This window comes from Heliconius melpomene, chromosome 2, assembly GCF_056956725.1.
Source record: "Heliconius melpomene rosina isolate 202511_hmr_F chromosome 2, ASM5695672v1, whole genome shotgun sequence".
Classification (NCBI taxonomy): domain Eukaryota; kingdom Metazoa; phylum Arthropoda; class Insecta; order Lepidoptera; family Nymphalidae; genus Heliconius; species Heliconius melpomene.
The window spans coordinates 6,772,719-6,894,614 of NC_140390.1; the positions used below are offsets into that span (position 1 = coordinate 6,772,719).

A 121,896-nucleotide genomic window follows, 5' to 3' on the forward strand; every position below is an offset into this window, starting at 1 on the left:
ATTTAGAACAACACTGCTTACATTCATTAACAAGAGAAAATAAAAAATAAACTTTACACCGACAGTACAAGGTTCAAATTCAATTAAAAAAACATGAAAGTGCAGTAGAGTAATATTGCACACGATTTTAAAGAATATAAATCTTCAGGTGCAGTTCTGGATTCGATGCCATTTTGAGCTTTATGTCGTTGTAATAGAGTCTTAGACATATCGATGTTAATTATTAAAAAAAATTGCCTAACCGTAGGTGACAATCATGACGCCATGTTGGTTTAGTGGGGAAGTGGGGGGTCGTGGGGTGTCTTTTAAGAGGCTTATATCACTTTAATTGGCTTCGAACTAAAACTTAATATGGTGGGATCGATATCGCGTGGTTTATTCAAGAAGCCAGGGAAGTTTGGTGTTCTTTCACAGTTTAGTGACTCGGTATAATTAGTGGTTGAAATATTAGTGTCTAATTGTATATGTTTAGATTTTACTTTCCAGTTAAAGGATAATTGAAATGACAGTTGCTTTACTAATTATATGAGTTTGTTGAGAAATGTCATCTTAGTGGTAGATTAGGGTAATTTTTTTATTTAATTAATAGATACATAGTTAGATAAATATATTGTTTTTCTTGTAACTGCCAACTGGCCTTCAAACTCTACTTTTTATGTTTTCTATGACTAGTAGAACAGAAAGAAGCATGGACTTCTAAAATATTTGTATATAAAATGACCTAAATTGTTAACTTATCAAGTCGTTTTGCTCAGTTTTTCTCGAGTTTAAGAGATATTTTGAGTTAATTTTTAAGTTTAAGTTTAAGAGCGAATTAACAAACAAAAATCTGATAAGAAAAAGATTGAAATAAAAGATTTCACTTTTACCTTTTTCATATAAAATCTTATAAATATCTTTGCAAGGTTTGAAGGAGGTCTCGAGTGCTAATTTGTATCTCGAGTCCTGTACTCGAGGTAATCGTGTACAGTGAGCCTCTACATTAGTTTACCTTCAACCCCCCCTAGGCCGTAACACCTTAGATGTCCAGCTTAAATAACTTACTATTGGTTCACGAAATAACAATTATTTTTATATTTTTGTGTATATAATATAAATAAGCAGAAAGAACTGCCTGCTAGTTGTTTTTCCCTTTTACATATATCAAGAAGAAAAGAAATAGGTCTATGTAGTAGCAAATTTTTTTCTAATATCACTAAATAAGACCTTTAAAACCTTTAAAATATTTATTTTCTAATTTCACTCTGGTATCGACGTAAAAGGCGGCGTTGAGAACCGCCATCACGCAATGCCTCCAGAATTCAGCAAAAAGTGGGGAACGGAGTGTCTTCACATTAGGTTCCCTCTGCCTACACTGCTGTGTGTGAGATCACGCTGTATCCCGCACACAGCAGTGTAGGAAGAGGGAACCTAATGTGAAGACAAAAAAAAGCTGACAAAAAAAGAAACCTTTAGCCTGTGTTATATATATATTTCACACAATGATTTTATAAAATTATTATCTCATTGATTGAGACAATATCTTTATATGTCCTAGTATCTTAGAAAATGGCAATATTCTTACTAATTCTACAATTCCTCGATACGAGTTCCAATAGTTCCATACCAGGGGGTCAGTGGGTGAAGCCAGGGGGTGGACCAGGGGGTGGGTAATGGAGAGTGCTCCGGACACTTGAGGGGTGACCTGTGACCCGAGCACCGGCTTTTGACAGTCCGCAATGCTGAAGCTACGAATTTATTGGAATTGTATAGTTGCTCGTAGTTGACTGTTTGACTCGCCTTTATAACTTGAATTTTGAATGGCTGATTATTTTCCATGGTAATATAGGATTTGGTCAGAAATTTGTGTTGTATTTTGGTTAGTTCTTTTTTCATCTTCCCGCTGTATCCCGCATGTAGCAGGAAAGGTAAAAGTTTCGATGTGATCGATAGTTTCTTATTACAACAGTTTTAAACCAAAGAATTGCATTTAAATTGTAAACATGATCAGTGGGTTCGATTCTCACTCAATGAGACGATGATTTAGTTTCCTTTCCTCTGGAAGTAAAAAAATAAGGCACGGCGTCAAGCTCTGCATCTCTACACGCAAAATCTTTAAAATTGGGCTGTGTTCTCCTATACTAGAACGACCATCCTCCTCCTACTATATATACAGTATCAACCTACAAATAAAAATATTATTAATAATAAATATATACAATTGATCGATGGTTTTACCATACAAATACTCATACAAATAATTCACACAAAACCATTTGACCTGTTTAATTGCGACAGTCAAATGGTACTAGCGGGTCAATTGACTACGTTTCCTACTTAGCCGACCACCCACAGTGTACGATCATTACCTACTATAGATATTGCTGATAACGTAGGTATAGCCAATATTCATGTAGAATTGATGGAAGAAGAGAGTAGTAAGTAGAGAGAATGGTTGTAAGTAGAGAGAATTGATGTAAGTTGAGAAATATGTGAAAAAAGAAATATATATGACGATATCTGAGGTGCCTGTTAAGTTTAGGTAATGAAATATTTAATATCTTCATGTCTTCGCTCAGGTGTCGAGGAAAAGCGTGGCGGTGAGTTCCCTCACTCAACACGCAATGACTCTAGAATTAGGCGGAAAATAGGGAATGGGGAATAGGTTTCCTCTGCTTTGCTGGGTGCGGGATACAGCGTGAAGCTGTTTTTATTATGTGATGAAACTTTGAACACAGCCCAATTGGCTTCTTCTATTCCTAGGTCTATGTGCGTATCCGAAAAAACCAGCTAAGCGCGAGTCGTAATCTCCCACCGAGGCTACCATAGCAATTTCAGGATTGTAGGTCAACGAAAGTACAACTTATATTGAATGATCTACAAATATAAATTTGTATTTATTTTTGATAAAATATCGATATATTTTTAGTTTTCAAATTTATTCCTTTAATAGTATTGTAAGTTGGAACTTAATGCCAAATTTGATAACTGTAAGTCCATGGGAAGTACGCTATAGGTTTTTATTACGCGGTGAATTTCATATAAAATGTATCAAGACCTGCCTAGACTAGTCCTAGAAACTTTATTTTTTCCTGTGCTTCAAGGGACTATAAATCTGAGTATTTGAATTTAATTTCAAATTGATACCTCTACGCGATTTACACATAAATCGTCTTAATAGACTGACAACAAAGTGGTCCTATAAGGGTTTTCTTACCTTCTGTGATACGGAACCCTAAAATTGCAATTTGAATTGAACGTGCTTCTAGTAGTGGCTACAGGTAAATCTGACCACTGTACAAATAGTCAGTTATATAATGATACACCGGATGCGGGTCTAACCTGAGATTTCCTCCAACCTCAGAAGACAAGATTGGAAATGTCAATCACACCCTTCCCAACTTCCCAAAACACAATAAGTTTATCTGACAACCCTACTCAAACAACTGCTGGCTTAACAAAGAATCGTCAAAGCTCGATTATACTGTACCTATTATTATAATATAAGCTATACTTTATTTGTATATTATGTATATATAAAATTTAAATTTATATATAGAAATATATATTGAGGTCGTTGTGGCATAGGGGTACAAGCGTGTAACTGTAGACGCAATGGTAGTGGGTTCGATTCCTACTCTGGTCAATATTATCTATCTATATATATAAAAGGACTTGTCCTCACTGACTGAGGTAAGACGCACGCACAGCCGTAACCGCTGTGCGTAGAAACGTGAAATTTGGACAGATGTTTACTTTTGTAATCTGGACATCCACTAAGAAGGGATTTTGAAAAATTTTAACCCTAAAGGGGTGAAATAGGGGTTCAAAGTTTGTATGGAAAAAAAAAAAATCGGCACCGATTTTTATAAAATTTGAAAATTAGTTTTTTAAAAGTATTTAATTGAACACGTGTTTCATCGTTTTCTAGAATTCTCCCCCTAAGGGTGCAAATAAGGGGTTGAAAGCTTGTATAGGTTTTTTTTTAAATCGTCACCAATTTTTATAGAATTTGAAATTCAGACTCTTAAACGTATATAATTAAACACATGTTTCATGGTTTTCTAGAATTCACCCCCTAAAGGTGCAAATAAGGGGTTGAAAGTTTGTATGGAAAAATCTTTAAATCGCCACCGATTTTTATAAAATTTGAAATTTCGACTCTTAAAAATATTTCATTGAACACATGTTTCATGGGTTATTAGAATTCACCCTTAAATACGCAAGCGAAGCTGCGCGCGTCCGCTAGTATTTAATATTTTCGTTGTATCACGCTGGTAACGAGGCAAAGCGTTGAATTCCGCTACTCGACAGAACGGAAGTGAATTAACGGGAATAGAGTGCCTTAATACTGGGTTCCCAGGTTCCCTCAGGCAGGCAGCTACAAAAAAAAGTCATGCAGTCTACAGATTTATCCTATCTATTAAAAATTGTTATACTATACTAAATGTACAAATAGTAATTTTGTGAGCCCAAACCAATGAAAAGAAAAAAGATAAGATTATAGTAGTTAAAAAAGAAAAGAAAAAAAAATATAAACGGTTCTATGTTAACAGTTGATTTCTTAATCGGGTAATCAACAGGGCGCCCGTGATTTATAAATGAGACCCCCGCGCCAAGTCTGAGCTTCTCAAAGTTAGTCCACTTAACTAAAACTTAATAGATAATACTTATGATGGGTAATACTTACTATGGGCTATCAGCTTCACGCTGTATCCCGCACACAGCAGGGTAGGCAGAGGGAAACTAATGGTACTGGTGGGTTTAGTGTTAAGACACTCCGTTCCCCACTCTCTGCCTAATTCTGGGTATAAATGGTTATAAATATAAAATTTTGTTTTTTAATTCAGTATTTTAATAATATTATAGTTGTTATTAAACAATATTGGAGTTTTATTTAAAAGAAATATTATAATTAAATGTATAATAAGCCTAGCGTTTGTTCTATGAGGTAGAATAATTTAATTTATTAAGATAGTTTTAATATATAAACACTTTATTTTAGTTATAATATGCTTTTTTGGTTTCGGTTATGTTTGTCTTTACAAATAATATTTAAAATTGTTTCCTTTAGTATTTTTTTTACATGTAGGTACCTACTTGCAATTGAACAACATATTTCTTTTAATTCTTCCTCTGCCTAAATATAAAAAATCTATATTTACTTAATTAATTTTAAAAAATACGTAGGAGTTTGAAGGGCACAGTTCTAAACAAGATTGAAGTCCGGAGATAGCGGCATTAATTTGGGCGGTTTATTTTAAAAGTAAGTTAAAAACAAAGATTCAAACATCTTTGAAATGTGAAACAAATTCATTGGAATCCTTCTGTACGAATTTGTCACGAAATATCTACAAATCTCCAAAAAAATACCTTTTAACTTGTAAATCCCACGAAAGGGGAATTTGTTGACAAGGTCATCCTTTTTATTAAGCTGTTCTTGGATTTTATGTTTAAGTTTGGCAAATACTTTAAGGTGTTTCCTATGAAATTTAACTTTCTAGAAATATTTTAGGACATAACTTAAGTTGAATTGAATTATTCTTATAGGTTATGTCAATATTTCACAAAAAATCAATACAATTTCCTTGCAATACCCATAATTATACTGCAGATGATTCGCAGGAAACCGCATCAAAATCGGTCTTACACAAAACATCTGTCTATGTGAATCGATCAGCTCATACTAACTAGCCTAAAGGAGCAACTTTCATCGCTTTCTTTAAACGCTAACCAGATGAGTGAGATGGATGTACAAGTTTCTTAGTAAGCGACAAGGACGTAAGGACCTGTATTGGCCGAGGTATGAGAAAAGGGGGACAAACATATGGAAATATGAACGAATGAGAAAGAGATGCAAAACTCTTGGGTGGCCACCCCCCACGGTTGGCCGATGACCATAAAAATGAGTATAAAATTGAAACATCAATATAATAAGCAATCAACGTGAGGCCAACTCTAATTATACAGGCGAGCATACGTTATAAATTATATGAATATATAGATTACACAAAACTACACGATTCTTCCAAATCTCAAGAATGGTTCTTAGATAGGCCCAAATTTTTTATAAGTTTAGTATATTGAAAAAGATCAGATGTGAAAGTACAGAACAAGTAAAAGATTTCTAGGATCATGATAGAAATAGAAATAGAAAGTGGAGAAGAAAAGTGTTTTAATGAGAACGAAGTGCATTAACACTAGGTTCGCAGGTTCCGTCGGCCTATTTCGTTATGTGAAGCATACAGCGTGAAGTTAAAAAAAACTAACGATTTTAATAAAAATAGTTGAAAATTAAGATCTGTTTACCCAAGCCTTAGTAGGTTATTTTATAATTACTAAATTTAATCACCTATATGTTGTATCATACAATGTATATCTTCCCAATTCTTCCAAATATTTAAATACTTTGATAGTTAATTTGTGTACTGAACTGAACTCTTTTTTTTTTCAAACTAAAAAAGGACAATGGAAAACATTGAAAAACTTTAGAAGTAAAACTTTTTCCATGATGATTTAAAACCTTATATAAAAACATAGTTGAAGTTGTCCATACATTGTCCATAGCTGGATTTTTATTACAATTCTTAAAGACGTTAGATGACGCCCGTTTTTCTACAATCACGTTTATACCTACATGAGGTTAGCTTAAGCTGAGTGTACACTAACAAAAAGATCAATATAAAAAAGCTCTTTCAACTTATTCCCTTACAAGCTTCACGCTGTATCCCGCATATAGCAGGGAAGGTAGAGGGAACCTTGTGTTAGACACTGAAAATATCAATAAATAATAATTAATTCCCCCATTGCGTTTAGTCGACGGTAGACGGCCTTATTCCCTTGTAACTTTTATATTTTTTTATGTACTGCTTTATTTTTGTATTTTTCAATTTTATCTAATATCCTCATTAATTGCAAAATAAAAACAGAGAACTTGATCATAAACATAATTTTTCGCTTTTTTTTTCTTTTCTTCTATATTTTATTAATAAAATAACCAGTATAACACTTCTTAACAACACAACGCCCCAAAAGCCTCTATAATTTTTTTCAATGCAATACTAGAGCGACCTTCAGACATGCACCCTCATCCTTAAACCAGTTGAACAAGTAGATTCCTGGCAAAAACAATATTTACCACATAAAACACTAACTCAATGCTCGCAATTATCTGCTGGAGATCACCAGGGAGATATGCCTCTTTGATGCTCATTTGGAACAGCTAATGAGACATAAAAGGATGGTGTTTACACTACATATCAAGAGTTTTTCTTAATTTACAATACAATACGATACAGACGTTCATAAAAGTTTAATAAAGCTATAAGTGTAATTTAAGATGTCATTTTTATGATATAAGTTTTTAAGGTAAACTGGTAAATAAAGTTGACGCAAGCTGATGACACAAGTGGGTTGTGGGTTCAATTTCCATCTCGTATCTCTATCTTACAGCGGTTTACTAAATATTAAAATATTTTTTTAATTATGAATCGAAACCAGACAATCTAAAGACAGACGAAAACTTTAAAAATCGTTCTTTTGGGTTCTATTACATTGTTAAATGCACCCAATAACATTTTTTCTTATAAATCGCTTTTGTACCTACCGAGTTTACCTTTATTTAAGTATAGATTTGTAGAACAAAAAAAATAATGTAAGCTCCCATATTTTTGTGAAAATAGCCATCTCTTAACTTTATTTCATTTAAGTAGCTTCTTTTTTCTTTAATTTTTTCCCCTGTTTTAATTACTGTAACTTTATTCAGCAGTTCATGGAAAATAAAAAAAAATATTAAAGTATTTGTTTTAGTGCCCCATTCTAAATTTTTATTTTCCTGTGAATGCCCGAGTAAAGTATAAATTGAAATATAAATAAGTATTATTCAATTATCTGAAGAACATAAACGATATATTGACTGATAGGAATATTAACCCCCAAAAAAAAAGCTAAAACCCAAAAATGTTAATCCTAAATAATTCATCACATTTAAAATCGAACTCAGGACCATTGCAACCACCGTAACCATCCTACTATACCAAGAATTTACATGAAATCCTAACACAAACCCAGAATCAACACAGACATGAAGCAACACAAAATAACAGTAAACATCACATACCAAACCCCACAAACAGAGACATTATCTAGAAAGCGTAGTCACGAAATTGCAATTTGATAGTCATCGACAATGGTACCTATGATTAGGTACCCGATGCTCCATCATGCCACCCACGAGGTAACTTCGTAATTATCACTCGGACTCGTAAATTATGGTATAACGATGGGCTAACTGAATTTTGCATCGTGGGTTAGTCTGGATGAGATGGGGCAACGTTTTGTGACCCTATTTGTAGGGTACTGGGTAATACCTGGTTTGATGATATATATAGGTATAATTTCTCAACTTTATGTGGACTCCTGGTTTGTTTTTCATGTACGTATGCTCTCTTAACGTTAAGTCCACTTAATAGTCCACTCCTCCTGAAGTCTCTTACTCCTTATAAGACTAGATTTAAGATTTTGTTATAAGGTAACTAATATTAGTATTAGTTTTTAATATAATTGAGGTAATGTAATTGAGGGCAGTCAAGGCTTAGGGGCACAAGTGTATAACTATAAACGCTATTGCTTGTGGGTTCGATCCCAATTGGAGGAAATCAAATATTTATTTAAAGTTTTATTTTAAATTCTTTGTTCTGATGTCGAGGCAAAGCGCGGTATTAAGTTCTGCCACTCAACACGCAATGAAGACTCAAGCCTCAAGAATTCGACGGAAAATGGGGAACTTAGTGTCCTAACTCTACATTCCCTCTGCCTACCCTGCTGTGTGCGGAATATAGCGTGAAGCTAATAAATAAATATTTATTTTTAACTTATTATTAGTACAAAAAAAAGTATAGATCAAGCGGGCGAAGCCGCAAATTCATCGCTAGTCTACAACACTTATTTAATAGAACTGTTAGACACTACATACACTCGACACTCGGAATAGCGACGTAGTTAAGCAATAATACAGTATATGAGTAATGGGTGTGTAATTTGAACGTATAAATCACGGATAGACACGTCGGCGAGAGCTGCCTACGGCGGTGGCTGATCGGGTATTATCACCTATGTAGGGGATAGGGGATGTGTGGACTGGCTTTGAGTATTTATATTTTTATAATAATTATTTTAATATAAATATGTCCGCATTGAAATTATCGTTTTTCGCTATGGTAGACTAAGTATGGCGTTAGGTTTCATCATTCAACAGGCAATGTCTGTAAAATGTGATAAAAAGTTGGGAATGGAGTTTTTTAACATTGAATTCCTTTTACCTACTCTGCTATGAGTAAGAAAACGCGAAGCTCCCGTTTTCTTTTTTTAATGTACATTTTAGACTGTCCTCGTGGAGTTTTAGATTTGATTAACATTTAGATAGATGCTTAGAAAATTTTTACTTTACAAGTTAAGTATAGTGTTATTGGTACATTATGTTAAAATCTATTCTACTGTTCTAATGTAAAATTTGTATTCTACTGTTTACAAATTTTACATTAGATAATCTTACATCTCATATGAAATTTACTTAAGTTTTTATTTTTTACTGAAAAAAAATATATATCTGCATATTTCTATAGAAATCCAACCACTTTCCAAATAAAACTTTAGCAACTAAACTAGCAACTCCATCCCATTCTCTGTCAGCTAAACAAACCCACGTTCGTGACACCAATTCCATCTCATTATCGAGTTTGGTCGGTTAAAAAGTATAAATAAATAATATACAAGTCGTGGCAAATTGACGTATAATCATAGTGTTATGTTGATTAGCTGTAAATATAGATATTATACGCGCGCGGTGGGTGGCGACGGACACACGGCGTAATGGTTCTAACGACTTGTTCGGATATTATATTCGATGTTGTTAGAAATTGGCAAAGAGAGAGAAATGTGTTTTTATATGTGGGGCATTAGTTATGGGTTCGATTCCTGCTCTAGGAAAAGTGTAATATTTAATATTTTCATTGTTTCAAATATAGATATTTAACGCGTGCGGTGGGTCGCGATGGACACACGGTATGGTTATGGTTCTAACTACTCGTTCGATGTTGTTAGATATTGACAAGAGCAAAAGTGTAATATTTAATATTTTCATTGCTTCAAGTATAGATATTATAAGCACGCGGTGGATACCGACGGACACACGTTATGGTTATGGATCTAACGACTCCTTCGTATATGATATTCGATGTTGTTAGACATTGGCAAAGAAAGTGAAATTTATTTTAGTATGTGTGTGTGTATTTATTTTAGTACAGCCATGCGACTGTAAGCGCGATTGGTTGTGTGTTCGATTTTCAATTCCTCGAGTGAAAAGTGAAATTTTCCTTTGCCTAGCTCGTTGAGTTCCGCCAATCAACAGAGCCTCAAGGATTCGGTGGAAAGTGGGGAACGGAAGTGTCTTATTGGTAACGGAGTATTTTAACTCTACGATCTTAGGTAACTTATTTTTATCTTGCTTCTGCCTGCCCTGCTATGAGCGGAATACAGCGTGTAGCGAAAAAAATGTTCATATATATGTAGAATTATTATTTTAATATATTGTAGCTGTCACCATACAGGATTTGACTGTAAGCACGACGATTGTAGGTTCGATTCTCACTCGAAAAAGTAAAATAAGTATTATTAATTTATCGTTTTTAATCTAGTTAAGAAACAAATTACCAGGCCAAAGTAATCTTATTGGTCGTTCTCGGATGTATTATTTGTACATAAATGACCAGAATCGTAATTTTATTAAGCAATATTAAAATTTATTAAGATAGCTCGATTAACCGAAGATTAAAAAAATCGTTAAACAAGAAGCTTAATTTTCAAAGTAAACATAAGCTGTTGTTGTCACTTCACTAAGACGGGGTAAGAATATTGTTGTTTTTCACGCACCGTGACCTGACCATTAGGAGGCTACTATCTTTGTACTGATAGCAAAAAAAAATATTTAAAGGTTTTTTTTATCTTAAATTTTCCATTAAATTCTATTATAAAAATATTCTATTAAATAATGTAAGTTTTAGTTTTCTTACTATTTATTGTAAGTAAAGTAACCAAATAAGTAATAATATATTTACCTTATACATAAGTGTTTTATAGAAGATTTTAATAAATTTATATTTGGTATTTATATCTCCAGATAAACATATGTAAGCTAAATAATTATTATAATAAATTTTTAAGCATTATCATAATAATTTAAAAATAAATCATTTCAGCATATTTTGTTAATATTTAACACATATTATACACTAAATTTGACAACCAAAAAACCAAAAAAACTTAGCTCACCTTATAAAATAAATTAAATAACTAAAAAGAAAACAAAACTAACTATACAAAAGAAATTATCATTCTATCCGTACAACAATCACCGCCTATTTTCACTTACATTAGTTTAGCCAAGGAGTATAAATGAAATATGTGGACCGTCGCGTGACATCTCCATCCCTTTGACGGGGAACCTCCACTTAGGTGATTGGATTTTTTCGTACTTCCTACAAGTATTAGATGCACGCTCGGCCTGCACGTATTGGATATTGGGAGGGAAGTTGCATTCCTTCTGATGTTGAATTTGTATGGAATAGAATATATTGTATGTGACATCTATTTGAAGTTATTTGTAATGCATGTTTTTTTTAGCTTTACACTGTATTAAGGACAGCAGTATAGGTAAAGGGAACCTAGTTTTAAGATACTGGGTTCCCCATTTTCCTCCGAGTTCTGGAGGTATTGTGTGTTGAGTAACAGGTTAGTACCACGCTTTGTCTTGTCACCTAAGAAATTAGATTAAATTTTACATTTCCTCTAGTGGGCATCGAACCCTCATATTATCGCGCTTACGGTCACACTTCTCTTGCGCCATGACTGGCCTCACAACTCTTAATTATTTCAGTAACACCTGGACAAAGCCAGAGGTAAAATCTAGTTAAAATATAATATCCACCAATAGAACAAAAACCCCAATATCATCATATATCTCGGTCAGTCAACTGCGCCACGATGGTATCTAATAGAGACTCATTTATAATTTTATTTTCAACCCACCAACGCGACCACCCATTCGCGCAACGTTTCCCTTCAAACTGTTCTATTTAAATGAAATTTATAACATTTCGTCCAAATATTTATTTTTATTTCACGTAACCAAGATTTTGAGGGCGCCATGACACGTGCAAAGCGGGTGTCGGAGGGTCGAGACACCAAGTATAACATGACCCCTTTTGACCCTTAAAATTGAAAAGAATATAAGAATTTGACAGGTCAACGTATACTGGATGAGAAATAGCAACAAAGGATAGCGTTTAATGCGTTTAAATTTATTATACCAGTTTGTTTGTGTGTCAAATTTGATTTTGTATATTACAGAGTGGTCTTTTATTATCTGGTTTCAATAAACTTTATGATTTTGTTAATGGTTGTTAAATTAGGATTATCTTGAGTTTTTATTTAGCACATCTACCAATTTAAACTTCTATAATGATTTATAAACTAGTTTATTGTTAAGGTTTGTTATCTATATTTATAGTCAATATTAAAAAGATCAAGAGTTGGTTTGGTTGAACGCCCTTATCTCAGGAACTAGCTGGCTTGAATCAAAAAAATATCTTAGATGATCGATTTACCGAGGAAGGCTATAAATTGTTCCATATGAACTTAATTGTTTCAATGTAAGTCCTAGTTCCAGTACATTTGATCACGGGAGTGATAATCCATTCCAGAACGGGAACCCATATCTATCGCTTTTAAAGTCAGATACAGTGCCACTGCGCTACGATGAGCTCTATCGAATTATATCCTCTTCTTTAGCATCACGCTTTATTCTATATACAGTACGGTACGCAGGCGGAACCTTGTGCTAAATTCTGGACACATTGTCTGTTGAATGGCGGAATTCAACACCGTACTTTGAGAAATTGAAAATATTAAATACTTCATCCTTTAGAGTGGCTAGATTAAACCTGACTATAATTTCTCAAACACACCAATACGACTAACGACATACAATACATCAAAATGCTGTTTTATAAATATTTATTAACTATTTTCTTCCTATAAATTCAAAAGATTGAACGTATCGACGACAAATCTTAGAATTCAATTTGAATATGGTTCTCAGTAGAATAAATTACAGTTGTTTCAACTCTAAAAATTCTTTTAATAAATAAATATATGCATTTTAATTAGGTTTTATTAAATATAATATAATTAAAATGCATTTGCAATGACTAATTCAAGGTATCAAAGTTTGAATGGGTACAGTCACTAAAATTATTTATTGTTAGGTAACTCTGCTAAAATTGCTGTATGGCTCTTACACTATATATGACAAAACGAAGAAGGTATCTTATAATAAACAACCAAGAGTAAAATTTATGAAAGTTGACAAACTTAAGTTAGCGGACATATGACATGAGAACAGTCATATTTCCAGAACTACAAATATAACTCCGTTATGCTTTTTTGTATAAAATACCTACAAATTTTAAGTCTTTCAAGTATTTCCTTTCTTTGTGTTGTAAGTTCTCACTTTGTGTCAAATTTCATAACTGTAGGTTCACGGGAAGTTCACGGGAAGCTTTTGATTACGCGGCGAATTTCATACATACTCGTAATGCAGTAAAATCGATGCATAAATGACTTAGAATTTAAAAGAAACCCCTGCATGCAGATAAAAATTACTTATATAAATATAGGTATCATATTTCCAAAAACTCTTAAACAAAATCAACAAATAAATAAAAAAAACAACACGAAAATTTGTAAAAATTACAAAAACAATCTTCCCGAGCGAAATGTAAATACATTGTACAAACAGATATTAAACTTCTTTATTGCGGACCATCCTCGACTGCTTTCCAGGGGGTGACAAATTATTATTTTTCATAACATCATCACGTTATCAGTGGTGCGAGACCAAAAACTATTAAGGGGAGAATTTTAGCTGTTTTTTTTCTCTGCTTCTCATCTCCTCACCCATTGTGGAACCAGTGGGACCGGAAGTAGTAAAGTCATAGTGGAGAAGTGATTTGTAATGCACGCGCCGCGTCCGACGTCACTTCCGCGCGCCGCCATAATGACGCGAGAACGACTAGATCCACCCTCTTATTACGGTACGGTACGGTACGGTATGGCCAAGCTTTTACTTTTATACCCTGTTAGCTTGAAACGTTTGGGATTATTTGCTGTATATCTATATATATAAAATCGAAAGGTCACTCACTCATCACGAAATCTCAGAAACTACATGTGCTAGGAATCTCAAATTTTGCATAGGAGTTATTTATAGGACGTAGGTGCTCACTAAGACGGGAATTTGCAATATTCGACTTCCATAGGGGTTGTTTTTGGAGTTGAAAGTTTGTATGAAATTTCGTTGCTACAAATGCTAATGAGTCTCAAATTTTGCATGGACGTCCCTTATAGGACGTGATTACCTACTCATGGAGACAGAAATTAATAATAACGTAGTTCACACGGGCGGGCCGCTAGTTTATTTATATAATGGACACACTCATGTATGTGATATATTTTGTTTTTTGAATTATTTCTATTTAATTAGGGTTCTGTACCTAAAAAAAACCTTCTGTACCTTGTACGATAACTTTGTTGTTCATGTCTGTTGTCTGTCAAGAGCGTTTAACTCGAGATCCTGTGGAGGTATTAAATTGAAATTAATATCAACCATTAAGGTTAAAATTAGGTTTGTCAAATGTTATAAGCTCTACTACCCGAATTTGGTAACGTAAATCCTGAAATTGGTACGGAACTATCGACGGATAAATCTGACTCGCGCTTGTCCGGGTTTGTAACGTTTTTATGATGTAAATGAGATGAAAATTCGAAAAACATCTAAAAGATATCTCTAAAATTAAAACTAGTATAGGTTTTCAGTTTTATTTTTTTATATTTAGAAGAAAATGCGAAAATGCTTACTTACCTAAATAAAATTAAAACCAAGTTAATAAAAAAAAGAAATCAATTTATATAAAATTATTTTTTTCTTAAAGCACATAAATATAAGTAAACTTTATCTGTACTCCATATACGTCGATATAAGATGAATTTATTCATCACTGGTGGGTATTTATAACCACTAACCACCGATAATGTAATAAATGTGGTGAGATTAGTTTATTTTAAATAGTACAATATATTTGAAATAAAATAAAATTTAGTATTGGCTTCATAATGTCTTTAATGTTCATTATTTGTAAGCACGGCGTTAAGTTCCGCTACTCAACACGGAATGCCTCGAAAATCGGGCATGATCTGTCTACCTATTCTACGAAATTCGAGATACAGCATGTACCTAGTAAAATATTTATGGCAAGACTAATATTCTTCAATATTTTAATTTACTTTGATATAAGAAGACTAGCAAAGAAGTGTTTCAATTAATTATATATAGTAATATAAATAATACAATTTAATAACATATAATAGTAAATTCAAACTCTAATAACATATTTTAACTATTATATATATAATAATAATAAATAAACTTCAATCTCTTGCAATTCTTACCTATGTCATATAAATTACATCACAATTTAAACATTTTCAATCCATTTGCAGGAGCAAAAAGTTAATGTATCGTCATCCGCCACCCACGATCTATCAACAGCGTCCACTTGAAACTTTATGGTAATGTAGACCATTAAGATGACTTGGTCATCCTCATTTTGAGGCCATTCGTGGCGCGGGGGCACAAGTGTCTGATTGTAAACTCGATTGGTTGTGGGTTCGAACCCCACTCAAGGAGATGAAATATTTATTTAAATTTATATTTTCATTTCCGCAATGCCTCCAGAATTCGGCAGAAAGTGGTGAACGGAGTGTTTTAACACTAGGTTCCCTCTGCCTACCCTGCTGTGTGCGAAATACAGCTTGAAGCTTGATTGAGGATTTTGATATCGTCGCTCTGTTGTCTAAGCACACAAAGCGTGGCGTTGAGTTCCGCAATTCAACACGTAATGCCTCTAGAATTAAACAAAAAATGGAGAACGGAGTGATTAAGCCGCTACCCCGCTGTGTGCGGGATACAGCGTGAAACTGAAGTTGACCTTAAGTTCGTTGACTCAGCTATAAACATCAATTACACTCATTACCGCACCGAATGTAGCTTTCGTCTTACGTATCCATCAATCCACAACCAATTAAGGGATTTCTAGTTGATTTACTTTAAATTTACTGATACCTAGATTGTGATAAAGATATAGTGCTTTGCAATTTTAATCTACTTGTTATTTATGAGTTCGAAATTATTATAAAAAATAAAAATGGTTAAGTGCGAGTCGGTATCGCCCAACGAAGATTCCGTATTAATTTCAGGATGGGAGTTCAATAAGAAGTACAACTTATAAAATTATTTAGATTATTTCTGTGCCTCAAGAGCTGCTGCTGTGCCTCAAGAGCTGCTGCTGTGTGCCTCAAGAGCTGCTGCTGCTGCTGTGCTGCAAGGGACTTATAGACTTTAATATTTGATATTAGTTTTGGCTCCACGCGATCTGGAAATAAATGATCTTGACCGACGGACAGACGGACAACAAAGATCCTATTAAGGTTCCGTTTTGTCTTTCGTAATACGGAACCCTAAAAAATTTATTTAATATGAACATATTAAATGCAACTTAATATGTGGCATTATGGTATTGAAAACGCTTATTTGGAAACCCGACGTTCCATTACGATGACAAACAGTTTACATAAAAAAATAATCTGTAAAACATCATTTAATTTAAAAAAGAGTTAATTTGGAAAAGTAAATACATATATCTCTTCATTTATCTCTCTCATTTATCTAAACTAAATTAGGAACCTCCACATTCCGCCGAATTCCGGAGGCATACTGTGTTGAGTGGCAGAACTTTGCCACGCTTTGCATCAACACTATCAAAGAAATCGAACCCACTACCTGTCGCCAAAATAAGCTAATTGTAACTAAGGCGCAGTAAAGTGACAAGTAGGGGAAAACCTGCGCATGCGCAATACTAAACCAGCTTAGGGCATGCCTCCACGATTGTACATTTAAAATGTCAGTACAAAAATGGCATTACTTAAAATGTAAAGAGACGACTAATTACGAATAATTTGCTAAACGTATTCGGTAGGTAATGGGTTCGAATACTAAAAAGGTTGATCGATAAGGGTGTGTTAAAATTTGTGTAAGAATTATCTAAATGATTCTCGGTATACCTGTATAAATTTTCAAGTGACTACGAAGTAATTTGAAAAAACGCGGCGTTGAGTTATGCCATTCAACACGCAATGTCTCCAGGAAACGGTGTGTCTTAACACTAGATAGAGTAGGCAGATGGAACCTGGGAACCCAGTGGAAGATACTCTCTCCACATTTAAACATTTCCCCAGTTCTCGCCCAATCCTCGCCCACCATCGCTTGCTAAATTACCAGAGCGAAAAAATATTAAAATATATTAGTAAATAATAATTCATTCCTCCGAGTGGGAATCGAATCGAAAGCACAACCTTACAGTCACACATTTGTACCCCTGGACCCCAAGGGCTCAAGAATATATTTAAATTTACATTGTTATTATTTTTATTTCTTATATAACTCCCATATCATCAAAGTAATATACGAATATAAAACTTGCCTCAAGATTTTTTTTAAAAGGAAATAGTTGGAAGCGTACGTTTACAACCTCATGGTAAAGGCATGATCTGAAAGAGGCTCAATTAACTGACTTTAATATGAGGTAGACGAACCCGGGCAAAGGGAAATCCTTTAAAACGTTTGAAATTCACCTCTTGGTAACCTAGATGCGTCGTTAAATTATTATTTATGAAATATCTAGGTTGAAAATGACACAGATATTATAAAATATTGTACGACTATAGGTATATCAGAGCAATTTTTTCACGTTTTGGACCCTAAAGTTATTTTTTTTTAACTTAACGCTGTGGTAGGCTAGGATGAGGGAAGCTGAGACCCTAGTGGTAACGTTTAAGACACTCTGTATATATTAAAACACTTCTGTTCCCCATTTTGCATCGAATTTTCGAGGCGTTGCGTAGAGAAACTCAACGCTTCGATGCATTGTGTTTTTGCCTGGTCACCAGAGCGGAAAAAGGAAAATATTAAATATTTAACTCCACTTAATAGGAATCGAACCCATAACCGTCGCGTCTACATTTTCACGCTTATATCCCTGCTCTACGACGGCCTTAAACAACAACACAACACAGCTTCACGCTTTATCCCTAGCGGGGATCCCTTCTCCTTTATCAGGGAGAACGCAGCATCAAACTCTACGGTCTCTACATACCTCTTTCGCCTCGACCATTCCGGAGGGTCCTCATGCTTTTTAAATTACCTTCCTCCAGTATCTTCGATACTGTTTTCGAATGCCAATCGACGTCTCCCCCTACCTCTCTCTCTACCTCTTTATACTAAAATCTAGGACTTCGATCTTCACAATGTAACAACCTCAAAAATAATCACATATAAAACCCACAATCAACCACAAACTCCGTAATTAAAAGTTGCTACAAATTGCAACGTAAACAAAACTACGTCAGGGTTGTACAAATATCGGATACCCCGAACTGTGTGTTTGCATTGTTAGCGGTCAGACAAACATCAAAAATCTACGTAACGAAGTAACGAACCGGTAATCCGATTCCGAGTGGTCAGTTCCAAAGTTTCGATCGGCAATCAACTGAGCCAACAGATATGTTTCGTTTGTAAACAGGGGGCAACCCTAGCTGGCTGGGAGCTTGTTTGCGCGTTACTTAAGATGTTTATTAGACGGTCAATGCGGGCTAAATGATTGTGTTTCTATTTGTTATGGATATATTGAGTATTTGTTTAGATTTTGCACATATCTTTTATATGTGGTCGGGTTAGATCATTACAGGTTGTGGATTCGATTCCCATTTCAGGAAATTAAATATTTAAATTTTCGTTTTCTCGTTGCAGTAACTAGGCAAAACGCAGGGCTGAGTTGCACCAAGGCGTCCAGAACAGACAGTAAGGAACGGAAGTCTTAATATTAGGTTACCAGGTTCAGTAATACTGCGTGAAGCTCTTCACAATATAAAGGGAAACATTTTACAGGATACAATACATCATTTTAATTTATTTTTAACGTCATGAAACCACAGACAGACGAGACAAGACGATCGTACACACAAACAAAAGGAATAAACCAAACAAATCGAAAGACCAAATTTCCAAAAAAACTGACACGCACATCCGATTGCAAAATTATATTTAAAATAAAACAAATCCATATTAACTATTCATCGAAGCGGTACACCAAAGAATCTCACGATAACCCCAAAAAAAAAAACCCCAAAGAGATTGATATATCCGCCTAATTTGCCTATACCTTGGGAGCAATAAAATATGTCATATCATATAGCCCTTTGAGCCACCGTGCAACCGAGCCTAAAAACAGCCTTTTGAGACAACGACGTATTTCCGGCTGGGATTCATCACAAAATAAAAGGATATTGGACTTAAAAGATCCTTCCAATTAAATATAGAGAAAGGTTTAAGTGATGGGGGCCTCGAGAGGCATAAATCAGTTTAGTGGTTTTTAATTATGGTAATCAGGATGTCCTTTTCTCTCCGCTCTTTGTCGTCTAATTTGTGTGTGCGAGACGAGCGAACGTTGCGGCAATTGAATACTTCAAGTTTTTGTTTTCTTTTGTGTGTGGGTATTGTTAGTTAGTGGATTATTGATATGTTTGTTGTTGATGTGAGGCAGTCGTGGCCCAGTGGTAAGGGTGTGACTGTAACGCGACGGTTTTGGGTTCGATCCCCAGTCGAGGAATTGAAATATTTATTTATATTTACATTTTCATTTCTTCGCTCTGGTATCCAGGTGAAAAGCGGCGTTGAGTTTCGCCACTCAACACACAATGTGCGCAAAGCGGGGAACGGAGTGTCTTAACACTAAGTTCCCTCTGACTAACCTGCAGAGTGCGGCATACAGCGTGAAACTGATTGAATTTTAATTTTTAATTTAGTGCCTGAAATACTCTATAAAAAATAGTTATTTATTTTAAAAATAAAAAGAACTCTCTCTCCTCACGATATGTTTCACATATACAGCTGTTTCATGGCGTCACAATACATATATTATTATAGCTACTTACATATTTGCATGAGATTTCTATTTTAATTTGCATAATTTTAGAATTAACACATTATTTTATATGCATTTTTGCATCTAACAACTAATTATTTTCTTTACCTATTCATTAGGACTCTCAAACTTTAGTGCTGAGTTTTAATAATAGCTTTAGTTTTAAAAATTATTGAAAACAGATGATCGTTTGAAATTATTAATAAGAATAAAACTAAAATTTAAGAAATAATCTCATAGGCGATAAATGGGTGTATCTTCATTTTCTGCTTATTTCTTAAAATGTCATTAGTTAGCTATTTAGCAATTTAACTTACCGTACCATTGAAGTTACAATAAACTAAGTTATACATAATTATTTAGTGGCAATAAACCTTCAGGTATGACTTTTACAGCCCAATACCGTTACGTTATAAAAAAAAATAGTTAAAGAAAAATTATAACGAATTAAAAGAAAAAAATCACCGTTCAACATGCACTGCCTCAAGAATTCCGCGGAGAGTCAGAAACGAAAATATTAATAGGAAACGAAATGGAAATCTCATCACTATCCATGCCACCCAGGTTCCATCTACCTATCACACTGCAAAAACTAAAAAAAATATAAAAACAATTACACATACACAAACTATAAAAAACTTTGAGAACCACTCATTAAAATTAGACGAAAGCTGTAATTATCAACGAGTTAACGCTAACAAAATCCATTACGTGATATTATAGCACAATTAGGAACAATTTGCTATTGTTTTTCTAGCGATAAATTAGCTACTTGCATACTGTGCTCTCGCACGGAACTAATTTCTTTACACTCTATATGGCGTTATAATGCTTTAGTTATAATATATGCTGAAAGGTTAGCGTTACACTATATTATGTTAATCCATCCATCTATCCATCCATCAGCTGTTTAAAGTCCACTGCTGGACATAGGCCTCCCCAGATGTTCGCCACTCCATCCGGTCCTGCGTTCTTTGAATCCAGCGGGAATATAGCGGGTAATATTATATTATAGTCATAGCTCAGCGGCACTAGGTGTGTTCGATTTCAACTTGAGACAGTGAAATATTTAATTACGTTTATATTTCCATATCTTAGCTCTGGTGTCGAGGTAAAGGGCGTTGACTTCTGCCACTCAATACAAAATACCTCCAGAATTGGGCAGGAGAATAGAGAACGGAGTTTTTTATCACTAGGTTCCTTTTGCCTACGCTGTGTGCGGGATACAGCGTGAAGCTGATTTAATTTTTATTTTTAATTTTATATTATAGTTATAGTTAATGTGGATTGAGAGGCCGTCGTGATGCAGTGGCAAGCCGTGAACGCGACGGTAATGAGTTCAATTTCCACTCGAGGAACTGTAGTATTACTCATGTAATAATAGTAACAAGGAAAAGCGTGACATTGAGTTTCGCCACTCAATACGCAATGTCTAAAAAATTCGGTAGAAAATGGAGAACGTAGTGTCTTCTCCGCTGTATACAGCGTGATGCTGATTTAGTTATTATATATTTTAATAATAAAAGTAACAATAAGCAACCATTTGCAAAGAAATGTTGCAACTGTACTAGACTAGTTTGGTTCTACTTTGTATTCGAATTTGTGAACTAAATTAATACCAGGAATTACATATTTCTCCTTAAATAACGAACAGCGGGTGATGATTATTGCTTCATGAATATTTTATTGTATCTACAATATGTTTCTTCTTTTCATTGAACTGACTCCATCTAAGGTAATTTTTCTTGGAAACGTGTTAACTTGGTCTTGTAATTACGTTATAGGAATGAATTATGTTCATATAAACTTTTTTTTAATACGCTCTAATGAACAGTGCCTAGGGATTGTTAATAAAAGTTTGTATTAAATATTCTAGTCACAATTACTTAAGTAAATGTAGGGTAAAACATAATTATGTAAAAAAAAAATAACAATTATTTTCTTCATAGCTTCGTATAGTTTCTAAATAAGGTAAATTTATGTAAAATAACTGTCTCTGTAATGAGTACATGTTAACATATTAATTTCTATACTTTGTAAATAAAATGTAACTTTACATATTAATATGAAGATATTATAGTATTTAAATTTTCAGTTGTTTTAGAAGAGTTTTACTGTAAACGCGTAGGTTGTGGTTTCGATTCCCTCTCACAGGAATGAAGTATTTCCATTATTTCCATTACGGAACCCTAAAAATTAGGCGAAAAGTCAAGTGCGGAATATCTTAACACTAGGTTCCCCCTATCTACCCTATAATATCCTGTACGTACCTAAACTAAAGTGTGAAACTAAAAAAATGTTAGAAGATTGTAAGCATTGTTGTTTATCGGTTAGTCTGTCTTAATAACATTTTTGTATGTATATATTGACAAAAATACTTATTTTTACTAAAATAAAACTTAAAATGCTTATAACTATATAAGTTGTAAAATTAAAAATTTGCTCAAATTACGTTTATTTATTTTTTTCAGCTTCACGCCGTATCCTGCATAAAGCAGGCTAGGCAGAGGAAACCTAGTGTTGAGGCATTCCGTTCCCCACTCTCCACCGAATTATCGAGGCATTGCCTGTGAATCGAATCCACAACTGTCATACTACAGTCATACTCTTGTGCCCCTACACATAATATCTATACTAATATAATAAAGCGGAAGAGTTTGTTTGTTTGTTTGTTTGTTTGTTTGTTTGTTTGTTTGTTTGTTTGTTTGTTTGTTTGTTTGTTTGTTTGTTTGAACGCTAAGATCTCTGGATCTACTGGATCGATTTACTTTGTCTTTGTTTTGTATGAAAGCTGCATTCTTCAGAAGTGCTATAGGCTATATAACATTACATTACACATATATACTAAGAAATTAAAATACTTTCTAATTTGACATGCAATTTATTCTGCCATGTTAATAACAACCGTCGTCGCTACGCGACCGCGTTCGTTACCGCGTCATTTTGATATTCATCCTTATGAAAATAAATATAATAGTCACTTTTAGCATTTCATCTAGATTGAAATTATATTTCTATAGAAATTATATTCTTATATTTCAAGCAGGCGTAGCCGCGACCGGGTCCGCTAGTTTACATATAAAAATAAAATATTTTAAATGAAAGAGACTTCAAATGCCAGTTGTTCCCGATACGTCGGCAGCTTGCCAACGATCGTAGCAAATCATACAAAGAGTTTGTGACGCGCATTAGGTATGCAGTGTTCTCAATGCTTCGCTAGCCAAAAGAACAACTACCTACTTTATATATATAAAAAAAAAAACTAACCCTGTAACAGAAGTATAGTCTATTTTTAATAAATTATATTGTTAACTAGCGGAAGCACGCAGCTTCGCCTGCGTATTGTTTAGGGGTGAATTCAATTTCAATGAAATATTTTTAAGAGTCTCAATTTCAAATTTTATAAAAATCAGTGGCGATTTAAAGATTTTTCCATACGAACTTGCAACCCCTTATTTGCGCCCCTAAGGGATGAATTAAAATAAACCACGAAACATGTGTTCAATGAAATATTTTTAAGAGTCTAACTTTCAAATTTTATAAAAATCGGTGCCGATTTAAAAAAAATCTATACAAACTTTCAACCCCTTATTTGCACCCTTAGAAGGAGAATTCTAGAAAACGGTGAAATACGTGTTTAATTAAATACTTTTAAAAATCTAAATTTCAAATTTTATAAAAATCGGTGGCGATTTAATTTTTTTTACATACAAACTTTGAACCCCTATTTCACCCCTTTAGGGTTAAAATTTTTCAAAATCCTTTCTTAGTGGATGTCCAGATTACGAAAGTAAACATCTGTCTAAATTTCACGTTTCTATTATCAGCGGTTACAGCTGTGCGTGCGTCTTACCTCAGTCAGTGAGGACAAGTCCTTTTATATATATAGATATTAACATTGTAGATGCAATATTTGTCCAGTTGTAGTCCAGTAAACGTAACATTCGGGTTCGATTCCCACTCGAGAAAATGAAAATCTGTGTGGTTACGAGGGAAAGCCATTGGAGTTATGCTAATAAACACACAATGCATCTAGAAATAGATGGAAAATAGGGAACGAACCGTTTCTATCAAGACACATTTTCTTCTTTCTTTTCTATACGAGGAACGGAGTACCTTAGCATTAGGTTCCCATACTTACTTCAAACTAAAAAAAAATTATGCGATGCCTCTAAGCATCGACAACCTAATAGAAATTATCATTTCCAGAAAATACTCATAGCAATGACTCTACAAACTGCTAATGCAAACAAAGAGCATCCCCAACAATAATTTATAGGAGAGATCACCCTTGGCATCACCGGAAGTCCGCAGACGCCATTTTGCCACGCGGCAGGAAGCGCGCGCGCAACGCAACGTCACTTCCGTTTTGGTTGTCACCATGCCGCTTTAGAGATTATTATGTTGGATTCTCTAAATTGCAAGCTTGATTTGGCGTTGAAATTTATTGTATTTTGAATTTGAAGCGGCGTTGTTTTCTTTGTACCAGTCGAGCTGAAGATCGAGCTCAGTGGCGTGCCATTGGAGATTCCTATGTCCAGCAGTGGACGAGGACAGGCTGATGATGATGATGATGATGTTGTTTTCTTGCCATGAGATTGTGAGTTATAATGCTTATTAAGTAATAGTTTTTCAGTTAATTGTTGGTCAAATATATTATAAGAATGCTTAAAAAAATATTTTTAATATAAAAAAGAAAAGAAGAAAATTTCAGGCTTGTATATCAACTGGAAGTACAACTAATACAAAATTAACTAAGTTAATTTTGCAGGCATATGCACGCATTTTGCAGGAAATTAACTACAAATATATATTAGTTTGTAATTTAGATTATTTTCTTTGAAATATCTATAAATTATACTATATATTATACATCCCACATATATCAGGGTAGACATAGGGAACCTGGTGGTAAGACATTCTATTCTCCACTTTTCGCCCACTTTTCATGATAACACCTTACTAATTAATGCCTTATTTAGTAAATTTAGTAAATCTGAAAAATGGTAATTGTATTGTAAGTTTGACCTGTTACCTGCCGCCGAATTTTCTAACCGCACAGCATGTCACAAACTTAAATATCATCCACACCATCTGGATGCGTGGCACTCCACTACTGTGCGGTTTCGTAGAAATTTCCTTCCACGCGCCACCAAACTGTGGAATAGCCTACCCGCGGCAGTGTTTCCAGGTCGGTACGATATGGGTACCTTCAAAAAGCGCGTCTATCTCCACCTCACCACACCACACCTACACCTGTAGTTCCTCTGGTACTGCACGGGGTCGTGGGCCGCGGTGATCATCATCAGGTGACCCGAACGCTCGTTTGCCTTGTCCTTTTTCCATAAAAAAAAAAAAAAGTTCCCGAACCCACAACCCCCTATGCTGCGACTGGCCTCGTAAATTATTGTATAATAATTCTCCACTATTAATTGAATATCTAATAAGATATTCTGTGATAGAGCATGCTTCATTCGCATTAGTATATCATTATTGAGATTGACGTCCATCAATCTATATATGGCTATGAGTAATAATTCATATGCTGGTATATCGGATTACTTGGTGCCTGGTGGTTCTCTGTGAAACTCTCTGTTAAGTGGTGATTTAATATAATTTTCTCTTTGTTCTCAATCTCTTGTATTGATAATGATAATAATATTTTTTGAAATTTAATCTATGTTTTCAAATTATGAAATATAATAAGTTTCCTTAATTAATTAGTTTTCGAGAGGTCACTTAAGGATCACAAGCATATGGTTATAAAGGCGACAGGCTGTGGGTTCGATTCCCACACTAGGTTATTAGGTTCCCTTTACTTAACCTGCTTATATGCGGGATACATTATAATTATTATAAGCAAAATTGATCAAAATTCTATCGTATTTAAGAAAATAAATAAACTAAATTTTCAATTGAATATTAATTATTCACGTTTAAAATATATTCAATTTCCGCCACTAACATGCAATGAAAAATGTTTTTTTTAACTTCACGCTGTATCCCGCATCAAAGCAGGATAGGCAAAGGGAACATAATAACCTTGTGTGGGAATCGAAAACACAGACTGCCGCATTCACAGTCACATGCTTGAAATTTATTAAAATAATATAACTGTTTATTACCATATACGCAATGGATAATTATTCCAATTATACTATATTTAGTACTATCACCTAATAATAATCACCTGTTATTCATGTATAAATTATTTATATTAACATATAAAGACATAGTCCCTATAATTATAATCCAATTAATAAATTGTTAGATGGGCAGATAAAAAGATGTTTAAATATACATTTTTCTTTTATTTCTTTGTTAAATGTTACTTCGTAATTTTGCATAACTTTACTTGTTTATACAATAAAACACCTGTATACTAATTATAACCTTTAAATTAATTAAAACGACCATCCCGCATAACAAAAACTGAAAATAATTAAAACATTGAATAATAATTAAAATAAATTAATGAATATATAAGTTTTAATTTAAATAAATATATATATTTTATAGATAGGTATTCTTATTTATTATCGTTTGAACGAGATATCGTGTTAGTCTACAATACAGTATAATGAAAATTGTAATCCCTAGAGGCCTGTGAAAATTTAATATCAATAATGTTTGCGTCGTAAAACTTGAAATAAAAGCACTTTAGAGAAATTATTCTTGCAGTTTATGTTTATAAAATATGTTATAATCATTCGATCATAATACAAATAAGTTTTTTTTCAGGTTCTCATTGTACCCCTCACATAGCAGGCGGAGGGAACCTAGGAATCTAGTGATAAAACACTACGTTTCCATTAATATATATCCGTTCCCTACTTTTCATCGGATTCTGGAGATATTGTTTATAGAGTGACAGAACTCGGCGCATCGATTTCCCTCGTTACCAGAGCGGGAAAAATTTAAATATTAATTTACATTTCCTCGAGTGGGAATCAAACCCACAAATTACATCCGCACGCTTGTGCTCCCGCACCTCGACTGGCCTGTTAAATTGATAATTGAAATATAATTTATTTCTAGTAGTATATTTACATACTAAATACAGAAAATGTATAAAAAAATATCTGCTTATATTTATTTACAGATACATAAGTGCTGAACGGACGTATGATAATAAGAATGGAGTCTCCCAACACTAGGTTCCCAGATTCCCTCAGCCTATCCAGCTATATGCAGGATACAGCGTGAAGCTACAAATAAAAAAACAAGCACTCACCAGCAAGCAGCATTCATCGCCATATCCACATCTTCAGTACACAAAGGTTATCACAGTATCTACTATCCACAAATTGCCACGCTATAGTTGGCCCTGCCGATATAAATCTTCTATTGAAATAGACAGACATGGACGCCAGCCATTCAAAGAAATCTTTTCAACGTGGAAAAACAGTGAGATGGGTTTCAGCAAACACTCCTGCAAGTTGAGATCAAAGCGCGATATGATACACGCGCGGTTTAATTTGGCGCCAACTAAACTGACAGGGCGCCATTTTGTATGGTTGTCGGGTGTTTTTTTTTTCAGGATGTTATCGAAGTAGGTACATAAATATAGGTACACACAAATATAAAATAATTAATATTTTTATGAATATTTGTATATATTTTATAGTTACAGTAATTGTTGTTTTTTTTTTGGTATTTGTAAAATTTCTGGAAGTAAGACTAAAGTAGTCGTTATCGAAATTTAACAATATATAGATTTTTTTAAATATTATTATGCTAATTTTAAAAAAATACTTTGGTGTTATATCATCGAGTCATGCAGGTAAACGTTATATTATAATTCATTTATATATGTATGTTACAGTTTTTATTTTTTTCCAAATATTTTTTTCACATGGAAACCAAAGTATTTTCTTTTATATATTTTAATATAGGTACGGCACGGCGTTATCATAAAAATTGGGTGAAAAATGGACAATGGAGTGTCTCCCTTAGTAGATTTCCAAGAAGGGGTAATTTTTATTTTAGAAAAAATAATCAAAACAGCTTCATTTACCACATTTGCACAATAAAATTCAATAATTTAAAACACATACGAATATAAAAAAATCACCTCTTATTGCTTTTCATGATATTTTTAATACAGTACCTGGGTCATATTCCAGCTATATCCAGTGACATCCGTTTAGCTGAATTCATATTTTATTGTTATACGTTCCCCTACTCCCTTCGTTGGTCTTGAGGTGAGGGAGGTAGTGTTAATGAGTTTTGCTTATTCATGGAAGTGCCTCGAGTAGATTGCTACTTGTTACAATAATAGCAGCTCCATGTCTTTTTAATTATTGACAGCATTTTGTCACTTTTGTTTTGTTGGAGTGGAATGGATAAATTTTTAAGGATTTTTTGTGATGGGAATGTTTAAATCAGAATCATCTACCAGATAATTGTAGGATTTCTGTGGTAACTGTTTGTCAAGACCATTTATCTCGAGATCGCGTAGAGGTATGAAGGTTAACTTAATACCAGGACTGAAGGTTTCAGGACTATGATCCCTTGAAGCACAGAAAAAATTAAGCTTCTACAGATACGAGTAATCAAGCATCGATTTTTTAAATGTTGTACGAAATTCGACGCTTAATCAAAACCTATGTACCTAGTTATAAAATTTGGCACGAAATGAGGACTTATAACATACACAAAGACAAACATACTACTCGTAAACAACTACAGTTTCTCAGTTTCCACCGAGTTCGGTGGGCATGGTGCGTTGAGTGGTTACCAGAACTTCATTTCCTCCAGTGGGAATTGAACCCATAACCTATTGCGGGTACAGTCATACGTTTGTGCCTCTGCGCCATGACTGGCCTCATTTGTTTAATTATATGGTGTCGTTTCGTTTAAGCACGTGAGAAAATATATCAGAAATATGTAATGTTTTTATTTAGCATTAGTTTAAAATTATAAATACACATACTTATGGCTGGGCCCTACTATAAGTAGACTAGACTAGACAAATAAAATAAATATATAGATATTTTACCCTACTTCCTATCCTAGTAATACATTAATGATTATTATATAGATTATATTGATGTGAAAGTTTGTGAAAATTGATGTTTGTTCGACTTTCACGAAAAAATCTCAAACTGAAAAAACACGGATTGGAATGAAAATTTACAGTCATAGGCTACAATTTATGCAAAGATTTTGTAAATATATTTTTAAACAGCAATCAGTTTAAGCGGGCGAAGCCGCGTGTGGGTCGTTAGCAATACCCGTATCAATACACGTATACCTACCACTTTATAATTAATAATACTTATATACGATACTCGAAAGCTTGTCTCGATGTAAATAATAATTAAAACGAAACGAAAACTTTTTCGAAACTGTCGACGGTTGAAAAAATAGTAAGGGCCTACCACACGCATATGTCTCGTGCAAATTCTTGCAAACGCAATTAGTGCCATTACCTATAATTAAAACTTTAGGTAACATTAACAAATTCTTATACGACCATAAAATATCATGTATTTGGAAAAATGCCCTCACAACACATAAAAAAATGTTGTCTTGCTTATTTCTTTTTAATATGTGTTAATTCAATGACCATTAATGTTGAGACGTCCTCCATTATTGCAATTCGGATTTTCTCATTTTAAAAAAAAAAACTTATATACAGGTACATTTGAGGCAGTGGTGGCGCAGCGGCACAAGGGTGTGACTGTAACGACGGCTATAGGTTCGATAGCCACTCGAGGAAGTGAAATATTTATTTACATTTATATTTCCATTTCTTCGTTGGTTTGTTTCTGGTGTACTAAAGTAAAGCGCGATGTTGAGTTCTGCAACTCAAAATGGGGAACGGAGTGCATTAACTCTAGGTTCCCTCTGCCTACCCTGCTATACACAAAATCAATACTACCAAAATAGTTGTTATTACAAAACATATAAAGCATATACGATCGGTAAAGTTCACAACCGCAAATCACACCCGCCCATTACTCTCTAAAGGTTCTTGGAACGGTCACAGTTGTTTTTGCTTATCAGAACAAGTTTCGAAATGGGAGGAGGGAGGAGTTTATTTCCCAATAATTATGGCTTCAGCATTGGAAAACTGGAAATTTGTGATGCACAATTGTTGTAAGTACAAGTACCACTTACTTACGTAAATCGGAATTTTGGTTTCACTATATTATGCTTATTTTATACTTGTATGACATTTCGTTTCTTTATTGCTATTCATTTTCAATATTTTTTTTCTTTATAGTTTAGGTATTTAAAATATACTTTATATAAATTTTAAACAGTGCATGAATTAACCGTAAATAATAAAAAACCTTATTAATAAAATTGATAAATTTGGGGCAAGTCGTAGAGCATTAAAGATAATAAATATAAATTATTATAAGTACCTAGTAGGGTAGGCCTACGAAATTTGATTTCAAATATATCTACAGACAGCCTAAGACCTACTTGTTAGAGAAACGGTTAATAAATGAAATCAACCTAATAGAAAACATCTAAAAAAACAATTGACAAAAACCCTTATAAAATAAAAAACTACTAAGCCAAACTAAATTAAACTTTTAAGCGATCAAATGACAATTATTCCTCATCAAACAAATAAAGAATTACGTAAATCGATACAGAAATCTCGACGTAAACTAAAAAAATAAAAAATATAACAACCGAATAAAGAACCTCCTTCCTTTTGAAATCGGTTAAAAATAATTACATTTAACGTTCGCTTAAATTTCATAGATTCATCAATTATACTTGTCCATATATAACTATTTTAATCTCTTATACCATAAACGTTAAAACTGTTGAAGTTATTTTGATTGAATGTAACTGTTAATCTAATAAGCGCCTTTGATAAATTGGTATTGGGGAAAAAAAATAATAAGGCCAGTAGTGGCGCAGGGGAACTAGCGTGCAAGCTAACTGTAAAGGCGACAGGTTGTGCATTCGATTCCCGCTCTAGGAAATTAAATTTTTAATATTTTTATTTCCTAGGTCTGGTAGCAAGGAAATGCGCATCGTTGAGTTCCAGCACTCTACACCCAAGGCATTCAGAATTTGGCGGGAAATGGGGAACTTACTATATTGACATTAGGTTCCCTCTGCCTACTCTACTGCGTTCAGGATACAGCATGAAGCTAATTTGATTTTAATATTCATATTCTCCTGGTAACGTGGTAAAGCGTAGCGACACTCAACACCCAAGGCCTCCAGCGGAAAGTGGGGATCGGAGTGTCTTGACACTATGTTCCTAGATTCCCTCCGCCTCGTGCGGGATATAATATAGCGTGAAGCTAAAAAAAAACAAAAAATAATTTATTAAGGCCTCGACTACTGAATTAAATACTCCTGCGTTCTCGACTTCATTAGCGTGGTCAAAACGACGTAATTGAAAATTTTAAGTACTGAACAAATAAAAATCTATTTGATGTTGTCTGTCCGTTGCTATGAGTACCTATTGCACTACAAAGAAATTAAAATAAATAAGTACTTATATTGCTAATTAATGTTTCAAATGCTAAAAAATTTAGTATTTTTTAATAATTTTATAAAGAAAAGAAGATTTTATTTTGACAAAAGTAACAAAATAGCTGTAGAGTAATATTACAAAATAAATGACAATTCCTTGAAAAAAATACTTTATATTGGTTTTCAGAAGAAAGAATTGTAGCTATTTTTTTTTGGTTCACGCTGTATCCCACATAGTAGTAAGCAATGGGAACCTGAAATCCTAGGCCTTAGACTAGATGCCGTTTTCATTCATATATTAAAGACAGCCCGTTCCATTAAAACACTTCCCCACTTTCCGCCGAATTCTGAAAGCATTCCGTGTTGAGTGGTAGAGCTCAACACCACGCTTTGCCAGGTTGCCAGAGGAAGAAAATAAAAATATTAATCATTTCATTTCTTCGAGTGGGAATCAAACCATCACATGCTTGTGCCTTTACACCACTTCGACCTCACTTTTAATCAATATTATTGTAAAAACATATAAAAACATTTTAAAGTATGGACTATCTTAATTCGCTAGCTAAATAAATAGAACAATAAATAATCATATAAAACATATTAATTTAAAATAATATTATACCTAAGACATTATAAACTCAATGTTTTCTTGAGGATCGCGTGCATAGAGGAAACATTTTTCATATGATGGCAAGTATATTTTACATCCATTAACTTCACTACTAACTTTTACCTAGGGCTTTACCTGCTTCTTCAAAGTGGGTTACATAGAAACAACGATGGAGATGTAAGACTAACCTGGGGCCAGTCATGATGCAGGAGCCCAGGGGTGCGCGCGACAGATCGTGAGTTTGATGAAATTCGAAGGAACTATGAACTTAATATTTTCGTTTCTTTGCTCGTAACAGTAAAAAACGCGGCGTTAAGCTTCGCTACTCAATACACAATGAGAACGGAAGAGAGAACGGAATCTTAACAGTAGGTTTTCTCTGCCTACATTGCTATATACGGGATATATGGTAAAACTTTAAAGGAAAGAAGTAGCTCTACTCTTTACTCTTTTAATTTATTTTACTTTAATCTAATTAATTTAAACAAACGAACATGACCTAGGAAAAAAGCTGTTGCACCGTGCCCTCCTCAAAATAATAATTAGAAATTTACTTAAAAAAAAATTGGCCTGAAATATTAAAAATATATACGTTGAGTTCCGCCCAAAACGCTATACCTTCGCAATTCGGCGGAAAGCGGGGAGCAGAGTGTCTTACCACTAGGCTCCCTCTGCCTATCTTTAATAAGGCTAGATATGATATCCATACAAATAGACAACATGATAATTTTCAATAGTTATGGCATACGTGTATTATCAAGTATATTAATATCGTTCAATGGCCGTAAAGCGCTCCACTAAAGTTTATTACGTACAGCTTCTACTGCATTGGGTTAACTGGTGTGCTTGACCGCTTGGATTTGTTTTCAAACTTTTTATAGTGTTTTTTAGGTTTCCATATATAGCAGGGTAGGCAGAGGGAACCTGGGAACCTAGTGTTAGGATATTGCGTTCCCATTAAGATACTTTCCTTACCCATTTTCCCCTGAATTCTGCAGGTTTAGCGACTCATATATTAAATTATCATTATTTTATTATCATTATTTCAGGAGGCCTTCGTAGCACAGAGGCTTAAACGTGCGACTGTAAACCAAATGGAACCCATATCCGTTGGTTTACAGTCGCACGTTTAAGCCCCCGTGCTACGAAGGCCCCCTGAAATAATGATAATAAAATAATGATAATTTAATATATGAATTACTAGTGGACCCGAACGCGGCTACGCCCGCTTGAACTATGCGAATATTTATTAAATATATTTATGAAATTATTTTCAATAGAGAGATGCGTTAAGCAAGCTCATTTTGGGTAACGTTTTCTAACAACAAACTTTGCAAATCATTACATAGCAACCAACGGTCGTTGTTATTAACATGGCAGAATAAATTGCATGTCAAATTAATAAGTATTTTAATATATTGGTATATATCGAAAATATTACAAATATGAAGAAGTATCCTATGTTCATCCCGAGACCCTCAAATATCTCTATATGAGTATTTTATCACAATTAAATTACCCTGGCCCTGGCCCTGATTGCGTAAAAGACAGACAGACAGACAGACAGAAAGATAGATATTGCATTATATTTATTCAAAATTACCTACTATCTCGCATTAGGTCAAAAATAAATTTAAATAATATACCATTTAATATCGACTGCAGTGGAAAAACTCCCGCTATATATTTCTTAACAACTATTAAATATAAGTTACTTTAACTTTTAACTGATGATTTGTAACCGCATTTAAGAAGAATAACCAAAATATATTTACTTTTAACAAAACAATTACCTTTGGAAAAACAATCTTGTTTTCAATACAATAAGTGTTTTAATATTTTTTACAAATTATTTACGATAATTGCAGATTTAAGTAGAATTAATGTGTAGAAGCTACCGTCTGCAACCTGTCGCCCGTATTTGCGGTTGCCCTGGTTTTACGAGACCCCTATATATAATTAGAGTGAAAAAAATTGTAAAGAAGTTTTAAATTTTTTCTTCGTGTTGATTTTCAGAACGACCCCGATTTATTGTCAACTATGATTTATAAAATTGGTGGACGAGATGACAAGTGGTACAGTTAATTAATATTTACTTGAAAAAATATTTTGAATTACATCTTTTTTACCCGATAGCAAAGGAAGGGTTATGGTTTTTCGCGCGTATCCTGCATGTATATAATATTGTTTATTACCTCATATCTCCTGAACCGTTGAAGGAATTAACATTATTGAGGTATCGTTAGATTCGTTTTAGCAGCCCAAATGTTTTTAGATAGGTGACGTTAAAATTGCAAACATGGCAGCTGTGCGAGGCTTTTGTACCTACTTAGTGAATAAAAAATGTAATATAACAATATGGGTATCAAATTAAAGCCCAATTGTTCATTAGGATATACAGTCAGGACCAATAATTCTTCAATTAATTCAATTTTCACAAGGAGCCCCGCAATATATAAATGGGTCAGTCATTAGGTACTATTTTTTATTACTAATCTTTTTCTGTTTTTTCAGCTTCACGCTCTATCCCGCATGTTGCAGGATTGGCAGAGGATGTCTGATAAGACACTTTGGTCTCCAGTTTTGCCGAATTTTGGAGACGTTGCTTGCGTATTAAGTGGCGGGCCACATCGCCTGAAAAAGAAAATATTATTTAAAAAAAGGTAATTTTTATTCTTTCATTATTTTGACCAGGGATCTCCAAAATATCATCGACTTCTTCGTATCATTAGCGTAATTGTGATTAGGGCGGAAGTGGTATTCTTTCGTGATCATTGTATCGTCACATTGGGTGGGGAACTTATTTGTTAACGCTACTGGTAGTAAAATGTACTACCTAAAGATTTTTTTGAGTTTTTTTTGAGTCGTCAAAGGCATTTATTGATTGATGGGTATAAAAGATAAAGTTAAATTATTTAAATTAAGTTAAGTTAAATTATTTAAATTACAGGTGCCGATTTTTTGTAGGTATGTTATGGAAAATTATGCTACTCTAGTTTTTTAGCTTTATGCTGATATCACTACGTGCGCGCTTTAAGTGGGGTAAGCAGAAGAAACCTGGGAGCCTAGGTTTAAGATACTCCATTCTTATTACTTCTGGAGGTAATGCATGTTAAATGGCAGAACTCAACTTAAACGAACTTTTGCCTTGGTGCCAAGGCGAGTAAATGAAAATATTAATTATATAATTTTCTCAAGTGGTAATCGAACCCACACCCCTGTGCCCCTGTGCCACAACTGGCCTCAGTATAGTTAGTATATTCCCAATGCATACATAAGGCTTTTAAAAAACTTCCAATAAAACCTAAAACAACAAAAAGTAAAAGTAATTCAATAAACAAACCAACCAAATGGTATAAAATTTACTTTTTCCATACAAAATTAATCAACAAAATTTGTATGTAAATATTACATCACCCATACAAATACCAATTCTATGTAAATAACAACAGCGAATTTTTTCCAATGTTGAGGAAACGATGAAATTGATTTTGTTTAACGCTTCACGCTGAATCCCGCAAACAGCAGAGTAAATAGACACAATAGAGTGTTAAGATACCAAACGCTTTACCTCGACCAAACACCAGAGTAAGACAATGAAAATATTAAATATTTCATTCAATGGGAATCGAACGCACAGCCTATTCCGTTCACAATCACACGCTTGTATCCCTGCACCACGAGTGCCCTGATGAAATTGATTTGGGGCTTTATTAAATAACCTGATTTTCGCAAACTGAATTACGTCTACCGATACACTCGTTAGCGTTCGTTTCATTGGAGGTAAATCCGTGGGTTTTTTTTATTGTTCCAAATAAAGTTATCAATGAACAGTGGCTGTTCGTCGGGTCTCTATGAAAATTTTCTATTAGTACTGATTTTTAATACATTTTTTTGCAAGTTCGGTAGGCAGAGAGATCCTAGTGATAAGACACTACTTTTTCGTTAACATACTACCATTTTTCACTTTTCGTAAAATGCTGCAGACACTGTGAGTGGTGGAACTCACCGCCGACACCAGACCCTGCGCTACGACGTCATCTCTTCTTCCTGACATTAATCCCGGTTATTGCCAGGGTCTGCCTTCCTACTCAACCTACTCCACTTTGCACGGTCGTCTATGTAAGTTATATTTTATCATAATTTTTAGGCCTCCAAGAAAATCTCAACTGAGAAATAAATATATTTGAAATATCGCACATAGCAGGGTATGTAGAGGGGACCCTGGGAACCAATTGCTAAGACACACTATTGCCGTAAAAATACTTCCGTTTTATATTTCCCACCTTACCAGAGTCCGTTACCAGAGTAAGTGAAATGAAAATATTAAATATTCCATTTCCTCAAATAGGAATCGAACTCACAGCCCGTCGATACAGCACATCCGTATATTTACATCAAAGTATGAGATAATAGTCAACGCAAACATTTCGTTCGCCACACAAACACTGTAGCAAACCCAATCAGGGTCGGTCCGCTTGATTGCAACCCCCACCCCCACCCCCAGACTCGATATGGAACGTGATGCGAAAGTAGGAACTCATTTGACTGTGTTGTTTTAATTTTTAACTATCTATTATTTTTTTTATTAAGTCCTGTGTTTTTTTTTATATCTAGGTATACGATTTTTTATTTTTGTTAAGTAGGGAATGGAGTGTTTTAACACTAGGTTCCCAGGTTCCCTCTACGTACCCTGCTATGTGTGGGATACAGTGTGGAGCTAATATTTTTTTCCGTTGAAAAATCATATTATTTAGTTATTTTTTTAGTAGGTACACTTATGTACAAATGTCTTAATAAAAACAGTTGTAAAATATGGGCAGTAAAATCCTAAGATACTATTAAAATCATTTGCTGATATTAATGTGGAAAATGAACACATAAAAATTCAGTTTTTTTAAGAACACTTTTCAGCCTTTTAATAGTAGAATACCTTATGTTGTACATAGGTATTCCTATACAAACCAGCTTAGACTAAAAGAAAAATTTAAACATGCCAATTTTAAAACAATTTCACTAACAATACTAAAAAAGGGACAAACAATGAAAGGTCGATCGATCCTTTTATATGAAAATAAATTATTTCAATTAATTTACCATTACAAAAAAAAACATGTAAAAAGAAAAACAAAAGACTCTACCTCAGAATGTGACATTTGTTATACAAACTCGTAGATACAAAAATAATCTACTAATTTTCAAAATAGGGGTAGTTTTTTATAAGGCCAGTAATTATTATTGTATTTGCAACTGTCGTCAACGACAATGTGAGGGTAATTGCTAATTTTTATTGTGTCTTGAGAAGGAAGTCCTTTTAATTTGGTCCCTTTATTTTTTACATGGGGTCGTGTTTGACCTCGATTAAAGACCTATTGTATGATACTGGGTAGATAATTATGTATATCGAATGACTTCTGTTCTATTCTGTTCTTAGGGTATGGCGTTCAGAGCGAGGTGAAGAAATGAAAATATTAAGAAATAATAATTAATTCCCTCGAGTGGGGATCGAATCCACAACCGTCGCGTTACAGTCACAACCTTGACTTAAATCAAATCAAAATAAATCAGCCTCACACTGTATCCCGCACACAGCAAGGTAGGCAGAGGGTACCTAGTGTTAAGACACTCCGTTCCCCACTTTCTCTGGCCGAATTCTGGAGGCATTGCGTGTTGAGTGGCAGAACTCAACGCCGCGCTTTGCCTCGATACCAGAGCGAAGAAATGGAAATATAAACGAAAAATACATATTTCACTTCCTCGAGTGGGGTGATTAATGTTCCCTCTAAAGGAGTTATCTCTTTTAAAGAAGTAAGAGTATAGAGAATGTAGAGTATAAGAATATTGACAAACGTTTGTGACTGTGAAAGTGCAATAAACATATTTTGAATGTAGTATTCTAAATCCTGAAATTATTATAGACATCACGTTATTTCATCATTCAGCGTTAAGCTCCGCCACTTAACACACAATGCCAACAGAATTCGGCGGAAAATTGGGAACGGAAGTGTCTTAACGGGAACGAGTATCTTAACACGACATTCCGTGTTTCCTTCTGCCTACCCTACCAAGTACGGGATACAGTGTTAAGCGTGAAAAAAACCCACTATAACCTGCCGAGATTGAAGCCACGACTTCTTCAATACCACGCACTACCTGACCCATATATTAAGAGATAAATTAGAAGATTTAAGCATGTTAGGTTTCAATGTAAAAAGGTCAACGCGTACTCTATTCTATAAAAGACAGCATTTGCTAGGTTTCGTGTGATGCGATTAAAATTACTTTCGGTTTATTGAACACCTTAGAAACGAGAAGTGATATTTTTAGTAGCTGAATGGAAATGGAAAAGGAACCAATTTCAGGATTTACAGACGAGTTACAACTTAACTTAACTTAACTTAACTTCACGCTTCATCCTTAACGGGGTAGTCAGAGAGAACGAAGCGCCAAACCTTAGGGTCTCTACATACCTCTTTCGCCTCGTCTCCTCTCATCAACCTTTTCATATATGCCCTTCGAGGATACTCATGCTTTTTACGTGACCAACTTACGATCATGAAATAATAATATTTGTTCACTCTAGATGGACAAATACATAACAGGCCATTCGTGTCGCATGGGCACAAATTGTGACTGTAAACGCAACAGGTTGTGGGTTTGATTCCCACTTGAGGAAATAAAATATTTAATATATACAAGTTCAGCAACTCAACACGCAATGCCTCAAAAATTCAGCGGAAAGTAGAGAAGAGTGTCTTAACACTAGGTTCCTTCTGCCTACCATGCTGTGTGCTCGATACAGCGGGAAGCTAAAAAATATTAGATGCGTAAGAAAAAACCTTAAAGTATAATTCTGACAACGTTGAGGACCATCTGGCGCCTAATTGTACCAAAACCACAATTCACATGAGCAAACCCAACCGCAGTGTTTCCACTAATTATTTCTTATTACAAAAACACCTCACCCCAAAAAGTTTTTACACTAATTTTGGATCGCGTGCTGTTTTTTTTTTGCATTAATGGATTAGGTCTGCCGATGAATGCGCCTGCGCAGCTTGGCTACCGTTATTAGTAACATGCTTGGAAGAAATATATATTTAGTTAACTCAATTGTAGGGCTAGTAAATATGTTTTTTTTAGTAAAAAATATATTTAGTAGTTGTAAAAATTATTCCTATTGTACTTAGAATATTATTTGTAAATGACGACACAACAAGGAGTGGTATTGGTTTCTGATGCTAAAAATATAATTTCAAGAATTCTAAGATTTAAAGAAATGGAACTAGATGATGATGAATGTATCTTACTAGTGTGATATGAAGATACATAGGTATATGCTGTCTTACAGATTATTTTGCGTAACGTAGTTTGAAACATTATATTTAACTCATTAAATAATTTGCTTCATTTATTTAGAATTTTATTAATATTATGTAATTTTTTTTAGTTTCAGCCCAGCATGTGTACAGGACACATACAGGGATTCTGGGAACCTATTTTAAGAGGTTCCGTTCCCACTAAAGCACTTCCATTTCTCACTTTCCGCCGAATTCTGGACATTGCTTGTTGAATAGCAGAACATGCGGCATACAGCAAAATAATCAAAAACCAATCCAACAAATTGAAACCAAATACAAAATTGTCGGCATCCATTTTACATACCTACCTACCTTAAACTTAAAAAAAAAAACAAAAAATATTGACAAAACGTCTCACATGAACACGAAGACAAAATAAACAAGACTATAACATCTCAATCGACACAATTCGATGCGGCTCTCTAATATGCAAATATGGATCCCCTTAAATAGTGGGGAAGGGGGAGGAAAGGGGGGGACGCACAATGTCGGTGCCTTTTGAAGTCGCGGTGACACCACGATAGATTTATGCCGGCTGGTGCATTGTCCTGACGACATCCGTTCTTAATGAGGGCAAAAACCTATTGAATGGTTTATTTGTTGAACATTGCTTTATATATGTAATTAAGTATTTCGTAAATATGATAGGGTTTTGTGGTGATTGTTTGGTAGGATTTCAAAGATCACCGGTTAGGTTGTTGAAATGAACCGAAAGGAAAGGAGGCTTTTAATTCGGTTGGCAAATAATTTTGTTTTTTTGGGTTTACCCTGTATCCCGCATAAAGCAGAGTAGGCTATAGGGAATCTGGGAACCTAGTTAAGACACTCCATTTCCATCATCATACCTCAGTTCCATTTTCCGCCTAATTATCTGGCCATAGTGTGTTAGGTTGCGAAACTCCTTAACAAAGCAAAGAAATGAACATATTACATATTTTATTTCCTCGAGTGGGAATCGAATATGCAACCTAAAGCTACGGCCACACTCTTGTGCACCTGCACCTATTCTCACCCATTCTCTTCACTAACTGATGCGAATTATCAAAAACGTTTATCTATTAATTAAGAAAAGAGCACATTAAATATCTAATTTTCTTGCAGTTGTAAATTAAAAATTATTTTAAAACTTTAAGTGGCAAGTTTGTCACATCAACCGAAGCACTTAAAGTAGATATGGCATTCGGAACCTATCGTCCCCAACGGCAGACATTAAAGATAATGGTCGAAACAGGATGCATTATTCAATTGAAATCATTTTCGGGGGAGCCCACTTATGGAATTGCCTGGTCCGGTCCAAATATTTTCAAAACAGGACCCCATATTGTCAAATTGACCGAGTACAAAGGGGAGTGTAAAATGTAAAGCGATTGACTATTGGAGAGGAGAGAAGTTTTGTATTTCGTTTGTCCGTTTGTTTATTTTTAAAATAATCAATTATAAATGACATCTGGTTAATATAATAGAATTAACATATACGGTTGCTTATTTTTGAAATAAATTCGAATATTACTTTTATAACAATCTAAACTATAAATTAAATAACTAAATATGTTAATATTTGCAGATTTCTCTTTTGGTCATTTTGTTTTTATTAACCTAAGTTATTTAAATTAATTACTGTGCCAGACAATGTTAATTTTGAAATTTGTAGAGTTCTAATTTCAAAATTCGCAGCATCACATCCTTATGAATGAAATTTTAAAAAATCTTAAAAAAAATAAGCAGCTATGTTTTTCCATAGAAACTTTATTTATGTATTTAATTTGACGACGAATAATATTTAGACATTTTTTTAATTGACATAAATTTTGCAAAGAAAAAAAAATACTTCTACAATCATATAAACCCAAAAAAAAAACCTAAATTACATCAGACGAGATAAAACATGAAGTCACGTTTCTAATTCCTATCACCATATTTCACCTACAAGCCGAAAAAATTTAAAGTTCATAATAAACTTTAAACTTACGTAACAAAGTTTAAAGTTCCGTAAAAACCTCAATAATTTTGACAAAATAAAAAATAATACGACATAACTCTTATTTTGTCGTGTTTAAGTTCAATTTTCCGTAATTCAACGATTTTTACGACGCACCTTTGCGTAATGATATGTCATCGTCACGATTTACCCTCAGGTCATTTTTTATTACACTGTGAGCTTATTCTATAACATTTGTACTTGTTAAATGGCTTCCCTTTTTCGTACTATTAAATTAAATATTGTATGTATTTACTTAGGCATTCGGCGGAGAGTGGAGCGAAGTGTCCTAACACTCGCGTGAAGCTGAAAAAAAGCACTTGGTAACCTTTGGTAGCAATTCTTCATGCATTTTATAAATATATAATAGCTTGTACAATTGTACGAGGCGACTAAAACAAATAAATATTTTTCTTAAATTTATAGGTGCACGCAGCGAAAGAAAATTTCTATCTAGCGCTACTAGTATTTCTATAATTATATAAAAATACAACTTTATCATATATTATTTTGTTATTTGAAATTTAGAAAATTAATAAATTTGAAGCCGTCATGGAGAGGCACAACGGTGTGACCGTAAACGCGACGGTTGTAGGTTCGATTCTCCACTCGGATGAATGAAATATTTAATATTTTAACTTTCCCTCTGATAAAGAAGTAACGCGCGGCGTTAAGTACCGCACGGCAATACACAGTGCCTAAAAATTAAAAGTAAATGTCTTAATAGGAACGGAGGCTCTTAATAATAGAGGTTCCCTCTGCCTTCTCTGCTATTTGTGGGATACAGCGTGAAGCAAAGAAAAACAAAGTAAATTTAACTGTTTACACAAAAAAAGACAGTATGATTTTATTATAATGTAAAAAAACAAATCGTGACCGTTGAACGAGCGTCGACTTTTAATTCGGACATTTTGGGTAAAAAAGCCTCATTACTTTGACCTAAACGCCCGCCGTGTTGTTTGAACCGTTGTATCTGGTATCTTAAAACACTGAAGAATGCATCATATATGAGGTAATGTTCATGGGCGCAGAGGGGGGGGGGGCTGGGTGGTCTGTGCCCACCCCAGAACTTTTAGTAACAAAAAATTTGTCCTGACATAAAAAAAATACGTTTATACGAACGTATATATTAATTTGTGTACATCTTGTACGTACAACCCATAAACTCTGCTTAGTAATGATACTTATATTAATTTTGATATTAAAATTACTATAAAAATTTAATTGGTATTATATAGGCGGGCAAATCTCATATTGTAATCAAAACTCTATTTTTAATGAAAATAGATGGAATTATAAATAAAATTCCAAGCAAAACAATTAAAATATTGTTTTGTTATTTATATAGAAATTATAAGAGATTTTTTTTTATTTTTCATCATAAAGTCAGTTAACATTTTTAGCCCGACGGGAAGCTCGAACATACACTTCCGGAGATATGTAGTTCTGCTAAACTGAAAAAATAAAAAAATCATTAATTAATTGAACTATATAGGAATATGTTGTTAGAAATCGAAACAAATACCAAAGGCATAGGTTTAGGTTTAGATAAATATCTGCTTTCTAAGCGTACAACCTAATTTTATATTGTACAAAAAGGTATAACTTAAATTTTAATTTAATTAAACATTTTAATACTATTTTTTATATTTATACATACATTTTAAATTGTATGTATAAATTTACTGTATTTATTTAAATTTCGATGGATATTTTTTCCAATTACTAATTGTAATGCTTGTCAAAAATATCTATAACCTATTAAAATAGCAATATATAATATAAATCTAAATAATGTAAATAAGTATAATTAAATATTATAAATTTAATTATTTATTTTTTTAATCTGTTTTTATTTAAGGACTTATTAAGTAAATAAAATACAAAAATGTCAGTCCCATCGTTCCCTTGAAACGAACTAAAGATACATAATAATAGCACATATTTGCTAAAGTAAATTATAAACGTTATTTAAATACAATACGCTTAAACTAATATAACTTCTTAATTTATAAAATTTAATTATACTTATTTACGTGTCTTGGCATTATAATTTAATTATAATTAATTTTTTAATGTATTTTTCATATTAAATTAGTATAAATACTTACGAGTAAAGAATACAGCTGGCAACCCATAAACGAAATTCCACGAAGGAATGTCACCGATAATTACCTATAGATTCTTTATTATGGAAAGAAAATAATTAAATTAAGAGTAGGTATATTATGTAAGTAATTATTTACACTTTAATTACTTTAATAATTAGTACTTTAATGATTATTATTATTTTCACAATAAAATTCGCGGTGTCGGGTTGTACCACCCGAAACGAAATGAGAAAATATGAATAGAAAACAGTGTTTTCACTCTCTCAGAGATTTGCACTGTTTGAACGTAAATACGTGAACTGTAAAAGATTTCGTTACAAGGATTTCGATATAAAAAATTGAAAATAAATTACATATCAAATATTATTGTCATCCTGATGACATATATAAAGTTTGATCGTGATTGGAAGAACACCATCATCTGGAAGCCCAAGTTATACTGCAACTTCAAAATATAATGAAATTGAAAATATTTTCACAATGAAAATGAGGAGAGGTGAAATCTTTTTAGGAATAAAATATATTAATATGTATTTCATAAAATAGCTTGTATAATGTATAGATATAGAAATAACAGGCAATTAATATATTACTGTAACTGGACTAAGTCGAAATAAATATATTTATGAATTCTACTCTCTGGCAGATGGCGCTGGAACATTTTTGAAGTTGAACAAAGTCCATGGCGACATCTCTTTGTGAGCAGCACAAATAATAAATAACATGAAATACACTTTATATTAATTATAAATAAAAAATATTTGAATTCATCGTAGCACAAGCGTGTGATGGTAAATTCGACGGTTGTGGGTACGATTTCCTCTCGATGAGTGATATATATTTTCATTTCTTCGATCTGGTTACAAAGGAAAGTCTCAAAAATTCTAGCCCTCTTCTTCTAGCTTATTATAATTAGATTTTTATAAAATATTAAAAAAAACACTAACAAAAAAAACTAAGTGAAACTAATAATACGAATCTTAATCTAAAACTGGCTGAAAGATTAAATTTAGTGGCGTGACATTGGAGAGGCTTATATACAGCCAGACACGTCAACGTCCAGTGGACGAGCATTGATGACGATGATGCTGATGATAATCAATAAAAACATGATATAAAAATATTTAATTTCATTAAAATTCTATTTCTAAGGTGCTCTTGCGTCTAAGAAAGTACTAAGGAATACTAAAGGTAGGAACATAATATTAAATTTGGATTTTTTTAAAACAAATATATATAACATTCGTTGTATTGTTATTAATAGGAATTGTTATGCTGAGATTATTAAAATAAGATATCCTATTAAAATTAATAACGTAATGTTAGGATGGCAATAATATTTGATAAAATTAAAAACAATTACATAAAGCAATGCTAGCGCCACATTGTGCTGAAGTTTAAAAATTCAAAATATGTTAACTGCGCAAGCGCCGGTATCAGTTTCAACGTAGTTCTTGTAACTTCAACTAGATGTCGCTTTAACAATTGTTATGCATTATTAAACATAGTCTAGTCTTTTTTTTATTTTACGTACAGTCTAGACAATTTTTTACTGAAGAAATATTATAATATGGATATTTGGAATTCTTCAACAAATATATTCTTGCTTCATATACATTTTTTGTAAGATTTTTTAAGAATTACTAGGTACTAAATGATTGCTGGTAAAGTAGTCATCAACCTCAGTCCATACTTTGAATTTCTGGATCTAAGCTGAATTTTCTTGTCAAATTACTCGCTTTGAATACTTTAATATGTATAAAATAAAATATTTTAATATAATCACTGGGAGCATATTTTAAACATAAATACATTAATTAAGTATATATTTATAGAGTTGAGCTTATAATAAATGTATTAGTGATCGTCATATTTAAATTGAATTATTCTTGTGATAAATGATGAGTTGTGAACCCTGCTGCATCCCACATACAGCAGGGTAGGCAGAGAGAACAGCAGGGTAGGGAGGGAAGACGCTCCGTTCCCTTATTTTGAGGCAATAAATGTTTTTTATTATTATTATTATTTAGGTTTTTGTCTTGGTGCCAGGGCCTTCGCTCAATAAATGCAAGTATTAAGAAATAATAATACATTCATAGGTATTTACTCACTTCAAATACAATTGAAACCCTTTTTTTTTCTTATGAGATGACATTACGAAGAAACACTTTCTAGTGGCAATCTGTTTTTTTTAGTTTTAACTCGATCTATATAAGTTAGGCGTCTGTTTATAGAAAAGACTGTCACTTCCCCTATAACTGATTCAATTTCTACGCACTCAATTAGATATAGCTATAAGAAATGACCATGACCAAATCGATATAAATATGTTTTACATAATATTTCAAAGAAAATTTCTATTAGATATTCTAAGACCTACTTACTATTCGATAATAAGAAAATAATAGATAAACAAATGATTTCTAAAATCACTCGAGAATTAAATTGGTTCGTATTTTTATGCAACCATGACGCAAGTTAGAAACATGCTTACATTAATTTATTTTCTTTGCTTCGTAATTTTGCAATTAAATATTTACATATATCTATAAAGGTCGCCGTAGTGCATGAGGACAAGTTAAATATTTAATATTTTCATTTCCTCACTGAAGTACTGGACGAAAAGTGAGGAACGAAAGTGTCTTAATGGGAAACAGAATTTCTTTACACTTGATTCCCAAATTCCTTTTGCCTAACTTTCTATGTGCTGGATACAGCTGCTTCAGTATCTTATGAACGTTTATAAAAATATATAAATAACAACGACCTTTTTCTACAGGTTAGAGTAATGCACCTATATTTACCTATATAATAAGATAATAATTAAACAAGTGTTATTACAATAGTAAATTTACCATTCATTCTTAGCCTTGGAAAACCACATTTTCCAGACTTATTGCCAGACAGTCGAGATATTTGTATTTCTACATCCATAAGCAAATACCAAAGACCATCGTGGAACAGTAGAAAAATGTGTGCAAGCGCGATGGATGTAGATGCGATTTCCACTCGAGGAAGCGAGAACGCAAAAAAGCAAGAGCATGGTAATGAAGATATTAAATATTTCTTTCCCTCGAGTGGGAATCAAACCCACAAACGTCGCGTGTACATTTACACGCTTGTGCCTCTATTCTACAACCACCACTAAGCTCTCTCTTGTCTACCCTACTAAGTACATATGGGATACATTGACGTAAAAAAATATATACAGACTAGCGGGCCGGCCGCGGCTTCGCCTGCGTGAACTACTTTATTATTAATTTCTGTCTTCATGAGTACCTACGTCCTATAAGTGATGTCCATGCAAAATTTGAGACTCCTGGCATTTGTAGTAACGAAGTTTCATACAAACTTTCAACCCCAAAAACAACCCCTTAGAAGTCGAATATTGCAAATTCCCGTCTTAGCGAGCACCTACGTCCTATAAGTAACTCCTATGCAAAATTTCAGATTCCTAGCACATGTAGTTTCCGAGATTTCGTGATCAGTGAGTGAGTGACCTTTCGATTTTTAACCGACTTCTGTAAGAAAAGGAGGTTATCAATTCGACTGTATTTTTTTTATTTTTTTTATGTTTGTTACCTCATAACTTTTAACTGGGTGAACTGATTTTGATAATTTTTTTTTTATTTGAAAGGTAAAGCTTCCCGAATGGTCCCATTTTTTTTTGGTCCATGTCTGACAATGGTATCCATGAGAAAATCACATAAGTCTTAAATTTGCATTAGGCATGTGCGCGACTAATAGCCGAATAACTCAATGTCGCGCCAACCGATTTTGATGATTCTTTTTTTATTTGAAAGGATACACTTCAAGGATAATTTGGTGAAAGTTTGGATAGGTTTCGATTATGGAATCCGGAGAAAATTGAGAAAGTTTGTTTTTTTTGGTAAAAAATTGATTATACTGTAATAGTTACAAGCAAAAACTTTTTAAATTGATGTCAGAAGTGAGATTCCTGATCGTTGCATTTCTTTTCAACTAACCTCAAAAAAGAGGATGTTCTTATTTTCAACCAACTTCAAAAAAGGAAGATTCCCAATTCGCCCGAATACTTTTTATGTGTGTTCTTGTCAATATACCAAAATGTTACTTTGCACAAAAATAATACCTAATTAAATGAAGTTTTACATGGGACAACCACAACCACTCGTTGACAACCACTACCACCACTATCATCACTCGTTTAAGAAGCATCATTTTAAGATCTACCCATCACTTAAAATCGTAAAATAAATTAATTTTTAACAAAAACAAAAACCGACTTCTAACAATGAACTAAAAAGTGAAAAATAATTTTACAAAGATTTTATAATTTTGAAGTCGGTGTCAAACTAATGCTACAACACCCTTACTACAATATCTAATTACTAAGCCTGTTTGTTTTACTTGGCACCGACTTCAAAATTATAAAATCTTTGTAAAATTATTTTTCACTTTTTAGTTCATTGTTAGAAGTCGGTTTTTGTTTTTGTTAAAAATTATATATATATAGATTAAATATTATGATCTCTATGTTATAACAACTTAAAAAAATGTTTATGTATACAAAATAAACACTTAAGATGTTTGAATATGATTGCTTGAAATTGAAATTATTAAACCGGAATCTTACACTGGTCTACTATCTGGTCGTTATTTTTCATCTCGCACACAGCATGATAGGCAGAGGGAACGTAGTGTTAAGATACTCCGGTCCTCATTTCCCGCCGAAATCTGGAGGCATTGCGTGTTGAGTGGTGGGAGTAAAGACCTAGCTTTGTCTCGACACCAGAGCGAAGAAATCAATACATGAAATATTTCTTTACATTATAGTGGGAATCGAATCCACAACCTGACGGGTTTACAATCAATCGCTTGTGCCCCTGCGCCACTACTGCCCTCAAACTTCAACTATCTGCTTTGTTCATAATAATATGCCTATTAAAATAAACAGGTATATAGACTCTGGACGTTCCCAAGCCGTAGGAAAGAGGAAGTGGTTCGGAATCGGTGTCAAATTTCTATGAACTATTTTTAAAATTAAATCTAAACCTATTATAATGCAAAAACATCCTCAAGGATTTAAAAATAGTCATAGGCTTACTTAGAAAAAAATAATAAAAACGAATAATTATGAATTATTAAAGTAATTGCATGTACTATAACTAATTAATTAAAACGTAATTGCGTAATAATTGATTTACATTTAATATTATAAACGGTACGGTAAATATTTGAAAGTAAACATAAAAATATAGTTTTTTTCATAAATTCACTTTTTTCTCTTCTTCAACAGCCAAAAAAAAATTAAAAACATCTAAATCTCTCACACAATTGCTATATAAACATATTGTAACCGCGCTACGCCTCAGTTGTCCGAGACAGTGATCGAAGAATGACAGTTTGTGAACCGCCTGATAGCAGACGCAATGAGGATATCTGTACGTGCTCTACTTATACTGTGTATTCAACACGTCAGCGCGAAGAGCATAGGCGATTATAATATAGAAAGAGACCATCTAATAGAAGAAGAATTCACTCTCCAAGTCGGAGGTAACCTTAGATTGAAAGATGAAGAGAAAATCGCCAATAAGATACTGATGAAGTACAAACATCAACAGCTAAATGAATCGTTCCACAATCCTCAATATTTCAACTTCTCGAGGCATTACTTCACGTATAAGGATGATATAAATAGTTCTAAAGTGTATCAAATTATAAAGCGGATGCCCAAAGGAGGTGCGCTACACGTTCACAGCTCGCTTATGCTAAGCGCCGATCGTTTACTGGATCTGACGTACGAGGACCACTTATACGCTTGCTTCGTGGACGATGATTTATTTTTACAATTCTCTGTCGTAGTCCCCCAACGACCTTGTTTAGCTAAGTGGCAATTGGTCAGCGATCTAAGAAATAGCACGGATGACGTCCTCCAATTTGATGCAAATTTTAAAAAGTACTTCACCTTATATTCCGAGGATGAGAAAGATGTAGATTACGAAATTAATACTATATGGAAGAAATTTAACAAAATTTGTCACAATATTAAGCAATTAATTGCATATAGACCGATAAGAGAGAAGTTCTTCTACGAGGCTTTGACAGAATTTTATGACGATAATGTAAAGTATATAGAAGTAAGAAGTGGGCTGCCTAATCTTTACGAGCTGGATGGTACGGTTCACGATTTGATGTACATGCCTCGACTTTACCACCAAGTAGCTGAAAGGTTCAAAGAAGAACATCCTGATTTTATAGGCATTAAACTGATAGTGACTCGTCATCGTGCAAAAAATGAGTCACAAGTACGTGAAATAGTGGACGTGGCTCGAGAAATCCAAAAAGAACTGCCCGATATGTTTGCTGGTTTCGACTTGGTTGGTCAAGAAGACTTGGGGAAACCTTTACTGGAATTTCTACCAATTTTGGAAGAAGCCAAACCCGATATGAATTTTTATTTCCACGGTGGAGAGACTAACTGGTTTGGTACTCCTGCAGATGAAAACTTAGTGGATGCGATTCTGCTGGGTTCAAAAAGGATCGGTCATGCGTACGGGTTAATAAAGCACCCATCACTGATAGCAGCAGTGAAAGCGAAAGATATCGCGATTGAAGTGAATGTTATATCAAACGTGGTTCTATCATTGGTTAACGATGTGAGAAACCATCCCTTGGCTGTTTACTTGGCTCTTGGGATGCCAGTAGTGTTGTCCAGTGATGACCCTGGAGCATGGGGTGCGGATCCCTTGTCCCACGATTTTTATATAACATTTATGGGTATAGCAAGCAAACGAGCGGATTTACGCTTACTGAAGCAATTAGTGTTAAATTCTATTAAATATAGTGCTTTGGATAATGTTGGTAAATTAGAAATGTTTAGACAATTCAATATTGACTGGGATAGTTTTATTAGTGAAGTGATAGCAAATTTTAGATAGATAATCAAATTTTATTTAAGTTGGCTAATATTTATTTATTTTTAATATTTTAGAGCAAATAGGTAAGTTAAGTATAAATTTGATCCACAATTTAGACATTAGACATTCCAATACAATTTTGTACCAGTATTATGATTGTAGTTGTATAATAAATGCTAAATTAATGCATTTTAATTGTTTCATTTAAACATTTACTAAACATTTATATTTCCTATTTAATTGCGTCAAGATAAAAAATCAAATCAATTTCACGCTGTATCCCGCACACAGCAGGATAGGCAGAGGGATTCGTGTCAACTATAAGATATTACAATACAACAATATTAGTAAATATTTACGCGTATCTCTGTGGTGGTTGAAAAAAGGTCATAGCATCTCGTAATATAATATTCCTATTACATCAGACATCGATATAAGAACTGTTTATTTTAGATACAATCTACGCAGTGTGATACCTCTGCCCTACCATATCGACAAGAAGGTCGTGAGTTCAAATCGCGTGGGAAAAATATTATCCTATATCTTATAAAACAAAGTCGCTTTTCGTGTCTGTCTGTTGTTTCTAACTCTTCTTCTTCTAAACCACCCAACGGATTTTATTGCGGTTTTCACCATTAGGTCGAGTATTTTTCGTAGAAGGTTTATATATAGTTTATTATTTGTACATTCTTATGTAAATTAACATAAATACGAAAAATATGAATAAAGTCCTACCCGCTGAGACACTTTCGCGCATGCGCTGCTTTAATGGTAAGTACTACATGAAAAAAATGTACTGGAGTATTGTTCCTCTCAATGAGATCTACAAAAAAGTCCGCGAGAGCATATTTTTATCTTTTAAGGATAACGTGTAGTGATCATATTTCTGTCTAAAAATAATAATTTCAATATATTTTTTATTGTGAGGGATATTTTTCCATAATGGTATTAATCCTTATCCTTTAAAATACTTTATAAATTTTCTACGTTAAACGAAGATAAAATTTGCTTTTTACACAATTTCGAAATTGCGAATAGTTTAAGAGAAAAACGCATTTAATTGTTGACACATTACGTCGTTGACACTTCAGCAGTATCGACTCAAGTTTTACTTATCCCTTACTCTCAGCATATAAATAAGTATATTAGTTACGTTGGCCATTTAATGTAGATCAAAACTGTCTTTACTGTTTTTCATTTTAATAAGTACTTTAGAAGTTGTTACAATATCAAAAAATCCTTGCTGCGAAACGGCTCGCCACTCGCCATGCGTCCGCCGCGCCCGCCTGCCTTACACGCATCGGTGGTTCAGTGGTAGAATGCTCGCCTGCCACGCGGGCGGCCCGTGTTTGATTCCCGGCCGATGCATTCTATTTAATTTTCCTCACAGGCCTCACAGCCACGTAGTGCTTGCTTTTCATCAGGGACAGAATACCCTCTTCAGCATTAACCAAAAGCAAAAAAAAAACCCGCCTGCCTTTATAGCAACGAAGATTTAGATGCGTTTGCACGTATTGGATAATTAGAGTTGAATGTATTATTTCAGCGCGATATATTTTTTGTAGTAGTTATTAGTAGGTAGGCTTTTGTTTATAATTTCTTCCGTTTAAAAATAGTCATTTAACTATCTAAAAATAGTCATTTAAATATATTTTAATAAGTACTTGAAAAGATTAGTAGCACAGATTTAAAATTACGGTACCTACTAAAAAATCCTTGCTGTGTAAAACAATTGGAAAAACCTTATTGAAACTACGAAAATGCGGGTTGCATTAGGGTTTAATTAATTTTCACATTATATTAAGTGCTTTGCAAACATACATTATATGAATAATCCAGTAGTAAAAGCGGGCGAAGCCGCAAGGGGGTCGCTAGTTATTAATATGTTTATATTAGCACCACCTACAGATATCTTCAATTTAAAAAAAAGTTTAATTCAAGAGAAAACCTAGCTTTTAGACATTCCGTTCTACTAAAGCAAGTTTTTATCTTTGATGGGCGAAACTCAACGCCGTGGTTACAGGCAGTCCGATTATTTCAACACTATTTGGTCCTTGCTTTTGTTGAAAAATGAACATAATAATTATGTCCTCCCATATTATTCCATCCGGCTGCAAGACGCAAAGGAGGGTAGGAGTTGTTAATCCATGTACGTATGTATGTATGTTTGTTCCTATCTGGAACTGTAGAGACCAAAAGGGGTAAGTGATATTGATGATTCTATTGTAACAAGTCAATCGATTCGCCTTCGTCAAGTCGATACCAGTTGTTAGCTACAAAATAAAAAGCTAGTATATAGTATAAAATAAAGTAGCTATAAAATAAAAAGAATAAGATCTTTCATTTTTAATTTATTAAAATTACATAATTTTAATATGGGAAAGCCCCTAATATTAATAAAAAAGCGCCATCTATTGAAAATTTGTTTAACCCCGAGTAATATAATATCTGTGCTTTAACACAAAGATAACTTATATGTCAGATAATGTAATTCATTAACATTTAATCGGAAAAACGATGATTTTTACCGAATTTATGTTTATTAAATCGATTTTAATAAAACTTTAAGTTAGGCTGATGAGGTTTCAGAAAATAACACCGGTTGGAAGCCAGTGAACTCCAGTTAAGTATTTTTTGTGTTATTATTATGTAGATCAACTAAATTACTATTTTTTTCTGCTCACGTAGATTAATAAACTTAAATGAAGTTAATTTAGAAACAGTAGAAAAACCAGTTTTAATGTAACGTTTATCGCATCTATTTCCATTCAGGATAGAATTATTTTTATTTTTTCGTTCGCACAGAAGGTGCCGTTCAAATTCGCCAATTCAAAATCCTCTAGAATCTTCTAATGGATCTAGAAGGAAAATGAGAAAAAGCGTGAAGCGATTGAAGTAATCAAAGTCAAATTATATTGATTCATATTTCATAGTGTTACGAATAAATTGAAATCGTTGACTTCAAAAAGGAATTGGTAACAAAACTAAAACTATAAAATGTACATGATAGATAAAAACACTATTTGAATCATCAGTGAATCAGCTAGTAGCTAGTAATAATATTAATGAAGAGATTACTATTAATAGTCATGATGAATCTATTATTAATGTTAATAATAATTTAAAGATAACTTTTTCTACGTTAATAATTCAACATTCCAACACGTTATATTTTATCAGTATCACAGAACGTGATGAAAACAATCTAAACAATTTTATTATTTTTTTATGAAAAAAAATATTTTACAAAGCCTATAAATTATTTGAATTATTTTTAAACTGTTATTCCTGACTTAGGAAATAAAAATACTAATATAGAAAATGTATAAAAGTTTGAACGAACCGGGTGCAAATTCAGCTACGTTCAATTTTTTATATTTTCTAAATAAGTATTTTCCTTTTCTTAGTGTGGAATAACAATTTAAAAATAATAAAAATATTTAATAAACATCATTCTCTCTAGCCAAATGATAATTCTAACCAATTATCTTTGAGTAACGGAAATTTGTAAAAATCTCTCTCTAATGCTAACAACAAAAATAAGTTGTAACGAGCGTATAAGAATTTCAACGTAGCTTTTATGAGAAGGTATGGCTTAGTAGTAAGAGCGCTTAGACGGTTTCCAAGAAAGGCAGGTTCAAATCCCGCTACTTTCAAATTTTTGCACGTCTTCTAAATAGGTCTTCTATCTGAGCAGTATACCTAACCGAGGAACGCAGGAGTTCCGTTCAATTATATTTTTGTGCGTTTTAAAATAATCTATTTTAATATGTATATTCCATCTTTAGATTCCACAGTTATTTCAAATATTTAATCACAATCGACCAAGTAGTTGTTGAACATAGAAAAATACCTTTTACCTTCACATCCATTCACAAGGCAGCTATTAAAAACATATTAACACAGATAAACTACCCATCTTGTACTTCCTGAGTTCACCATCTTCATCGACTTACAAATGAGTCAAAAATTCATTAACTAAGCCAAGTTAGCGTAAAATAGTAAACGTTATTTTTAAACGAAAACCGGCTTCATCCGGATCCTAATAACAATGATAAAATCAACTTACACAACATAAACTATTGAATACAGTCGAATGAAGACAATATGTCTACAATCTTCTATATATATAAAATCGAAAGGTCACTCACTCATCACGAAATCTCAGAAACTACATGTGCTAGGAATCTCAAATTTTGCATAGGAGTTATTTACAGGACGTAGGTGCTCGCTAAGACGGGAATTTGCAATATTCGACTCCTAAGGGGATGAAATAGGGGTTGAAAGTTTGTATGGTTTTTTTTTTTTTTTTTAAATCGCCACCGATTTTTATAAGATTTGAAATTTAAACTCTTAAAATTATTTCATTGAACACGTGTTTCATGGTTTATTAGGATTCACGCCTAAAACTGCAAATAAGCGGGCGAAGCTGCGCGCGTCCTCTAGTTTTAATTATAAAAAGCTACTATTTTACAAAGAACTATCTATGTAACAGAAAAAAATATACATGAAAGGAATAATACGAATAAACCCAATAAAAATACGGACGCGTACTTGTGTTGATAAGATAAAATAAAACAAAAAAGCATTGTAGGCCCTATTCTACTATACAATGTTGAGAAATGCAATATTCCAATATATATTTTTTATTTGTAAATTTTTTTAGCATTACACATAGCAGGGTAGGAAGAGAGAAGCTCGGAGCGTGGATAACAATAACACTTCTCTCCTCTTAAGACATTTTCATTCCCACTTTCCACCAAATTCTGGAAGCATTGCGTGGTAAGAGGCGGAACTAAACGCTGCGTTTACCTTCATTATCAGGGCGAAGAAATTAAAATAATAAAAATTAAATTATTTTTGTAGGGAATCGAACTCACGACCTGTCGCGTTTGCTTGTGTTCCTGTGACATGTTGGCCTTGTTACAATTTCCAGTAAATTGTGAATTATGAACTAAATTAAATTTTATACCTGAATTATATCATTATTAATATTTGAATACATTTTTTTAAATTTTACTTGAACAAATGTACTTATTAGATACTTAAAAATAGCTATTCTTAGCCTTTGATTCTTATATCGAAGCTTAGAAAAAGACGCAAAAACTTCGATAACCACTTAACAATAACATCTTGAGATCTGTTGAAGTGCGTCTTTGAATTTGTGTTGATTTATCTTTTTTAAAAGCGTTTCTAAATAAATATTTATATGGAAACATAGTATTTTTTATATGTTCATACAGAATTACTATCACATACATTAACATCATATCCATATTTTGCTTCTTCTTTCTTCACGTTTATAACAGCGAAAGCAGACGAAACCTAGTGTTAAAACACTCCGTTCCCACTATCCGCCGAATTTTTTGACGCATTACGAAGAAATGAAAATAATAAATAATCGAGTGGGAATCGAACCCACACCACGACGGCTTCAATACTTACTAAAAGTAACAAATAAATAAAAACAAAAATACATGGAATCCCACATGCACTAATTAAAGTTACACCCGTAGTCAACTAATTAGTACAATTATCTACTAGTAATCGCTTCGTTACACTGTCTCGGTGTTCGTTGATGATGATGGCACCAAATGTTCCATGACGGAGAGGCGCCTTGAGGAATTGAAGCTGTAAATTAGTAAAATTTCTGTACGGTATATGGAAATGTAGTGTTTTTTTGTTTGTTTTTATTGGAGAGAGTTTTTTTGTCTTGATTTCTATTGAAATGTATTAAAACATATTGAAATTAAAGACACTTTATAGTAGACATAGATATTTTCTCTAAAATTAAGACATTAGTAAGATTTAGCCTGTGAATGTAAACATTATGGTTGTGGTTTCGATTCTCGCTCGGGAGAATGAAATATTTAATATTTTCATTTACTCGCTCTGGTATCAAGCAGAGCAATGTCCTGAGAACTCGACTGAAAATGGGTAAATTCCCTAGTTCTCTCCACCTACTTTACTATCTATCTATATGAGAATCTGAGAAAAAGTAATTTTTAATGTTGTTTAATAATTTTTTGCTTTTGGTTAATATAACATATCTAAGTACTATTTCTGATTGATATGTAATTATACGATTTTATTATTTTGACATTTTGATATTAACTTTAAATAAAAAATAAATAAATAGAGATAAAATTTACAACGACATATTTATTATGTAGATTGGGAAATCCATTTAATCCTATAAATATATTTATGTATAGCGTGTAGCCACGTGGAAACATGTTATCACATACCTTCTTATCTATCTATCTTAAATATTTTCGATATGAGCTCTTTCAATGATACACTATATTTGTTATAACATTTATTGAAAAAAAATAGTGAGATTTCTTAAAAAATAGCAAAAATGCTTAAACATGTAGAATTCGACGTAATAGTTTTCCTATTATATGAACAAGCTAGCCTTGAAGTACGATATACTCGTATCGTGTACAATAATATATTCTATAGATATCTTATATAATAATTATGATCGGAATAAAAAATGCACTGTAAATTGTTCCTATAGAAATAAATAAATAAATTACCACTGTTTTTGCACAATAGAATCTATAAATTTGGTCCACCGAATTTCAAATTCATAAATCATTTTATCTTTATCCTGATATGCGCTGTAATACAACGAGTTAAGAGCTAATTTCTTCAAAAGTCTTAAATCTGCATGACGACTGGCAACACCAACGAATGTGACGTAAAAATCATGAGATAAGGGTTCAGCTTCCCATATTCCAGGATCGTCGCTTGAAATCACAACAGGCATATTATTTGCTAAAAATATAGCTAATGGATGGTTTCTCACATCATCAACCAACTTTAATACTTCATTTGACACAACATTTACTTCAACACCGATGTCTCTCTTTTTAACTTCTTCAATCAAAAGTGGATGCTTGGCGAGAGCATATCCATGTCCAATACGACGAGTACCAAGAACAATTGCATCTGCTAAATTTTCATCTGACGTCGTTCCATACCAATTTGTTTCACCAGCGTGAAAGAAATAATCAATATCGTTATCTTTTTTAGAGAAAACTTTCAAAAAATCTTTAAGGGGTGATCCCAAATCCTCTTGACCGACTATATCAAATCCCGCTATTAAATTAGGAAATTGTGCTTGTAATTTCTTCGCTAAATCTAAATACTCTTCAATGGTTTTTGTTCCAACGAATCTTAAAGGAGCATAAATAAGTTTAGCGCCAAAGAAATCAGGATAATCTTTTAAAAATTTCTTCAATGCTTTTTCATACGATGATACAGTATCAAAAGTATCATATTTATTGCCGTCCAAATCATATAGCAAAGGAAGTACACACCTAAGCTCCAGGTACATAACATTATCAGCTCTCATAGCTTTTAAGGTATCGTAAAAATATTGCTCCCATACTGGTTTGTACGTAAAGAGAGGCGAGGTTATTTGGAAATATTTCTGGAACTTCGACCATACTACGTTAATATCAGTGTAAACATCATTAGGGTCATCAATAACGAGAGTAAAACGTTCTCTTAATATGCTATCAAACTTTTCAACATTCCCAGAAGAGTATCGTGCTTCTTTCATCACCTGCCACACTGTTCCACAGGATGCAGCTGGAACATCTCGGGAGAACAGCAACTGAATATTCTCTTCTTCAAAACATACGTACAAATCGTCTAAATACGTAAGAGATAGAACGTAATCAGGCCCAAGTATTGAAGTATCGTGAGCATGAAGTACTGCACCTTTGGGCATCCTTTGAACCAGTTTAAATAATTCCGATTTCTTCACATCGTCTTTATATTCAAAGAAATGTTTAGAGAAGTTGAAATACTGAGGATTGTCAAACGCGAATCGCAACTCGTTAGTTTTTAAATCCATAAATATTTTATTAGCTTGTTCTTCACTGTCACTTAGCACTACATCACTGCCTACCATCAAATCGAGTTCTTTTTGCAACAAATAATTTCTTTCATTAAGATTTTTCTGATATTCATCATCCATTACCACAACACTCACAAAATGAACTGTTAAACACCAAATAATTGAAGTCCACATTTTTAAATAATATTAGAAACGATATTACGAATATAATGAAGCTTTTTATATTGGTTGACACAAGGTTGAATGGTGTAAGGTTGCAAGCGCAAAAGCGGGTATAAAATAATAAATAAATAGACACACGTTTTATATTGCTTCGCCTTGACAATAGCTCGCGGAGTAGTTGGAGCACCACGTCACTACGCCGACGAGCTGATGGATTATATGAATAAGATAACATTTTCGATTAAATATTTCCTAAATAAGTACTATCAAATATTTTTATCGTCCCATGACTTCTAATACGCTCCATTTTTGTAGCTTTACGCTGTATCCAGCACATATCAGGATAGTCCGAGGGAACCTGGGAACCCGGTGTTAAGACATTCCATTCCAATTAATACACTCCCGTTCCCAGCTTTCTGGAATGAATGTAATCCACAAGAATTTTAAATTAAGAAAATAAAATAATAATACTTACTTTTTATATTATATAAATAAATGTTTAATAAAATGTTCAACTTTATTTTTATGTATTTACTTTAATTTACATACAAGTCATCGTTTCACCTAGATAACGTATTCTATTTTTTGTTTATTGGAAATATATACTAAAGGTGTAATGGACAAACTAATAACCCTATTTTATTATTAGTAGATAGACCTATAGATATAATAACTCACTTGTTAGAGCCATATCTGTAAGATAAAATAAAATAAAAAAATCTACAATATCATTAAGAATTAAAATTTAATACATATTTAATTTCAATTGAGTATGTACTTTTTATCTATATTAGGGCTGTTATCAATTGTTTTTATCTAGCTTGTATTTAACTCGATATTTTTTTTTACGTTTGAAATATGATATATTACATTTTTATGGTATTTTGTAATCACCGCTATCATTAATAGTGTTCCGTATATTTAATTATAACTATTTTATAAGTTTATTCTCATACTTCGAATGAAACAATGCAATTTCGCATCAAAATCAAGAAAATTTTGTTATTTTTTTATTTTTATTGATTTTTTGTATTATTCTTATAAGAACTCTATCAATTAAGAACTGAAAATTGATATAATATAAAAAAGAGAGAGAGAGAGAGAGAGTGAGAGAGTAGAAATTTGATAACATGAATCTTTTATAATATCTAAGTATTGCCAAAAACCTACATAAATATAAAACTTTATATAGAATATTAGATATTACATTTCTATTGAAAAACTCGACAGATAGTCAATTGCACGATAAGATAACAAGATTTATTTCAATATCGCACTTCAAAACACAAAAGTCTCTTTAAACGTTACTTAGATAACATCCAGAATGTGTAAAAAATATTCACCATTTCTGGAATCGTACCAGGTAACCCTCAATTAATCAACAAAGATATCTCAAATCTCAAATACTAACCATTAAAAACCCTACCTTTCTTCTCAACAATGACTCCTACATACCTATGAACCTATAGGAACCTAATCTTAAAATCGTCCCCACTATCAGCGAGTACCATTGTTCGCAAATCCTGGAAAGTGTCATCCAGAATTCCACCAGCAGTAATTAGAAGATTAAAGGAGGTGGCAAGTGCGTGCAACATCTCAGTATCATACATGTGACGGCCATATTTTTTTCTTTTATTTTTCACCAACAAACGCGTACGGGGCGGTTCCTGGTAAGTGCCACTTTAAAACCTTCCCCAACCCTTTCGCTGCATAAAATCAGCATGGCGGATGAGACGGCCTTTATTTCTTTTCAGATTTATTTTTTAGTTTCTTTATAGCGTTGCTTTGAAATTGAACCCTTTTAGACGCCGCTGGTTGTAATTTACACCAGCCAGTACGAAATGAGTTTTTAGTAAATTTTATCGTTTAAAACGTCTATAGAAATTGCGGCTTACGAGACCGTTTCGGTGCTTTTCAAGTTTTTTTTTGTACCTTCAATTATGTGGTTACTTAGTAGGTAAACATTTAACTTGTATAGTTAGTGGAACATTAAGTACTCGCTACACTTAGTTAAAATTTAAACCGCGAAAGTGCAGACGCGGAGTGGCCCTGTAAATAAAAATATGAAATAATATTTTAAATTCTAAAATACTTTCTATTCTGTTTTGAAATAAATTAATAAAACCGAATCAAAGTAACCTGTTTTTTTAGGTAAAATAAAAAATTTATCAGCTTCACGTTATATCCTGCACACAGTAGGGTTGGCAGAGGGAATCTAGTATTAAAACACTCCGTTCCCCACTTTCTGTCGAATTCTGAACACAACGCCGCGTTTTGCCTCGGCACTAGAGCAAAGAAATGGAAATATAAACGTAAATAAATATTTCACTTCCTCGAGTGGGTATCGAACACACAACCGTCGCGTTACAGTCACACCCTTGTGCCGCTGCGCTACGACGGCCTTTTAGGTAGGTATTTACTTTTTGGTCCCAACATTACGTGCGGGTAAGCAGAGGGCTTACCCTCCAGTGTGCGGGATATAGCGTGATGCTCAAAAACATTAAAAAGGACATATATCTACCAACATTTACAAGCAAACTGATACAAACAACTGTTCGTTAAAATATTGTCTGAAATTATTTACACTACGTTCTCAACTAATGAATCACTAAAAGCTATAGAAAATAATGAAAAATAACGATGATTACAACGATGAAAAATAACAATAACATCATTTAATAATTATTTCTTTTTACAATTATAGAATACAATGCATTTTTTATATCGTTAACTAATTATTTATTTATGCTTAAAGACAAAATAATACTATTTTTTTTTCAGCTTAATAATCAGAGGAAGATTAATGTCTTAATGTTAAGACACCCCACTCTCCATTTTCCACTAAGTTTTGGAGGGATTGTGTTGAGTGGCATAACTCAACGCCGCGCTTTGCCTTGACACCAAATCAATTTTCCATCGTTAATTAATTATTTATCCCTAAAGATACAACAATACTAATTAACATATGCAAAAAATACGTTAAATACAATTTATAAATCTCCCAGAACAACCATAATAGCCCCATTTGTATAACAATAACGAAACTTCCGGCCAATGACTAAGATGTTATGAACATCAGGTCATTCGCCCTAAACAATGCTGCCATAGCCAGTATCAGCTCGCTATCGAAGCCGGCAAGACGAGGCGCGCCCCTCCAAAATGCGCTCTTTATATCCCTTCGTGATCCTATTCGCGTTTTGCCATGGAACAATTGACGATTACAAAGTAAAACGAGCTAAGATACTACGAGATGAAGCACTCCTGTCAGTTGGGGGAACCTTAAAGCTCTCAGACAAAGAAACAATCGTCAACGAGTGTCTAATGTTGTATAAATTTCACGAAGTGGACTACGGCTTCGATCATCCACAGTTCTACAACTTGTCCAAGCATTTTTTCTCATATAAAAACCTTATACGTTCGTCCAAGGTTTACCAGATCATAAATGATATGCCGAAAGGAGCAGCTCTACATATCCACGATATGGGTATATTGGGACCAGATTACATTGTCAATTTGACTTATTTGGACAACCTCTACATATGTTATGATGAAAGCGATGTACGCTTCAAATTTGCCAACAAAAAACCCAAAATCCCATGCAAAAATAAATGGGAATTAGTAAGTGATATTAGAAAAATGTCTAATAAAACGAAGTTTGATGCAGAACTAAGAACACATTTCACCATGTGCGTTAACGATCCCGATATCGTTTATCCAACCATAAAAGAATCTTGGAGTATATTTATGAACTATTTTAGAAGAGTAAGCCAAATATTGACATTTAGACCTGTGTGGGAGCAGTATTTCTATGAAGTCCTACGACAATTTAGGAATAATAACGTTATGTATGTAGAAGTCCGCAGCATTCTTCCAAATCTTTATGAATTAGACGGAACAACATACGATCCTTTGATTACGGCGAAGACATACAAAAAAATAATTCAAAAATTCAAAAGCGATCACCCTGACTTCATTGGAGCCAAACTCATATATGCACCGTCCAGAAAAATCGATCGACCTACCCTCGATACATATTTAAGTTTAGCAAGAGCCATCAAAGCTGATATGCCGGAAATTTTTGCAGGTTTCGATCTGGTGGGACAGGAAGATGCAGGAAATCCCCTTATAGAGTTTATACCGCAATTGGAAGCAGCGTCCAAAGAGTTTAATTACTTTTTCCACGCCGGAGAAACGGATTGGTTTGGGACTTTGACAGACGAAAATCTAATAGATGCCATATTATTAGGAGCAAAGAGAATCGGTCACGGTTACGCATTGCTAAAACATCCCATACTCCTAAAAGCAGTTATGGAGAAAGATATTGCTGTAGAAGTGAACGTTATATCAAATTCCGTATTATCCTTAGTAAGAGATGTTCGTAACCATCCACTAAGCACGTTCCTAGCGCAGGGGGTTCCAGTAGTCCTCTCCAGTGATGATCCAGGAATATGGGAAGCGGATCCTTTATCAGATGATTTTTATTTAGCATTCGTTGGTGTTGCCAGTCGCTTGTCAGACTTAAGACTGTTGAAGCAACTTGCGATCAACTCTTTGAAATATAGCGCTCTAGAAGGAAACGCAAAGGAAATTGCATTGGAAAAATTCTATGAACAGTGGAAAAATTTTGTGGATAACTTCAACTGTTCCAAATATTAAACGTAAAGAGACATTCGATGATGTTAATAAATTATAATTTAATTAAATTTTTATTCTTTTTAATTTAAAACATTTATTTAGCATTATATTTATTAAATAATTAATTCTAATACTCAATTCTAACGCAAGCCCAACACGAACAAAACATATCTCATGATTCATTATAATAAACAAGGCCATAATAAATTGCTATTTTTAGACGTAATAAAAGATATACAAGAGAAACTGCTGATTTAATTAAAACATGGATTAGAAGTAGGTACCCACTGGCGGTAATTGCGTATAAAAGTGTATATAATCTTAATGTCATAGACTAAAAGATAAGTTGTGATAATTCTTAGTTCAAAACAAGAGATCATATAAACAACTGACCGCAAAATAACGTGATAAATTAAAAGTATAAATATATAATGTAGATATTTATTTAAAAATAAAACATTTGAATTGATAACCTCCTTTTCTTACAGAAGTCGGTTAAAAACGTTATAGTTAAAGATGGCCGTCATGGCGCAGTGGCTGACTGACTGTCGCCGAGATGGTTGTGGATTTGATTTTCAGTCGGAGAAGAATAATTAATTATTTTTGATTTCCTCGCTCTGATAAGAAGACAATTCTTAAAAACTTAAATTTTCGAAATAATATTTAGTCTAAAATGATGACTGAAAGAATCAAAACTTATAAAATATTGAAAATTTATTAATATTTTATAAATTTTGATTTTTTATATATTAATTAATATTTTAAGTTTATTTTTCTTAATTTTCAACACGCAAAAGAGGCCCCAATTAAGATACCAATATAAGTAGACGTTTAAAGTTAATTCCTGGAAAATAATTATTTTATGATATGGTATAAAGATAATAAATAACATTCTCATTATATCTATTGTTATTGATAAGATTAGAATTAAATAATTCATTAAATAAATCTTTAGTATATTAGCACTATATAAAAAAAATATGTTTTATAAACGAATGGCAGATTTTCGCCTAAAAAAATAAGCTTCACGCTGAGTAGGCAGAGGGAACCTAGTGCTGAGAGACATATAAATAACAATATTTTTCCAAAGAAAAGAGAATATCTTTTGAAAGTGACGGAATTTTTTTTTTAGTTATGCTATGTACCTGTACGCCAGGGAGGACACTCATTCATAGAAAACACAAAGTGAAATTCGATCTCACTACTTCCACGTGAGACTCAAAAAGACTTTTAATAAGCACAGCACTATGCAAAAACTATAGATTTATTACAAATGTTTTTTTTTTTTTAATCTTATTGTATTATGTATATATATATATGTTTTTAGGGTTCCGTGCCGCAAAAAAAATAGATATGATTATGTGATTTTTGCCCATACGTCCTTCTGTCAAGACCATTTATCTCAAGATCGCGTGAAGCAATCATAGCAAGCTGAAATTAATATTAAATTTTCAGTTTTATAATCCCTTTTAACACAGAAAAAAAAACAAGTTTCTAAATCAATGCAATCAAAAGAGAAGAAGAAGATTTATGAATCGATTTTTCTGCATTTATATGAAATTCGCCCAATAATCAAAACTTTTAGAGTACCTTCCCGTGAACTAAGAGTTGTGGAATTTGGCACAAAATGAAAACTGACAGAGAGATATACTCGTAAATAAAGAAAAAAATATACGGAAAATGAAAATTTATGATTAATACGTATTTTCAATTATTAACGCTTAACAAAACATTACAGCGGTTGTGGGTTCAATCCCACTCGAGGAAAACAAAAATTTATATAAATGTATATTTATGAAAAATTTCTTCACTCTCGTGTCGAGGCAAAACGCGGCGTTGAGTTATGCCACTTGACACGGAAGAATCTCCAGAATCCTGTGAAAAATGAGGAATGTAGTCTTTAACACTAGGTTCCCTCTGCCTACGCTTCTATATGCGAGTAGGTACATTATGAAAAAGATATAAACAAAAATCCTAAACATCAATTATACTAACTTCAGTAGGCACTAAATTATACATTCCGTTTCTATTCTAATTAGAGAAGCTATATAAAGTGAGAGCACGATGCGTTACTCTAGAGACGCCCTCATCTCATCTTGACTATCGCTCGCACGGATTTGAACCTTATACCGAAGAGAGAGGAAACGAGTGCGTTCTAAGCGATGTTTACATCAAGTGACACTCGGGTAAAGTTTCTCTACTAACGAAGTCATTGTCTGTCCGGTTCGTTTGTTGTATACATAATGTACTACCTAGGTATTATATTAGGGGAAATATATATATATTTTTTTTAAATTATAAAAAAAAATCAGCTTCACGCTGTATCCCGCACACAGCAGACAGAGGGAACCTAATGTTAAAACACTCCGTTCTCCACTTTATGCCAAAAAGGGCATTGCAGCGCTGTGCCTCGACACCAGAGCGAAGAAATGGAAATATAAACGTAAATAAATATTTCACTTCTTCGAGTGGGGATCGAACCCACAACCGTCACGTTACAGTCACGCCCTTGTGCCGCTGCGCCAGGACGACAGCCTGAATAAATAAATTATATTTACACAATAAGTCATAAATTTCTTTATAATTTTGTAATTAATTTTACATTACGTACTTCTTATATTAATGTTATGATTATTATATTGATTTATGAAGGCAGTTAAAATCATAACTCTTATTAAATAAGACTTTCAGTAAATTTTATTGAAAAACAATTGTAGGTATTTTAAATACAGAGTGTTTGTCTTAACACCACTTTAAATGAAACTACAATTTTAACTACTATTTTTTTTATAGAAAAGCCTAATTAATAAGTGTGTTCTTTTTTTTAAATAAAATAATTAACAAAATTATCATTATAATTATAAAATAAAACGCAATTAGTCATACATTCTGCATACGATTAAACAAAGACAAGGAATTGAGTGACATATCACTAAGCCGCTAACACACTTTACGTCAATACATATAACCAAAACAAACGTTTTGATTCAAGAAAGATCTAAGAAATCTAGAACGAAACTACCTAAATATTTGAGACACAGGTACAAAAGGAATACTATAATTTATATCTCCAATAGAAAATTATTATTTCCTACTGAAAATACAAGAGGAAAACAAAGCGAAAACAAATCTAAGTAGGTACACTAGAAGTAAATATAAGTTGTTATTACAATTAAACAATTTTCTATGTAAATGTCACATTACTCTCCAAATAGGTCATAGTGTTATCTTAAATAGTTAACATTTCTTTATCATACCACTATAATGGCATGCCTGGAGGGGGGTGCATTGGGGGTCTAGAAGCTTCAATTAATAGAAATACATATTACGTAAAAGGTTAAACTAATAATTATAGGTTTAGAGGTCGCTGTGGCGTATTGGAAATTGTCAGATTGTAGATGATGGTACAGTACGCTCGATGAGTTGTGGCCGCTTTGAAGTTAGTCCTTAGGGAGTTTTCACAGTACGCAAAAAAAAAAATAATAATAATAATAAATAATAAAGTAATTTAGAAGAAAATAATTATATACTTTTTTGGTCGCCGACCACCGTAGCGAGCAGACGTGTCGTACTATTGCAAAGAAATACGTTACGGGATTTTAGTCGTTATCATAGTAATCCTTAAAGTGCAATTTCCAATACATTGCATAAGTTCGATCACCGAGAGTGAAAGGAACGCAGCGAAACTCATCGGCAATTCGTCTTCTTCGAACGATCTAAAGGTGCGTACAGAGTACAAGTGCAGTTATTAGCGAAAGATAATTTTTAGAAAAAAATCAAAATGAATGTTCGGCATTCTCCTGTTAAGGAAGTGCCTCAAAAAATACCAATGGGTAGTAGTAGCACCTCTCAACCAGATTTATCTAAAATTGCTTTAGACTCATTCGAACCTGATCTTAGATATGCAGGCAAGCGTAAGAGAAAAACTCCTGAAAACGAGTTCGCGTATCAATTTGGCGAATTTAAAAATGAAATTTTGGGGGTGATTAGAGAGTCAAGTCAAATTCAAAATGATAAAATAAATACTATTATTGATAATACTACCTCCATCGTGGGACAATTGCACAGTATAAAGACCACCACTGACTATCTAATAACTGAAAACAATAACTGTAAATCAGAGATCAAGACCTTAAAAGACGTTATCAAGTCAAATGAAGAAGAAATAACTGAACTCAAAAACGAAATTAAGCAGCTAAAATCAAACGTGGAAACACCATCGGTTTCGCAACTGCCAAACTATAATAGTGAATCACTTTTGGTGGAATGCCAAGAGCGTGCAGAACGAAGCAAGAATTTAGTCATAACTGGAATACCCGAGGAAGATCTGACTAGCCCACTAGCACGGCAAGACGCCGACAAAACAAAACTAAGTAAAATAACTAGAACTATATACCCGGACTGCCCTGAACCTATTAAAGTTTTTCGTCTGGGTAAATATGACAGTAAGAAGACACGACCTTTAAAACTATGTTTTAGCTCTCAAGACACAGTAAAAACCATTCTGCGAAATAAAGATAACGTAAAAGTAGATGGCGTGCGAATCTACTCTGATCAAACACCTCAACAACAAAAATTCATATATAATCTCAGAAATGAACTCAAGAAGCGTCAAGACAGTGGTGAAGAAAATCTTAAAATAAAATACATTAAAGGAATCCCTAAAATAGTAAACCAAGAGGAGCCAAAAAACTAAATAATAAAAAACCTACATTTGTAAAAGCAACTACTAAATCTATAACCTATGAAATTACAAACAACTACACAGATATAACAACTTCAAAAAAATCAATCAAATTTCTCAAATGCTCGTAGCATTGTGAAACCTGGCAAACTGGATGAATTGAGATGCATTATAGCAGCCTTTGAAACAACACTTCATGTTATAGTTTTGACGGAAACTTGGATAAAAAATGAAAATGACGTTCAGAGACTAAACATACCAAATTATACCCATTACTACAATTATCGGACAACTACAAGAGGTGGTGGTGTATCGATATACGTTCATAATGGCATGAAACACTCATTTATAGACGAAGAATATGTAGACTGTAATCATTTCTTATGGATCCACTTAGAAAACCTATCTTTAGATATTGGAGCGATATACAAGCAGCCACCTTCAAATTTAAAATTGTTTTTAGATATTTATAGTAAGCACTTGAGTGGTAAAAGAAGAGCTATTGTTTTCGGGGATCTTAATGTAAATTTGCTTAGTAGGAAAAAATCTATAAAAGAATATAAGATAGTGTTAAAAGAAAATGGGATGAAAATATTAAACAAGATCGATATGGAACATTGTACACGCGAAACGGAAACAACCAAGACTATACTGGACCATGTTTGCAGTAATCTTAAAGAAAATGAATTCCATATGTCTATCGTTGAATTTGCCTTTTCTGATCATAAGCAAATTTATTTTGAAGTAAAAAGAACGCATCCGGAACGAGCTAAACGATTAAAATACGAAGCAATCAATTACAATCACCTTTATCAAACTCTCAAAGATGATTCATTCACCAATTTAGATTACAAATATACAACAATAGAAAAGTTTTTACTACAAGCCATTTCAAAGAACAAAAATATCAAGACCAAAATACTAAATCCAATAAGCAAAGACTGGATCAACAAAGATGTGATATCGTCAATTAATAAAAGAAATATGCTCCTGCGCAACCTGAAGCAAACACCAGATAATGAAAAATTGAAAATCGACTTTTTACAGCAACAAAGTACAACGCACGAATTTATTCAGAACACCAAAAGTAAACATTATTACGAAGCTTTTAAAAAATGTGAAAATAATCTTCTAAAGATGTGGCAACTCATCAACAATTTAACTAGCAATAAAACAAAAAGTAACCAAATTCCTCTAAAGCTTAATACCTCTACAGGTGAAATCACTGACACAAAACAAATATGCGAATGTTTTAACGCTTTTTTCTCGAAAATAGGTGCCGAGCTGGCAAGTAAATTCCCGATCACAAACCGAAATAATATATCTTATGTGGAACAAAGTAATACATTTAACCATACCCAACTCAATGATGATAACGTATTAAGTAAACTAAAACCTGCTACTCTGAACGAGGTCCTTAAAATAATCAATAACTTTAATTCAAACACAAGTACTGGTATAGATGGAATTAGTACTAAGGTGGTTAAATGTGTAAAAGACTTGTTGGCTGAGAAACTGACAAAATGCATCAACAGCTGCTTTGAAGAAGGAAAATTTCCAGACTCTTTAAAAATTGCTAAAATTAATCCTATATATAAAACAGGAAGTAAACTAGACCCTGGAAATTATCGCCCTATATCTGTACTACCGATTTTATCTAAAGTTTTCGAAAAAATTTTGCATAATCGCCTTTATGAGTTCCTTGAATCAAAAAAAAATTCTCTTTGAAAAACAGTATGGTTTCCGACCGAAGTCAAATACCGTTGCAGCTACTATTGATTTAGTTACAACAATCAAAATCAACATAGATAATAAGAAAATAACTTTGGGAGTGTTCATAGACTTAAAAAAAGCTTTTGACACCGTGAGCCATGAAAAACTCTTAACTAAGTTAAAAAGTCTAGGAATTGCAGGATCTGCTTATAATATATTTGAATCGTACCTTTCAAACAGATACCAAATTGTGAGAATAGATGGAGTTCAAAGTACACCCCAGCTGATAACCTATGGCGTTCCCCAAGGATCAGTCCTCGGCCCCTTGCTTTTTCTGGTGTATATAAATGACATCCATAAAGCAGGCTTGAAGGGTGACTTAACACTATATGCTGATGATACCAGTCTATTCTACTCTGGTAAATCTATAGCATCAATAGCGGAACAAGCTCAAGTTGATCTAGATCTTCTGCATACGTGGCTGCAATCAAACCTACTTACTGTAAACACATCTAAGACCAATTACATTATATTTGCTGCCAAGAATAAAAAAATTGGGGAGTATAATCCACTTACTATCAATGGCGAGAAGATTAATAAGGTTAACAAGGAAAAATACCTAGGTCTAATTCTTGACAGCAAGCTGAGCTGGGTACCGCATATTGAAAGTGTAAGAAGTAAGTTGACTTCCCTAACAGGAGCACTCCGCAATATAGCCCGATGTCTCCCGAGGGAGGTACGATACATAATCTATAACTCCATGGTCAAGTCACATATAGATTATCTAGTTGAGGTCTGGGGAACAGCTGCAAAATCCAATTTACAACCTCTGCAAATAGCCCAGAACAAAGTGATTAAAGCCTTATTTCGGTATCCATACCTAACACCAACCATAAAAGTGTACAAAGAAACAAATCTTATGACTGTTCATCAAATATATAAATACTAGCGGACGCGCGCAGCTTCGCTTGCGTATTTAAGGGTGAATTCTAATAACCCATGAAACATGTGTTCAATGAAATATTTTTAAGAGTCTAAATTTCAAATTTTATAATAATCGGTGGCGATTTAAAGATTTTTCCATACAAACTTTTAACCCCTTATTTGCACCCTTAGGGGGTGAATTCTAGAAAACCATGAAACATATGTTGAATTAAATACTTTTAAGAATCTAAATATCAAATTTTATAAGAATCGGTGGCGATTTAAGAATTTTCCCATACAAACCTTCAACCCGTTATTTGCACCCTTAGGGGGTGAATTCTAGAAAACCATGAAACATGTGTTTAATTATATACGTTTAAGAGTCTGAATTTCAAATATTATAAAAATTGGTGACGATTTAAAAAAAAAACCTATACAAATTTTCAACCCCTTATTTGCACCCGTAGGGGGAGAATTCTAGAAAACCATGAAACACGTGTTCAATTAAATACTTTTAAAAATCTAAATTTCAAATTTTATAAAAATCGGTACGGATTTAATTTTTTTTCCATACAAACTTTGAACCCCTATTTTACCCCTTTAGGGTTAAAATTTTTCAAAATCCCTTCTTAGTGGATGTTCAGAATATGAAAGTAAACTTTTGTCCAAATTCCACGTTTCTACGCACAGCGGTTACGGCTGTGCGCGCGTCTTACCTCAGTCAGTGAGGACAAGTCCTTTTATATATATAGATAATACATGTATTATTATAAGAAAAATTCTGACTAAAGACATACATTCAAAATTAGTATTTACAAAAAAATTACACATTCAAAAAACGATAACTAGACAAGCTCATAACATCTCGCTTAGAACACCTAGAACTAAATGTGGAAGAAAAAATATTATGTATGAAGGGGCAAATCTATATAACTCATTACCAAAGGATCTTAGAGACATTACTTCTTTAAATTCATTTAAAAAATTACTTAGAGTACATGTATTAAAGGATTTCTCAACATTCTGAAACATACCATAATCCAAACTTAGAAGCATACAAATAACAATAAATGGCTAATTAATCATGTGAAACTTATTCTATTTACAAATAATATCAAATGTATTAAATTTATATAATCATAATTAATATTATGTTTTCGTAAGCTAAAGTAACTATCATTGTGGTCTCGGCCTTATATTTGCTCAAACATGTTTATGAGTTGATATGTTGAACTACCCCCAAAGCAAATTATTATTTACTAATTGTTGTAATTTTTATTTTGGATTGTTTTTTGTGTTGATTTATGTTTATAACTAACAAAAATATATTTGTAAGCTACGCTGGACGGCGATAAGATATTGTAATATATATAAGTATATTCTCAGTAAGTGAATTGTAAATTCTATATGAGAATAAATGAATTCTTAAACCGTAAAAGTATGAAAAATTCCTAAAACCAAAATAGGGAGCTATTGTCAGACTCATCGAACGTTTACTAAAATCCTACTCGAGACAAACAAATTTTAACAACCGCTCTCGCCATTTAATAGATATGCAATATACATATTATATATTAGAATTCCCGATAAATAAATTACGGAACGATGTTCTGTTTGTTTATAACGGAAACTGTAAGGAGACAAGAAAAATATTCATATTAAAAAACTAAAATTCAGCGAGATATTTTGTAAAAACTTAATTTAAATAAAAAAATTAAGAACAATCGTCGGTACCTACTGGAAATGATAATTCCAAATACATTTATCTACAGATATAACAAAAAAATAAAATTAATATAATTGAAAACATAACTAACCACATGCACGAATTATTATTTACTTATAATATCAATATTGAAAAAAATACTAACATATATAATTTACACCGCAATGTCCTATCCATCAATTGATCTATCAATTGAATCATAATCAATACAAAAAAACACTTAAAATATAATGAATGAAACCGATTCAGCGTTTCATTTCCTATTGTTTCGTATTCGAGCAAATCCAAGCCCCTGATGAATTTTAATTGAGTATCGACACCGGACGCTCCACAACAACGTTGGTTGCCTGCCCATTGTCTAGGCGCTTATTAGTTAGTATAGAGAGAATAAATCTTTTGTTTGTTTTTGTCGTTTTAATATAGTAATTTATTAGTAAATAATGATAAAAATATTTAATTTATTCATTTTTGGTCACACACAACTAGGTAGGCAGAGAGAAGATAGTGTTGAGACACCCCGTTCGTCATTTACATTTCAGGAAATAATAAACTAAATAACTAAAAATATATAATTATTGCCTTTCTAGGCCAAAAATCTTTTAATATAAACAAATTCGAGTATCCTTTGTGAAATACCACTTCTTCTAGAATAGTTTTCTTTCAACCAATCTAATAATGATAAATAAATACAAAATACAGTATGAAACATATAATTTGAAATTATTAATTTAAAATATCTCCTGATTTTGTTGCTGTATAGAAGCGTTAAAACGATTAACTTTTAAATTAAAGTTGCAATGAAGTTATGATTCTAAAATAATTTAAAATCAAAATAAAAAAAAAAACAATTTATTTTTATAATAACTCTGTATATTTAAAAAAAATACTGGAACATATGAGCATGGTAGTTTACATCAACTTAATCAATTTCTTTAGAAAATATTAAAAGTAAAATATGTATAACAGATAAATATATAGAAAGTAACAAGCAATGCATTACAAAACATGGCTAGTCCTTATGTTTAGCAGATAATATGTATTTTTTCAGCTTCATGTATCCTTGTACCCTTCATATAGACCAGGGTAGAGAGAGGGAACCTAGTGTTAAGACACTGCATTCCCCATTTTCTGCCAATTTTTTAAATTTTCGAGCCATTGCATGTTGAGTGGCAGAAACGCCTTGCTTTATTGCTTTGTTACCAGGGAGAAGAAATCAAAATATAAATAAATAATAATTCATTCTCCCAAGTACAACATTTTTTTTCCCAATCATATTTATCTTATGAATAAAATAATAAAATAAAAATACATAATATAATCCAATTAACATATAAATTTTAACTGATTGAGAGCCGACACCATATTTTTACATCCCCACGGAATCTCAAAATAAATCATTTAATTTATACATTACTTCCTTCAATTATACTTCTGTAAAATATCCAACTATCATTATAATTGCTATAAACAAAAATGAGATAACTTTATTTTTAAGCATCATTTGACAAAAGGAATAGTTACTATTTTAAATTATATCATATTAGTTGATAATAATTTTAATCTTCACCAGCAGGTACAGCATCTTCTAATCGTTTTATATATTTAATTCTGAGTTCAGTCACTGCATCACCTTTTAGTTGATCCTGAAAGGAAAGAAAAGAAAAAGTAAACAAAAAAACTCATGCTCATACAGACAGATATATTAAAATTCAAAATATTCTTTATTCAAATAGACGATTATAAGCACTTTTCAATCGTTGAATGAACATATAGACAAAAAGCTACCACCAGTTCGGAAGGCAGTGTCTTGTAATACAAAACGCTTAATGTACAATCTGCAACATTAACAATATAAAAAAATTGTAAACATATCATTACCAACAAAGCATCTGACTCTAAAGTCTAATTTACAAATAGCTCTCAAGTCAGAGCCATCTTGAGATGTTGTTCTCATTCATAGATATATATTTCAAAATGACATGCATGACGGCATCTTAAAATCAATCTCAGACTTGAGAGTGGTCAATAAATAACAAACTAAATGTGATAGTTAATGTGGAATTCCACCTCTCAACATTCAATGTTTCAAAAATTGGACTGTGCCTGAGGAAGGAGTGTCTTAGTACTTGGTTTCACCTGCAGTATACTGGAAAGTTATATACATTATGTAAAAGAAGTACCTGCACAAACCAACACTGCACATCCAGCTGGACCATCTGCAAAGCTCCTCTTATGGCTCCAGGTATTAGCGCACAATACTTCAAGCCATTGTTTGGCATCTCAACCCATTCGCTTAAAGGGCACTGATCCCAAACTAAAGAGAATTCATCACCTGCACTACTCCAGTTTGTCACTGTAGGTTGCATGTTTAAGTATAACCTGGTGAAAAAATATAGTCAATAATGTTTAGATCTTTCTTCTCTAAATTCATCACATAGAAATGTAGGCAAAGTTTGTCACTGCATGAGTGGCAGGAACCACTTTATATTTCTCTTATTACCGGTGATGAAATTCAAATAATTTGTTTCTACAAGTGGAACTGAAACCTTCATATTTCCAATCAGAACGCTACTATAGATGCAACGGTTGTGGGTTTGACTCCCCCTTGATGTAATAAAATATTTAATATATTAACTTCCTCACTCTGATACAGTGTGAGGAAGTGTGAGACAGTGTGGCAAGCTGTTGCCTACCTAAACGCCTGTTGAATTTTATCAGCAGTCTCTCTCATTTCTAAGCATCGATTTGATGTTGTTCGAGCAAGGAAATCTTCTATAAGCCTTACACCCATGTTATATCCAATTCTTTCTAGCTGCTTGTTAACATCATCAGGGTTTTCTACTTCCTTAAGCATTTGTGATACTAACGCTCCATAGGTAAGTGTTAATAACTCAGAATTCTGTAAAATTTTTAAGTTTTATTGTCATAAGTATTGTAAGTATTCATATTGACGTTCTTAAAATTAATTCATGTAGCGTATATATAACAAATTATTTCGTAAATAATGTCATAGTTTTGTTTACCACTTTTTTAGCATCTAAGCGAGAAGTTTGGCGTGACATTGTAATAATTATCTGCAGAACTTTGCTATTTAATGTATTTAAATTTTAAACAATTTACACTTATCTACCTACTTTATTGATAAAATTGACAACTTGACATTTGCCAGTTGATGATTTAACATCTGACAATACAATTATTGATATTATAATTTTAAAATAATATTGCCAATATTTATATTACGGTTATAGCATGATTAATAAATAAATGATAATTTTAATAATATCTGCACTTTTTCACACTGTTTGTAAGGTGCAGTTTTGTAATGAACATTAACAGCTATAAGTTTTATAATAATAAAAGTAACTGGGGTGAATAGGAGCCGCGTGGTAAATAGACACAAAACTAGAAAGTTATTTACTTATTATAATCTAGGAGAGTATGTTTGGTTGAACGCGATCAATGGAAGGGTAGTAATATCTTATTAATAATTATATCATATATATCAATATGGACGCTAGTAATTAATTTAAATAAAATTTATAGCGAAACCAATTGAAAAAAGCTTAATTATATCCAAATCTCTAGGTCTCTAGGTCAGGTATATGATACTTGTAAAGTTATTAACTCATCCTTCAATAATGTTCTATGTTTAAATCTGGAAGCATTAATAAAATATAACTTCAAAACTAGAAGTTTTTACATTTTAAATTTGTGTTTTTTTTTATTTATCCAAAAATATATTAGAACAAAAAGCAATCTAAATTCATATAACATATTTGTTAATAACTAATTACACTAAAGTAAAAAAAGTTTAAAGGGATAAAATATTAAGATTCAGAGTCATTTTAATTTTTCTAGCATTAAAAAAAACATTCAAATTTGTTTTGTTTACGTACCAAGTGAAATGTCGTTATTGTTAATGTCAAACTCAAATTAAAAAGACCTTTGAAAAATTTATTTTATTACTAAATACTATATTAAATATAATTAAAAACGAAACATTTTATCGCTATGGTTATTTTTAAGACATTATATGCCTTTTATATCATATATATTTAAACTATGGAATCTGATGATTTAGAAAACAAAAATATTTACAATGATTGTGAATCCCAATCTGCGGTTAATAATTTGATATTAGAATACTATAAAAAATTTGGAAGAAAAAGAGACTTAGAGCAGTTTTTTTCTCTATCAACCGCTCATAGCGAGATCAGAGATCCATCAAGTTCGTTTTGGACAAAAATGAAGTCACAGACTGATTCAGATTCTGGAGAAAAGAAAAGTGAATCCTCGACAGAACTTTGCAGAATATCCATAAAATGCTCTGTACCTGGACCTTGTAACCCGCACGTTAGTTTTTAATTAATTACATATGCTTACACCCTTGTACATGTCTATATTAAGTAGGTCAAACTATGTATTGATTAACTGATGTTATTAAAACATAAATGTGTTGAATTTCATGTTTTAGGAAAACTTTGACAGAATACAAAGTGATTCAGAGTCTCCTCCTATAATAAATGAAGAGGGGCAATGTTTGTCTAAAAATTCAGATAATGAATCTGTCAAATCTGATGATGGACAATCCCATAAATGTAAGTAAATATTTATAAATACTTAACTTCTCACTTATAGCATACAGATGGAAACTAGTGCATTGGCACTAGGTTTTTATATTTTGGATACAAGACATATACATATTGTTATTTGTAACATATTGTGGGGAACAGTAATCATTGCAAAGAAATAAAAACATTAAATATAATATTTCCTCAAATGGGAATTGAACCCACAACCTATTGATAATTTTTTTTTAAATTATCATTTGGCTATAATATAATAAATAAAAATTAGTTTAATTGAGTTTCTTAATATTAAATAAAATGGTTACTCTAAGTCTCATTCTGTTATTTCAGCTGTTGATAATACACTAGACACTTCATTAAACAAGCCACATTCTCCAACAAGCAGTATTACATCACAAAGGAAACTGGAATGGGATTCCTTAGCAGATGTGGGTTATGCAAATGAGAGTGATAGAAAAAATTCTGCATCTAGTCTTTCTACATTAGAAAGACTAGCCCTCCATCAGCAATACTCAAATAATGATTCAAAACAGAATATGAACATTGGACCTCCTACTGCTCAATCAACTCCACTTGATATAGATGATAATAAGATTAAAAATAGAAAAGGTTATACTAAAAAAACTACTAAAATATATAAAAAGGATGTAGATTTAGTAGAATTTAGTGTTTCTAACAATGAAAATATGCCACAACCAATCAATGTTAACTTAACTAAACACATTTCATTTACTGTGGAAAAAGACGGTGGTGTTACATTAGAGAATGTTACAAGAAGTCAATCAGTAAGTCCTGAAAAGGAATCAAATCCAACAGAGACAACCAAACCTCAAGAAAAAATAGATAAAGAAATTCAAACTACACTTAATAAAAATGAAGAAAAATCTAGCAGCTCCACTGAAAAGAATATTAAAAAGCATTATCCAGTTTTAATCAGTTTGAATACTTTGCGGAAAAGAAAAAGAATAAAGAAAGTTAAAAAAAATCGAAGACAGTCAAATTTGAAAAGAAAAAACGTTGACAAGGAAAACATTCCTTTAGAGAAAAGCGGAGATCTAGGATCTGAGGCTGAAAGTTTTGAATACATGCCAGGCCACATCTATAACTTAAATCATATGAAAACAAATACCAATGATGATGCTAGAAGTTTTGATGTTAAAAATAAATCAAGCCGAGAATCTAGTACAGGTTTGACAACAGACTCTAGCAAAGCAACTAAATGTTCATTTACCAAAGACTTAGAAAAAAGTATAGATATACTAAAATCTGCTTTAAATAAGGGATCTGAAGATGGCACATTAAAAAAAAAGTTAGTTAAAGAAGTTGTTCAAAGGCTAATTAAATCCAAATATAAAGATGACGAGAGTTCAACAGAATTTTTGTCAGGCTTAAGTTTTGATAGTAAGAAGATTGATTTAATGCATTCAAACCAAACTACAAGCACCTCTGGTTCTACTAACACAGCCCATAACATAAAACAGAATAAACCAAGAAAGTCAATTTTACGAATGGAAAAGTTTAATTCAAATGCAATTGCTTCTACATCTCAAAGTGTCCCTAATTTACCGACAGTGATTCAAAATGAAACTCCAACATCTTACACCAAAAAGCTATGTGATATATCTAATACAGATTCTGACCTTTCAAATAAAGCCAGAAATAGATCTTACACAATTATTGACAAGATTCCCTCAGAAGAGCTGTACCAAAAATATTTAGAAGCGTTGCATAGAGAAAGAACATACAAAAGACATTTAAGAGACAAAGAATTGTTTTTGAAACAAAAGTTAGTGAGCTCTGATTTAGCGTTTAATGTATCAAAAAAGGCTGAAACAAAAGCACAAAGAGTTAAAGATTTAATGAGTGATTTAGTACAAAATAATTATGACGTTGGTTCCGGTGATGCATGTAGATTTGATGGGTCACATTCAAATATAAATTTAGAAAAATATAATCATATTAGAAAGCAACAAACTCATTCTGTCTTTACATTATCATCAGGAAATTCTGATAATAACAAGCGTAATATGCTTTCTGGTAAGCAGAATGAGGCATATTCTAAAGTGTGCCACAAAAAGGGTGCGGATGAACATTATTGTTGTTGTCCTTTTCATAAGTCACATGCAAAAATTGCAGTTACTGATAGCTCAGTTCAAGTAAATATGTTAACAAAAGATAGATTTTCTCCAGAAGCTATACCAAATTCTTCTCATAATGTGAATCCGCATGAAATTGTTAATAATAATTCTATGAAATGTAACCCTAATCAAATTAAACGTCAAATTGCACCTGATTGTACAATAAAGGATATAAAATATGTTTGCCTTTGTGCTGATAATACTCAAGAAGTACCTGAGAATATTCTTATTTATAAGTGCTCTACTAGACTTGCTAATAAATGCGTGACAACAAATGACTCGAAAGCTGCAAATTCTGGAAGTCAACAAACATCTAGCAACTCAACATCGCCTTGTCGAAAGTCATCATTTAAAAGTGAAGATTGTGAAAAGAAATGTTTGGTCATTAAAGATAATTTAAATCAAATGTCACAATCATCACAAACTAACATTAAATTGCCTATTAAACTTCAAAGCAGATCTAGTGGACAGAGTGTCAAATCTACATCATCTGGAGGCATAAGCTCGGCCAACACCGGTGACAAGAAACAAGATGTTCTGTTAATTCATGAAGCTACAAGATGGATCCAAACTGAGATTAGTATTGACCCAAAAATATCAGATCCTTCAATATCTGATATTAATATTATAAATGACAAAAATTGTGTACATTTAGTTAGTGAACAATATAAAAAGATTTCCAGACCAAATTCAGAAAGTAAAGTTCCCGAAGTATACAATGAATCCGATAGAAGAATTGAAAAGCTTAACTCAAAAATAAATACACTCGAATCTAAAATGGATAAAAACAAAGCTGTTTCTGTTCACACTATTACTAACAGTGAAGAATACATTAATATGATTGAGAAGGAAGATAAAGGTGTTCAAATTAATCCTGATGAAATAAATGAACACATTTCTAACAACTTTACAATACCAATACAAGGTACAAATATGACTCTTAAAGTTAGCTTAGGATCTGAAACGAAAGCTGACTTAACACCGATTTTAAATAATTTTGAGAATACGGGATCACATGTATCTAAAGGAACCGAGACAATTAAAAACGATATAGTGGAAAATTTTACATCTTTAAGAGAAGAATGCTCAAAAGGTATACAGTCTTGTGGTACACATGTTTTTGATGAATTTTATCAAAAACGTAACGCAATCCAACCTGACGAGCACATTCAAAGTTGTTTTGATCAAACTAACAAGACAACTAATGTAAATACATGCGTCACAAAAGGCTGCAAATATAACACTTATCCTAAAACCGATAGGAACCTGTTAAAAAAACCTTTATTAAGATCTAATACGGACACTGATAAAATAGTGTCACATGTAACATTTAATCGTTCTCCACCGCAACCTGAGCTTCAGTCACAGGATACTTTTGCAAAACAATCAACGGCAAGCAACGGCAATGGTGTAGAAAATAACATAACTAATGCGAAAGCAAGACAAGGATGTTCTTCGGAAAGATCTCTTAAATCTACAGAAAATAGCATGAAATGCAAATCATGCTCAGATAATGAACATTTAGTTAAAACCTCACAGAGTGATACTGACAATAGTAAAGGATGTATTAAGGATCCAATACTTGATATTATCCAAGACATAACGAGGCGCTACTCGAAAAAAGATACAGAAAAGAGTAAAAGAAAAAAATGTTTTAAAGAAATAATAACAGTTCTCAATTACCTTTTAGACACAGAAGACAATATTGATGATAAAAATAGAGGAGAATCAAGTTCATCCACCAGTGAACATGAAATTGCAGCAAAAGAGACGAATACGTGTGTGCCTGTCAAGACTTTAGTAGATAAAGGTATACAGTTATCTACGAAAAAGTCTAAATCACTGAAATTTAGTACAGGGTCGTCGGATATTCCTGTTTCAACTGACATGCCGAGTACTTCCACCGACTCTGGGACTTGCAAAATATTGAATAAAATTAAAAGAGAATGTGAAAAATATCACCAAAAGCGATGTAAATCACACAGCGAAGCGAAAATGTGCGAAACGTCCAGTAGCACTTCTGTCAATTGCCATCAATGCAGACGTATACATCATTGCTCATGCAAAAGTCACAAGTGCAAAAATCATAAAAAGATCGTCGAGAAATCTAAGAAAAAATGTGTTGCTTACAATTTAATAATACAAACTTCAGACAGCATGGTCAGTGAAAGGGTCAGTTGCGATGATAATCGGCCTAAATTAAAGAATATAATAGTTAAAGTGCCTCCAAAGCGAAAAGTACAAAATATGCAGTTTAGAGAAGTTTCGTCAAAGATTGAAAATAATTTTCCACAATACAGTCCTCGCTCGCACAACTATGGTTGCAGAGGTATACCAAATGAAAGCGAAATATCGAGTACAGATGATGTTATGAAGAAACCTCAAGAGTGTACTGTACGGGAATATTTGGAGAAAAATCGTCCAGATTTTGTTGAGAAAAGTTCTAATCGTCAACAGTGTCTAAAAGTCATCAAAGAATCAAGGTAAGTCAGCACTAACGCTGTTATATTTTTTGATGAATGTTTGTTCAACTTTCACGCAAAAACTATTGAACGGCTAAAACATAGGCTAACACAAGGGCTAAAATTTATGTCAAGATTTTGTTTGATTTGACTTCAATATGATAATAAGTTTAAGCGGGCGAAGCCGCACGGGTCGCTATTCTAGCTTTATAACCGGATTTAAATATCTCACTAATTCTTTTTACTTTAGAGTAAGCGACAACGATACTCCTAGACTGAACATGATAGTGGTCCATACGCCTAATCCAAATGTGCCTAACCATTGCATGGAACCTTGCAATATGTGCTACCAAGGTATTTTTGCCTAATAATATAAGTTATTAGATATTTTTTTATTTTGGCCCGTACAAATGGCCTCAATTTCATTAAATTAAAAGCTTCATTAAATTTATTCTTGAATACACTAAGTATTTAAGTAATTAAGTCTAGGGTTGACTAAGATATGTTTTAGGTGGACCAGTTAATAATTGTATGAGTTTTGATCCAATTATGCATTGTCTTCAAAATGAAGTAACAAGAATTGGTGAGTTTATTTTTATTCCGGTTTGATCTGTCCCAGACTGTAGTAGTAGTTACTATTCACAATTTTTTTTCTTTGTGTTAGATCTTGATATTTTTTTAATATACAGTGTATATTTTGTGGCTACAGTATAAAGAAACGTATTATAATACTTTAAATTATATAAAAACGAGCGGATTGTGGGGACCGAAGTGTAGTAACACTAGGCTCCCTTTGCCTACACTGCTACATGTGGAATACAGCATAAAGCTAAAATATATATATATAAAATATGAATATATTTGCAGAGCAAATGAGCGCACCGCCAAGCGGCAACTGCTGTCGATGCAGTTGGACCGCCAGCAGGCATTAAACGCGCTCACGCCTGATGAGCTGAAACACTTAGCAAGAGAACTTGGCAATGAACTCAGAAGGAAAAAAGGTATTACATTAAATTTCTGTAACTCACGGGTATGATTTTAATCAATTATTAATTTGTTAAGATTGAGTGTATTTATTACGATTAATTTTGGTTTCAGTTGTTCCAAAATTTATAAGTGAGCGTGAAATGAAAAAGCATTCTGAGAAAATTTATAAATCGCTGCCAGAAGTTGTTCGCAAAAAGGAGGAGACTAAAAAAGAAAATATCAAGAAAACTAATTTGTTGATGGCAAATATATTTAAAAAGGTAAAGGTAAAATTAAATAAATTTAAAATTCTCGTATCTACTACTATTTATTGATTTTGAGATAGGTGTTAGCGAGAACCTTATGAACATAATATGTTCATATTCATATTATGTACCTCAGCACTAATTTTCAAGAGAAATACAGGCTTGCCATAGGGAAAAATTAAATTTAATAATAAAATACTTATTCTTCAAATATATTATCGATATATTTATTTTATTTTCTTCTATTTTAAATTACAGAATCTACAGAAAAAAACTCTGCAAGGTGCTGTGAACCTGTCTAATTACAGTACAGTAATAAAAATTTGACAAAAAAGTAAAATTTTAATTGTAATAACCAAAAACTGTGTTCAATGATTGTTATTTGTGACGTTATTGCGTGCATGAATGTAATTTAATTGTAACTGTTTCATATTTTCTTTATTTTGAATATGAAAAATTAATAAAAATATTTTATACATAAATTGATTTCATTTTCATGCATGCATAAAAATCTGTGAGGTTAGATGCATTAGATATTCGTTTTCATTTCTTTTGTGTCGTAAGCATAAGAAATTCGTGAAATATCTTGTCCCCCGGAGGTGTTTCTTGAGCTGAGGCATTCCTTCGTTTCTCAGAAAGAATAGGCGTCCTTTCACAATGTTCGTCTTTCATTCTGCCCATCTTAAGCTTCTTGGTCCAGCATGCAATTGTGGAATATGGAGAAGATATTTTTCAAGTAGAGATATTATTATATATGATGGCTCTGAGTTATGTTTATTTTGATGTTCACTCCTCGGCAGTTAGTATTCAATTTAATGTAGCGCTCGGGATCTCTCTCAATCAAATTAATAATATATTGTTAGCGTACTCATGTAAAAAAGGGTAGATGTAGGTGAAAAAGACTATGCACTAAAGCAGTGGAAATCGACACTGGAGCGAAAAAGTAAAAATTAAAAATATTAAATATTGAATTTCCTCGAGTGGGAATCGAACTCACAAACTGTCGCGTTCACGTACACGTACGCCATGACTAGGCTCTCATCTCGGTTTCTTTTGTAATCACTTAAGTATTTGTATAATTTAGAGAGTATTACGTGTCTACCTTATGGTATCCTAGTATAGTACAAGTATTACAAATACAAATTAATTAAAAGTTTTGTTATTTTTCGGTAGTCTAATAAAACTGAATTTTATATAATGGCAACAATTTTCTGAAATAAATATAAAAATAAAAACAAAGATATTGGCAACTGGCAGCAACTCCCTGACAAATTGACAAGTAAGTGTCAAGACAGATTGTGAATGGTGATCGGTCGATCGAATGTTTTGCTTATTTCTTAATTAGAAAATGTTTTATTTCGAAAGAAAATAAGCAGAATGGACGAAAACGAATTTTTCAAGCAGACAGTCCAGCACTTAGCAAGATGTCTGTCTTGCATAAATCCTACACCATGGGAAAAAGTAAGTTAAAAAACATTGATTGTAATCTTGTTTATTATTTGTTGGCATTGCGAAATATGTCGACCTCCTAAATTGGCCTTAATTGTACACTTTCTGTTCCTAAATTAAATATAAATAATTCTATCTTCCGAGTTTATTGAATATGAATATGACCTCATCAAAATGACATAAGCCCTGTTATCGTTGCCCTAATGTTCAGGGTCACTTTTTCTTCCACTCTCCATTTCATATTACACACAAAATATGTTTGTAGAACTAAAATATATATATATTTTTTTAAAAGACTTTGTTTAATTTCCTGATCTATTGATTGAGTATCTATTGATTATGTACCATTTACTTTTATGTATGAAAAATCACTTAATAAATAATGAAATCTAGGACATTTTTCTATTTTTTTTGTCCACTATACACATGGGTTATTTTTGTTGCAAATTACTTTGTCTTTATAGTAGATGAAAAAAGGCTTATAAGGTTTATATGACTAAATTTTAAAAGGAATCCTCTTTTGTTTGTATCTTTTGGCTTTTATATTTTTTTTAGCTTGATATTTTATTCTGTAATAGTAGAATAGGTAAAAATTATATTACATAATACAATTCTAGGTGAATACATTATTTATGCTGTGTCCGCAAGCCAGCACTTCATTTGTGGTGAATCCTCGAAGTCAAGAAGCAAGCATTGCATTAGGCATATACTTCTTACAAAGTGGTCTCCAACACCAAGATAAACTTCTACCATATTTTTTAAAAGTTTTAAAATGTCTAACAAATGCACAGTTTGAAGAGCCAGTGTACAAGACCAAGAATAATGATCGTGAGTATATAAATATTTTTAGCTTTATGCTATAGCAAGGGAGCCAGAGGGAACCTAGTGGTAAAACACTGTTCCCCATTTTTCTCCCAATTATTGAGCTGTTGTGTATTTAGTGTTAGAACACAATGCTGCACTTTTTGACTGTTACAGAAGCAAGAAAATGAAAATAATATACTTCCCCTAGTGAGAATACAATCCACAACATTTACTTTCAATAATAAAATATATATATATTGTTTTATATTTGTGAATATACTTTAAAAAATAAGACACAAAATAAGTTTAAGCTATTTATTTAACTAATACAAGCTTCTAATAATGTAACACCATTTTCTTTTGATTTTTGATCTGAAACAATATTTTTATATTAATATATAATACTGTAGTAAACTTTTATGTATGTTTTTCTACAAAATACTTTTTTCTTCAATTATTACATAATATTTTTTTAACTGTTGCTAAAGTTATTTTACATTTCAAACAAACAAAGATGTTAACTTTCAAACAAGTGGCACACCATTTGTTTGAAAGTGAACATCTACATCATTATCAATTGTTAGCTTATCTTACATAGCATTCATTAAATGTCTATAATAAATCTTCCTATTTCTTTATTTTAAAGAAATATAGTACATAAAGAATAACAAACATTTTTGTTTCTATGAACCACCTCCTGCTCCTGCCCCTGCATTGGCACCAAAGCCAAATCCAGCACTTCCTGTGTTTATAAAACAAAATGTATTTACAGTATGGTTTACTACTTGTCTGCTTAAAGTTAGCTAGCTAGCTTAGTTTTTTTATTTTTGATTATTTTATTCCTAAGTGAATACATCATTTGCAAGAATTCAAAAACCTAACTTCAAAGCAAACACTGCTCATTGACTGTACTATAATAATACAAATATAACAACAGGTTCACATGTTTTACTGCATTGTAGGGGTGATCAAAGAAAATTTGTGACACTCTTTTCCAGTTTCTGTTTTTTTAAGATATTGAATTTTTTGGGGGTTGGTGTGAAATTGTCTCAACAATAGTCTCTGAAATTTTAATATATAATTTAACACTTATTATATTTGATTTGTTATATTTTAAACCTTAAAAGTGAGTCTGACAGCAAAATAAATATAAAATGTCTAGTTATTAATAAAAATTAACTCACCATTTGCTCCTGCTTCCCCATCACCACCACCAGCTGAAAAAAATAAATTTAAAAAGCCTCAGGCTGTTCTTAAAATAAGTTAAATATCACGTTTTTGTCTGAAAATGTGAATGATGAATTATAGAAAATAATATGGAAAATAAATATCTGGCTTTTACAATTTTTACTTTAAAAGTTAAACATCATATATATATATTTTTCTTTAGTTATCATTATTATAAAAATAAATGAATACCTCCACCCCCCGCACCTCCTCCAGCTTGGAATCCTCCTAAAATTAGAGAAACATAAAAAAATTTAGGTGACAATCTATTTCGTACTAATCTTATAAATGAGAAGGTTTATTATTGAGGATAAAAAAATGTATGTTCTACTTCCATGCAAAAAATAGTAAACGGATTCAGATCAAACTTTAGAATAATATACCTAACCTATACTTATATTCTTTATGTAAATAAAATAAATCAGCTTCACGCTGTATCCCGCAAATAGCAGGGTAGGCAGAGGGAACCTAGTGGCTAAGACACATCGTTTTCTACTTTCCGCCGAATTCTGGAGGCATGGCGTGTTGAGTAGCGAAACTCAACGCTGTTCTTTATGTATGATTTTGTTGTAAGATAACAATAAGTAATAAGAGGACAAAGCTGCGTTTGAATTGCTTGTAACTGATACATTTTTTATTTTACTAGTTAAATTCTCTTTTGGTACTTTAAAATACAAACCTGAGAAACTAAATCCTAGTTGTACTGATAATAAAAGCAGATATTGTATTAGTGAACATTTTTGAATAATTAGAAACAATATTTATTATTGTTTTTATATTAGTTACTAAGCATTTATAATGTATGTTAACATACCACCGAATCCACCATCAGCGCCGCCACCTCCTAAAAAGTATAAAAAATAATTAAATATTTTTTTTTTCATATAATATAAATTAATAATATTTGCTGACTTCAATTTACTTAAATTTTAATATTTTTTTAAAAACAAGATAAATTATTAAGTAAAATTTAAAAGTGGCTTTTTAAAATAGTAGTATTCCAAGGCAAATTAGTTTCCTTATAATTTTTTTTTAAATAAAAATTTGTTTAATTTCAAGGATGAAAATATGAATACTAGTAAAGTATAAACATTAATTTATATAAAAATAATATTTCTGACACTTGAAAAATATACAACATATATACAAATATACAAATATGTAACTTATATGTTTTGCAAAAATGTAAACAAAACTAATTCTTACCTCCTTGTGGAGCTGGGCTTTGAATGGTCTGAAATAAAGTTAAAGAATTGATTAATTTGTTTGTTATTCTGACTCTTAAACAGAAATACTGATTATATGATACTTCCATAGTAGTAAAAGAAGGTAGTTTTTGTTAAAAATATATAAAATACTTATTTTTTTTTTAATCTTTATTTCAAATATGTAAATAAGTGTATAGTTTACTTACATTCCCAATAAACATTAAAGCCACAATTGTCACACAAAGAATTTTGAACATTTTTATTATTTTTTTTTAATTACAAGAAATATTCACAAGCAAGATGTTGATTTATACACATATAAATCAAATTGTTTTGGCGCTTGCTATATATACTATATGGCTAATTATTAGATAAATCATCTAAAACATAGCAAAAAACTGGGGGAGGAAGTCAACAATTTTCTTTCAGTGTCATCTCCTTCATGAGTTTTTGCTTATTTTTAACTCATTGCATTAAAAACGATGATTACATGCGCAGTTAAACGTGATAAATATTAGTTTGGGTTTTATAATTATAGAGGTTAGTACTACTTTTAAAAATGTTTATGGCGCAAAACACGAAATGCAATGCCAAAGTTTTAACTGCCTTTTTAAATTTGCTTGACAAATACTACAATTTTCTAAAATGCCAAAATGGACTTAGAATATTATTCTATTTCTATTTTGGCTCTCCATCTAATTTTTTTTATGATTGGATAAAAAAATCTTACTCAACACTAAGGAAAGCATAATATTTAAAAAAAAAATGTATATTAATACAGTTACAATGTTGCAATATAGCAATCTCATGAGCAATGGCTTAATTAAAAAAATGATAAACAACAACTATGAGAACTTCATGTGTGTAATTTATTTTTAAAGAGGACAATTCAGACCTTGACAAAACAATACAATATAATTATTATGTAATTTATTTCTTGCCACTTCAGAAACAATTGTGTTCATTTGGTTTTTTTTTTTCAATTTAAAAACTACTTTATCGTCATACACCTAAGTTATTACTAGTATAGCGTAAATCTAATTATTAATGAGACTATTGAATTTCAGGTATCCCCATGTCGGAAAAATTTAGCTTCTGTCTCAATACATTACTCTCCGATGTGGCATCAAAGCAACCAGCTTTGCGAGAGGAGATCGTCACAGCACAAATAGAACTTATGTCAAATCTCACAAAAACCATAATAAATTGTCATGAAAGCAAAGATTATAATAACGTATCCAAACTTCACTTATGCAAAAGCACAGTGCCAATTCTCATAGGTCTGGCTCGGTCTATGGGACGATATGCGACCGTTGAACCTCCACTATTATGCCGGCTCTTCCCTCAGCCAAGCAGTCCAGTCAAATCTAAGGAACCCGAGCCCAGCTTCGAGTATTCAACTTTGGACAAAAAGAGAAAATTTAATCAATTCCGGCCAATAATACCAAGGTCTCTATCGGGAAACCTCAATCCTAATATAGAAAATATAGTAGAAAATGGTAGTGATACGGTAGATAGTGTCGGTGGTACTCTAAAGCGTGGCTCCTTGCAAAGTTACAGCTCCGTCCCATACGATCCGACGACGTATTTCTTCCATAAGTTTGGGTCGAGTTTCAACCAGTTTCCGTATATGAGGTTTTCGGAGTCGCCAGAGAAGAGGATAAATGTACAATTCTACGTCACGTACTTACAATCCATACTGTCGTTGGCCAAAAAACTGTTGACCAAAGATCTGTTAGCGTTTTTAGATGAAGAGGTCGAGGATATTTTTGCCTCTGGTCAAATACAGGTAAATTTCATTATATCAAATTATTTGAGGCTGTTCGTGACGCAGGGGCACAAGCGGGTGACAGTAAACGTGACGGTTGTAGGTTCGATTCCCACTCGAGGAAATGAAATATTTAATATTTTCGTTTTTTCGCTCTTGTGTCGAGACAAAGCTAGGCGTGGACTTCTACCATTCAACACGCAACACCTCCAGAATTCGACAGAAAGTGGGAACCGGAGTGTCTTAACACTAGGCTCAGATCTACCTTGCTACATGGGAGATACAGAGTGACACTGAACTTTTTTTTTTAACTTAATAAAACTATTGTTTTAATTTTATATTTTAAATAATATTATGTCAACTTTCAGGTTTTCCCTTACAAATCATTTTCTGAAACTCTGAATTTAGTGATGGTAACTCTCCTAAGAGATATATTACAACATCAAAAAGATTTACCAGGACCCTTCACAAAAGATGTGCAAGTAAGTTGCTATTATGTTCAATTCGAGTAGTATAAGTTTTAATTACTAGAAAATGACTTATGTAAATTAATATTTTATTCGAACTACTAATAATGATATTAATCCTTGTAGCTTTATATTTTACGTATAAAATTCTATGTAATGCATGCAAGGTATAAAAAGCTGTTTTTTTATATATTTTTTTATCTGTCTTTGTACTTTTAATATATTTTTCTTCTCTTTCTTTCTATTCTTCTCTTTTATTTCTAATTAGGTGTATACTTTTATATTTTATTTGTTATCACTTTCGTTTGTTTATATATTAATAATTTAATTTAGTATATTTTACTTTATTGTACCAACAACTTGAGGAGACATATCTCGTACAGGTAATGACAACCTGTATCATGTATGTATTTATGTATTTGGTATTTTATGTTCTGTTACCTCTTTTAAATGTGTTTTTTTGGCTTATTGTTCCTTTTCAAATAAATATGTTTTGTGCTAATAACCTTAAAGAAAAAAATATTTTTTTTATGAATATTCCTTGTTGTTGTATAATATATAATATATATATTATTATAAAAAGTATGCTCTAATATAAAATTCTAAATCCATAAGTTCTTCAGTGGCTCCTCTTCTAAACGCATGTATGTATGTATGTACGTATAAATAACTTAGTAGTTAGTACTAATTTGTAACATGTTCTACTTCATTAAACATGTAGCGTAACGCTATTCGTTATCGTCTTAATGATGCTGCCATCGTTTTTTATATAGCTTTGTAATAATTTTAGTGCAGTTATAATATTAGCAATGTAAATTAGAAGTTTGAACAAACAATGTTGCAATGTCAGAGGCAATTGAGAAACGAAAAACGTAATTTTCTTTTACTTAAATATTTACTAACGGTTTAAACGCGACTCCGCCCGCTAAAACTTATTATTAAAACTTATGCATATAATAGCCAGATTATGCAAAAAAAACATAATTTGGTGCCTATGTGTTATTCTGATGTATAAGTTACATTACTATAAAGTTTTATCCCAATCTGTATAGTCGTTTTTGCGTTAAAGTGAAACAGACACCCAGATCCAGACAGTCAATTACTTCTGACATGCTATTCGAAACATTTAATCAATAGTAAATGTTATCTAAATATATACCTAATATGTTGCAATAAAACTAATTTTACTAAAATAAAATTGACAGGAATTCGTAAAATGTCTGTTTTTGAGTGGACAAACAGAGCTGCAGAGTCGACATCATGATGCTTCAGAAAAGGAAGACAGGGAAAGCAATTTTGCTACAGTAAATAAGTTTAAAGTGAATGTTATGGCGAATTCTGCCTGCGTCGATTTGCTTGTATGGGCCATTGGCGATGAAACAGGTAAATAAAATCTTGATTTTTTCAAAGTAATACTTATATTTTAATGATAATTTATTGTTCTTATATTATTATAATTTTTAAATAGTATATGTATTTTCATTTTATTTTTATTTATTTTTAATATTACAATTCTTGTCTATCTTAATATTATAATCCGTTTAATATTTGTTTTATATATTTTACAGAAAAAAATGTTAAAATATTTTCTAATATTCTATATCATAATTATTTATATATTTATTGTTATATATAACATAATATGGTTTTACAGTGGACGAAGACTTTACTGTGCAAGCTCTTATAAACGCTCTAACAATTCTAATAGGTATTCAAATGTAAGGTGTGAGAGTTACCTTTTGACTAACATTTTCGTAAATAAGCCCTATTTCCCTTAATAATATTGTGCTATACTTATGTGATATAGAATATACTAAATAATTTAGAAATTATGTAAATTACATATTATAAACTAAACTAAACTAACTCGTTTTTAAAAAAAATATATTTTTTTGCATGAAAAAAAAAATGTATGAATGTATAAAAATGTAATCACGATGTTTTTTTAGGTGCCGATTCTCTTTGTGGGAGGTTGACGGAGAAAATAAATTCGAATCATAATCATAAGTTGATTTTAGCACATATGCCTTTACTTATGGTTTGTTTAGAGGTAATATTTATTGTTTTCTTATATGTAATTGTAGACTTTAGAAGTACCTGATATATTAAAAATATGAAATGTGAACCTAGGTATTAGAATATCAATTGATATTAAATATAGTTGATAGACTTCTCACATCATCACAGACAAAAGTAATATTTATTAATCAAATGAGGAAAGCTATAAAGGAATTGATACTATTAATATATGTCGATAAGCACGGTTTTTAAAATGTTTCTTTATGGTGAATTTAATATTTTCTTTTAAACCAAACTATAGTTTTTATTTACTTTAACCTAAACTACAAAACTTATAAATAACACAAAATTTCTTATTATTCGAGTTTTCTTTTATTATTCAAATGAATAATAAAATTATATTCTTACAGGGTCTTGGCAAACTAGCAACCAAATTTCCAACGATAGCAAATACTTCAATATATTGTCTACGCGATTTTCTCGTGACACCTTCACCTATATTATTCAAGCTGCACAAACTTGAATTGGAAAAGAGCGGCAAAGACCACGTCAAAGGAAATGGTAAGGCTTCCTAATTGAAATTTTAGGAAAATATAGACTTTAGGGCTTTTTGGGTTATAGCACAGGGCCCAGGGACGTAAGAAGCTCCATATGTGAGAATTTCCACTTTTTTTTTTTGCGATCCATGAATTGTCGGGTAGATTAATAACAGCCCTCTCACTGAATAATCACAACTTTCTGTAAAATTTGTTTTTTAAATGATGAATAAGTAAAGTGGGCAGACGAAACCTAGCGTTATCAATGTCCACTTTTGAAGAGCCATTTTTTTTATAATAATGATATAAATGTGTTGTCATATAGCAGGACAAGGGAAAGAACATCAGACATTAACAGAAACGGGTGTTCCGGTAAAATCTACACCATTCGAGAAGCTTCGAGATGCCGCCATAGAAAACTTGTGTGTGGCTCTGGAGGCGGCTTTAACTGTGGACCCATTTTGTGTGCCTGCATTAGTTGGTTCCGTTAGTAATAGGCTGTTCACAGCTGAAACTAGTGACAGGTACGGAATTTATAGACGTTATTATTTATAGACGTAATCGCAGAATAGATAGAAATTTTATTCCAATAGATTTTTTCTTGTTTGAGTTTATTCGGCAACTTAAAGTCGGAAGTTTTAATTCCAAGTAGATAGATAATTTCAATGTATTTTGACGTGTTTCATTGTTTCTGAAAATTTTATATTTGAAATATTAATCATTGCTGCGAAGCAAAAGAACATTCTTTATTATTATTTTAATATTTATTTAGTAATTATAAACTTATAAAATAAGCTCACAATAGTCTAGTAATAGAAAATATATTTTAGTATGTTTTCTGTTGGGTTTCAGTGAATCATCATTGATAAGTATGAACATAGTGATTATGTTGGGGCACGTCGCCGTTGCTTTGAAAGATACACCAAAGACCACAGACACTATACTACAATTCTTCCAACAAAGGTTGTATTTTTATTTTTCTTCTTAGCACTAAATTTAAAAATATTTCTAATTAAATATTGAGAAGAGAAGAATTTTGTCACTATTACTGTTTAACAGTTTATATTTAATTTTATTTTGTTATTTAAAATACATAGTTAATTACACATTAAGCCAGAAAGAGCCTAGTTAAAAAACATCTGTTTTTCCACTTTTTGTTCACCTTGGGCTTGGATACATGTAATGTCACATGGTGGGAAATAAAAATAAATTTATAAACTTACCGTGGAATTGGATCGAAGTTCCAACGTTCATGTTTACATTAAGATTTTCCTATTCTAACCGCGCCTCACCAATATCTAATTAACTTATAAATCACTTGCTAAATAAACATTTCTTTTTTCCAGGTTATGTCGAGCTCCTTCATCCTTAGACACGTTAATAGTAGACCAACTTGGATGTATGGCACTCGCTAGTCCAGAAGGTCCAGCTCATGACGAAATAATGAGAATGTTCACCGTTATAACGGTGGAGGCGGCGAGCGCGTCGTACCAGCACACTGACGATAGGAAACAGTATCGGTGAGTTTAGAAAAATGTAGTTTTTGGAGTGGTGGAACTTAACGCTGTAGTGTCTGATAAAATGGGGAAATGGAAATACGTAGGATTCATCTGAGAACAATCGTCGTGTTTTTTGATGCGTGTCGTGGTTCGTCAAAACCCTCGAGGCCTGACGAGAGACGCAGCGTTGAGCCACACAATGCCTCTAAAATTGAGTGGGAAGAGGAGAACGGAAGTGTCTAAATGGGAACGGAGTTGGTTAACACTAGGTTCCCAAGTTCCCCCTGTCTACCCTGCTATTTGCGTAATGTTATAAAACACTAGGATTCTGGTAAAAAGAATACGATAAGAACAGTTTGGCGTTGAGTTCTATCACACAACACGGAACGTTTTAATAATTGGGCGGTGCTTCTAAGTTCTATATTCCCTCTGCCTACCCTGCAACATGCGAGAATTGCGTGAACTTGTAAAAATACCATAATGATCCTATCCTTAACATTCCAGCCACGTATCTGGCGCAGTGTTAAACGCACTTGCTAACATAGCGGCCAACGTGCGCGGCACTATGGCTCGCCACGAGCTGCTCACCCGCCTCCTGGAACTGTTCGTGCAGCTGGGTCTGGGCGGCGAGCGCGCCACCGACCGCTCGCCCGCGCCCGTGCTTAAGGCATCCGGCAGCGCGGGGAACCTGGGTGTTCTGATACCGGTCATTGCGGTGAGTGCGTCTTTTAACAATATGTTTCGGTACTTAATAAAACAAAATGTGATAATGGGTTTCCGTATTTAATAAAACGTAGAACATTATGCCTTATCACTATATTACGCAAATTTAAAAAAAAATACTATAATTAATATATTATGTATGTCTACATATTTCAAATTAATCTTTCTCTCACAGGTACTAGTCAAAAGGTTGCCTCCAATAAAGAATCCAAAGCCAAGGCTCCACAAACTCTTCAAAGATTTCTGGTTGTACTGCGTTGTAATGGGCTTCACTGCTGCTGAATCAGGTAAATATGTATTTATATATACATTCATATTATATTTTATGTCTAACTTCTACTTTCTACTCTTAAATGTACCCACAATTTGAAATGCTCGATAAAGAAATTATTTATAGAGATAATACACTATAAACTACTGTTACATGTTTTAAGTTTTAAAACAGTCGTTTTTTAAAATCATTAATATTTTTTATATTATACAATTTACTATATGCATACAAAATGTAGATGTTATTTTGAGGTATAACTTAAACTTTAGTAACATAACTTAATCATTTATTATCCAATCCACACCATATTGACTGAGATATAAAATAATTTAAAAAAAAACTTTATTAATTAAATAGTTACGTCAAAAAACTTTTTTTATCTGTTTGTCAACGTGTATTGTCTCTAAAATATGTCACTTCTATTCTGATTTCTCACATGAACTGTGCTATTAATAGTTGTATTTAAACATTCTATTGTCTCTTCTTCTATGGCCACGCGTAGCCATGCGAAAGCGTGAGTAAAGTTGCTTTTAGATATGTACTTAGATGTAATGTTGTTTGGTTTTATTGTATGGAATTTGTGTTTTGATATGGTGATGTATATTATGAAAATTATCAATTTGGTAATATTAATTACATTAAAACCCTATTTACCTGATGAAATAAACAAAGCTATAGTTCTTATATGACACATATGGACTGACCATGACCGAAAGAAGAATGGGGGGGGGGGGTCGCTCAGGTAGATCCAAGACTCCCTCAACCCCCTCCCTCCCAGAAAATATATCTCTATATACGCCCATCAGACTGACACGTGTAATTAATATTGACGAAATTGTGTCGTAAATTATAATAGTGTCATAATATTTGTAATATACGTCAGTATATCAAAGCTTTGCCACGAATTTGTCTATAACAATACAAAAATACATACATTTATTGTAAATATTACTTCTTTAAAGTGTAGCCTTGGTTTCATTTTTCAGTGTATTCCGTTATATCCGTTGTAGAGTGCGTTATTATAGAATAGTTTTTCAGTAGGAATGGTGTACGAGTTGTTTGTTTTCGCTTTGAACGTATATTGAAATGTGATATTTTAAAAGTAAATTTTAATGCTGACATAGATTTCGATTGTGTTTTGTCTTAAAAGAGTGTACAGTTATTTGTGTGCTGGATTTGAAGTTGCCTTATTATGTTTTAAAAAAAAAATAATTATACAGGTGTTTGCTTTCAAAGTTTTAGTAAAAGTGTGAAAATAGTTTTCAATTTAATCAAATAATTTAAATTGGATTTCTCTAGGATTATGGCCACAGGAATGGTATGCGGGAGTAAAGGAGATAGCTGTAAAGTCTCCTTATTTGGTATCCCAAACGTCTCTCCGTTCTGAGATGAGAGAATATCACTATACATCCGCTGTAAGGAACGATTCAGTATCTATGAATGAGTTGCAGGAGCTTAAAACTCAAATCTTAAACCTTTTGGACCATCAGCCTGATATTACAGTAATAGTCAATAAATTAACGTTCGCACCCTGTATGTATTTGCTAAGTGTTTACTGGTTGGAGACTTTGAGGTGAGATTTAAAAGAAAATTTTCTTTTTAGACTGGCAATCATATTTATCAAATTTATATATTTAAATTATTTGTTATATTGTTTTTACGTCAATTAACGTTAAAGTTATTTTTGATAGATACTTATGATATTATTATTGCAACATGTTTGAAACATAGAATAGAATATTTTTTCTATTTTAATATTATGTTTTAGAGTATGCAATTCACCAGAACCGAGTCTACAGCCAATAATAGAATATTTAAGTGATACAGCATTGCAAAAAGATAAGAGTGGTATGTGGCAATGTGTGTCTAGGTAAGTATTAAATTAACATTATATTTAAACATGTATAATGAAACTAAGTTATCTGTACTTGTTTTTTAAGAATACAAATCTACTAATTAATTATATTGTATGTAGTTTACAATACGAGTATATATTCCCCTTTTTATTTACATTTACACTGAATGACCGAAAGAAAAATGTAGCATATATCATATTTAAAAAGAATGTCTCATAAATATATTATAATTTTGATTACTTTTTAAACATTTTAAAGTAGTAATAGTCTACCCGTGACGACGGACTACTGCTATTAAGCTAAGTGTTATAATTAACGGAAATTTTCCGAATTTTTAGCAGGTTAATGAGTTTTATTTAAAACCATGTTTTATTCCCCAGTGTTGGGGACAAAGTATTCCAGAAGTTCCTAGACGTTATGTCAGAAAAGATCAAAGATGAATCTCGTGAAAGGGAATTGGAGGGTCATGCACAATTTCTTCTAGTCAATTTTAATCATATACATAAACAAATAAGAAGGGTCGCCGATAAGTGGCTCGCTGGCCTCGTAGATAGATTCCCACATTTGCTGTGGAACTGTCGAGTACGTAAAAGTTTTATATATTTTAACTAAATTTGAAACTTGTGTCGTCGTAACGTTCACTTACGGGAATGAATTATGTTTATGAGTGGTTATTTGAAATAGTAACAGTTTTTCACATGTATATATATTTTGAGTTTAATAAATGGTGAAAAAAATTTGGCTGTATTTATTTAATTTTTAGCATTCGTTAAAAGAGAAAATAGAATAGGCTGAAATTTATTGTAAATAAATGATTTGAATAATGTGATAATTAGGTAATAATAAACCATATCTATAATGATATATTGCATCTCATTTTACTATATCTAAAATATAATTTTATTTTAGGTACTATGGTCTATGTTAGACATCCTCCAAGTCCTCAGTTTCAGTTTAGAGTTGGATGCAAATCAAGAGACGCCATTACTTAAAGTGCCTGGAACTGATTTTACTTTACAACTACAGGACACTTTGGAGGGACGCGAGGTGATGACATAGATATTAAACGAGTTTTATCGACTATTGATTTTTTTATTTGTATTTATTAAGAAAATTTTATTTTATTACAGGGAATAGTAAAAGATTTTGCGGATAGATGTCACGGTATCGTCCAAGAGGCAATGAAGTGGGCATCCCAGTCGACTAGATCTCATTTACAGGAATATCTTAATCAGGTATAAAATAATATTGTATTTTTAGAGCAATTTATTAAATATTTAAAAATCTTGAGTAACTCACTTTTTTAATTTCAAATATTATCGGAAGATTGGCTTTTGCACGTTCCGATCTTTTTAGCTAATTCTCTTCCAAAAGATATTTATGAAAATTAAAAATATATTTGATTAAAAAAAAATTATGAAAAAAACTTTTTATTCAATTTGTTGATTTCCTTGCTATGTGCGGGGTACAGCGTGAAACTAAAAAATATAAATTAAAGATAAACTTAATTTAAAGGTTCCTAACTCAACACTCTGGCACCACTGCGGCCTAGCCCTTGCCACCGGCGCTCTACTAGGCGCGGCCGGCCTCAACCGTATGTCGGCGCCCCTGCCCCGCGCCGCCCTCGACAAGCGCCCGCCCTGCGTCACGCAGGACTCTGCAGCCTTGCTGGCCGTGGTGTCGCAGCGGAGCCGGTACGCGGGAGAGGTAGGACGTCTTACAATCGTGTGGCTGTAACGAGACGGTTGTGGGTTCGTTGTGGTTTCCCCTGCATCACGACGGCCTTAAATGAATCAGAGAACACACATAATATCACCTTTTACTTAATTCACAGGTAGCCGGTGCAGTACAAGCAGAGGGCGGTGGCGAGGCGGCGGTGTGGCGTGTGGGCGCGCGCCTCCACGCAGCGCTGCGTGACGCGTGCTCCGCCGGCAGCGAGACCGCGCACCGTGCCGCGCTTTGGCGTTGCGCCGCGCTGCTCGTGCACGCGCGCCCCGTCGCCGCCGGCATGACGCCCACGGCCAGGGCGCTGCTGCATAGTATTGGTGAGTGAGTGAATGTGCACTAACCATTCATTCATTTACTTGATTAATTGTTTATGTAGTTAAGTGAAGGAATAAATGGGTAGTGATGCGCGGCGCTGCCGCCGCGCATCGCTACTAATGTCGCCGCTGACATGAGTCCTACGCTACTACTGCACGAGAGGGCCATATTCCACCACTAAAAAAGTGTTGTTGCAGAACATTGGTAAGTGTGGTCTTCATCAGAAATATAATGGCGCAAATAATTATACTACAGTAACAAACCATAACTTATTTCGATATAATAAATTTCTTTATAATATCCCTATCCAGTTGCTGCCAGTTGTCAGTGCTTGTATGTAGATACAGGCAGCTGAATTAAAACATCAGTTTGGTGTGTCAGCGGACGTCTCTATATCGTATTACCCGCTGCATCATAAAGGACTTGAATAAAATGACAAATACCATTGAATTTAATATGAACTGGCTTTTTTTATTTTGGCCCATTTTATCCAACCAAAATCAAAAATTGGATGAAAATAAATATAATGAAACTTTAGAATGTCTTTAGTTAATTTAACATATTGTTTTTATTTACAGCATGGTCCCAAATAGACATATTCACAGAAGACGCAGTGACATCAGCAGTAGAATGCTGGCAGTGGCTGAACACTTCGCGACCTGATCTCGAACTTCGACTCTTACAAGAAATTTTCGCAGCGTGGCAATGCACGGTGGATAGAAAAATGGGATTGTTCTCGAAGCAAAATGACGAGATAAGCCCTTTGGCAGCATATGAAGGTTCGCTATAGTTAAATACGTAGAAAAAAAATGGCTTATGTAAACTGCTAGGCAGTGAGAGGTAGTTCTGCTTAGAAGTACTAATGAAAATAGATTTTGATTGATATTCGTATTGTAAATGCTTAAGTAAATGTTTTTATTATTTGTAAATAATTTTAATAACTAAATTAAGGTTTATTTTCTGTGTAATACAACAATAATATTACATTTCAGGTGCCAAATTAGAACCTCGTCCTCCATTCGTGGCGCCGCACGCAGTCTGGATCCGGTACTTATGTGAAATAGCTGAAACTGCCAAATATAATAGTCTAGAAAAAGTGGAAATGCTGGCCAGTTTACTTCATAGGTGAGATGGTATATTTGTCAAATATTGATTCTAACTTGTTACATAAATAAAAATTTGCCTTATATGATATTATAGTACTAAAGATGTAACTTATAATTGAATTTTGATAGCCTTTGTACAAAATGTCTGATTGACTGATTTATAAGATTAAACCGCAATAATTGCATCCAAAAAAAAGTCATCTTGTCCTGAACTATTCTTTATATTTCAAAATAAGATATGTTATCATACTTTAGTGCCATAAAAGAATATATATTTTTTAATATTAATTTAGCAAATTACATGTTATTGTTTCAGGTCGTTACCAATAACTGTAGGTGATATACGTGATCATATAAACAGGCACGTAGAAGCGGCGGGAGTCAGATTTAAGTGAGTAAGGCTAACTTCAATATAAAACTACTAATTAAATAAAATATTCTATTATTGTTTCTTTTTCAAAACTAAAACTAAACAAGCTGTATCCGCTACGGAAACGCTAGTCTTTTTCATATAAATATTTAAATTATATGCAGTTTATGTAAATTCTTTTTTTAAGCATTTATATTTCACAAATAAAATAGTTATATACAAATTTGTATGGATCATATTTTATAACACTGTATATAATATATTTTTCATCTTGAATCAATATATTTTTTAATTAGCCTTGTCAAAAGTAATAATAAAAATTAACCAACTATAAATTAATTAATTAACTAAATATTAAATAAAATTTCCAGATTACTCTCATGCGGCTTATCCCTACTTCAAGGCGATATTTTACCTCGTTCGCTAGCTCGTAATATACTTAGAGAGAGAGTGTACAGTGTCTGCTTAGACTACTTCTGTAGAGGTCTACAGTCTCCGGCCAAGAGTTCGGGGGCACTGAGAGAAGACATCATATCTCTTATCAAGTTCTGGCAGTTGATGCATTCCGATAAGAAGTATTTGAAAAGTAGTGATATTGGGGGTAAGTGATGTTACTGAAGTTTTATATACTTTATGTCAGAGAGAGTCACTAAGAGAGTGTACAGTGTCTGCTTAGACCTCTAAAAAGTTATAGCGCTCTGTTGGAAAATATCTTATCAAGTTTTTGCAGCTATTATATTGTTATAAAAAGAATTTAAACAATTTTGGTGTTAAGTTCTAGATTAGAGATATTATAAATGTAGCATTAGTTTTGTATATATTTTTGTTCTATTTTTTATTTCTATAATTGTCCTGTTCAGAATTTTATATCACTTTTTATGAGTGTCATTTTTCATACCTTATTTTGTTTTTTTTTTCTTTTAAGCTGAATTCGATCTAATGGGGCCGAGTAGTTCACACAGTATCTACACGTCGAATTCGCCAACAGACAACAGGTCCTCCGTCAACAGCAGTGACATCGGCAATCGACAAACTACTGGATGGATTAATACGGTATGTTTATTTTTCAATATGTATATATTTTTATTTTTACGTTGTATCTCACTTTCTGTCAAGCTCTTGACACTTTGAGTGCGGAACTGAAAGCCGCGTTTTGCCTATCACCTATCATGCTCTGCCCGACAATGGCTTATTTTACAATGACAATTAATTATGTGGTTTTTTTCAATTCTTATATAATACCAGGTACCAATGTCAACAACGACGTTAAGCAGCGGCGCCGGCAGCGTGGCTGGTAAACGTTCGAATCGCAGCGTCAAACCACCCGTGAAGTCCCAGGATCCGTTTGTCAAAGATTATGTTAGGAAACGAAATCTTATTTTAGAATTAATGGTAAGGTTTTTTTTGTTATAAGTGTTAAAAAATAAGTTATCTTATTCGTTAATTTTTAGAATAAAAAAAATCACTATGTCATAAATTTTAATTAGTAGACAATTATGAAATATAATAGGGATAGCGTTTGAAAACATATTTAAATTTAATAATCGCCGTTATTATAATAATTTTGTTTACGATTAGAAAAGAGTTTATTGCATCAACTTCATAGTAAAATTTTCCTTTTTTTTAAATTTATTTGTTATACTTATGTAAAAAAATAATAATTCATCATAACAGGCAGTAGAAATAGAGTTCCTAGTGACATGGCACAACCCACACAGCAGGCCAGAGCAAGCGGTGCCGGGGGAAGACAATATAGCGACTTGGCGGTCTAAACCCAATACGGAGAGAACTTGGCGCGATTATGCAAAATTAGCGTGGGATATCAGTCCGACGTTGGCTGTGTTTTTACCTGAAAGGTAAGTTGAATATTAAGTAAGGAGGAAGGTGAAGGTTTATTTAATTAATATTCCAATTTCATTTCTGGATCAAAATTTTCCATTTTACTTTTTTTTTAAGTATACGCTGTATCCCGCACGTAGCAGGGTAGGCAGATAGAACCTGGAAACATACTGTTAAGACAATTTGTTCCCATTAAAACACTTTCGTTCCCCATTTTACGTCGAATCCTGGAAATGCGCCTAGGCGTGTTGAGTGGCTAAATAAAAACTAAATATGCTAAAATAGTGAATTTCATCAAATGATGTATTTATATTTCAGACTAAAGAACGATGGTATAATAGCAGAAATTAAGCGTAAAGTCCAATTACATCCTACCGCGGTGTGCCACGTGCCGCAAGCTCTCAAATATCTAGTCACCACTGAGACACTGCTCAATGATGCGCATGAGGTATGTTTTATTACTATTATTATAAAACTTACGCTAAAGAGTTACGCCCCTCAACACGCAATGCTTGGAAAATTCGGGAAAGTGGAAAGTGAAGTATCTTAACACTAACATCATGCTGTTACTGCTTACGTTAAAAAAGTAAATAGAGAAAAAAAAATCAGCTTCACGTTTTATCCCGCACACAGCAGGCTAAGCAGAGGGAAGCTAGTGTTAAGAAACTGTTCGTCACTTTCAGTTGAATTATGTTTAATTTAATCTGTATGAGTGCACGTGCAGTAGTACTAGTGCGTTATTACGTACGCTTTCTCTAGTACTATAGTCTCAAGTAATAACATGATTCAACATAAAACAAACCCACTCCAGCTGGTCCACATGGTGACGTGGGCGCGCGTCACACCGGTGGAGGCGCTCTCGTACTTCAGCCGGCAGTACCCGCCACACCCGCTGTCAGCACAGGCGGCCGCGTGCGCGCTCACCTCCTACCCGCCCTCCGCCGTGCTCGCATACATACCACAGCTGGTGCAAGCGCTGAGGCACGACACGGTGAGTGTAATGTGTTAGGTGAGTCATGGCTGCTCTGAAAATAGTTGCCACAACTGACTTTAGCGTGCCTGACTTTGAAGAAGTTTGAGGCATACAGTAAGAGAGTAAATAAAAGTTGAATAATACAAAGAAAATAGGCGAATGTCATGTTTTAGCTCTAGGTTTTTGTTTAAAATCTGTATCAATAATTACAAAGTAACCTAACATTACATACTAAATTCTGGACGTATTTTCAGATGGGCTATGTAGCGGAATTAATAAAATCGTTAGCCAAGAAATCTCAAGTAGTAGCACACCAACTTATATGGAATATGCATACCAATATGTATACAGATGAAGAAATGCATAATAAGGACAGTGAGTATTTCTCTATTATGTTACAATTTATTTTAATTATCAATTTAATAGTAAGTTAATAGTAGTAGTAAATGTTCTCAACATACAAATAGTTTTTCCCAAAAAATCACAAATTACTTGTAACACGTTTATCCTGCTCTTATATTATTGATTTCAGCGGCACTCTTTGATATATTGGAAAGTTTAACAAAAAGCATAGTCGACACACTCTCCGGTCCGGCGAAGGCCTTCTACGAAAGGGAATTTGATTTCTTCAGCCACATAACGAATATTAGCGGTATTATACGACCATATCCGAAAGGTGCTGAGAGGAAGCGCGCTTGTTTGGAGGCACTTAAAAATGTTAAGGTAAAATGTGTTGCATGTTTTTTTCATAACGTCTTGTTTAATTTGGTTCGATGTTCTTTTTCATTTATTTTCGCTTCCCCGTACGGATAGATGTAGTGAGCCATTGAGTTTCGAGTTAATATCTCCGAAATTCAGCAATGCGTAGGGAACGGAGTGTCTTTACACTAAGTTTAGTAGATAAGTAGTATAAATATTTCTGAATGAATAAACTTCATATATTTTTTCTATTCCAGGTGCAACCAGGATGCTACTTACCCTCGAATCCAGACTCCATGGTTATTGACATCGATTACAAAAGCGGTATATTTTTCTGATTTCTAATTCGAAGTGCTTCATCGTAGCGTCTGTTAATATCGATATTTCTTAGGCTCTTTAATTTTTTATATCCTCACGCTCTAGCCGGCACAAAGTAGGATAGGCAGAGGAAACCCGGTAATCTTGTGTTAAGACACTCCGTTCTTATTAAGACGTTTGCTACTTTTCGCCAAACCGTTTTTGATAAACTATTTTTTTTATAAACAGGAACGCCAATGCAAAGTGCAGCTAAGGCGCCGTATCTAGCGCGTTTTAGAGTAAGAAAGTATGGTATATCAGAAATGGAGACCACTGCCATGGCCATCGCCTCCGGGGAAGAACTACCTGCTGTTAGTATCGATTTTTACTTATTTAATTAGATGAATAATGAGAAAGTAAAAATATTTAGAAATAATATTATGTATTAACTTAACTTTTCTTTTAAATAATAGTAGTAGAGATAAATCTAGTAAAAGTAAGTCAAATAAGAAAATAGTGTTTCTAATTTAATTTTTTACTTGCGAGACTCGAATCTGTTAAAAAGACACAGGCTCGAGTCCACTGGGTTATTTTTTTAATTTTCAAAATGAAAAGCTATAGAAATAATCGATTAGAATGTAAGGTCTATATGATTCTCTATAGACAGCTCATAGTTGAGTCCCGCCACTCACACGCAATGATGAATTCTCCAGAATTCGTCTCAAAGTGGGGAACGGAAGTGTCTCAATAAGAACGTAGTATCTTAACACGATATTCCCAGGTTCCTTCTGCTTATCCACTATTTAATTAAAACAAATACAAATAACAAACACAGGAAGAAGGCAAAGACCGCTACACTTCAATAGCAGCGGAGACCTGGCAAGCGGCCATATTTAAAGTGGGTGACGACGTACGGCAAGACATGTTGGCTTTGCAGGTGATATCGCTGTTCAAGAACGTGTTCCAACAAGTCGGCCTGGATTTGTATTTGTTTCCGTATAAGGTTGTCGCCACTGCGCCTGGGGTGAGTTTTATAACCGTTATGGCTGGTTTTCAGGGAATTTTGTGCATTTTTCTTATTAGTTTTTAGTGTTTTTAAGGTGTGTCTATCTGTGGTTGATATTACAGAATATTTTTGAAAATACTGCTATATATTTTTAGCGTGACGATAAATATAAAGTTTTTTATGCAAATGGTGATGGTTTTTAAAAATGTAATTTATATTGAAGAAGAAATTATTATATTTAGTCTTTTAATATCTTTAACGAAAGAAAATATTGTAAACTTTTATTGCATAGTTTGCTCCCCTTCCTGGTCAAACGAAATAACTAAGAGTTGACACATGACATGGTCTAGGTTCCCGAGGTAATTAACTCTACCCGCATAAATTAACTATCCAAGTTCAAAGTTACTTTTTAAATTTCAAACTAATTCCTGAGAAAGTAAGGTAGTTCCTGAGATACGCAGGTTAAACCAATCAAATTTAGTTTTTAATATTATATTAAAAGAAAGAAATTAACATTTCAGTGTGGTGTAATAGAATGCGTGCCAAATGCAAAGTCCAGGGACCAGTTGGGGAGGCAAACGGATATCGGCATGTATGAATACTTCATCAAGAAATATGGAGATGAAACTACGAGGGAATTCCAGGTAAATATAAAAGTTACATTATAAGAACATTGGTGAATTTATCAACTTCTTTTGGTCAACTCTTTTCATTTTAAGAAGAAGTCGGAAGAATTGGTATTTCATATTTTTTTAAAGGCTATACTTTTTTATCTTATAACGAAACTATAGTGTAGAATAGGAAGATAATAAGTTAGCAACTACGGAGTAGTACAGAGACGGTTGTGGTTTCGATTCCCACTCGGGAGGAAAGAAATATTTAATGTTTTCATTTCTTCGCTCTGGTTACGCCACTCAACATGCAAAGCGTGGCGGTGCATGGGGCGTAGTGTTTTAACACTAAGTTCCGTCTGCCAACCGTGCTATACGAGGGGTATAATGAGAAGATTTTTTTTAAACTTTAGTTAACAATGTGTTTTCCTGGTGCAAAATTAAATCTAAATAGCATTTAAAGAAAATAACATTTGGTAAATAATCACAATAAATGAATTATTTATATTTTCTTGGCAGGCACAAAACATATCATAGCAATAGAGCATAATTTTTTTTTTCTAATACTTTTTTTGAAATTCACAGAAAGTTTTCTATATTTTTCATATAAAAGAATTAATATTATTCCGCAGGCGGCCCGAAGATGTTTCGTGACGTCAATGGCGGCGTACAGCGTCATCGGTTTTCTTCTACAGATCAAAGATCGACATAACGGAAATATAATGTTGGATACAGACGGACATATCATTCATATCGGTACTTTGGCACTTTTTTTAAACACAAAATTATTCTAAATATATATTTTTTAAATTATAGTTGGTAATCTTCATTATGGTTATATATATTATATACGGAATATATGGTATGGTAACTATGTCTTCCTTTAAATGAGATGCCTTTTATTAGGCTTAGGTTGATTATTAAATGTTAATTAAGATTAAACAATGAAGATTGAGGCTGTAGGTGCGATTCCCTCTCGAGGAACGGTAATATTTAATATTTTCATTTGCTCGCCCTGGCAACGGGTTGAATTCCGCCACTCAGCTTGCAATGCTTCTAGAATTCGATGAAAAGTGGCGAACGGAAGAATATCAAAGGCTGCAAAATGTCTTAACAGTAGGCTCTCAGGTTTCCTCTGCGTACCCGCCATAAGTGCGGGAAATCTGAAAAAAAAAATTGAAAAAAGAATGTTTATGTGATTTCCATTTTTTATTAAATATTTTAACATTTTATTGTCTAGTTCTAAATATTTACTTATATTGGTTAACCGTTTTCAGATTTCGGTTTCATGTTCGAATCATCGCCCGGTGGTAATCTCGGATTCGAACCGGACATAAAGCTGACCGACGAGATGGTGATGGTGATGGGCGGCAAGATGGAGGCGCCGCCCTTCCGGTGGTTCTGTGAGCTGTGCGTGCAGGCCTTCCTGGCTGTCAGGTGAGTTTGTATCTTATATGTATAGGTATAAGGTTGGTTGTTGGTAGTTTCAATATAGGCGATAAATTCTCGGTAAATTAAAAGACTAACTAAATTACTATTCATTTCAGGCCGTACCAAGAAGCTATAATATCAATGGTCTCACTAATGCTAGACACCGGGTTACCATGTTTCCGTGGACAGACAATCAGACAGTTGCGTTCCCGTTTCGCGCCAAATTCCACGGAAAAGGAAGCGGCCGCGTACATGCTGTCAGTCATAAGAAACTCCTTCCTTAACTTCAGAACCCGTACTTACGATATGATACAGTATTATCAGAACCAAATACCGTATTAGGTATGTGGGGTTTGATTCCCGCTCGATGTAAAAAAGATAAATATTTAATATTTTCATTTTCGTTGCTCTGGTAACGAGCAAACGAGAGTAATAGAACCTACAAACCTACGCTTTTATAATCGCATGCTGCGCCGGAGAGCTACGTAAGCTACATTATTGTATTTGAATTATTTTCATTTCTCCGTTTCGTATGAGTCATATATGACTCATACATTTTAGTATATGTCTTTTGGAGATAGAATATGTTATGTAGAATTTTAATGTGATAGACGTTGGTTTGAATATGTTAGATGTGATATTTTTTTTATTTTTATGCCGATTTAAGTTTGGAAATTTAAATAATGACAACACCAAATAATAAAACAAATCGATTTTCAAAAATATAATGAATAAGACAAGTATGTCAATTACTTTTTTTTTTATTTTACAACCGTCAGTTAATTTAATGATTTAAATGCCTAGACTACCATAAAAATGCATTCCTTATATAGTTATAAACAGTTTTGACACAAATTCTGAACGATAAGATCATATTGATAGTTTTTTACTGTATCCTTTAAAAAACATTTTTTTTAATAATTTTGGTTTTTAAGTTTCTGGTTATAGGTTTTTATTCCTTCCTGCGGGTTCCTTTGGCATTTAGTACTTACACGTAATTTTTGCACATTGTAATTTTTATTTAAAAACAGTCTTAAAGTTATATTTTAAAATAATTCTATAGAATAAATGGGTTTTGATCGTTCGACATACGTTATATCTTAAAGGTGTTTTAGGACTAAGGTTTCAAGTTTCATAATAGCTAAAAGATGTCTACGAATGAACTATATATGGTATTGCCATTATTAAAAAAATATATAAATTTGAAAATTTATTAGTATTACTTATCTAAAATAATAGGAAAATTACATATGTACATGTATGATATAGACAGATATATAGTAGGTTATTTATAAAAATAAAAATTTTGCAATATTTTTCTTGAATAAAATAATTTGGTGAATATTAATTAAAATTATGACCATATATTTAATATAAATGAATCGAAATATAACTCAAGCAAAACTAAATGGGTTTTTGTGTTTATTTTTGAAGTGATACTAAATTTACATGGGGACACCTTTTAAGACGAAGAATATGACGTTCTAATACAGTTAAGTAGTCCCAAGCAAATGCCAGCAGTATATCAAATCTATGAAAGTAGCTTAACGTTGATAAAATATAAAATTAAAATTCGAAATATAATCTGTATTTTGAGACTTAAGTATGAAAGATACATTCAAATTTAACTAATATTGCCAGTAAGTCAAAGTGACAGGATTTTTTTTAAACGATTTTTGTTTATTTCTATAATATTTTGTATAATAATAAAAGAAACTAAGAATATTAATTATTTATTTTCATTCTGGTATTTACAGACTTTAAATCCAGTCTTCTATACTTTAATCTCTCTACTTATTTATTAAAAATCTAATAAAATACCAAAATATGCCAAAAATATTACAGCAACATTGCTTAAGATGTAACAGATAAATAAAAACTGTAATTCATAAAAAACTATAACATAATAAAGATTACATTATATTTTGATGAAAAAAAGATATTTTTTTGTACGTAGTGTATGTTATTTATTATAATATTTATAAAAATAAATAATTGAATATGTAGTGAAATTTGTTAATTTGTGTCCGTTCTCATAATATTGTTGATCATGTGGATATTTTATTAAATTTAATATAAAAGTTATATAATAATATGGTGTTTGTGGTTTCAAATTTATTATAAATTTCATCTAGAACATTCTTTCTTTATTATAATTTTGATTATCTGTAAAAAGGTAACTGATACTTGAAATTAAAACTCAAATAAAGTATATTGTTTTTCTTTTTTCATTTGTTTTTTTTTTTATATTTTATAACAACAAACAAAAGCAATTTTATTAAAATTTATGATATATTTGAAACCTCTAGTTAAGGGATGTAATAAATCTTATATCTTATTAGTTATATAACCGTTTACACTTATAACTTATCGGTGTAAGTATCAATGTTCTGGACATTCCTTCGACAGTATCTTTGTTGGAATAAAAGTTGTGGTAAAGGAGGACAGTGGTTTTCTTTGTTTTTTTTCTGATGTCTTTATTTTAAGAATAAATATTGGATGTACCTATTATTTTATTACGTAGATAATAAAAGGCCTCTCGATTTTTCATTAAATTAAGTTAATATTTGTCTTAAGTAAAACAGATAGTAAAAAAAATGCTTCAAATTTGCAAATATACATTAATCTCACAAATATATTTTTTTGTTACAGAATTGATTAAACATATGAACAACATAAATAAAAGTTAAGTTTGTAATAAAAATTGTTTTATATATGTTGATAAAAATGAGTTAAGGAAATTGACTTGATATTGACTTTATTTTTAAAAAAGACAAATAAAAGGACCATTGTTAAAAAAAATACTTTAAAATTATTTATTATTTACATTAGTATCACAGCTTACTAAGAAAGACAGATAATACTCTAATTTCTTAATAACTTTCTTAATTTTACTTATATCTAAAACAGGCAAATGATTCTTATTATGCTCTGGGAATTTTCTAGAAAAATTACCTTTGTTATCGACTTTTTTATCATTTTTTATTTTACACAATGATTTAGCATCAGTAAATATTTGTATGAGATGTGAGAAAGCTGATTTACTGTAATATATCTTATTTTCTTCACTTGGGCCTTCTAATATTCGAAATGTATCATTTTTCATTACATCTAGACTTGCCTCATCAGTATGTATGTATTCACTCTGGAAAAGGGAAAAAATCTTGTCAGAAAAAAGACATAACAATCTTCTAAATGGATGAATTATTTATATATCATAGATTTAATGTGTCTTAAAATATCATTGAGTAGATAGAGCAGTGGAACATCATGTCACTTAGGCAAAGGATTTTTTTACCCACTATGGTAGATAAAGTGTGGCATTGTGATGGCTCTGTCACTTCTTCTTCCTGGCATTAATCCCGGCTATTACCAGGGTCTGCCTTCCTACTTAACCTACACCACTTTGCACGATCTTTTGCGTCCTCGGTGGTTAGACCATTGGCTCTCATGTCCTGCATCACGACATCCAACCAGCGCTTCCTTGGGCGTCCGGGAGGTCGCGCCCCAGGAACTAGTATAGCAAGGCACTTGCGTCCGACATAGTTCTTAGGCCGGCGCGTAACGTGGCCAAACCATCTCAAGCGACGCTCTTGATGCTTATCCGCTACGTCACGGACCCCAAGACTACCTCGAATGAATGTGTTGCGCATGCGGTCAGACCGCGTTACGCCGCACATCCACCTCAGCATCTTCATTTCCGTGACGTGAAGCTCCAGAGTGTGCCGAGATAGTGCTGGCCAACATTCGCTGCCGTATAAAAGAACCGGTCGGATGATGCTCTTGTATATCAGCCCCTTGAGCTTGGGCGGTATTCTGCGGTCGCAGACCACACCAGTGACCTCCCGCCATTTGGCCCAGGCAGCGCTTATCCGGCCATGGACATCGTGGTCGATGCCTCCAGACTCGTGCATAACGGATCCAAGGTACCTGAACTTCTCCGACTTAACGGCTGGCTCAGGACCTATAAGGATGGTGCTCGAGTCCCGGCTCCCGCAGGCCATGTACTCTGTCTTCGACACATTTAGTTTAAGACCGCCGTTCTCAAGCGTACCCTTTCAGAGGTTCACTTTACGCTCCAGCGTCAGTCGGTTCTCGGCAATGAGTCCTATTTGGTCGGCATACATCATCAGCCATGGAGGCTGGTCCTGGATGTGAGCCGAGACAGTGTCGAGCACTACATTGAATAAGAACGGACTAAGAGCCGAGCCCTGGTGAACCCCCACTGTAATCGGGAAGGGTCTAGTGTCGCCAACAGCAGTCCTAACCATAGAAGCGGAATCGTGGTACATGCCTCTGATAATCTCAATATAGGCCTCAGGGATCCCTTTGGATCGCAATGCCCACCAGATACACTGACGAGGCACACAGTCAAAGGCCTTCTGCAGATCTAAAAAGGCCACGTGCAGAACTCTCCTTTTTTCCCTGTATGCCTCCATCAAAGTTCTGAGGGCGAAAATCGCGTCCATGGTGCCCGATCCTGGCTGAAATCCATATTGAGACTCAGAGACAGTACACTCTCGGCGGAGCCTGAGGTCAATCATGCGCTCGAAGAGCTTCATGGTATGACTCATAAGCTTAATGCCCCTATAACTACCACAATCTTGAACACTGCCCCTTCCCTTGTAAATAGGGGTAATAAAGCTAAGCCGCCACTGATGCGGCATCTTACCAGTGTTCAAGATATGGTTAAAAAGGTCAGTAAGCATGAGCACACCAAGAGAGCCCAACAATTTCCACGCTTCGATCGGAATGTCGTCAGGTCCCACCGCTTTTCCGTTCTTCATGCGTCGAAGGCAATTACGTGTTTCGTCAAGGGTTATTGGGGCAATAAGTCCGAGGTTAGGCGGTGGGTCGTGATGAAGACTGCATGGGTGCTGAGTATTCAGCAACTCCTGGAAGTAGCTTCTCCACCTCTCCTTCACAGAGTCATGATTACAGAGCAGCGTGCCCTGGGAATCTCTGACGCAAAGACATTTTGCGATATCTTGCGTCACTTTATCCCGGGAACGTGGCAGTTTGTAAATGAGCTTCTGCCCCTCCACAGTTTCAAGTTTATCATATAATGGTGACAAACTCTCACTGCGGGCTCTCACAGCTCTTTTACTGGCACGTTTAGCTACTGTGTACTCCAGTCTGTCTTCAGGAGAGTTGGATTCCTGCCACTTCTTAAAGGCAGCCTTCTTTTCACGAGTCACCTCCTGGACCTCGTCATTCCACCACCATGTCTCCCTGTCGATGACACGTCCTCCCCTAGAAACGCCAAGAACTCGCCTGCCTGCCGCAATGATTGCCGACTGAGCCCGATCCCAAGCAACCTGAGCAGTCTCGGTGTTAGTCGAAAGATTATGACTTTTCACCTCTGCCAGGAAGTCGGTCTGCATCGGTCCATTCAGCAACCACCACTTGATCCGAGGCCTACGTTTCTCGGCTACTTTCTTCTTCGGAGTGACGTTAAAGTCCATGACAAGAAGACGATGTTGGACCGTTAGGCTTTCGCCTGGAATGACCTTACAGTTAGTTACCCTGCCCATATGACACCGTCTGGTCAATAAGTAGTCTATTTGAGTTGAGTGGGACCCGCACTTATACGTGATAAGGTGCTGAGAATTCTTTTGGAAGAACGTATTCACGACGGCCAGATCAGACGCAATACAGGTTCTCAGAATGTTTTCTCCCTCTGCATTGCGAAGACCGTGCCCAAAACCCCCGTGAACACGTTCATACGGCTCAGCAGCCCTACCGACGTGCCCGTTCAAGTCCCCCCCAACTAAGACCACTTCGGTAGACGGCACAGCAAGTAGCACCCCTTCATACTGCTCCCAGAATGTCTCCTTTTCGGCCGCGCTACATCCCGCCTGGGGAGCATAGGCACTGATTAAGTTTGTGATAACGCCCTCACTCGCATCAAGCGGTCGGAGCGACGGTCAACTTCAAGGAGCCCATTCTGAAGCTCTTCAGAAAGCACTACCGCTACACCGTTTCTACCTGAAGGTGACCCAGTGTATATAAGCCGGTAACCCTGTCCGATGTTACGGGACTTATTGTCCTTCCAGCGAGTTTCCTGGAGGAAAGCACACTGGACCCGACGTCTCATGAGTATATCTGCGAGTTCCCTGCATCGTCCGGTTAGAGAGCCAATATTCCACGTTGCAAAGCGGAGTTTCCGTCTGGGTACTCGCGTCTTTAACCGTGCCCGTACTTGACACGGTAGCCCTTGCCCACTTATCGCAGGTGTAGGGCGATGTGCCTGCGCGTCGTTTAGCGGCGACGCCCTAGCCGTACCCACTTTCTGTGACTTTTCATTATGTCGGCGGATGGCGATGGAAAATAAAAGGGGTAGGATAGGTAAAAGGAGGGAGCTAAGGAAAGGAGGAGGGGAAGGGGGGGGAGTTAGGACACCATTCTTACGGACTGGATGAGGATGTAAGAGTGGCGGCTCTAGGATCCGGGGTCGCATACCCGTATGCCCACAAACAAATATCGGATATTAGTCAGGACATCCTCTGGATGAATGTGATGTGATGGCTCTGTCACTCAACTCTCAATATCTTGAATTTTACAAAAAGGGAGAAAGTGTCTTGATACTAGATTCTCTCTACTGCTTTTTCCCATATGTAGGATAAGGCAAGCTAAAGAAATGGCATGGCACTATCATTCAGCCTGTATATCATATTAATAAAATAATAATTAAAATACCTGTAAACATCTCTGAGCAACAGATTCCACTGCCAATTCGGGATCTTCAAAATTATTATTAGAATCTAAATTAGTACAAATGTTCAAAACATAATAAGCAGCCTCCACTGGTTCTATTTCACCGTTAAAGTACCTCACGGTGAATGCATATGAAGCTATCACATTGGCAATGTTAAACCTTATAGCTTGTGATGGTTTTACACTCTGGAAAAAAAACAAAAAAAAATATAATTTTATAAATTTATTATAATTTGTTAGGATAGGTGATAAAAACTTTAGAAAAGGTAGAGAACATAAACCTTTATAGTGATATAGCTTATATATCAGAATATTTGTGAGGTTGTTGTAGTGCATACACAAGCATGTGACTGTTAACTTGCGACAGCAGACAGTTTATTCCATTTTTATTTTTATAAATACTTTGATTCTATATATTTTTCAGCTTAATGCTATATTCAGCATATAAGGATAGGCAGAGAAAATAATAATAAGACTAATGTTAAGATTTAAGACACTGAACCCCCTACTTTTTGCCGAACTCTGGAGGCATTGTGTACTATATTGTCAATTTTAATTTAATTACCTTGAGTGGGAATCAAACTCGAAACATGTAATGCAAATCACATGCTTGTGCCCCTGTGCCACAACCGGCCTCGGTGCCTAGTACAGTATTAGAGTACTGTTTTTTGTAGTTATTATAGTGTCAGTATAACTTTTTAGTTCAATTTCAGTTACATAAGAATTGTTTCCTTGTGGTTATTTGATATAAGATTGAAGTTTTAGTTATTTAAGTTGTATAAACTAAGCTGTTGAAATATAACTTCATATTTGTAATAAAATTAAGTTTTCAAGAGTTATGTAAAAAGATTTTACTTACAGTAAGAGAGCTGAATTCAGGTACAGTTTTTAATTCTGGACACATTTTTAACATTTCACTTTCAATAATTGAATCTTTATTAGTATCTTCTACTAGTTTTTTCTCCTTTTTATACATCCACCATGGATCCCATTGGGGAATTATATTTTCTACATCACCTTTATTAAGCATTGCTTCAAACTCATTTCTTTCATCTTCTGTCAAAGCATTCCACAAAACATTAGGGTCATCTAGATTTAAGTCTTTTATTCTTGTATGTAAATCTATATCTGAGCCATCATCTGAGTCTAAGTCTTCTTCATCTATTATTTCATCTTCTAAACCTTCATCACTATTTTCATGCATTTTTTTCAAGATTTCCATCATTTTATTTTTTGCATCCTCATCAACCTCATGAGATGCAAGCTCTTGGTCTACACATTCTTTATAAAAACTCTCCGAACATTGTAAATGTTTATCTGATTTGTAACAATTAAGAGAGCAGTAAAACACATCACATCGTGGACAACAATATTTACTTGGATTTTCTTCACACCTGCAAAAGAATTTGTGAATATATATATAGAAAAAAAGATAAATGAGTGGCTCAGGCGCCCCTCGATTCCCACTCGAGGAAATGATTACATATTGCAGCGTTAATTTCCGCCACTTAACATATATATCCAGAATACAGCGGAAAATGGATCGAAAGTGTCTTTATAGGAACAGTTAGGTTAGGTTCCTTTCCTGGCTATGTGCGGGATTCAGCGTGAAGCTAAAAAGTTAAGAATAGTATTAAATAAGAAATAAATATTAGTAATAAATATTTTTATTTACTTACAAGCCGCATAACCTATTTACTTTTGAAGACGATTCAGATGACATTTTAAAATTTTCAATATTGTATGCGCAAAATTATAATTTTTACTTGTGTCTTTTGATATATTATATTCTATTTCTATTTATTTAATTAAAAATAAATAAACACATTATATTCCTTTTAATGTCAAAATCAAAATCAACAATGACATTTTTGAAGTGGTTTATTGACAATTTTTGTCAGATTAGTGCTCAACGAACACGTTCGGAAAGCCAAAAATAAGTATCAGAACAGTATTTCTTCAGCCGGTCAATTAGCTTTTCGGAACGGTTATGGTAGAAAGAAATTTGAAATATTCGATTCAGGTGATTTATTTTAACGATATGTTTCTTCTTCATCCTAATACATAAAGTTAAGTTTGTATTTTGATCCCGTGTGATTCAAATAAAAGTAATTGATTCAATAAAAAAATCTAATGGATCACAACCTTTAGATTGATCCACACAAGTATCGGAGTAGTTAAACTTTCCTACAATAAGAATTATTCAACCTTTTGGCAGCCCTATAGCAAATTTGACACATGACATTTATTTGTTTACAAACTTCCTAATTTCTACCTTCTATTTTCGAATATTCGATATTTCAAATAAATGTAATAGTAGTTAAATGAAATAATTGAATATAAATGTTAAATATAAGCCCTATAAGTCAAATATAAGTTAAAACGTGTCAATGGCAGAACCAGAAGTAGTAGAAGACTTTTACGGCGTATACCTCCTATATTCTATAAATCCAAAATATAAAGGCCGAACCTATATAGGATATACTAGAGATCCAAACAGGCGAATAATGCAACATAATAGAGGCACGTGGGCGGGGGGAGCTCATAAAACAAGTAATAAAGGTCCTTGGTTAGTGTATGTCTTCTTGAAATAATGAAAAAAATCACATACTTATTAATAATCATTTACTCATCATTAATAATGCTATTTTTCTTTCATCTTTCAATCCAATCATGAAAATAATATATATTTTTTACTTAATAATATTTTTTTACTTTCGTTAGGAAAATGGTGATGATAACACATGGTTTCCCAAACAACATATCAGCATTAAGAGTAAGTTTTATTAAACTTTCTCAAATAATGCCATAATTCTTATAGATATTTCTGTAACCTGCACACACAAAATACTCCTGTTCCCCACTTTCTGCCAAATCCTGGTGTCACTGCATGTTTATTGGCGGATTCAATGCTGCACTTTTACAGAGAATTAAAAATCATGCTCTGAGTGCGGATTGAACTCACAATGATGGTGTTTACAACCAGACACAATTTTACTACCTAGATGCTGGTTTTTTAAATCAAATAATTATATATAAAAAATTGTTTTTAGTTTGAGTGGGCATGGCAGAATCCAAATAAAACTACAAGGCTTCAACACTTGGATCTGAAGAAGATTCCTCGAAAAGAAACAGAATTCCAATTTAAATTGAGAGTTTTAACAGAAATGCTCAGAGTAGGTCCATGGTGCCGTCTTCCTTTAGTCATAAGATGGCTGGAGTATGATTTTATTGAAGAATTTTCAGTAAGTTTTTTTCACACTTTTTGGTATTAATATATTTCAGATGGTGTTTCTTTTTTTCTGTATAAAGATAATTTGAGATTTTTTCAAAACAATTTCCAAGAAGCCTGAGTTGGTCCTGCTACATTATTTTATACACATATTTCTAAAAAGTATTCTATTCTAATTATTAATTATTTTTAGCCTGAAAGAAAGTTGCCAAGCCACATGTTTATTTGCAAAGGTCCAGTAAAAAGTAGAAATATAAAATTAAAGAAAACAAATTCTCCTGTTTCTACAATAAAATGTTCATTATGTTCAGAACAATTAAAAGTTACAGAAAAACTGACTTGTATAAATACTAAATGTAATTTAGTTACACATATATCATGTTTAGCTGATGTGTTATTGCCTTCTGGAGAATATATACCGATTGAAGGACAATGCCCCTTTTGTAAAACTAATTTGAAATGGGGAGATTTAATAAGAAAAATGAAAGGCTGTAATGAAAGAAATTGCAATGATGGAAGTAATGAAATTAATAATGATGAAGGAAATGATAATGATCAAGACAGTGATGATGATGTAATTTGCACACAAGATAAAATGTTTGTTGATACACCATCATGGCTTATAGATTGTAATGAAGATTTATGATAAATGGATTTATTTATATAAAAAAATGTTTTTTTATTACATATAACAAAAATTTTTATTTTAAATACAATTTCAATTAGATTGTACTAGATATAGGATAGGTAGATCTTCTACACATAAATTTGCATATCTACATATTACATATGTAGTCACATTTACATATGTGGTCACAGATCCACATAAATGTGCCGCTGTCAAGCTCGTCCTTACTTCGGAGAGCAAGGTTATCGAACTTGGATAGAAGCTCGTAACCGCAAACAGTGGATTTTAGAAATCTAAAATATATATTATACATACTTTGCAGTGCTACTAATATTTGTAGATGCAGTGAGAAAAATTATCATCTATTTACATTTAATTGCCGAACAGCTACTCGATCTTAAATCGATGAATTCAGTTTTTTTGCGAACGGTATTTTATATAAAAACAGTAAGAGCGCGATATTTTCGATGTATATTATACTTCTGACACAATTTTTTATTGGTGAAGCATTAAACTGAATAGCATCAGAGATTAAGTCACGTCGCGCATGAGTAAAAATTACTTTCACTGGATCATCAACGCCGGGTGATTCATGCAATAAATATTCTATTAACTCTATTGATTACTGACCCATCTTTTTATCCGACTGTACGCTGTAAAAGAGGGTAATGTGTTTGTTGGTCTATTTATTTATGTATGTGTATACCTATGTGGCGTTGTAGAGACCAATCCTAATGAACGTTTGTTTTTTATAATTTTTACTTTTATGCAGTCGGTTTTTTTTCAATAATTTAATGATTAAGCCCATTTGAAGAGAAAAGCTAAAAGCTATAATATAACATCACGTTATATCTATTTCCATATGAGCCTGCGGGCGTAGCCGAAGGTAAAAACTAGGCCTTAAAAATGTGTCAACTAACTTCAAAAGTATACAAGCAAGTCAAGATATTATAAGTTATATTTTTCTGCACGCTGCCAAATTAGATTTTAGGCAACATTGGCGGTTTTGGAGTGTATGGTAATGACATTTCCTATTTAAAGGTCACGCGAAACGTAAACCTCAATGAGTCACTCAAAGCTAATAAGCTTTCTTCACTATTTTTATTTCGTTTTCAATTTATTACAGCGATGACATTTAGTATAAAAGTGGTAACAATTTTTTATATTATAATTTATTAATCTGTACATAAAAAACAGATTTATAAATAAATAAAAGACAAACTGAAAGTGATATTTTAATATTTACAAAGATTACATGGTGTACGATAATAAATAAATAAATAAATTATTACATCTACCAGGTACTGTGTATATTAAAATTAATTACCTACAGTCATTTAACAGAGAGAAATTATTAACAATAAAATTTGGCTTTCTATTTTTGCCTAGAAGTACTCTATACTATATACGGTACGTAAGGCAGTACTTATTCTGCCTTAGATCTAGAAAACATAATTATGCTAAAATTGGCTCTTTAACGAACTTCATACTACCATAATCGTCTTTAATTGTAACTAATATATTATCTTAGTTGTTTAGCTTCGCATTGTATCCCTCACATGGCAGAGTAGGAACCTGGGAACTTAGTGCTAAGACACCCCGTTCTTCATTTTCCGCCGAATTCAGGGGGCATTGAGTGTTGAGTGGAATTCGACGCCGAAACCAACTACTACAATACTACTACTAAAATACAATTTACAATAAATAATACTAATCTATAATAAATAAATATTCCTTATGATATGATAAAGTTAAGCTACATAAATAAATAGGTAAATGCCATTCATTTGGTATTGATTTTACGATCTAAACATTTGAGATACATACAAATTAAGACACATTCAATAAATATCCAACCTGGTTTCAATAATCATCAAAAATATCATCAACATCATCAAAATCGTCTTCATCATCAGCCCCTGGAGGTACAAGCGCCCCATTCAGAAACTCGCTCACTGGTTCTTCAAAACCCATGACCTTAGCGAGACCGTAAACAAGTCTCATAACCAAAAGCCTTGTAAAATCTACCGGTGTAGTTTCTTTTCTTTGCAATGTCAGTTCTTTTTCCGTTGGATAATCCATTTTTTTGGTCTTCATTTCACACACCGCAATTACACTTAACAGTACAAACGAAAATAAAAGATGGCGTCTCATTTTTATATTTCCCGCCAACAAAAAGCTAGTGTCAAATAGTTTTTTTTTTTAATTTTTATATAAATGCAGCAGTATTTAAATATACTTCATTGCTAAATATAACACAAGGTGACAGAGTGTCGTCGCTCGAGCGAATGGAGAGCTCACGCAGAACTGTCACCGACTGTGTATTCCAATAAGTATATGGATAACTGTTAAGACGTGATTGCATATTTTACTGTTACTTTGGGCAGTGGCGTGAAAACTTATGCGCTTAACGTCGCTGATTCTAGTGTGTCGTAATTTAAAACAGATTTAGTTGTAATAATGAGTAAACTACTGGTAATAATTCAATAAAAATAATATTATAAATAGAAAAAAATGTTATTAAAAAAACAACGTATGAAGATAAACCAGTTTTGGTTGCTTATAGCCGTGTTGATCATAACTATGTTAGAAGAAGTGGGAAAAACCTATTGTAATTCTTTGCATTTTTTATTCATTTGGATAAATATTTTATAAGTATAATGATTAATTTCAATACTGTAACTATAATTTACATTTTTTTCTCCATACGTCTACAAGAAAGAGTCACGTCACTAAGCTCTATAAATTTGGCACTTTTGGTTAATCGGACAATCCTTAAAATAAGATGGATCCTAAAAGCGTAATGGGTCGTACCAACTTTCCAATTATAAAGTATAAACAGTACATTAGTTTTTAAGTTGTTATTTCGTCATTTTAATTCCTTTTTGACTCTACTTAAATTTAAATAGGACTTAAGACAACAATTTTAACATATTAAAAGCATAGAAGAAGGTTCTATTTAATAATTCTGTTAATGTAACGAGAATAATGAAAAAAAAATCATAGATGAACCATAAGATGTTATTATAAGAATTATTTAAGTACATGTTCGTGAACTGAAAAAAAAATGCAAAGTAATTTACATTATTATTGAGGAAATATATATAAAATTTAACTACCTCGAAGGCCATCAAGTGAGGATGATTATTTGTATGGGTGTCTCAATCCGTTTTGCATTTAAATTTTCAATTAGGATCGAAATCGTCTTTTTTTGGTTCGAAAAGTTTCTAATCGATCAAATTGACCTATTTATTTATATGGTAGTGGGACGTACGCAAAGAAAAGTATAAGTACCGTATTAAAAATCCATATAAAAAATCTTTTAATTTAGTTTGTTTTTAAATGTTTAATTAATTCTTTATTATATTGTGCGATGAACATACATAACTATAAACAAGTATCTTTATATGAATTGAGATATGGCAAATGGAGTGTATTATTAAAAAAAAGAAGCTTCATTAAGGAAAAATATTTAGATTGCGAAGCAGTATATTATTGTTATTATATAAGATGTTAAAAAATATATTTTTTTTTATCGACGTATTTATTATTTAATATAAACCTCCGTTGTTTTTATATTAACTAAGTTGTTTTTCATTTACATACAAAAAAAATTAAGAAAGACAATAAATACGTATAAAATAATAAAAAATGAGTCTTAGGCCAATAATGAACAGTATATAGTTTCGTGTGAATATACCCTAAGGTTAGGTGAAAGTAATGAATCTGGCACGCAACCTGGTTTGATGACATTCTTAAAATGCAAACTGAAACGTTGTTTGATTCTGAATACCGAAGACGATACTCAAAAATATATAAATCAGCTTCACGCTGTATCCCGCAGACAGTAGGGTAGGCAGAGGGAACCTAGTGTTAACACACTCCGTTCCCCACTTTCTGTCGAATTCTGGAGGCTTTGCTTGTTAAGTAGCAGAACTCAACGCAGCTTTGTCTCGAAACTAAACCGAAGAAATGGAAATATAAACGTAAATAAATATTTCTCTTCCTCGAGTGGGGATCGAACCCACAACCGACGCGTTACAGTTACACCCTTGTGCCGCTGCGCTACGACTGGCCTCTTATAAAGTTAGTTAAATCAATATTTGTATAGGCATTCGTTATTTACGCTTTCTCTGTTTATTAATAAACTAAGGACATGTCACTCATATTAATATTATTGCAAAAGCGAACTTGTTTATTTATTTACTTTCGCTTTTTATTGATTGATATTTTGGCTTTTCCATTTACTCGTATATCTTGCTGACTGAGGAAAGGTCAATTGATAATAATGAAATAAAATTAATTAAATATTGAGATATTACATAAACTCGATTTCTTTTTTTTAATCTTCACGCTGTATCCCGTATATGGCAAGATAGGCAGGGACTTAGTGTTAAGGAACTTAGTGTTAAGACACTCCGTTCCCCACTTTTT

At 33.0% G+C, this 121,896-nt stretch overlaps 7 protein-coding genes, 1 long non-coding RNA gene and 2 pseudogenes across 14 annotated transcripts; 5 read left to right on the top strand and 5 right to left on the bottom strand.

Moving 5' to 3' along the window:
• Nucleotides 1–48,978: 48,978 nt before the first annotated feature.
• LOC146540621 (adenosine deaminase pseudogene) lies at nucleotides 48,979–50,731 on the top strand (annotated as a pseudogene).
• Nucleotides 50,732–56,683: 5,952 nt separating this feature from the next.
• LOC146540622 (adenosine deaminase-like) lies at nucleotides 56,684–58,592 on the bottom strand. Its single transcript, XM_085204749.1, has one exon. It carries the CDS (start codon nucleotides 58,587–58,589, stop codon nucleotides 57,081–57,083), a length of 1,509 nt encoding a protein of 502 aa, XP_085060875.1. The 5' UTR covers nucleotides 58,590–58,592; the 3' UTR covers nucleotides 56,684–57,080.
• A 2,916-nt stretch (nucleotides 58,593–61,508) lies between these two features.
• On the top strand, nucleotides 61,509–63,280 carry LOC146540623 (adenosine deaminase pseudogene; annotated as a pseudogene).
• A 9,827-nt stretch (nucleotides 63,281–73,107) lies between these two features.
• Bet3 (blocked early in transport 3) lies at nucleotides 73,108–75,439 on the bottom strand. Its single transcript, XM_085203614.1, has 4 exons — nucleotides 75,283–75,439; nucleotides 74,953–75,158; nucleotides 74,440–74,638; nucleotides 73,108–73,902 (listed from the first exon to the last, which is right to left on the bottom strand). The coding sequence occupies exons 1-4, from the start codon at nucleotides 75,319–75,321 to the stop codon at nucleotides 73,816–73,818; spliced, it is 531 nt and encodes a 176-aa protein (XP_085059740.1). The 5' UTR covers nucleotides 75,322–75,439; the 3' UTR covers nucleotides 73,108–73,815.
• A 728-nt stretch (nucleotides 75,440–76,167) lies between these two features.
• LOC146540625 (uncharacterized) lies at nucleotides 76,168–83,165 on the top strand. Of its 2 annotated transcripts, XM_085203678.1 has the most exons (6): nucleotides 76,172–76,615; nucleotides 76,737–76,860; nucleotides 77,182–81,472; nucleotides 82,319–82,452; nucleotides 82,550–82,698; nucleotides 82,942–83,165. In XM_085203678.1, exons 1-6 carry the CDS (start codon nucleotides 76,325–76,327, stop codon nucleotides 83,008–83,010), a joined length of 5,058 nt encoding a protein of 1,685 aa, XP_085059804.1. In that variant the 5' UTR covers nucleotides 76,172–76,324; the 3' UTR covers nucleotides 83,011–83,165. The 2 variants fall into 2 exon arrangements, with proteins under 2 accessions (XP_085059815.1, XP_085059804.1); XM_085203689.1 differs by lacking the exons at nucleotides 82,319–82,452; nucleotides 82,550–82,698; nucleotides 82,942–83,165 and adding exons at nucleotides 81,702–81,805; nucleotides 81,963–82,172 and having other exon boundaries at nucleotides 76,168–76,615.
• Nucleotides 83,166–83,960: 795 nt separating this feature from the next.
• Nucleotides 83,961–109,328, top strand: Pi4KIIIalpha (phosphatidylinositol 4-kinase III alpha). Of its 6 annotated transcripts, XM_085203667.1 has the most exons (39): nucleotides 83,961–84,144; nucleotides 84,750–84,960; nucleotides 88,439–88,820; nucleotides 88,932–89,160; nucleotides 89,508–89,621; nucleotides 90,812–90,989; nucleotides 91,556–91,656; nucleotides 92,036–92,186; nucleotides 92,487–92,685; nucleotides 93,014–93,124; nucleotides 93,508–93,681; nucleotides 94,165–94,375; nucleotides 94,559–94,670; nucleotides 95,157–95,168; nucleotides 95,954–96,227; nucleotides 96,423–96,524; nucleotides 96,891–97,092; nucleotides 97,420–97,557; nucleotides 97,641–97,745; nucleotides 98,026–98,217; nucleotides 98,345–98,555; nucleotides 99,132–99,332; nucleotides 99,546–99,678; nucleotides 99,976–100,050; nucleotides 100,401–100,630; nucleotides 100,955–101,082; nucleotides 101,275–101,421; nucleotides 101,704–101,885; nucleotides 102,187–102,316; nucleotides 102,680–102,859; nucleotides 103,096–103,216; nucleotides 103,374–103,564; nucleotides 103,798–103,864; nucleotides 104,087–104,208; nucleotides 104,673–104,861; nucleotides 105,365–105,487; nucleotides 106,087–106,210; nucleotides 106,732–106,891; nucleotides 107,002–109,328. In XM_085203667.1, the coding sequence occupies exons 1-39, from the start codon at nucleotides 84,061–84,063 to the stop codon at nucleotides 107,225–107,227; spliced, it is 6,222 nt and encodes a 2,073-aa protein (XP_085059793.1). In that variant the 5' UTR covers nucleotides 83,961–84,060; the 3' UTR covers nucleotides 107,228–109,328. The 6 variants fall into 6 exon arrangements, with proteins under 6 accessions (XP_085059793.1, XP_085059752.1, XP_085059768.1 ...); XM_085203626.1 differs by having other exon boundaries at nucleotides 88,439–89,160; XM_085203642.1 differs by having other exon boundaries at nucleotides 88,439–89,160; nucleotides 103,377–103,564.
• LOC146540627 (uncharacterized) lies at nucleotides 85,238–87,685 on the bottom strand. Its single transcript, XR_014879124.1, has 7 exons — nucleotides 87,578–87,685; nucleotides 87,370–87,397; nucleotides 86,978–87,007; nucleotides 86,356–86,391; nucleotides 86,121–86,153; nucleotides 85,610–85,678; nucleotides 85,238–85,308 (listed from the first exon to the last, which is right to left on the bottom strand). It is a non-coding gene; the product is annotated as an uncharacterized LOC146540627 (long non-coding RNA).
• LOC146540628 (zinc finger HIT domain-containing protein 2) lies at nucleotides 108,319–115,482 on the bottom strand. Its single transcript, XM_085203706.1, has 4 exons — nucleotides 115,282–115,482; nucleotides 114,462–114,996; nucleotides 113,585–113,788; nucleotides 108,319–110,030 (listed from the first exon to the last, which is right to left on the bottom strand). Exons 1-4 carry the CDS (start codon nucleotides 115,323–115,325, stop codon nucleotides 109,698–109,700), a joined length of 1,116 nt encoding a protein of 371 aa, XP_085059832.1. The 5' UTR covers nucleotides 115,326–115,482; the 3' UTR covers nucleotides 108,319–109,697.
• Nucleotides 115,483–115,842: 360 nt separating this feature from the next.
• slx1 (structure-specific endonuclease subunit SLX1) lies at nucleotides 115,843–118,562 on the top strand. Its single transcript, XM_085203722.1, has 4 exons — nucleotides 115,843–116,171; nucleotides 116,327–116,378; nucleotides 116,656–116,847; nucleotides 117,028–118,562. The coding sequence occupies exons 1-4, from the start codon at nucleotides 115,993–115,995 to the stop codon at nucleotides 117,478–117,480; spliced, it is 876 nt and encodes a 291-aa protein (XP_085059848.1). The 5' UTR covers nucleotides 115,843–115,992; the 3' UTR covers nucleotides 117,481–118,562.
• Nucleotides 118,563–119,149: 587 nt separating this feature from the next.
• LOC146540630 (uncharacterized) lies at nucleotides 119,150–119,786 on the bottom strand. The gene has a single exon (XM_085203733.1). The coding sequence runs from the start codon at nucleotides 119,614–119,616 to the stop codon at nucleotides 119,326–119,328; it is 291 nt and encodes a 96-aa protein (XP_085059859.1). The 5' UTR covers nucleotides 119,617–119,786; the 3' UTR covers nucleotides 119,150–119,325.
• Nucleotides 119,787–121,896: the final 2,110 nt, after the last annotated feature.

Bases quoted from the DNA above. Each gene is read 5' to 3' on its own strand.
- slx1 (XM_085203722.1), top strand. From the start codon at position 115,993: ATGGCAGAACCAGAAGTAGTAGAAGACTTTTACGGCGTATACCTCCTA. The intron at 116,172-116,326 runs GTTAGTGTATGT...TACTTTCGTTAG, and splicing joins ACAAGTAATAAAGGTCCTTG to GAAAATGGTGATGATAACAC. The intron at 116,848-117,027 runs GTAAGTTTTTTT...AATTATTTTTAG, and splicing joins ATTTTATTGAAGAATTTTCA to CCTGAAAGAAAGTTGCCAAG.
- LOC146540625 (XM_085203678.1), top strand. From the start codon at position 76,325: ATGGAATCTGATGATTTAGAAAACAAAAATATTTACAATGATTGTGAA. The intron at 76,616-76,736 runs GTTAGTTTTTAA...TTCATGTTTTAG, and splicing joins CTGGACCTTGTAACCCGCAC to GAAAACTTTGACAGAATACA. The intron at 82,453-82,549 runs GTATTACATTAA...TTTTGGTTTCAG, and splicing joins TGAACTCAGAAGGAAAAAAG to TTGTTCCAAAATTTATAAGT.
- LOC146540628 (XM_085203706.1), bottom strand. From the start codon at position 115,325: ATGTCATCTGAATCGTCTTCAAAAGTAAATAGGTTATGCGGCTT. The intron at 113,789-114,461 runs GTAAGTAAAATC...TTTTTTTTCCAG, and splicing joins CTGAATTCAGCTCTCTTACT to AGTGTAAAACCATCACAAGC. The intron at 110,031-113,584 runs GTATTTTAATTA...TCCCTTTTCCAG, and splicing joins TTGCTCAGAGATGTTTACAG to AGTGAATACATACATACTGA.
- LOC146540630 (XM_085203733.1), bottom strand. From the start codon at position 119,616: ATGAGACGCCATCTTTTATTTTCGTTTGTACTGTTAAGTGTAATTGCG.
- Pi4KIIIalpha (XM_085203626.1), top strand. From the start codon at position 84,061: ATGGACGAAAACGAATTTTTCAAGCAGACAGTCCAGCACTTAGCAAGA. The intron at 84,145-84,749 runs GTAAGTTAAAAA...ATACAATTCTAG, and splicing joins ATCCTACACCATGGGAAAAA to GTGAATACATTATTTATGCT. The intron at 96,525-96,890 runs GTAAGTATTAAA...TTTATTCCCCAG, and splicing joins ATGTGGCAATGTGTGTCTAG to TGTTGGGGACAAAGTATTCC.
- LOC146540622 (XM_085204749.1), bottom strand. From the start codon at position 58,589: ATGTGGACTTCAATTATTTGGTGTTTAACAGTTCATTTTGTGAGTGTT.
- Bet3 (XM_085203614.1), bottom strand. From the start codon at position 75,321: ATGTCACGCCAAACTTCTCGCTTAGATGCTAAAAAAGTG. The intron at 75,159-75,282 runs GTAAACAAAACT...AAAATTTTACAG, and splicing joins GCTTAGATGCTAAAAAAGTG to AATTCTGAGTTATTAACACT. The intron at 73,903-74,439 runs GTACTTCTTTTA...CTTTCCTTTCAG, and splicing joins TGCAGTGTTGGTTTGTGCAG to GATCAACTAAAAGGTGATGC.